Source organism: Acinonyx jubatus, chromosome D2 (assembly GCF_027475565.1).
Source record: "Acinonyx jubatus isolate Ajub_Pintada_27869175 chromosome D2, VMU_Ajub_asm_v1.0, whole genome shotgun sequence".
Taxonomy (NCBI): Eukaryota; Metazoa; Chordata; class Mammalia; order Carnivora; family Felidae; genus Acinonyx; species Acinonyx jubatus.
In genome coordinates, this window is record NC_069393.1 from 6837570 (window position 1) to 6978967 (window position 141398).

The following is a 141398-nucleotide window of genomic DNA, read 5'->3' on the forward strand; positions in this document are numbered from 1 at the left end:
TCAGCACAGAGCCCAACGGGGGGCTCCATCTCATGAACCATGAGATCGTGACCTGAGCCAAAACCAAGATTCTGCCGCTTGCTTAACCGACTGAGCCACCCAGGTGCCCCTAAAATTAATATTTTCAAGCTCAAATAACAAGACAGGCATTCTACTTTTTAGATGGGAGAAAGGAGCATAGCTCAGATCACAGGCCACAGAAAGCCGTGGAGCACAGTGGTGGGCGCCATGGTCTGTGGGCTGTGGGGAGACCGCCCACCTGTGGCTGGCCGGCAGGATTCAGCCACCCCAGTAGCCCCAGGCGCCAGTGTCTTCTTCACAGCAGTGGGGCCCCCATGCCAGGTACCTGCACTGGAGTCAAGAAATTATCCCTAGACTGAGTGCTTGGGGCCATTCTAGGAGCCACATCCTGACTGTCCCGTCTCTCAGGGGCTGTCATCTGTGTCACTTTGGCACAACGTATGGAAACTATTGCCTCATGTATTTTGTCTAGTTTTGTAAAATTTCCTCTCTGTTGGAAGGGAAGAAGAGAGGGAATTTCCAAAAAGGAAAATACTATGTGTTTACAATCTTGGGGAGTCTGATCCTGCCCTTGGCATAAGCCCGCTAGAATACAATTTTATTATTAAAAAAAATTAATGCATTTGAAGGACAGTAATATAAAAGAGAAATATTATATTTGAATCTTGTTAGTTCAAGCTTTTCCATAAGACTAAGCTTGAGCTGTGGAGAACGATATGTGCCCTTGGCTGTCTACCTGAAAGGTACCAAGAACCCCTCCCCAAGAAGCATGAATAGACCAAAGAATTCTGAGCTCAACTTAAAACATATTTCAATTTTATGTGGATTCAGAGATTCATGTTACTGGTAGGATTCAAACTAATGATTGTATTTCATCAGCATTCAAGATTTTTATTGGAAGGGTTGCTAACACAAAAGCTTCAAGAGAAATCTAGAAAGATAGAGGATCTGTCTGTTGCTACTTTAAGCATCAATTAAGAACTGGATGGGGCACCTGGGTGGCTCAGTCGGTTGAGCGGCCGACTTCGGCTCAGGTCATGATCTCGCAGTCCGTGAGTTTGAGCCCCGCGTCGGGCTCTGGGCTGACAACTCAGAGCCTGAAGCCTGTTTCGGATTCTGTGTCTCCCTCTCTCTGACCCTCCCCCATTCATGGTCTGTCTCTCTCTGTCTCAAAAATAAATAAACGTTAAAAAAAAAATTAAAAAAAAAAAGAACTGGAGAAGAATATTACATGAAGACAGCTTTTTTATCTACAAGATGACTTAAAAGAAATCAATTCTTTCTATATTTGACAATGCAAAGTATTTTTTCTGCACAGCAGTTTCTATAAAAGAGCCCAAAGTAATGTTTAATATTGTATGTTTTTTTATTCGGCATCCCCATAATATATGCCTGTTCACTTCTAAGCTATGAAGACACAATAAACATACAAATTTTTTTTGACGTATCAGATCATCCTATCATCGCCTTGACATAAAGTTGGAAAGTGCCCCATGAAGGCTTCATGTCTCACTTTGAGCCAGGCAGCAGCATGAAAAGGGTCTGCCTTCAGGCACGACTTCCTCCCAGGCCACCCTCTGTGGTGCAGAGAGCACAAGGTTATCAGGGCCTCTCAAGTCAGATTTGTTAATAACCAACCATCACAAGCTTTTGAGGAAAAACTGACACCATGAAAGAGATGTGACAATCTCTATAAATGGAGAATCTGTTTTTAAAGGCAGAACGGGGCTCTACAATACCTGTAGTTAACATTTTTAGTGGGCTAAGAGACAATGGCACGTGCAGAAAAGAGACTAGGTATTGAGATGAGATCTTGAGAGGGGAAGGGAGTTTTCGCAGTTCAAGAATTTATCAGATTGGGCTGAGTAGCAGAAAAGACACAACACAAGAGTAAGTCAATGAACAGGAATATCGAGCCCAAAGTTTGTTTGAGAGCACAATACGGAGAGAGGGAAGCCAAGAGAGAAAGTTGAGATATAAAAAACCATCCTTCAAGTTCCAACATCATTCTTTAGTTGTTTTATTGACGTTGCTGTCATCTCCTTCCGGGCCCAAAATAAGTCACCTCGACCAGCAGTTTCTCTTTCCAAGATTGTGGCGCTGCACAGCCCCCCACAGGGGTCAAAGGCACCGCTGTGCCTGATGGACTGCGTCCACTTGTACGTCAACACAGAGGAGGAACCAGCCTGGCTACAGAGTCTGCACCCTGCCCTCTTGTGTCCTACGGTCTGTGGGTCCCTCCTTCTGGACCCCACTCTGCTCCTCTTCCTTCCCAAATGCTAGTCTCAAATTAAGGATCACTCCTGGAAGAGGAGCACAAGGAAATGAGGCCCAGGAGGGCTTCCCTGCATGGAGTCTCCATCTGCTGAATGCACAGCTCTAGCATTTTGCCCAGACTTTCAAAAACTAGAGAGGCAGATTTTTTTTTTCTTTCTCTCTTTCTCTCCCTCTAGCCTCATAGCAACTGAGAGTTCTTGGAACTTTCTCCAGCGACTTCTGGGTGCAGCTTTGACACCATTTTCACTGAAAGCCCAGTGGATGGCTTTTGTGATTGCCACCATTCAAACACATGGATAAGCAATTCATTAAAAACAACAACAACAAGAAGCCAATGTACACGAACCCTTTGGCAGAAGCACAGGGTGCAGGAAAGACTGGAGTCCCTACCTTGTGAAATAGCAAAGAGGCTGGGGTCAGCGACCTCGGACCCTGGACCTTTGGCAGTTCCTATGGTTGGAGATACAAAAGTACCAAATTCTGAAGGACAACGTACTAACTCCAAAAGGGCCAAAATGTATCAGGATTAAAAAAGTGGAGATCAGTTTGTGCTGAAGATGGGAGAAACAGCCATGCTGAGAATTAGGCCAGGAGGCCAGGCGCAGATAAGGGCAGGTGCACAGGTCACAGGAATCACTGTTTCTCCAAGGTCACACGATAACTGTAAAATGCTGCTAGGACTCCCATCTTGAGGAATTACTGGTCTCTTACCAGTGATGCCCCCTGATCTGCTTTGCTAGTCCCATGTGTTACTGGGGATACCCAATGCTAGGCTACCCTGTCCTCATGGACAACGCCTGGCATGGACTGAATGTTGTGTCTTCCCCAAGTTCGTTATGTCGGAATCCTAACGCTCATTGGGAGGTGTGGCCTTTCAGACCAGGTCATGGGATTGGAGCCCCCGTGAATGAGATGAATGCCTGTCTAAGAAAAGACGGGAGAGCTCGTTCTCCAGCCACCTGCCATGCGAGGACACCACAGGAAGACAGCTGTCTGCAAACAACAAAGCAGGCTCTCACCAGACATCAGACCTGCCAGGACCTTGATCTTGAACTTCCTAGCCTCTAGCCCAACTTTGAAAAAGATGCTTTTCTCCTCACTTGTGATGAGCGGCACTCTATGGTTCCTGTGGAATGTTCTCCCTCACCTTACTGAGTCAAGAATCTGATTTTAACAGACCACAGGCTTGTCCTAGGTGGTCTTTGGAAGATAAGGTGTTATCTTAGAGAAAACTCCTGAAGTTTTCTCTAGCTGCTTCATGACGGGGCAAACTGTGTCCCCACAGCCTGTTTTGTCACCTTCTAATCATGGATGCACAGCTGAGACAAAACCTCCCAGGAGCTGGTTTCTCATAGCCTTTATGCTTTGGCGTAGGAGTTCCTAATATGACGGTTCTGCTTTTATCAGTTTTTGACAAAACAGCCAATTGGTGGTGGGTACAAAGTGCACTGATAAGTAATGTTAATATTAGGAAACAGTTTTTTGAGTGCTGTGTGTGTGTGCATGTGTGTGTGCACGCACGTTGTAAGCTTTGTGGTAAATGTCTGACAAGGATTAAAACATTGAAAAGTCAGAATAACCCGTTAGCCAATATTGTTATTATCCCCATTTTCTAAATTACAAAACAGGGTCTGAGAAGAAGTAGCAAAAAGAACCAAGATTTGAGGCAGATCGATTTCACAGCCATTCTTAACCAAGAAGCACATACACCTGGGTCTAGGTTCCTTGCCATAACCTTGGATAAGCTGCTCATCTCTAAGGTTCAGGCTCTTCATCTGCACATGAGAGATGTTTCAGGACCTGTAAGCCCCAGACCGTTCCTCTGAACTCCCTATCTAGAAATTCAACTGCCTACTTTACTTTTTATCAGGAATTGCGAAGAGTCTGAAATTTTTACTGTGGCTAGCCTGCCACAATGTCATGGATGCTAGCAGAAAACAAGGTATTTAGGTCAGAAACGAAGGACTTGATTACTAACAGCACAACAAATAGCATGAACTTCATGTTCACGTTGGTTCCCCCATTCCCCAGGTACCATGAAGGTAACATGGGGCAGCCCTGGCCGATGCTGTGCACACGGCTGGCTTGCATTTCAGAGGATCCCTGAGACTAGGGACCCCAAGTGTTTTATAATGGACAGTAAGTCTGGTTGAACTTTTCCTAGAGGGAGACGTTATCATCATTATTATACGGGACAAGAAGCAAACCTGTCATCTGTTCTGGAAAGAGATACTCTTTCAATATTTTAAGGATATTCACTATATAAACATCCTTGAAAAGACAGTCTGGAACAAAGACTTTCAATGCCTCTACACACAAGATGTGCAGAAATAGAAAGACCTGTGGAGAGAACCATCTCCCGTAGTATCTACTCCTTATTTCTATATTCTCCTGGCTTCTTGTGAATTTTCCTTCAAGTAAGAAACTCTGGCCAATAGAGGCTAGGAGCAAATCCATTCCTTTGGTCTCATATAGCATTTAAAGTTACTATCAATAGCACCTAAGCAGCAGGATGAAGCCATCTTGTGGTATTAAACTCAGCCATGCCCTCTAGGGTCCTAGACCCAACCAGTTGAACAAATCTTATACACCATTATTGTCATTAAGGTTCTGTACTGACCTTTCCATGGGGTGCAAGGCATTAACCCAGGTGTAGCAGGATGTATTTGTGATTGCACAGCCTTTGCCTTGGTCCTCAAGGAAGAAGTCTAGGGTATTTCTGACATCCATAATGACCCCAGGCAGTGGGTTTAGGCTGGCCTGACTGCTTCCCATGGCCACACTGGTGATCAGTCCATTAGAGTCAAGAACAAGTTTTGTACCACCTTTCCTGACTAGATGACTCCCATTTAGGGAAAACTGTCTGCAATACGTGCATACGTAATAAGTCAGTTGTTCTTCTGAAATACTCTCCTGAGTAACCGAAGAGTAGCCTTATTGTAGGTAGATCTCTGCAATCATCTTAGGGCTACATGACATCTTGGTGGTGTATCCATAAGCACTTGAAGGTCTCTTAGGCCCACCCCAAAAATACAAGTCCATATGTTTTCAGGAAGGAGGCAAATTAGTGCCTGAATTACATACAAGAAGCGCAGTGCCAGAGGTCCACGTGGGGCCCCTAGAAAGAAAGTGCTTGTTGGAAACCCCCAAGTGAAGCCCACATCTGTGGAAGGGCAAAGGTTAAGTGCCTTCAGGGTGACTTCCTGGCAGGCTGGTAAATCCTAGGGTTCCCAGCTCAGTTTCAGTCATTAAAGCTATCCCTTGTTTTACTGAAGGCCCAGCGTGTCTGGTGTGTCCATACCACCAACCAGCAGCATTTGTCTATCCCATGTAACGACTAAGTGACATTTATAAGAATAGGGGTGGGGAAGATGTCCATAGGTGCTGACAGATGTTCTGCATGGAAGGTGCAGGAGCTGGGGCCATCACCTGCTGTTTCCTCCTCTGTCCAGTGAAAATAAACGGCAATCAAATCATGATCAGAGCTATCTGGCAGGGAATAGCAGACCTAGCAGTCAGTTAAATTTAAGGGGCTTGCCAAAGTTTAGGAGAGCCACACTAGGACATTTTTCTTTGTGAGGAAAGTTCAGGGGCAGTTATGAAGACAAGGATTATTAATATCTCTCCCCCCCCCCCATTCCTCGTAGGGTCAAGAATACTCACTCCACTCACCTACCCGCCCTGGCCCTGTATGTGTTTGTTGCTTTCTTTCCACCAACCACAAAATCAGTGAGTAGCTATAACTTCACCTTTTCCCATCATCCTATTCCCACCCAGACCTTTTGTCTCCAATGGCCATGTGCAACGGGGACAAAGACGTCTTTAAAAACTTACAGAAACCTATTATGCTCCATCACCTTGGCCCACATGGGCCACTATAAAGGGACTCTGTGAACAGTGTACTCAGATGAGTGGTCATTATCTTCAGAAAGGCAGGAGCTATAGTCGATCCAGGAACCAAGAAAGCAAGAATGAATGGACCATCAGAATAATGGAACACCAACCCCTTCTCATCTTTGGTTTGAATCCTCAAGACCCAATTTCTCATCAGAATTTTAATGTTGGCCTCATCTGACTCACTTGCCCACCCCTGGGCCAGCTGGCAGTTCTACGAAGCATTGGAATTGAGGAGGATAGTACCTTGGAGGAAAAGGAAAAGGATATTTGTCAGGTAAACCCAACAAATGGCCATTATAGGAAGTTATGCTTTTTGTCATGGTTCTCCATTAGCATCTTCTTGACTGTTAAGACAAAAACAAATTATTCAGGACACATAATAAAGGCATTAGTGAAGATTTTATTCAAGGGATGCTACTACCATGGGATTTTGTAATATGGGAAAGATCTGGCTCAACTCTGAATAGAGCAAGGACAAGTGGAGATTTATAGCCAAAGAGCATGGTGAGAGTCATTGGATGGAAAGTTAAGAGGGAACATCAGGAGTAAGAGTCAGGGGATTCTGGCTCAACCAATGGGACAGGATTATTGCTGAAGGCAGGCCATGGTCATGAAATATTGAAGGTGGGGGATAAGGAATTTGATCAGATATCAAGGGCAGAGTAGGAGATTTCTGATAAATTGACTCGGCAGGATTCTTGTTAAAACTGGACTAAACAGGCAGAGTCCAAGGTCAGGGTCTGGGCAGAAAGTGGACTCAGAGGAACCTGACTCAAGTTTGGTCAAGGAGAAAGTCTTTGTCATGCACGACTCATCATATTTTCTGTAGTCGCACATTTCACTAATTCTTTTATCAAACATTCAGTGAACAAGAAACATTAAAAAAATAACTATAATAGTAACAACAACAGATGTAAGCACTGTAGCAGAGACAAGGGCAATGTGGGAATCCGCCTCATCAGGTTTAGAATGCATGATGCCATGACTGAGTTACTGCCACCACTTGGCTGAATTGTTGAAATTAAGATGTAGCATAACTCACAACATGCTCTGAGTGGAAGAACATGTGGACTTGCTAGACCTTGCACTGTCCAAATACTGTGGCCAGCAGCCACATGTGGCTATTGACCACTTGAAAGGTGGCCAGTTCAAACTGAGAAATGCTGTAAATGTAAAATACACACTGGCTTTCAAAGACTTGTTATGACCAAACGTCAGATAGTATCGCAACCCTGAGATTGCAGACATTGCAAATAATCTACAACCAAGTGGACCCGAGATGGGAGAGATCAACCTGAAAGTCCAAGGTGTCAGAACACGGGGGAAGAAATACGTATAATTCTGGAGTGAGTACTGAGGCCAGTCAGGATGACTCTTTTTGTGGTTCTGGTCATGGACAAAGAGAATTCACTGGGGATGACATCTGTGTGCCTCACATTGTCAAAGGAAAATTATCAAAATGCATACAGACCACAGCCATAGGTTAATTATGAGTGAAATGTATTCAGACCTACCCCAGTCCAGTAAAATGTGTCCTGTCATGGCTTAGCCTCTCAATTTTGCTCTTTGGCTTCCCTTGTTCTTGAAATCCCAACACAAATCCCAGCCCTTGCCTGACGACCATGAACTACCTCACTATCAAAGGCCATACTGATTCACTGAAAACAACTTAATCTTGACTGATGTTTCAGGTGCTGTTCTAGGGGCAGGTGACACAGCAGTGAACAAACAGGTAACAATCTTGCTCTCATGGAGCCTCCGTGGTATTCAGGGGAAAATCCTTTCTTTATCAACATGAATAGACTTCTGATGGGTGTTATTTAGAATTTCAGCTTTTTTTCTTGGAGATATCTCAGGTGATCATCTTGGAGGTGGCTCTTCTGAAAATTCCCTTGGAGGACTGATTCGACCTTCTGAGTCGAAGACAGGAGTTAACAGGTTAAGGTGACACTGTCACTCTTGCATTAAGAAAAAGGATCACAATGCTTGAAACACAGATATGCTGTTCAGCTGTCAAAAAGTCCACAAGGCTGCCAAATGCGTGTGGCCAACTAATGGAACCTGTCTTTTGAGGGGTTATCATCCTGATGAGCAATCCCTCTAGTTAATGATTCTCCTTGAATCATTAACAATTAATGATTAATAACTGTTAATCATTAACAATTAATTAACAAGGCTTGACAATGGCCTTGATTCATGATGTCTAAGTAATTGCACAAATTCAGAAAAATGCACTGGTCTCTTACATTTCCATGATACAATCAAGGATATTGTTGTTCTATTAAAATTTTGTGTATAGAGTGGTAATGTATAGAATTGTTAACTCGTGATGTGGTACAGGTGAAACTAAAGTAACGTTGTGCATCAGCTACACTTCCATAAAAAAAGAAATTGTGTGTGTGTGTGTGTGGAGTCACCTGGTTAACAATTCTATATCAGTGTCCAGGTAACAAGATAAACATGTAACAATTTATTTATGCTTCTGGGAGTGAGCTGAATTGTGATCAATGAGTCAGCTGGGTTCTGGTAACTACCTATTTATATGGAATAATAGAGATATTGGAGGGTAAAAGCCTTCTGAGGAGGTTGATGATTTATATATTGAATAACATCTTGACAGGTATAAATTGCAATTTGTGCTTGGTGATAAGATTTTCTCTTTCCCTTGGCAAGTCAACAGGATTAAAAAGTAACTAGAGTGAGCCCATTGTTTTTCTTAAATGTTTACAGAGCTATGAAACTCTCAAGCTTTCTTTACTAGACAGGATTAGATATATTTGGGATAACGTGTAGAATGATTTATATTGCTAAAAGAGGTTACAAAATGAGAAATGTCAGTTTGAAGAAAGCACGTTTTTATAACCAACAGATCAACTAGGCTAGAGATTAAGAAGAGCTGTGCTCAGGGTAAAAAAAAGTGATAACTTCATTGGTCAAACTTGATCCATATTTCTCCCCCTTTGTTCCACAGACCATCTTCATTAGCACACGGCACTTCCCATAATTGCATTCAGAAAATCAGTTAACAGAACTGGGCTACTAGGATTGCTTTTAAACCCCAAGCCCATCTGCACACCATGCCCGTCATCTTCTGGTAACTGACCACATTCTTGAATCTGCGTGTCACACAAGAGTGGGAAATATTGCTCAGGACCTGCTCTTCCTCCATGATCTCCGGCTCCCTTTCCCCAGTGTTTTTTTTTTTTTTTTTCGTTTTTTTTTTTCCTGATGTTTATTTATTTATTTTGAAAGAGAGCACATGAGCAGAGGAGAGGGACAGAGAGAGGGGGAGAGAGAATCTCTCTCAACGTGTGGCTCAATCCCACGACTGTGAGATCATGACCTGAGCCGAAATCAAGAGTCAGATGCTCGGGGCACCTGGGTGGGTCAGTCAGTTAAGTGTCCGACTCTTGGTTTCGGCTCAGGTCATGATCTCATGGTTCATGAGTTCGAGCCCCACATCAGGTTTAGCGCTGACGGTGCAGAGTCTGCTTGGGATTCTCTCTCTCTGCCCCTCTCCCCCACAAAAATAAATAAATTTTAAAAAAGAAAAAGAGTTGGATGCTCAATTGACTGAGCCACCCAGGTGCCCCTCCCTTTCCCCACTCTTATCTCACACGTAACAACTTGGCCACGCCAGATAATTTCACCAATTTTCGGTAACCAGAAACCATCCCCAGATTATAAAATCGCCAGCTAATGGAAAGAAGAAATGTCCTGCCTTTTCTTCCACCATTCAAGGCAGAGCCAACTTGATGAGCTCACTGAGGACACTGAAGTCCTTTTACAGGACACTTCCAACCCTGGAGGTGCTTGATGGGGTTGCACAGTGGCTGGAGAAGACACAATGGGAATAGGACACAGCGAGTGGTGGGTTTCAGCTTCACGGGAACGGATCCCACACCTATTTGTATTCCTATCTCTCCGCTGTAAACCCAGGTCATAGCACAGTGCCTGGAGCAGAGTAGCATAAGCTCTCCAACACTGATAACTGTTGCTATTTATACCACTAAAATTCCCTCCACAAAGGGCTAAATGGCACAGCTGCCCCCAGTTCTCCACACTGTGCTGCAGCCAGTCCCACTGGACTTCATGCAATGAAGAATGATATTAGTAGATTAAAGACGGCGAGACCACCATCTTAACGGGACCAAAACCACAGGTGCCATATTGTATTGCCAGACTTGTGGTCTTACCAATGACTGGGTGTTCACTTCTCTTATTAAGAGGCTAGCTCCCCAGATCTCCCTCTTCAACTCTTTGAACCTATGTCTGCACTCCGACACTAGCACCCCATTTACAATCACATTGAATCTCTTAACATCACAGAAGAAATCTCATCAGATGCAAAAAAAATGTTACTTATCCTCCTTGTTTAAAATTTAATGCATTCTCTCCCTCCCCCCCTCTCTCTGCCCCCACTCTCTCTCTCATACACACACGCTCACAAAGTCAAAAACAATAACAAGGTATTTCCCAATATAACTAAGTCACTGTGAGCTTAAGCGCAACAAAGTCACTATGCCTGTTACTGCTCCATAGCTCACTGCCCCCTACTCTGCCCCCAAGCACGATCTGTGACTGAAACAGAACCCCCGGTGGCAACTTCCACCCTCCCTTGGCAAAGGCTGTCGTCAGCACATTCTTGTCCCTGCCTCCACTCCTACTGGGTGGATTTGCTCTAGTGCTCTGCCCTCTCTTAGAGCCTTTCCATTCTCCCCAAGGGGAAGAGGACCATGACATCTCACCAGTGGTTGTGCCTCATATATTGTGATGGTCAGCCCCAGTAAGAGATTGGGAACCAAAGGACCTGCATCTGGTTATGGAAAAAAAACTAACTCTGGGGTTTGGGACACATGACACCATCAGGTAGAATTTAGATGGTTAAGGAATTACCTGAGGTTTCACATCTGGGTCGCAGCGACCCAAGAGGACACCAAGAACAGTGCTATCTCCCAAAACAGTGCTCTTTAAGTCACTCACAGCACCATACCTCTCAGGCTTTGGGAGTGGCACTTTTCCAACCCCAGAGTCCTGATTCAAATGCGGCACTTTAGGCTCTGAGAGATGCTCACTTCTGAATCACCACTGGCTGGAAGTAATGGCTGGCAGAGGATTCCCAAAGACCTTCCCTTCGGGGTTACCCTTGCATCAAACTCCAAAGGGAAGATGTGGGACTTTCCCATTAGCCTCTAGCACTAACACCCAAATGGACTTTGGAAGTGCTTTTTTACACCCACTTACCTTACAACATGATTACTCTAGAATTCATTCCATGGGTTGTTGTTCTTTTTTTCCTGCACTGATTATTATAGACTGAATTGTGTCCCCCAGGTCATATGTAGCATTCCTAATCCCCTAGATGACTGCTTTTGGAGATAGGGCCTATATGGATGTGATAATGGTTAAATGAGGACCTAAGGATCCTGATCTGCTAGCACTGATGTCCTCACAAGAAGGGGGAGAGACACCGTGGCTCTCTCTGCCCACCTTGCCTGTGAGTGCCCGCAGAGAAGAGGCCACCTGAGGACGTGGTGAAAAGATAGCTATCTATCAGCCAAGCAGAGAAGGCTCACCAGAACCCAGCCTTGCTGGCACGTTGATCTTGGACTTCTAACCTCCAGAACTGAGAGAGAGGGGGTGGTGGGGGGGGTGGGGGGGAGGATCTTAAGCAGGTTCCACACGCTGTGTGGAGCCCCACATGGGGCTCAATCCCACGACCCTGGGATCAGGACCCAAGCCTAAATTGGCTACACCGACTGAGCCACTCATGTCCCTCTTTTCTTTTTGAGAGAGAGAGAGAGAGAATTTGCAAAAGAAAAGTGATCAAGACTTTAACATTGGTATAATTAAAATAATCATAGGGATAAGCAAGAATTTCTCATCATGAAATGAGAGCAAGCGGTTAGGAAAAGAATTAACCGAGATCTCGGGAATACAAGCAGCTACTGAAATAAGAGATGGACTGAACAGCAGAAGAGGCACTGCTCAAAACCAAACCAGAGAGATGGGATATCAAGCTAAGGAATTCTTCCAGAAGGCAACACAAGGCATAAAAAGACAAAAGCTATGGTTGGCAGGTAAAGAATTATGAAAATCAGATCTAACAGTTCCAGCAGACGTCCCATTGGTTTGGTTGCCATCTTCCCTTCTTTTCAGCTGAAAGTAAAGGACTTTAGCGGTTATTGTTAGCTTCGGGCTCCTAGTCTCAAATGCTGGTTTGGGCTCCGATTTTCCCCCGGGATTCCCCTACCAGCACCTGTAACTTCCTCAGGCTCCCCAGGCAGCCCAGGACTAGCAGCAGCTTCAATGCCACCCAGTCGCTAGCACTGTGCCTCCCCAACCAACACTTAGGCACACGCAGCCCATCGAGCGCCGGTTCGAGACGACGCTCCCGGACTTGAGTGACTCCAGGTGTCCCGTGCCAATCCAGCGATGAGAAAGCTCCCGAGCTTCTGGACGCCCGGTGGGGAGGCCGAGATGCTGAGGGCCGTGACTGTACCTGCCCCGCAGCCTCGACCCACCGCGCAGACCCCGCCCCTTCGCCCCGGCCACGCCCCCTCCGAGCGCGGGGCCTTGTGGGAGTTGTGGTCTCGCGCGACCGCGAGGAGGCCTCCCGCCGGAAGGCGGGGCAGGGGGCCGGCAGAACCCGGGAACTACAGCTGCGGAGGCCGCTCCGCCTCCCTGGGACTTCGGGCTCCACGGCGGCAAATGAGGTAGGACCACGAGGGCCTCCAAAACAAGAGGAGGTGCGCGCGGGGAGTCCTTCTCTCGGCCGGCAGCCCTCTCCCCGGGTCCCTCCTTGCGCACTGCCGTCAGCGACCCCACAGGCTCGAAATTGAGCCCCTCTCCCGGGGCCCAGGATTTGGCCCCGACCTTCCAAAGTAGGGCTCTTCTCCCAGCGGTGTTTTGTGGCCTCCAGGCGCTTACCAGCTGCACCCCGACGGGGCTGAGAACTTTCTCCAGGTGGTGCTGTGACAACTAGGGCTCACCATCTTTGTTTTCTCGCTCAGAGATCATTGTTCTTTGCTGGATTAATGGTTAATTGAAACCCATTGTTTCATCTATGTTGTCTGTTTAGGGGCTTGTTTAGGCTGGACAATGAATCGAGTCCATATCACTGTATCCTTGCTAGAAACAGAAACTAAGGGTGTTTTCTTCCTTTGTTGTTTTATATATACTATATATATATATATACTGTCTGAAACATTTTATGAAATCAACAAATCAGGATTCCAGAAAAACAGAGTGCACCAGAATTCATTCCTGCTGACGAAATAATCCATTTAACTCTTCACTATATCCTTGAGATTGAGGCTGATAATATCTAAGTTTGTGCCTGACACGGAAGTCTACACAGACAGGGTGGCAATATTATTCAAACCCCAAACTAGGACGTTTGGACTAAGATTTTTAAGCTTACAGTGAATAATTCATAGGAAGAGGCCTGCTCAGACACTACTGTGGATACACATTTAATAAACTGATTCTGGTAGAAAATAGAGAAAACAGGGGCGCCTGGGTGGCTCAGTCGGTTAAGTGTCCGACTTCGGGTCAGGTCACGACCTCACGGTTAGTGAGTTTGAGTCCCCAGTCAGGTGAGCCCCTCTTCTCTCTCTCCCTCTCTCTCTGCCCCTAACTCACTTGCCCCCTCTATCTCTTTCAAAATAAATTAAGAAAGAAAGAAAGAAAGAAAGAAAGAAAGAAAGAAAGAAAGGGAAAAGAAATAAAATAGAGAAAACATAGTTTTGAACGAAAGAAAAAGAAAAGAAAGAAAATAGAGAAAACATAAAAATTGACAGTTCACATCACGATGTTATTTTCTTTTTAGAATCCTGTCCTTCGAATCGATAATCTCTCACTACAGATTCAGGTTACTTTTGTATCACTGAAGCACATATTCTACAAAAACAAAGAAGAAGAAGAAAAAGTTTATCATGTAAAACCAGATTATATTACAATTAAAGAAATAATGCTGAAGAGTAGATGTGCTCTTCAGAAGGAACAAGATGAAACATACATGTGTCTAGTCCTTAATTTCCAATCCCAATACCTATTGTAAAGCATGCATAATCCAAGCAATATTAATTTCTGTGATTCTAAAATTTCATCCTAAAAAGATGTCATCATGTAACCCATCATACTTAACACTTTCAACGGCACTAACAGGTTGCTGGCTGGGATTTAGGGTCCTCTTCAGTTGGTCCCCTCCTCTTCTTTCTAACCTTATCTCCCTTAATAATCTTTAAGAAAATGTTCTCTCATTATTGTTTGCTTTCTCACTGTATGACTCTCTACACCGTCTCCTTGTCTGCTCCCACCTCTGCTCACCCCAACTCCCATCCAGTCATTCAAAGGCCAACGAGAGTTTCGGCTCTTGTTGGTTTTGTGAACTTCACAACTCGGAAGGATCCCTTTTCTCTCGTATTTCTTTCTCTACTGAATGTGATATAGCACTTACTCTCTGTATCAGTCATTTGACGATCTATTATCCAACTCTAGACACTTCTATCTCCCTATATATGTCTTACCAAGAACAAGTAAATTTTTTGAGGTAAGGGATATACCTTTTTAGGGAATTTTGATACTTCAATTTTGAAATTATCATGCACATTATAGACAAAAAGATTTGCTAATTAATTAGTTGGGGCATACATAAAAGGTTCTAATTTAAATTACTGTATTTTTAGAGAAGGCCAACATTTTCTAACCACTGACCCCATAGTGTATGGCCTTCCATCATTTATGAAGGTTTTGATAACAAGAAACATCACTAGTAACTTTTGATTATGGGAAATAAGCTGAATTACACTTGGGAGACCACAACAAGTGCCCTGGGTAGTCCAAAGGGGCCTGAGGGCTCATGGGGAAAAGCAACACCCCAAAGAGGAGCTGGAAGCTATGGGAACAATGGAGAAGGCCTGGAATGCGTTTTGCAGAAAGCTGTCTCCTGCTGGGTGTGAGCTGATGACTCTTCAAGCTGCTCAAGTGATGCCAAAAATCATTGTCGTGGTCCTCCATCCCTGGGAAGATTCACTGCCTTCGATGGGGAGCAACAAGGTTGTTCTGGAGGTGAAATGCCCAGGGACTGATCCTCAATGCTCTGTCAAGTTTCAAAGAAAGAAGTGGTTACTGTAAGACGCTGGGTTTCACCTCTGTCCCAGCCGCTTTAGTTGTGGTTCCTACCCAAGTTTTGGATCTTCCTCCACCAACTTCTTCCCTCCAACCCAATTCTCAAGAGTTCAAGGTTGTTCAGCTCCCTTGCAACACCCTGGTGCCGGCCTCAGGCAGGGGTCCCTCAGACAAAGGCAGAGCGCCTCTCAGCACCTGCTGCTCTCCTCTCCCAGTGGTTTTTTCACGAGGGGTCTTATCTCTTTTCTAGATCTTCTAGCAGGATGTGCGCACTTCCCATCTGCCCCTGTTGCCAGACCAACCCTTATCTGCAGGGTCAGACCCATCTGGCTTTTTGTCTGTTCCCCTCTCTGTGGATAGTTTGTCATAAACATTGTGGCCTGCTTCTGTCAGGACTTTACCCCTGAGCTCTCAAAACCCATTCCTTGTGCCAGGGAAGCCTATGAAACATTTCTGATGAGTGAACCAGGAACCCAAAATAGATTACATTGACCCTGAATGTTCTGTCCCAAATGAAAAATATTTAATTTTCTGAGGAGCCCAAAGATCTCTGAGAAGTGAAATTTCAGACTCTGCCTCCTGGTGGCATACATGAACATTCACCCCGATTCTGTGTTTGTCAATTTCCCTACTCTTCCGGTTAGTAGTTCTCTACCTCAGAAAACCCACTCTCCACCCTTTCCTCTCCGAAAGGCCATTGCTCGCAGAATCTGTACATGGCACATGGCGCCTGATGGCATTGGCTGCCCCCTGCACCTTGCGTGTAACTGCTGTGGAATGTCAGGAAGGGAAGGATACCTGGCAGGTCTCTTGTTCTAAGAGTTAAGGTAGTTTGGGGCACATACTAAACAATAATCGGTGTCTTGGTTTTTCCAGATGTTCACCCTTTCTAAATTATTCTATGACTATAATTTGTTGGTTGCAAGATTTGTCTCCCTGCCCCCCAATTTTAATACCCCTTAAGGCCACATGCATCTTGTACTTCACAATGTCATAGTTCAACTGACAGTGCTTCCCTTTCCTAGCAGTACATAAAACATAGTGCATCTTACCATTGATAAGAGCTAAAATTCAATGAAATACTCTATTACGATTATGATTCTGCACTCCCACAGTGTAGTATCTCAATTCGTCAATGTAGTACACAAACCATCTCACCCCTAAGTTCATTCTCTGGGCTTAGCCGCAGTCACCAACCTCCCCCTCCAACCCATCCCCCTCCCACCAGATGCTGTGACCAGTTGTCCAGAACTTGCGGTAGTTTCGCAGATGCACTGTGCTGCCTCCTGGCACATTCGTACTCCTTCTTTCGGGTGGCATTCACGCATCACCTCCCCTGAAAATCTGTTGCTAACTTAGTGGCTCCCACCCAGCTCCATCCCTTGGCACTCCCTCTATTAAAGAGCTTGTCACACTGCACTGTGGACATGCCAGTCTTCCCCTGAGAAGAGGAAGGAGCAGTGAGGGCCCTGAGCATTTTCAGCTCCAGTCGGAGCTCCATGCCTGGCTCTCAGGAAATGCTGGGTGCTGGTGACAAATGGTGGTTATGCTCCGGCTTCAGTGGGCCCTTTGCCCACCACGGATGGTTCATTCAGTTGACTTAGCACAGGGTCTGGATCAATAAACAGTAGGTGTTATTATTGCTGTTGTTCTAGGGTTTTTTCCTTCAAAATTTCCACACCCAGAGTGGAGCCTGATGCAGTGCTCTATCCCACAAACCATGAGATCATGACCTGAGCTGAAATCAAGAGTTGGACACTCAACTGACTGAGCCACCCAGGTGCCCTACATTACTTTAATTCAGGCCTCAACCACTCCTTAATCAGATCAGGTGAAAAAATTTTCCTTGCTGCACCCTCTATATATTCTATTCCTGGTAATTTATAATTTACATGATCTTACTGTATCAAATAGTTCCATCTTCTAAAAATCTAATTTTGATCTTGTCATTTGCCCTTCTTAGAACCATGTTATACCTTTAGTAGCAAACTTGAAATCTTGGCCATTGGTTTTTATTTTGATTTAGGTTTGGGTTTTTGGGGGGGGGGGGGTGGCAGGGGCACGGTAACGTTAAAAATCCCTCCAGCCCTTGGCTCTGTCTACCTGACTGCTTTCATCTGTTTCTGCAATAAAATTGTTCTGCTAGCAAAAACTATCATTGTTGTCAGTGGCTCCCCCTACTGAACATTCCATTAGTAGAATTTTGTTTTCTTTTTGCTATGTTAAATTTGTAACAGCAAGGAGACATTTCAGTAGAGATGTTTCACAGATAACTTTCTCTAGCTGTGGGAATTTTACAAGATTTTTTCAAGACACTGATAATTATTATAACTTTACGTAACTCATTGTTACTGTACTCTTAACTGGCCAAACATTTGTTGGCACACAAGAAAGAGTAACATGGTTCTACAGACATTCCAGTACAGGGTCCCTTGGTCTAGAGGCCTAGATTCTAGCTCATCACTGTACAAGGCATGAGGCCTGTTAGTGATTTTATTTCCTCCTCTGCAAAATGGGCCCCCGGGTCCTTTCCACCCAAATAAATAATGTGGTAATTCTCTGAGTGAGTTACACTTTTTGTTTAAATAGTCAACTGTCTTTTAAAAGGACGTCAATCATTTTTTTAAATCCCATATATTAACTCCCATCCTGAAAATTTGTCATTTTGATCCTCTCTGCTGAATAAAATATTCTAAAACTTCAGGGGTGTCTCGGTGGCTCAGTCCATTAAGCATCCGACTTCGGCTCAGGTCATGATCTCATAGTTTGTGAGTTCAAGCCCTGTGTCCATCTCTGTACTGAAAGCTCAGAGCCTGGAATGTGCTTTGGCTTCCGTGTCTCCCTCTGTCTCTCTCCCCCTCCCCTACTTATGCTCACGCTCTCTCTCAAAAATAAACATTAAAAATATATATATTCTAAAACTTCAATTGTTTGCAGGTGTTTGCAGTGTAAACATTCTATATGTATTTAAAAAAAAAATCAATTTACAAGCTTCATTTACTATGGCAATACCAAGAGGCCTTAGTGAAAATCTCAGAAGTGTCAAAGAGTACCATTTTCTATTCATCAAATAGTTATTGAGTCTCCACTAAGTGCCAGGGTGTCAGAGAATGAGAGCTGACAGGGATGTAGCATTTTCTCATCTTCTGCTACCATATTCATTTCTTCATTACTCAGAGGGGTCTTCTTTGTATTATCTGATCTTTTAAAAATCATAAAATTTAGTGGCGCCTGGGTGGCGCAGTCGGTTAAGCGTCCGACTTCAGCCAGGTCACGATCTCGCGGTCCGTGAGTTCGAGCCCCGCGTCAGGCTCTGGGCTGATGGCTCAGAGCCTGGAGCCTGTTTCCGATTCTGTGTCTCCCTCTCTCTCTCTGCCCCTCCCCCGTTCATGCTCTGTCTCTCTCTGTCCCAAAAATAAATAAACGTTGAAAAAAAAATTTTTTTTTAAAAATCATAAATTTAAATTTAATTTCAGCTTTCATTCCCCACAACCCTTATAAACCTAGAAATATTGGATAGACAGCAATTTTGTTCCATTTCTTAAGAGCTCATAGATGGCAATTTTAAATGTTATATGTGAGTTTTCATTACTATTTGTTTATGTTACTTCTGCTTTGAACAGATAAACAGTTGTTAATGACAGTGTGAACTTCTTACAAATGTACTACCAAAAATCCCCAAGTACAAATTACTCAAGCTTTTTGTCCTCATTTAAATATTATTTCTCTCTTGATATGCATTCTTGTTTTGTATGGTCTTGCATAATAAAGATCTTTTTTAAAAAATAGACTTTAATTTTTGGAGTTTGGGGTTCACAGTAATTGAGCAGAAGGTAGGGATTTTCCATTTATTTCCATTCTCCACATTTACACAGCCTTCTCCACTACCAACATCCTGCACCACAGTGATACATCTGTCACATTCACTGACCCTACACTGATACATCATTGTCACCCAAGGTCCACAGCTTACATTAGAGTTCACTCTTGGTATTGTAAATTGTATGTGTTTTGACAAATGTGTAGTGATATGTATCTACTATTACAGTATCATAAAGAATAGTGTCACTGCCCTAAAAATCCTCTGTGCTCTGCCTATCCATCCTTCTCTTCCCTAACCACTACAAACCACTGCTTTTTTTACTGTCTCCACAGTTCTGCCCTTTCCAGAAGGTCATATGGTTGGAGTCATACAGCATCTTCTTCAGATTGACTTCTTTGACTTATTAATATGAATTTTAAGTTTCTTCCATGTCTCTTCATTGCTTGGTAGCCATTTCTTTTTATTGCTGAATAATATCCCACTGTCTAGATGGACCACAGTTCATTTATCCATTTTCTCACTGAAGGACATCTTGGTTGCGTCCAACTTTCAGCAATTATGAGTAAAGCAATTATAAACATCTGTGTGCAGGTTTTTGCATGCATATAGTTTTCAACTCTTGAATAAGTACCAAGGAACACAACTGCTGGATCATATGGTAAGAGTATGTTCAGTTTTATAAGAAACTGCCTAACTGTCTTCCAAAGTGGCTGTACCATTTTGTGTTCTCGCCAGCAACAAATGGGAGTTTCTCTTGTTCAACATCATCAACAGCATTTTATGTTGTCAGTGTTTTGGATTTTTGTCATTCTAATAGATGTATTATTGTTATGGGTGTAATTGTAATTTACAGTTCCCTCATGACACACAATGTGGAGCATCAGAGCATCTTTTCATATGCTTGTTTCCATCTCTGTATCTTTTTCAGTGAGGTATCTGTTCAAGTCCTTTGGCAGCTTTTAAATCAGGTTGTTCATTTTCTTATGGTTGAGTTTTAATAGCTCTTTGTATATTTTGAGTAATAGTCCTCTATAAGATATGTCTTTTGCAATTATTCTTCTCCCAGTAAGTGGCTTGTGTTCTTTCTCTTGACAGTGTCTTTTGCAGAGCAGAAGTTCTTAGTTTTAGTGAAGTCCAGCTTATCAATTATTTCTTTCATGGATCATGCCTTTGGTGTTGTATCTAAAAAGCCATTGCCATACCCCAGGTCCTTTTGGTTTTCTCCAGTGTTGTCACCTGTCTTAGAATTGTGCATTTACATTTAGGTATATAATCCATTTTGAGTTAATTTTGAAGGGTGTAAGATCTCTGTCTAGATTCTTTTTTTTTCTTTTTTTCTATTTTCTCTTTTTCTTTTTTTTTCGGTATATGCATGTCCAGTTGTTCCAGCACCATTTGTTGAAAAGAATATTTTTGCTCCTTTGTCAAAGATCAGTTGACTATATGACTATATTCATGTGGGTCTATTGATGGGCTCTTTATTCTGTTTAATTGATGTGTTTGTCTCTTCTTTTGCCAATCCTACTGTCTTGATTACTGTAGTTCTATAGTAAGTCTTGAAGTTGATTTTTGTCAATCTGACTTTGCTGTTCTCCTTCAATATTGTGTTGGCTATACTGAGTCTTTGACCTCTCCATCTAAAATATAGAATCAATATGGTGGTATCCACAAAATAACTTTCTGGAACTTTTATTGGGATTCTGTTGCATCTATAGATCAAATTGAGAATAGCTGACATCTTGACAATATTGAGTCTTCCTATCCATGAACATGGAATATCTCTCTACTTACCTAGTTATTCTCTGATTATTTTCATTTGGGTTTTATAATTTACCTCCAATAGATGTTATACATATTTTGTTACATTTATAACTAAGTATTTCATTTTTGGAGGTGCTAATGCAAAAGGTATTGTGTTTGTAATTTCTAATTCCAATTATTCATTGCTCGTATACAGAAAAGTGATTGACTTTTGTGTTTTAACCTTGTATCCTACAACCTTGCAATGATTGCTTATTGGTTCCAGGAGTTTTTTGACATTTTTTTTTCCTAAATAAATTATCATGTCATCTGCAAACAGACAGTTTTATTTCTTCCTTCCCAATCAGTATATTTTAATTTCCTTTTCTTGTCTTATTGCATTAGCTAAAACTTCCAATATGATGTTGACAAGGAGTGTTGAGAAGGGACATCCTTATCTTGTGCTGATCTTAGCAGCAAAACTTACAGTTTCTCACCATTAAGTATTGTTTTTTATACATGTTCTTTATCAAGAATTCTGCTGTACTTGAATAAAATAGTTGATAGATGTAGATTATGTCCACTTGATTAATGGTGCTGTTGAATTCAACTATGTCCTTACTGGTTTTCTACTGGATCTGCCCATCTCTGACAGAGGATGTGGAATTCTCCAACTGTAATAATGAATTCATCTATTTCTCCCTATACTCTAGCTGTTTTTTGCCTCATGCATTGTTAGACACGTACACATTAAGAGTTGTTAAGTCTTCCTGGAAAATTGATCCCTTTATTATTATGTAATTCTCTCTGATGAATTTCTTTGCTCTGGAGTCTGCTCTGTCAGAAATTAATACAGCTACTTCTGCATTCTTTGTATTAGTGTTAACATGATATATTATCTCTCCATTCCATTACTTTTAATCTATGTATGTTTCTTTATGTTTAAAATAAGTTTCCGGTTAGAAACTTATTTTATATGTATTTATATATTTTTATTTAAATGTTTATTTATATTTTATTTTATATATGTTTATATATATGTTAGACAACATAGAGTTGAATCTTGTTTTTTGATCCACTCTGACAGTCTCTTTTAGTTGGTGTATTTAGACCATTAACCTTTAAAGTGATTATTTGATATCGTTGTACTTTTAAAAAAAATTTTTAAATGTTTATTTTTGAGAGGTGGGGAGGGGCAGAGAGAGAGGGAGACAAATAATCTGAAGCAGGCTCCAGGTTCTGAGCTATCAGCACAGAGCCCAACACAGGGCTTGAACCCACGAACTGTGAGATCATGACCTGAGCTGAAGTTGGACGTTTAACCCACTGAGCTACCCAGGTGCCCTGATATTTTTGTGCTAATATCTCCTGTATTTGTCACTATTTTCCATTTGTTGCCTTTCTTCTTTGTTCCTGTTTTTATCTTCCTCTGCCTTTTGTAGTTTTAATTGAGCATTTTATGTGATTACATTTTCTCTTCCTTCTTAGCATAGCAATTATATTACTTTTTCTGAAAACTTTTTTTAGTGGTTGTCCTAGAGTTTGCAATATAATAACTAATACAAGCCACTTACTTTAAAATAGTGCAGATAAGTATCTTATAATAATAAAGTAATCCTAATTCCTTCCACACATCCTTGTATCATTGCTGTCACTCATTTCACTTATACAACAAGCATACATAAACCTGTATGTGTACATAAGCATATATAATTGAATACATTGTTGCTCCTGTTATTTTGAACAACTTGTTATTAGTTAGATCAATTAAAAATAAGAAAAATAAGTTTTTATTTTACCTTCACATATTGCTTGCCTGATGTTCTTCCTTTTTTTATGTGGATCTGAGTTTTTGATCTATATTATTTTCCTTTTCTCTAAAGAACTTCTTTTAATATTTCTTGTAAGGCAGGTCTACTGGTAATAAATTTCCTCAATTTTTAGAAAATCTTTACTTCTCTTTCAATTTTGAAGAATAAGTGTGCAGGGTGCAGAATTCTAGGTTGCATACTGCACTCCACTGTCTTCTTTATTTCGCTGTTTTTTTTGTTTTTTTTTAAGTAGGCTCCATGCCCAACATGAGGCTCGAATTCATGACCCTGAGATCAAGAGTCGCATGCTCTACTGACTGAGCCAGCCAGGCGCCCTCCACTATCTTCTTGCCTGCATAGTTTCTGAGCAAAAGTTGGATGCAATTCTTAATTTTATTCCTCTACAGATAAGGTGTTTTTATTCTCTGACTTATTTTTTCTTTGTCATTGCTTTTCTGAAGTTTGAATATAATATGCTTAGGTATACTTTTTGTTTGTTTTGTTTTGGTATTTGTTTTTGGCATTTATCCTGCTTGGTGTTCTCTGAGATTCCTGGATCTGTGGGGTGGTGTCTGACATTAATGTAGGAATTTTCTCAGTTATGATCACTTCATATATTTCTTTTGTTCCTTTTTCTCTTTCTTCTCCTTCTGATATTCCCATTACATGTATGTTAAAACTTTTTTAGTTATTTTTTGGTTCCTGAATATTTTGTTTTAGGATTTCTTTCTTTCTTTTGTCTTCTTTCCCTTTTCCATTTTGGAATTTCCTACTGACTTATCTTGAAACTCTGAGTTTTTCTCCTCAGCCAAATTCCATCTGCTAATGAGCCAATCAAAAGCATTCTTCATTTCTGTTCGTGGTTTGGTGTTTTGTTTTGTTTTGTTTTGTTTAATTTCTAGCGTTTAACAAATTTTTTTCAGAGAATTTACATCTCCTTGATTAACTTGTCAGTGTGTTCTTGCGTGCCATCTACTTTATCCATTAGAGCCCACAACATATTCATCATAGTTTCAGTTTTCTGGTTGCTCACTCCCAAATCCTTGCCCTGTCTGAGGTGAGGCTGGTTCTCCTACTTGTTTTCTTTCTTCAAACTGTGTTGTTTGCCTTGTTAGTATGCTATGTCACTTTTTTCTTGATAGCCAGACATGAAGGACTAGGTAAAAGGAACTGCAGTCCATAGGCCTTCAGTACATGCCCTTTAGTAATGTGGTGGTGAGTGTGGGGGAGAGGAAGCACTCTGTAGTCCTGTTATTTGGTGTCAGTCTTTTAGTAACTCTGTGCCTCTGGACTGCAAACTTCACAAATGCTTCTCAGTCCACTCTCCCTCCTAGAAGAGACAAAATTGCTAGAGAGGGTTGGAGTTGGGTATTTCCTTTCCCCATGTGGAGGGTTAGAGCCAGCTGAAATTGGACATTTCCTTCCTCCGAGTTGGCTAGGCTGTGATAAAACCCCCATAGTTTAGGCTCTGGAGGGCTTGTTCAGAATAGATTTCTATGCGTATTTCGAAATGATTCCTTTTCTCCTCTTGGTGCTGATATTCACGGCGAGAACCTGGTCAAACTCCTGGAGGTAAACTTCGTAAATGTGTGTGGTTGCCCCTGGAGTTTTTATTTCTCAGAAGTCCATACTGAGCCCTCAGTAATTCATCAATTATAGTTCTCGTTTTCCTGTCTTGGTACTAGTTCCACTGAAGGTCTCTGCTATTGGTTTCTGTTCTGGTGGATTGTAATCCTCTGTACTTGGTTTCCCCAGATACGAAAGCAGTGGACCCCACTGTGACCCCACTTCTCTGATGGATCCAAGGAGGGCTGTTGACTTTCCAGTTTGTTGAGCCTTTTACTTGTTGTCAGGGAGGAGTGATGACTTTCAGGCTGCATGCTGGCCATTATAAAGTTTTCAGTATTTGAAAGCAAAATAATGATTTTATTGTTGTATCAGTATACCTTTGTGATCCATCATTCATGTATCCTAACTCAACCACTCTACTATCATTGCACATTTAGGTACTACTACTTTTCCTTTATTTCTTAGTTATACTTCAGCTGAAGTGACTATTTTTGTGCACTTAAAATTCTTCTTCTCTAGCTTATTTTCTTCTTATACCCAAATTCACATCCATAATTCTCAATCCCATACTCTGTTGAGAACATGACTAGGGCACCTGAGTGGCTCAGTTGGTTAAGCATCCAGTTCTTGGTTTCAGCTTGGCTTATGGTCTCCCAGTTCATGGGTTCAAGCTCCACATCAGGCTCTGTGCTGACAGTGCAGAGCCTGCTGGGGATTCTCTCTCTGCCTCTCTCTTTGCCCCTTCCCCACTCACTCTCTGTCGAAATAAATACATTTTATTAAAAGAAGAAAAAAGCTTTAAAAAAAACTTGAGTTTAGTATTCGTAATTGGTTGGATCGTTTGGCTGGGGGAGGAGGTGGGGGAGGAAAGGGATGAGGATTAGTCCTCTTTCCATACCTTCAAGTCTTCACCCTGACTGCAATGGAAAGTTTTGGACTATCATAAGAAGTTGCCCGTCAAAACAGATAAAGTGACAATCCCTCCTCTCAACAAAAGAAACAAGGAGTCCTAAAGCTGAGAGAGCTTTTATCAAAATACTGGTGATGGGCATTTCCAAAATGCAAGTTTTTTTTTTAATGTTTTTATTTTGGGGGGCGTGCAGAGGATCCGAAGCGGGCTGTGTACTGAGAGCAGAGAGTCCAACGTGGGGCTTGACCTCACCAACCGTGAGATCACGACCTGAGCCAAAGTTGGACGCTTAACCGACTGAGCCACCCAGGCGCCCCTAAAATGCAAGTGCTTAATGATCACGAAAGAAAGATCAACGGAATTCTGTTAACCTATAAGAAATGATATTCTGCAATGTGCAGCTTAGACCTCCCCTTCTGTCTCAACTGAATTAAACTGACCTCCATGCTAGTTGCACCAACTGTAACTTAACTGATAAAAAAAAGTACAAGCGTCTTCCACAGAAACTGCAATGTTCCAGATGTTGGTTTGAGATTGTTCACGCACATGTCCTGTGTACTTGTGCTTGCCTTTGGTGCCCTCTGCCTATCTCCTGGTGCACTCCCTTGCTCCTCTTCATTATTTCCTCTCTTCCTAGTGCTCCCATGTTCCCCAGAGAAAACCTGATTGGATAAAAATAATTGTTCATGGCATGAAACTATTTGCATTAAAACTTTTTTTTAACATTTATTCATTTTTGAGAGTGAGAGAGACAGAGCGTGAGTGGGGGAGGGGCAGAGAGAGTGGGAGACACACAATCTGAAGCAGGCTCCAGGCTCCGAGCTGTCAGCACGGAGCCTGACAGGATTCGAACCCACGGACCGTGAGATCATGACCTCAGCTGAAGTCGGAAGAGATCAAAATAGTGTGACACAAAGGAGTGAAATGCTAATGGTGTAACCTCAGATAGGAAATGTCTCAAATGATTTCAAATATGCTAACCACCACTTAGTCTGTAAAATAGATTTTAAAAAATCAGTGGCTACTTTCATATTCATTTCGCAGTCTGCAATGTCAAACAATTCAAAGTCTGGAAGAGGAGGAGAATGACGGATAGTTTTTCAAGTGACTGAATCTTTGCAAACAGATCAGTCCGGGAGACAATGTTTATGGGGGGGTGAGGCGAGTCAAGACTGATTTTGTTAAGCAGACACCTTTATAAAATTATTTCCAAATTTTCTATATAAAATTTTTTAAATAATACATACATAAATAAATATTTACATATAAAGTTAGAACACTACCAAAAAAGCTGAAGCCTCTGTAAGCATTAATCTCTTCCAGTCCTGGTCCTTTCCCTGTTGCCCAGAGATAGCCCTTATTAGACACTGTTATGAGTTTGGCAAGTATCCATCCTTAAAAAAAAACAAACAAAATGAAACAGCTTTATTGAGGTATAATTATCATACAACCAACTACACATATTTAAACTGTTCAGTTGGATAACTTTTGACATACGTATACATTTATGAAGTCTTTACCCCAAGCTCTATGTGGTGAACCTATCCACCTCTCAAGTTTACTCATCTCTCTTTGTGATCATTCTTCCCTCCCCATCCTCAATCACAGGCACCCAAAGATCAGCTTTCTATCACTAGAGATGAGTTTGTGTTTCAATAGGTTTATATACATGGAGTCATACATTAAGTACTCCTCCTTTTTTCTGGCCTCTCTCACTCAGCATAACTATTTTGAGATTCATCCATGTTGTTAGTGATAATAGTGCGTTCCTTTTTTTTTAAAGTTTATTTATTTTGAAAGAGAGACAGAAAGAGTGGGGGGGGGGAGGGGCAGAGAGAGAAGGAGAGAGAGAGAATCCCAAGCAGGCTCTGCACTGACCGTGCACAGAGCCCCCACATGGGACTTGATCTCAACCGGTGAGATCATGACCTGGGCTGAAACCAAGAGCAGGATGCTTAACCAACTGAGCCACCCAGATGCCCCAGTTCATTCCTTTTATTACCGAGTAGGCTTCCATGCTAAAGGTATACCTCAATATTTTTATCCATTCACCCATTGATGGACATCTGGGCTGTTTCCAATTTGGAGTTATTACAAATAAAGTTGCACTGAACTGTGCACCAGTCTTTGTCTGGACATGAGATTTTAAAAAACTTGGGTAAAGATGTAGAATAGCAAGATCATGTTGTAGGTATACATTTACATTTTTAAGAAACCGCCAAGTGGTTTTCCAAACAGGTGGTACTCCTTAACACTGCAACCACCAGGGCATGGGAATCCCAGCTCCTCCATATCCTTGCCAACATCTGGTATGGTCAGTCTGTTAGTTTAGCCATCCTAACACGTGTCAAGCAGTATCTCATTATGGTTTTAATTAGAATTCCCTAAAGTACTACTGATGTGAGTATCTATCCTTGTGTTTATTTGCCAACTTCTGTGGTCAAATGATTCTTTGAATGTTTTATACATTTTCCATTGGGTTGTTTGTTTCCTTATGTTGAGGGTTCTTTTCACGTTTTGGCAAAAAGTCCTTTGTCGAACACATGTTTTACAAATATTCTCTCCCAGCAGTGGCTGCCCTTTCCATTATTCTAAGTTTCTTTAGAAAAGGAAAAGTTTTAAAATTTGTTGAAGTCCAATATTTACATTTTTTAATAGGTATGTGATTTTGGTGTTGTACCTAAGAAATCTTTGCTTAGCCCAAAGCCACAAAAATTTCTCCTCTGTTTTCTTCTAGATGTCTTATAGTTTTAGGTTTTATATTCATGCACAAATCTTTTAAATATGTTTTAATTGCTCTGGAGTGAATGAGTAAGGGTGGAATGGCTGGACCATATAGTAGGTATACATTTACTTTGTATTTATTTTGAGAGAGAGAGAAAGAGTACACAGGAGGTCAGAGAAAAAGAGGGAGAGAGAGAGAATCTCAATCAGGCTCTGCACTGTCACAAAGGCAGTGGGGATTGAACTCATAAACCATAAGATCATGACCTGAGCCGAAATCAAGAGTCGGTCACTTAACCAGCTGAGACACCCAGGTGCCCCCGCCCCGACTTTTTTTTTTTTTTTTTTTTTTTTTTAGAGAGAGAGAGCACATGAGCAGGGAGAGGGGCAGAGGAAGAGAGAGAGAGAAAGAAAATCTTAAGCAGGCTCCACCGTCAGCATGGAGTCTGATGTGGGGCTCGATCCCACCACCCGGGGATCGTGAGCTGAACTGAAATCGAAAGAGTCAGACACGCAACTGACTGAGCCACCCAGGTGGTCCTACATGTAATTTTTTAAGAAACTGCCACGCTGTATTATTTCTGATTTCATCTTATCTCCTTTATTGGCTTATTAGCTAGCCATAACTCTCATTCGTGTTATTTCGGTGATTGTATACATCTTTAACATATCACAGTATAGCTTTAAATGATATTTTAATAATTCCTGCATTAGAGCCTTAAAAGTGTGTACTTCCATTTCTCTCCTTCCTGCTTTTGAGTCAATTTTACCTTCACATAGATTATAAACTCTGCATACATTGTCACTATTTTGCTTTCAATAAAACCTATTAGCTTTCAAATACACTGACCCCTTTAGTGCAGGTCTGCCAGAGATGAACTCTTTCAACTTCTACATGTCTAAAAAAAAAAAAGCTTCACCTTCATTTTTGAAATACATTTCTACTGGGTGTACAATTCTATGTCCTTTAAACATACTGATCCACTGTCTCCTGGCTTGCATGGTTTCCGATAAGAAATCTGTTGTTATTCTTAGTTTGGTCACTCTGTCATGTATCTTTTTTTCCTGTGGCCACTTTAAGACTTAGTCTTTGTCTATGGCTTTGAGCAAATGGGAGTGTGTGGGGCTTGGTGAAGTTGTTTCCATGTTTCTGGTGCTGGGTGTTCACTGAGCATTTTTGGATCTGTGTGTTTAAGGTTTTCGTCTAATTTGGAAACCTTTCAGCCATTCTTTCTGCAAATAATTTTTGGCCCCCCACCATCTTTCCATTTCAGGGATTTCATTTACATGTATTTTACGTGTATATTAGGTGACTTGAAGTTGTCCCACAGTTATTTTCATTTTTGTAGAATTACTCTCCCCGAAGTTCATTTTCTTTTCTTTTCTTTTTTTTTATGTTTATTTGAGAGAGAGAGAGAGAGAGAGAGGGAGACAGAGAGAGAGAGAGACCACGTGAGCAGGGGAGGGGCAGAGAGAGGGAAGCAGAATCCAAAGCAGGCTCTAGGCTCTGAGCTGTTAGCACAGAGCCTGACGCGGGGTTCAAAACCATGGACCGCAAGATCATGACCTGAGCCAGAGTCAGACAGAGCCACCCAGGTGCCCCATCCCTGAGGTTCATTTTCAGTGCTTTCAATTGCGGTGTCTTAAAGCCACTAATCTTTTCTTTTGCAATGTTTTAGCTGCTGCTAATCCCATCTAGTCTTTTTTTTTTTTTTTTTAACCTCAAGTATTATGGTTTTAATCTCTGAAAGTTTTACTTTGGGTTTTTTAATAGTTTCCGTGTCTCTACATAGCTTGTTGAACCTATGGAATACAGGTATAATAAAAGTTTTAATGTTCTCCGTTAATTCTGGGGTTTTTTTTGAAAATGCTTTTTTTAATTTTTTAAAAATATTTATTTATTTTTGAGAGACAGAGAGAGAGAGACAGAGTATGAGCAGGAGAGGGGCAGAGAGAGAGGGAGACACAGAATTCAAAGCAGGCTGCAGGCTCCAAGCTGTCAGCACAGAGCCCGATGCCCAAACTCACAAACTGTGAGATCATGACCTGAGCTGAAGTCAGACGCTCAATCGACTGAGCCACCCAGGCACCCCTCATGTTCTCCATTAATTCTAACATTTGTGTCAGGTCTGGGTTACTTTTAATTACCTAATTTTTCTCCTCATTATTAGCCTACATTGTCCTACTTCTTGCAAGCCTAGTATCTTTATATCCCAGACACTGTGCATTTGCCTTGTTGGGTACTGGATATTTTTGTGCTTCTATATTTTGTATTTGTATTTATTGAGTTTTTCAGGATGCAGCTAAGTTACTTGAAAAGAGTTTGATCCTTTTGGGTCTTTTAAGATTTGTTGGGTGGGACTGGGGCAGTGCCTGATCAGTCCAGGGGTAATTACTTACCGGTACTGAGGCAAGACTCTTCTGTGTAATCTACCAAATTCCTATGAAATACAAGGTATTTGCAGTCTGGTTGGACTGGTAAGCACTATTCGTGGCTCTGAGTGAGCCCCGGGTACTGTTCCCTCTGATCTTCTACTACAGTCCGTCTCATCATCCTCCCCAACTGTGGGTCATTTCCAACATGAACGCATCTATCAGCAAATGGTATGCTGAGTAGTCAAGAGGGACATCCCATGGGTCTCTGAGGACCTTTCTGCGAAGTCTCTACAGCTTCCTGTCCTGTGACTTCTAGCCACAGTTCTTCACATCAGGGAGTCCATAAGACTCTGCCTCGGATCCCTTTCTCTGGGCCGCACCCTGGAAATTCTCTCAAGGCGGTAAGCTGGGGCAAGCACAGGAAGGAATCACCTCGCTTATATCCCGGCTCTTAGGGATCACTGGCCCTTTTTGTCTGATGTGTAGTGCCTTAAAAACTGTTGTTTCATATATTTTATTTGGGCTTTTTGCTGTTCTTGTTTCAGGCAAGAGGGTAGATCTAGTTCCCGGTTACTCTGCTTTGGTTGCAAGGTAAAGTTGGTATGTATCCATTTTTTAAAAATTAGAATGTAGTTATAGAAAACATATGGATTGGCTTGTGTCTACCCCTGATATCACTTTGCAACTTGTTTTTTCATTTAAAATGTTTTCCTAGCTTACTTTTGGTACCTTCTGTAAAATATTGCATTGCATGATTATATTATATATTTATTCATCCCCCTATTGATTGACATTTAGATTGTTTCTAATATTTGCTATGACAAAAACACTGCATCCAGCATTCTTACCTGCCTCCGTGTAGCACATGCAAAAATTCCTTTAGAGAAATTTTGGGTCAATGTTAGCGAATTTAGCAATTTTAGGTCAAATTGCTCTCCAATGTGACCATATAAATTAACATTCCTACAGTGTATGAAAACCTGTTTCTTCAGTCTTGCCAGTATTTGATATTGGCAAGGTTTTAAGTTTTTGCCCTTCTGCTAGCTTCTTATTGCTTGAGTTTGCATTTCTTTTATTTTGACAAGGTTGAATATCTTATATTTTTATTGACCATTTTTGTTTCTTCTGGGGATTTTCTACCTAGTGTTTGTCCAACCTTATGTTGAATTATTGTTAACATATTTGAATTTATTTAAATAAATTCTTAAAACTTTGGACTGATTTTTTATATATATAAGTTATATATTATATACTATTCTATTTTATAATTAGAAATACAAATATCTTATTTTATATTTTTACCTAAATTTTATTTATATTTTATATTTAATTTTTATATTTTATAAGTTTTATAAGTTACAAAATAGAATATCATATATGTAATTAATTTCTCTAAGTTTACCCCTGTTTTATAATTTTCTATTGTCTTATGGTGCAGAATTTGAATTTTTATCCAGTTAGGTTTATCAGATTTTTCTTTCATGTCTGTTGATTTTTTTACCTTAAGAAAGCTTTTCCTGTTACTAAAGTTATTAAAACATTCTCTCTTATAGTTTCTCTTACTAATTTTAATGTTAAATAATTTATAGTTAGATATTTAATCTATTTGAAGCTTACTTTTGTGTATAAGGTATGGTAGGGATATAAATCGCATTGTTCATCTAAATAGCAAAATATCCCCAAACTATTTTTGAACTATCTTCTCAACATTTAAATGTTTCAATCATGTAGCAAATTCCCCAAAGATACAAGAATCTGTGCTTCATTTTTTTCTGCTCCCATTAATCCTTTTTTTATACCAATACTCACTGTTTTAATTACTGTTACTTTATAATACCTTGCTATCTCATAGGGCAAATACCACCTCTTTGTTATTCTTTTTCAAAATTATCTTGAACTTACCCTTCCATATAAATTTACAACCAGTTTCATGTTCGAAGAAAATCTTATTAGTTTGATTGGGTTTCATTAACTGCATAGATTAATTAGGGAACCATGAGTATCTTTACAATATTGAGGCTTCCTATCAATTAACCTGGTATAGTTCTCTATCTACTCAGATTTATTTTCTACAGCCTTCAGGAAAGCTTTGTAGTTCTTGTGATTTTTAAAGATAGTTTTATTGAATTTATCCCCAGTAACTTTGTAGCTTTATTTGCTGTTTTAATGGGATCATTTCCACCATTTCCATATTGGTGATCTATAGGAAAGCTGTTGGTGTTCCGTACGTTGAGCTTTTTCTCTCCTCCAAGCTAAATTCACCTATTAGTTCTAACAGTTCCTCATCTGACTCACTTGTATCTAAGTCCACCTTCTTGTCTTAGCTCAGAATACACTCTAGAGGCATCTACATGGCTCGGTTGGTTAAGACTCTGACTCTCGATTTCAGCTTAGCTCATGATCTCGCCGTTCATGAGATCGAGCCCCGCACTGGGCTCTGTGTGGACAGTGAGGAGTCTGCTTGGGATTCTCTCTCTCCCTCTCTCTCTGCCCCTGTCCCACTCGTGTGCTCTCTCTCTCTCTCTCAAAATAAATAAACATTTTTTATAAAAAAGAATACACTCTAAATGACAAGTTTTAAAATAATTTATTAAATGATGGATGATTTTGTAGATTCCCAAGTCAGCAACTTGAGCCCGTGTTCCACATTCTGAGGGTACACAGCACAGGAAACTAAACTCTCAGGTGCCGACTACACAACTTTTAGTTGGTCGCCAATAACGCCAGGTTTTCTTCTCATCTGCCCTTTTCTCCTAACAGCAGAAATGGAACAAAATCTCTAGCTGACTTCAGTTAGTTGGGTTTCAGGTTTTGATCCATAAAGTTCATCTTTTTGATCAGATTTTCTCTTAATATCTGGAGCAAGAAATAAATTGCTATTATATATATTCACTGAGAAAGCAGCTGAACATGCTGAGGATGATGGCACCCAAGGTCAAGGTACCAGCACACGCTTGTGAGTGGTGAGAGCGCAAGGCTGTAGTCAGGTTCCAGGATAAAGTGCTCATTAGAGAGCCATACTTTTTCTCCCATCTCCTTACCTCTCCGTACCTCCCGCTCCCGATCCCTGGCACTCAAAGAATCACCCACTGTTCCATTCTCTTTGTGGAAAACCAAACACAGCACAAAAATGGAGGTTTTCTGGCTCATGCGTTGTAATGGGTAAATGATTCAAAGTAAGCTGGTAGAAGTTGGCAAGAGAGATTTACTCTCCTGTACATAGAACGGCTTTTGTCCAAGCAGGTAGAAGAAACTTTAAGAACTATTCATGCTTAAATATATGCACCAGAGTGCTGTGCCCCTGTCAAATAGGGCTCACATCAACTAAAATGATAATATTTTCCTTACATAAGTTTTCTAGTCCCTCTGTCAACATTTTGGAATGCATCATTTGTAAGGAACATCTGCAAACGCAGAAAGCAGTCACTTCATGGGAGACAACGAATGCTTAAAAAGGCAACAAAAGAACATTTACAATTTTTAGATATGAGTTTCAGGTATGAGTCTCCCTCACTTTTGGACAAGGATGCAAATTCAACTCTGTAATAAATTACAGTGCACTGTGAAGATTAAATGCACTCTTGGATTGAGTTTGCGCCTTCCTCCATCCTATCCTACACACAGCTGCCACACTAATCCTCCAAAAACACCAATTTTCATATGCTGCTTTTCAAAACTAGCTTCCTGGCTTCCTGTTGCATGAAAAATAGTCTCAAATGCTTTCGTCTGGCATTCAAGGCTCTCTGTGATGTGCACCCTGGCAAACATTTCACACACAAGCATGTGGTGTGGTGGAAGAAATGATCTCTGGCTAGTTATTTAGAGACCCCACTGACCCCACGGCCCCACTGACCCGGCAAAGGTCCCATGCACCTCCTGGACTCATAGGCTTACTCAGTAATGGTCTGAAAGGCTATTACTGGGTCACATGCCCAAACCCTAGAGTCGGGAGTCAGGGTGATGTTGCCACTGCCTAATCACATGGACTGAAAGTGGGAATGGCGGTTTTCCAGAAGAAAACTGGGGCATTATCATGAGCAGTCAGGTGGTAAAACAGCTGAGATCCCCTACAAGTGCCTTAACACACTGGACAAAATTCAAGGAGACAAGCAAACGTATTAACTCTCATTAGGCCTCTTGCATCACACACAATTCCACAGGGTTTTATCACACAAATGCAGCTGAGGGAGGCACTGTCTCATTCTGGAATGTAAGGAGTCTCCTACTGCCCCAAATCCATGCACTTCCATTATAGCTGCTTGAAAAAAACTTTTTTTCATGTTTATTTATTTTGAGAGAGACAGAGCACAAGCAGGAGAGGTGTGGACACAGAGGGAGAGATATTTCAAGCAGACTCCACACTGTCAATGTGGAGCCCCACATGGAACTTGAGCCCATGAGCTGTAAGATCATGACCTGAGGCGAAATCCAGAGTCAGACACTTAACCAACTGAGCCACCCAGGTGCCCCCGTTACAGCCACTTTTATATAGATGAGACCCTGTCTGGGAGCACAATTTGCTGGGTTCATTGTATACAATGTACATACCCTCAATAATAACTTTTTATCTCAGGTTGCACAAATTTAAGTAACACTTAGCCACAATGGTGTAAAATGAACAAAAACAACATATTCTGTGATGAATCAAATAAAATATATTTTGAGTTAATGCTTTCTCTCTTTAAAGATAACATTTCTGATAACTGTCATCTGTTCGTGAAAAGACACAAGACCAACAGTTTGTGTGTGTGTGTGTGTGTGTATGTATGTTTTTCTCTACTTAAGGCCAGATTATCTTGAATAAAGGTCTCAAAGTTTGCCTGAAAGCTTTCAAGGCAAATTGTCAGGTTGAGGGTGGTCACCACCCAGCCAGATGGCTTGCATACATCTTCAGTGCCTTTCTTCTACACATGCTCTCTTCCTGGTTTAAACCTTCATGATCCCAGTTCTATAGTGAAACAGTATTTGCAAGTCTCTCTTGACCATAAACTCCTAAAAGTTGGGGACGTCTCACTTTGGTTTCTCCAGGGCTTGGCATTTTGTTTGGCGTTGGGGCGGGGCAGGGGAATGGGCAATTCAAAAAGTATGTTATTTGATGCTGTGACTCCATCCATCCATCTATGCTATGCACAAACACTACAACAAATTTCTTATAACAAATAGGAACTTCTTGCAATAAACTAAATTCCAAGGAAAGAATGAAAACAGGAAGGTAGCTGGTTTATTTGTACCTACTATGTGAGAGGCACTGATTTAGTTTTTGTTTGTTTGTTTGTTTTTAATGTTTACTCATTTTTGAGAGAGCATGAGCAGGGGAGGGGCACAGAGAGGGGGACAGAGGATCCGAAGTGGGCTCTATGCTGACAGCAACCAGCCCAATGGGGGCTCGAACTCATGAACCATGAGATCATGACCTGAGCTGAAGTTGGATGCTTAACTGACGAGCCACCCAGGCGCCCCTGGTTTAGGTATCTTTATAGACACATTATTCCATTGAACTTTCACAATCCTATAAATTCTTACACTCAAGAGTTTGCATTGCTTGCCAAAGTAACCCAAACTCCCAGTGACTGGGGCATGAGTCATATCCAGCATGCTTGACTCCTTGATTAGCAAGTCCACCATCCCCATTTACCATGATTCTGAGATTCATAAGTATGTAGGGGCTATCAGGAAATGTAAAAAATGTCCATTTTAAAGAGTGCTTTTTAAAAATTTTTTAATGTTTATTTATTTTTGAGAGAGCAGGGGAGGGGCAGAGAGAGAAGTCACAGAATCTGAAGCAGCTTCCAGGCTCTGTGCTGCCAGCACAGAACCCGACATAGGGCTCAAACTCACGAACCGTGAGATCATGGCCTGAGCTGAAGTCAGCTGAAACAAGCTGAGTCATGGCCTGAGCTGAGTGTTTTACACTCTTTAGAAGCAATAGAAGCAAAAGCCGAATGACATAATGTGAGAGCAAATAGCTTGTATGGGAATCTGTGGGAATGATGGTGGATGAGAATTGTTTTTAAATTAGTTCTTTTGTAAACTGCAAAAAAAAAAAAGTTCTCATTTGTAGTACACACTTTATAGTTCACAAAGCACATGGGAACAGTGAAGATAATGATGGGTTATGGTTGCAATTCATAGGAAAGGAGGTACAAGGAAATTGAATGAAAGGAGATAATAATTTACGTACATAATCAATCTTCTTTAAAAAAAAATTTAATCTGAAAGTACATTTCTGCCACCTATCTTCTATTCGGTATAATAAAGAATGAGAGTGATACAGAGATGAATTCTAGTTCAGGGTTTTGAAAGGCCAACCAGCTTTATGGCAATGCTCGAGCTTACAGTGTTAACAAGATAGCACAATTTGATATGCGGTTCCTGCCAACCAACTTTAGAAATAATTCCATCTTCGTGAGAAGTCTGCAAGAACCACAAACCAAACCTCAAAATAGATTCGAAGAGAAAATACTCTTAGAAAAAATTTCCCTTCCTATCAGAAGCAGACCAGAAGGAAGCTTACGCTCCCACTTACAAGTTCCCCAGAAAGCTTCATCTAGAAGGTTGTTACTTTCTTCAGACACACAGCGGGTCACTCTTTTCTGAGGCTCTTGCCTCTTCCATGGCCTCTTCCAGAGACTAAGACACCAATCTAGAGAGCGCCATGGGCCTCCGGACCACTAAACAGATGAGGAGAAGCACAAAACAAGCCTCTGGTCACCACGAGGGTATGTAGGTATTTGCTGCTTTTCTGCGTTTCTCAAAGCTGAGCTTTGGGCTGGAGGCGGCTCCCTTAATGATCAGTTGCTGACACTGCATGCTAACAGCGATTATGTTGTCTCTTACATACGTCTTTCCATCCTCACCTGCCCAGGCCGATGTGGATTCTTTAAAAACCCTTAGGAGAGTCCTGTTACATTTAAATTGCCTATAACGCTTGTGTAATAGACTTATGACTGACGATAGGTTTAATTAAAATACAACTGTCTTTGGGAAGCCTGGGTGGCTCAGTGGGTTAAGCGCCGGACGACTGCAGCTCGGGTGGGTCCTGATCTCGCGGTTCCCGAGTTCCAGCCCCGCGGAACTCAGAGCCTGGAGCCTGCTTCAGAGTCCGTGTCTCCCTCGCTCTCTGCCCCTCCCCCGCTCACTGTCTCTCGGAAAGTGAATAAACGTTGGAAAAATTTTTAAAAAATACAACTATCTCTAATGTATTCTTAGTAAACGACGCCAGTCTGTGCTCCCGTAAGTAACTGGCGCATGTTCCCCTTTAAATTAGACCTTAGTGGTTTTCTTGGAAGAACCGATTCCGCATTTCCGAGAGAACCCCGGCTATTTTTCTAGAACGGCTGTACGGGTGTGGATCAGGCGCTCTCTCGTTTCCCTCCCTTTGTGCAGCATCTATCCTGGAGGCCACGTAATAGCTATCGCCCAAAGAAAACTCCGAATCGCGGTTGCTCGCGTGTGCCACCATGCAGCGGCATTCGCTGCCCAGAGACCGGGAGACTTTAAACAGCAGATCGCGGGGCCTGCGGTGGGAGAGCTGCGTGCCGGCCCCGGCGTGATTAGGGGCCAGCACGGCGACCCGCGACTGCAGCCGGGATTTAAGGCCACCGATTCCTTCGCAGCCAGGCCGGGACGGCGCTCGAGAGGCCGCCAGGTCGGGAGCCTGGGCGCGCGGCAGGAAGGACGCCGGCTGCGGGCGCTGCCCGAACTGGCGACGCTCCGGGCACGCGGGCGCCCCTCCCCGCGCCCCGGCCCCGGCCCGCGCCTGCCGAGGGAGGGAGGCGGCCGCGCCGAGAAGGGGCTTTGCTAATTGCCGAAGCAGGAAGTGAGCACGCGGAGGACGCTGCGGAGAGTCTGGGAGGAGGTGGAGGAGGAGGAGGAGGAGGGGCGCGCAGAGCCGCGGTGGTGAGCTCCGGGCGCGTCGGCACGGCAGGACCTGCCATCCCTGCCCTCCCGCTCTCCAACCCCGTCCCCGAGGTCGCGCAGCCCCCTTGGGCGCTCGTCTGCCCCACCCCGCCCCATGGCTTTCCCGGACGACCCTCTGCGCGCAGGTAAAGTGACACCGCGCCGCGCCCTCACCTGGAGCGGGAACCGCGGCCCGCGAGCTCGCCAGGCTCCCGCAGCTACCGTGGGGCCGAGCCTCCCGCGACCCCCGGGGCTTCCCGGGACGACCTTGGACGGGGCGCCGCACCCCGGTCCGCGCGGGGTCGGGCCGGGGACCGCGGCGGCGCCCGGGGCCCTGAGGGCGCGGTGCGAGGTCCCCCCCGCGAGCGGCTGCCGATCCCCGCGGGTCTCGCTGGCCTCCTGCGCGCCCGCCGCCCCCACCTTTCGGCACCCCCACGCGTGCCTGGGACGCGCCTTCCCTCTCCCCGTGCTGTGGCCCCCGCCGCTTTTGTTCTGGACTTGGGATCCCGGTTGAAACAAGTCTCTCAAGCCTCTCTGGCAGGAAAGAGAGCAAGGAGTGGATTTCATTCTTTCCTCCCTGGCTCTTCCTTTCTCCCCACTCACAGGCCTTCTCATTTTTCCTTTGCTCTCCTCTTTTTCACTTTCATTAAATGCTTTTGTTCTGTATGTACGTTGGCCCTCAGAGCCGTTGCATGAACTGGTATCCAGGAAACCGAGAGGCTGATCCCACCTGTAGAGGCCTTTAATTAGAATGGTCTCTAGTTCTGTCCTTATGTTAAAATACTGTGTGTACCCAGGCCAGAATCTCGATTTTTCTTTCATCTCTTACTTGATTTAAGGGCCTCCTCAGACTTCACTTTCCAGGATTTCTGCCCTTGCTCTCCCATCGTCTTGGGATGAATGAATGAATGAATGATCGAGCTACTCCCCGGGGCACGCTAGGGATTTTTCTCCTTTGCTGAGGTTGGAAAGGCTGCAGAGAAAACCACATATACAGAACTGCCTGTAACTGCGTAGATAAACGTGTTTCCTATTTTCTGGCTTGGGCTTGGGCAGGGACAGAGCAACATTCCATCATTAATCTGTGGTTTGAGCAGTTAGGAGGAGACAAAGTATCTGGAGGTGAGTCAGAAGACAGCTACATTGGCATCATGGTGTGCTAAGTTTGGGAGAGTTTCCTGAAGATTTTGAAGCAAGGTCTAAATTCTTCTTCAAGTGGGGAATGGTAAATATGTTTTCCAGGGAAATGGGAAATAAATCAGTTGTCTGGATCTCCTTTCCCTCCCCCCATACCCACTGTTTGGGAAAAAACAGAAAGGGCAGCCACCCCCACTCACCTCCGCATCCACGTCTTCCAAGAACCCGATGGACAGACAAGTGCCAAGAGGTGTGAGGCCCGATTTTACCAACAGTCGTCTCAGATCTCATTACATGATAGTGGCGAAGGGGCTTCAAAAAGATTGGAGGGGAGGGGGTACGGGGATCCATGGAATGGGGACAAGTGTAAAATCTGCTCAGGCCCCCCAAATTAATGGCACCAGAGAAGACAAGGCCCAGGAACTGCCCCTTAATAGTGATACAGTGTGTAAAAAGCCTCAGTGAGTCATGGTGTGAAGAGGCCACCAGGGCAGCCAACGTGGTCTTAGCGGACCACACTAGCACTACAGGATCTAGAATTCCTGTCGTGGTGTTCTTGCTCTGCCTGGCCCAGCCAAAATGGAACAAAGGACTTGGAAATCCCAGCACATGAGGCGTGACCAGAGGGGATGACGATAGGAGGGTGTCCTTCAAAAGAAATTGGTCTCCTGAACTTTAAGAGGTAGACCCCAAATCCGTACGTGAGATCTTTCTGGCTTCCCACAGAGTGGGGAGAGACCTCCTAAGGTCGAGGTCTCCTTGTCACTTGCAAAGATATAGAAGAACCTATTCAGACATCCGAAAGATGTCCCCATGTCCGTTCCCACTCTGGGAGTCTATCAGTAAGAGGAGGGTTCCTCCATCTAAAAAAAGATCGAAAATGACTTTCCCTTTCTCATTTAATGTCTATAACCTCCAGCGCATACCCGCCCACCCCTTCTGTTTCTGAAATGAAGCCACAGATGGTGCCAATTTGTGGAACTCATTAAAGGGAGTCTTCCCTTCTGCATCCCTGACCAAGCTCCCAGGCTCTCTCCTGACTTCCTGCACTCAGTGCTCACCTGCCATGTTCACACCTACGTTTGCCTTTTACCCGCCGCTTCACCAGAAGGTGGCCAGAGACCTAACAGATCCTGCACTTGTCTACTTAAGAAACCTGCGTGGACTTTTCTAACAGATTCTCAGTCCTTCAGAGGTTTTCATTCTCTCTACGTCCGTCTCTACCCACCCCTGCCGTCCCTGCCCCTTTGCAGACATTGTTCCCATTGTCCGGAAGGCCCTCTTCACCGCCCCCCCACCCCCACTCCTGTCTGTCCCCAACTAGACAGTAAGCTCTTGGACAGAGCTCACACCTGTCACGGTATTCGGTGATGTGGTTTCCGAGTGGTGGTGGGGATCCGGAACCAAAGGACACGAAGGAATTCTTGAGACGTCTTTGGTGCAAAAAAAAAAGGTGATCTTATTAAAGCACAGGGACAGGACCTGTGGGGCAGGAATCGATGCCCCGATAGTGAGGAGTGGCTGATTACATACTTGGGAGCTGGGGAGGTAAAGGCAAGAGGAAGTCTCCAACAGCATTTTCATATGCTAAAGAAGACTCACAGATCCTGGAGGCCTGGCTGTCTTCTTGCTAAGGTTGTTTTCCCTTCCAGCAAAGCCTTCCAGCAAGACAGTAGGGAGGTCCTGGAGAATTGTTACACTCGATAATTGTCAATGGGCTGCAGGTTATAAGGCCATTTAATTTTGTCTACCATTTGCTTCTGCCTCTGTTTCCCACACCACGCAGCGCTTTGTAAGCCCTGGTTAAATACTTACTGCCTCACTGAATGAATGGAAGAATACAGTTTAACCACATATGCTTCAAACTGTGGGCAGTAAAAGCTTTTCTTGTTTTGACATTTTAGAAACTTCTTCATCCAGTTAGATATGTCAACTGATTTTACCTTGTAAAGATAAAAAAGATGTTTGTGTCTTCACGTGCAAATAACAAAGATATATATACTGTCATAGCAGGTCATGAGCTTAGTGTGAGGAAACAACGTTTTGCACTAAGAAAATCTACAAGACTGTTGGGGTCACACGGAAGAAAAACAGTCATGCAGGTTCTAGTAAGGCTGTCTCACTCTATCTCTGCCACTAATAAAAATCGAACACGGAATGAGTCAGATCATCTGTGTCGGAGGTGAGTCCAGTCTGGCTCACGTTCATACAGACTTCAAGCCAGAAGCAAAGAAAGAGGCTTTGAAACCTTGGGTTGAGGAGGTGGGGGTGAATCACTGCGATGAGCTAACTGCCCAGGGCCACCAGCTCATGGGCGCATGTCCTTCCTTTGTTCTGGGGTCCCCGTTTGCACTGTGCAGTGAGGTTGCTGGTGGGGCAGCAGCTCAGGACAGCCCTGGGTGGCCCCTCATCTCTCACTGCCCCTCCCAGCACCCCCCCCCCCCATGAGTTTAGGTGGGTCCCAGGTAGCAGTGGGAATGGAAACCAGGACAGAAGAGCCAACCGCTTCAAGGAGCACAGGTCTTTGACCAGCCAGACCGGCTAGCCCTTCTTCAGATGCACCAGAGAGCCGTGGCAAGCTGGAGTTCTCCCTTCTCCTTTTCTTCTTCTTTTTTAAGTTTATTTATTTTGAGAGAAAGAGCATGCTGCAGCAGGAGAGGGGCAGGCAGAGAGGGAGAGACAGAATCCCAAGCAGCCTCTGTGCTGTCAGCACAGAGCCTGATGTGGGGCTCGAACCCGTGAACCCTGAGATTGTGACCTGAGCTAAAGAACCCAAGAGTTGGATGCCACCGTCTGAGCCACCTAGGCACCCCCTGGGTGTGCACTTTCTTGACCCTTGGTCCTTCTTCCGCTTGTTCAGCACCTGATGTGAGGTCTGCAGATGACAGGGAAGAAGAGAAAATAAACAGTGTGCCAGCACCACCAGAGCACTGCCTCCCTGAGACCTTGTGTCCCGAATATGGTTAGGGCTCTAGGACTTCTTCATAACCAGGAATGAAAACAGCCGTCGGTCAACAGAAAAGCGATCATAGGCACAAAATCCTAATAACAGAGGAAAAATAAGTTCGCTCTGAAACTGCAAGTTCGAAACTTGTCTTGAGTTCTTTGCTCGAAAGCACACAAGGCCTCTCACGGCTCCTGGTTCCCTGGGAAAGCCAGGGCGCTCCGGCATGCTTCCCTCTTTGTTCGCTCTGAAAGAACATCCTTAGTGGAGGTCTTTGGATTTCCCTTGACAGACTGTGTCTAGGAACGAGTGGCGCCCGTGTTCCGTGGCTAATGAAGGGAGGTGTTGGAGCGGAACCATATGGCTGTTGGGTGGCTCACCAGGATGTGTGTTGCAAAATAGGGGACGGTTGCTTCTGGAGAGGCTGTGGGCTGCGGTCCACGGTTCTAAGGATGCGATTTGGGTCATTGAGCGGATGAGGAGTCAGGAGGAGATTTGGGACTTAGAGCTGGTGCTGGAATGCATAGTACTTTGGGGGGACGCTCGGTGCCTGTATTTTGCACATGGGAGGGATGTGAATTGGGGGGCCAGAGAGTAAACTATGATGGGTTGAGCTGCGTTCCTCCAGAAACATTGTTGTCATTCTAATCTCCAGTACCTCACAATGTGCCCTTATTTCGAAATAGAGGCTTTACAGATGTAATCTAGTTAAAATGAGGTCATTAGAGTAGGTCCTAATCTAACATCCTTATTAAAAGGGAAAATCTGGACACTGAGATTCCCCCCAGGGGAGCATGTCAGGTAGTCAGTGCATGAACTTCTAGAAAGTAGTGGAAAATAGGCAGATTAAAAAAATTTTTTTTTTCAATGTTTGTTTATTTTTGAGAGAGAGGGACAGAGCGTGAGTGGGGGAGGGGCAGAGGGAGAGGGAGACAGAATCCGAAGCAGGCTCCAGGCTCTGAGCTCTCAGCACAGAGCCCGATGCGGGGCTTGAACTCATGAACCATGAGATCATGACCTGAGCCGAAGTCAGACACTTAACTGACTGAGCCACCCAGGTGCCCCAAAATAGGCAGATTTTGAGGTCACAAAGTCCCAGATCCAGATGCTGGCTCTTGTATCACCCTGTGACTTTAGGCACACAGTTATGTAAAAAGGGAGGCACCAGAACCTTCCTCGGGGTTCCTGTGAAGATACACTGAGCCTGGGGGTAACCCCTGCAGCACGGGCTGGGCACCAGGTAAGCGGGAGCTCTAATGGGAGTTTCAGAGGAAGGTGCTGACCGCGGCTTCCTATATCATTCAGTGACTTTAGCCTGAAGATGCTCTTTGGCTGATGGGGCCACTGCTTCTCACCGCTCATGGACCTAGAGCTAGAAGGACGTGTGGAGGCTCAGTTCACCCCTGACTATTACAGATTAGGAACCTGAGGCCCAGAGAAAGAAGAAACGATCGAGCAGCCTGCCTAGCTTGCTCTCTCCTGATGTCTCCGAGAACCGGCCCAGGTGTCCTCCAGGGCCACGCTGCGTCAGGTCACCACGGGCTTCTCTCGTGCCTTTTGAGAACTCTCCAGAAGACGCTCATATAAATTAAACATCAGTGCCATCAGTGAGATCCTTTTTGGTCAGTTCCCAGGTAACTTGGGGTGGTGTGTGTCTTCTTGCCTGGAGACATTGATCCCGGAGTCGAGGTGGCTTTGGGAGGAAAGCACTGCCAGAGAGAGCAGGGCTTCGGCTGGGAGCTAGGGGAAGTCCCAGCCTGAGCTCATGTGGTCCCCCTTTCTGTTTTGGCTCCTCCCGTGCCCCATGTCCCAGCTGCTGTCAGAGCCTTGCCTGGGGGCCCTGCCTGCTGTTCCCTGGAACTTATAAAAAATAAACACTGTAATGCTTCTAAATAAGAGATTTGATTTTGTATGTAATAATACTGTAAACATGCCGCTCCAAGGGCTCTCAGAAGTCCTTTAGGGCAACTTCCTACTTCCAGACCAGTGTCAGAGAATCAGGATCAGCCCTCCTCCAAATACCCTCCTTGGTACACACCCACCCAGGCCTGGCGAACACAGGTGGTTGAGCGCGAACCACAAGGACGTCCCGGGTGGGAGAAGGCACGATGTCAGGCAGGGCACATTGGGCACCACGCAGGCCTGGGTCTGTGTGCGTGCTTGGCAGTGATGTGCACAGAAGAACTTCCTCCACGGCTTGATCTACGTCAGAGACTCCAATGAAGGTGATAAAAGACCTGGACGTGCCTTTACTACAGGGTCCGAACACATCGCCTTTCCCGATTACCCTTTCACTTTGCTGCCGTACATCAGAAAATGAAAAACCTGAATTCCTTGTGCCCTTGCCATCATAAATTCTGTTTAGTCTCAGAGATTTCAGACCAAAGCAAGAGACTTTGGGCCTCCAAACACGTGCCATCATCCGCCTGGCTTTTCCTGTTCACCTCATACCTTTGTGAGGCACGCTCATCCAGCCTGGGGTTCCCAATCCTGGCCTGACCACAATATCCATCACCTGGGGCCCCCCTATCCCCCCTTCCCCCCACCCCGCAGCTTACAGGGGAGGAGCCTGAAGCCATAAGCACTTAGGTGAGTCATCCAAGGTCACACTGGCTCAAGGCCAAACCACTGCTCTCAGGATGTGGCAGGGAGAACCAAGGCCTTCAGCACCCAAGCCCACTGTGCCTTCCTTAACTGTGCTGTTTGAGTCCTCACTGCCACTTTTGGTGTGATTCTGCCTTTCCTGACCATGTCCTCCGTTTTCTTCCTCTTTTTCCTTCCTTTCATGCTAATTTTTCTGTAGGAAACAGAACTAACTTACAGATACAGCGGGTGAGGTCTGCATGAATTCTGTTAGAGTCATTTGGAAACCACCACCTCCCCCCCCCCCCCCACACCCCTCCCCAGCTCTCTAGGTCCTGCACACCCCTTGACCTGAAATGCCATTGTTGATACCTGCTAATATACCACACCCCCCGTGGGGGGCAGGTTTTAAAGTATTATCATCCAGAGACGCCTGCCTGTGTGGCTCAGTCGGTTGAGCATCTGATTGTCGATTTCAGCTCAGGTCATGATCTCACGGTCCTGGCGTTGAGCCCTGAGTTAGGCTGAACATGGAGCCTGCTTGGGATTCTCTTTCTCCTCCCCTCTCTCTGCCCCTCCTCTGCGCTCGCTCCCTCTCTGCCTCTCAAAATAAAAAAAAATAAAGCATTAGCATCTAAGTATGCTTTAGTGAAAATGAAATTGTTGCAACAAGGCCGTGATAGGTGGGGAGGGAGGAAGGAGCTTGAGATTACTCAGTGACGGCTTCCACCACCCTGTCTCCAGCCAGGAACCGGAAGGAAAAGAATGAAAAGGAAAAACTCAAAAACCAAACTCGGTGTGTCTGGCCGGACATATCTGAAGTATACCAATGTGCCATGTTCTTTATCCCCTCTCAGCCTTCTCCCATGCTGTTCCTTCTCTCTAGAATGCTTTTCCCTCCCCAACCCCTTCTCCCGGCGAGCTTCACTTCATCCTTCCAGACCCAGCTGTCCATTCCCTGGCAGGATCTTCTCCCCACACCCCCCCGCCCCCAACCCCACCATGTACCCCAGGCTGGGCATTTGTGCTTCCTCTTGTTTCCATAGCATTCTGCACTTGTGTTTCTTAACGCTGAGGGCTCTGTATTATAATGACTTATCACTTGGGCAGGAGCAATTGTGAAAACTCTGGGTGAAATCAGCAACACAGGTGGTTCCTGTTTTGTTTACATGGATTTAAATCCATATTTGAGTCCATATTCCCCTGGGCTCCCAGGAAATTCCTTTTCAGTCCGAGTCGGGACCTGGCCCCTTCCTCAGGGTCACACGGGAATCTGAGAGGATGATGTGGTGCTTGGAAAACTAGAGAGGGGCCTTGAATTTTTAGTACATTTTGGTGGGCATTGCTGTCCTCAGGGTCTGGGCCTTACAGGACCCTTGCGATCCAGCAGCCCTTTGTTTCTGTGCTAGACACAAACCACGGGTCCCTTTGCTGGGGTTGGGAAGTCCCCTTGGTGCATCTCCTGATGTGGCCTTGCTACCTCTGGGCTCTGCCAGGGACCAGGCCACGGTCCCCACTCATGAGGCTGCAGATGTCTGTCCCCTGCTCTGTGGAATGACACTGGCGAAAGCTCTCCTCATTTGTCCCCACTCCTCTGGGCCATCTTGTTTAATCTCTCCAATGACTAGGCTGTCATAAAACAAACAAATAGATGTTCCCTTCACACTGCTGCTCCTTTGGGCATTGTCAACACCTGCCAGGCAAAGACACGGGGAAAGTCCAGGCACATTCTAGAAGGGAAACATTTAGGGAGAACAAACACAAATTATTATAAATCATCTTGCTATGCTCATTTGGATCCCCAAAGGCATTTCCTGGGTCTAAGTGCCTGGTCCACAGTGTATACTTAATGAAGATCTGGAGGGAAAAAATGAAAGTTGAAAAGTCGGCTGACCCAAGGCTGCCACTTAGGGTTTTGTGGGTGGTGTGCTGCACAAATCTCAAGGACCCCCTCCCCAAACAGATTTGGTTCTTTATTAAGATAGTTTTCTGGCAGATGTCTGATAAAGTGTCTTGGAGAGGGGAACTGTTTTCTACTTTGTGCAAATTCTTAAGATGTAGTTGTGGCTTTGACCGAGGCCTATCCCTTTTTCTGCATTTCCTCATTCAGTTCCTGAAATGCTACAAGTGGTAAATAAGAAGCAAATATATTGGGAAATCAAAGTCACTTTTTGTTTGATAATGATCCTGGGAGGCATTTCTGACTTTATTCATTTGCATAAACCACATCCAGATGCTTAGTATTTTAAAATTATAAAAATGAGGGGCACCAGGGTGGCTCAGTCGGTTAAGCAGCTGACTTCAGCTCAGGTCATGATCTCACGGTTGGTCAGTTCGAGCCCTGTGTCGGGCTCTGTGCTGACAGCTTGGAGCCTGGAGCCTGCTTCAGATTCTGTGTCTCCCTCTCTCTTTAGGAAATGGAGAAAAACAGAAGTCAAAGTTATAATCAAATCCAGTATGCCACACAGTCCTGAGAATGACATCTGCATAGTTCATGACTATTTGGAACTCTGAGTGTTTATAGATATCTACAAGGAAACTGTCCCAAATTATGGTGGTTTTTTTTTTTTTTTTTAATGAAGTTTATTTGTCTTAATCTCTTTCTTGGTGTGGTCTGACCCCATTCCTCCTGAATTTGTTTTCAGTAATGATTCAAAGTAAGTGTTTCTCAAACCTGATTAGGGTGGTTTGCATCGCTGTGAAGGCAGTTCTCAAAGGACACCTTTGTGCTCTTAAATTAAATACTCTCCACTTGTTTGTTTGCTTTTTTCAGATCATATGGCAAAGGAGCCAGTGGAAGACACGGACCCTAGCACTTTATCCTTTAACGTGGTAGGTTACAAACTTTACATGAATGGCGATAATTCTTGTTATTCCTTTTTCCCCTTTGTTGCATTTTTATGGCTCAGTATTAACATGAAGATCAGAAACCCCAAGTTCGGTTTTCCGAAGATAAATGTCTTTATCACAGTGTTCTCCGTGACGTAATAAACTTTGGGTTTCTCTAAGGCTAGAAATGGTATTAGGTTTCTGTTCTTGTTTGGCATGTACCAGAAGTGATCTGCTTAGATTACATCAGGTCTTTGTACGTTTGTCTACTCGATACTTATCTGTCTCCTTTTGACTTCCTCTTCTTCCAAATTCAAGTTATTTAATGTGAGATTGAAGGAAACGACAGGGCTGCCTTCCAGTAACTGGGGGCTGCCCCTTCACCAGATGGGCGTCCACCGTTTGATTCAGTGTGTTATTGCGTTTAATCCCTGCAACCTCCCTCCAGGTAAGCACTGCCCGTTTTACAGATGAAAGACTGAGGCACAGAGGATGAGGTTAAGAGGCCCGACTGGAAGCGGCCCAGCGGCCGGCTTCAGGTCCCTGCCCTGCCTTCCCATAACCACTCGGTAGCATGTCTACTGCTTAAGGTCTACCGAGGACTTCACATACATCATTCTTCATCCTCCAGATGAGCGGTGAGGTGGTGGGACAGCTGTTTTTGCCCCCATGCTACAGGAGAAGCAAGGAAAGTGAACTGGTTTGTATAACATCACCCAGACTGGAGCCCTGCTCTCCTGTGTGGTACTGCCTCTTGTTTTATGACCGATCAGTGCCTTTGGCAACATTTCATGTGTTATTGTGCATACGGTATGTGACACATTTTCTTCTTCTTTCTTTCTTTCCTCTCCTTCCTGCCTCCTTTCTTCCTTCCTTCTTTCTTTTTTTCCTTCCTTCCCTCTTCCTTCCTTCCTTCCTTCCTTCCTCCCTTCCTTCTTTCCTTCCTTTCTTCTTTCTTTCCCTCTCTTCTCTTCCTTCTCTTTTCTTTTCTGTCAGCATTTGGAGGAGAGGAACTTCCCAGTCATGAACAATTCCGAGGAACTAATCTAGTTAGAATGACATAAATGCACACAACAATGTAATTAAACAATACAATTCAACGAAATGTCTTTAAGTCTTTGGTGATTCATGCGGCACCTGTGTCTCAAAGCCCTGAGACGTTTGTTCTCACATCTTTAGTCAGCACTGCAGTTTCCTAAGTGAGAATGGGACGGAGCTGGACACACAGTGGAAATCAATATGAAAGAATCCCCTGTCCCTGCGTTCCGTAAGGACAGGATGCAGAGCAGCCCTGTGGATCATTCCTGTCATCCCCTGTGCTGTGGTTCCTTACGAGAGCCTTTGGCTCCTATAGGGTGTTACTCAGTTGGTCCTTCCTGTCCCTAGTGCCCGACCTGTGCTCCCCTGGGACTCGCACTCTCTTCCCGACATCAGGTTCTCCCCTCTCTCCTTGGGTCACAGTTACTTCTGATCGCTTCTCCACGCTGGGCCAGATTGATTTTTCTAAGCCTTCCCTGGGTCAGTTTGCTGGAGTGGCCACAACAGGGCACCACATAATGGGTGACCTAAATGTCCCACGCTTCTGGAGGTGAGAAGCCAAACCCAAGTGTTGGCAGGGCCATTTCCCCCCGGAATCAGTGGAGGAAGAATCTTTTCTGCTCTCTGCAGGCCTGTGTAGTTGTCGGTAGCTGGCGGTGGCCCTCGGCTTGTAACTGCACCCATCCGTTCCCTCACTGCGTTGGCACGTGGCCGAATTCCCCCTGTGGGTCTGTGTCTCTTGTACAGACACCAGTCATCTTGGATTGAGGGTCCACTCTACTCCAGTATGATCTCACCTTAACTAGTCCTCTATCTATAGTGATTGCATTTCCGAATGAGGTCACATTCGGAGGTACTGGGCGTTAGAACTTTTAACAGGTCTTTTTTGGGGAGACGCAAATCAACCCATAACATGGCAGCTGCTCCTGGGGTTAAGCCTGTACTCTTCAGAATGGCACATGCGGTCCTCCACGACCCCGTCTCAGCATCCCTCCTGATGAGTCAAGCTTGAGTAGCTATTTGCTGCTCCTGAAACACCCAGGCCTTCTCACCTTCCTGGGATACCGATAACCCTGCTCCATCCAGCGAAGAAAATCTCCCTGCTTCCTCACCTGATGAACTCCTGTTGTTCCTCGTCTTCTCAGTTCAAGCTTCGCTGACCTGTGATGCTTTCTTTGCCTCACCCTGGGGCCTTCTGGGGCCCCCTTCTCCACAGCCCAAACTCTACTTTTGATCGCACTGTGCTGAAATTGTTTGCTTGTCTGAGTTTCTACAAGACAGTGTTGAACATCTTCCCATGCACAGCTGGATAGGCCAAGCTTCCCAAACACCTAGAATGGCACCCATTAAATCTTTCCACCTCACTTCCAGGATCTTCCATGTAAACTGACTCCATCATTTCGTATCCAGCCCTGTCCCCCTCCAGCGTGTGTCTCTGCTTCAAGATGATGGGTCTTCTACACCTGTCACTGTCCAGACCACCTGTGTCTGCCATCTGCAATTACTGTGTTCCTTCCTCTTGGTCACCCAAGTTCTTGGGCATTCTCCAGGCCTAGCTTGAATGTCTTTTCAGGAAACCTGTGTTTGCTCCAGCCTGTTCATTCATGCAGACCTTTGGTAGATGTTCAGTTAACACTGAGGCGGGGCGCCTGGGTGGCGCAGTCGGTTAAGCGACCGACTTCAGCCAGGTCACGATCTCGCGGTCCGTGAGTTCGAGCCCCGCGTCAGGCTCTGGGCTGATGGCTCAGAGCCTGGAGCCTGTTTCTGATTTTGTGTCTCCCTCTCTCTCTGCCCCTCCCCCGTTCATGCTCTGTCTCTCTCTGTCCCAAAAATAAATAAATGTTGAAAAAAAATTAAAAAAAAAAAAACACTGAGGCAAAATGTGGAGTTGCAAAGATCATAGTTCCTTCTCTTGAAAAACTCCAAGTTTGTTCCAGGAAATAGACAACTACATACTTTAAAAACAGCCTGGTAAGTGTTATAGGACAGGTGTGTTTTCCATTCTCTGGAGAACAGAGTATCAAGAAGAATTTAGTCTGAGGGAAAACTTGACTTTTTAAGTTCTCCATGATTGATTGATTTCTTCTGTGGAAGAGGAGTTTGAGGCTCCTAGAGGTTCTGGAGCTTCACTGTTCATCTCCAAAGTAACTGCAAGGAAAGGGATTTAAAACAAAATTCTTGGTTCCACATTTGTTTCTTCTTCTCTTCTGTCAGAGGAGGACATGTGTGAGACCTACAGGCAAGTTGGAAGGTGTAACTTTCATTTTAAGGCTGGAGGGCATGGACCCAAAAGCCCCAGATGGAGGGTGGGAGCTGAATAGGGGTTAGGGGACAGGATAGGGAGACTGGGCACATTCTCGCTCCTCTCATGTAAGTCATCAGAGAATTACTCCATTCTTTAATCGGAAGTCAAAGTGTTCAGAACATTAGATACCCGCATGGAGGTACCAACAAAGACATACATGATTGTAAGAGCCTTTGCTGTTTTGAATTCCCTCCAATGGAATTGCCCTCATCCAGGGCATTGAGGAACTGTGTATGGTCATGCATAATGAGTAGATCTTTGTAGATCTTTGTGCAGGTCAGTAGGGATGGTTGGCTTTTGAATCCCATCCCAGTCAACCCAGGACAGAGCTCTCCCAATAGTGAATACCACCTGGCACGCAGGCTTATTGACCCAAATGAATATCACAGAAATGATGACAAGATATCAGTCTATCCCCATAATTCGTGAAAACGTTCCTCAATTTTAAACTACAGGAAATAGGGGAAATAGCACTGCAGAAAAGAGAGGAAGTGTGGTTTAGTGGTCAGAGCTGAGGAAATTGAGAAGGCTTATTCTGTCTCATGTTCCAGCATTAACTTCTTGTCAACGTAGATTTCATTTTTTATGAACTAAGCATAAAAACAAGCAATGGGTCAGGCCTGTTGATAAAGCCATGGCTAGAAACTTGCGAGGTTTTAAACTAAAATTATGACTTCCCCAAAACAAAGCTTTCTTTTCACTTTGATCTTACAATTGACTATGGTGTTTAAGAATAACTCTCTTCTTTTGTTGGTTTCCACAGTCAGACAAATACCCCATTCAAGATACAGGACTCCCTAAAGGTATGTACGGTTAATATAACTACTTGAACTTGTGATTATTTTAATATCTTGAACAAAGCACCAGTCAAAGCAATTTCTCATGTGTAAAACAGAAACATACTGATAATTTAGCTGACGACTTGTGGATGATCCCAGGCATGAATTTTCTTATTTAAATCTATAAGATACTTCATTAGAAACTATCCATTAAATTCCTGTGGTGTTTTTCACATGCCTGAAATGAAGATAGCCAGGACTCTGGGATGCAAGTGACAGAAGTCTAACTCAAGTTAATTTTTAAAAAGGGAGGAGGGACATATTGGCTTAGGGTCTTTGGACGCTAAATCCAAGCATTTAAATGATGCTCTCGGGCTCGTTCTCTCTGTCTTTCCGTCCCTCTCCTGGCTCTGTCTTGGCTCCAGTTTTGGGCAGGCTTTCCCTTCATGATGGGAAAGGTGGTCACCAATGCCTCCAGCTTTATGCAGTGCCCCCTCAAGATGGCAGAGCAAGGTTGGGGGGGGGTTTCCCCTAGCACCCACATAATTCTGGGGATGACTGTCATATGGGCGGTTTGGGTCATGTGGCCATCTGTGAATCGTCTGTTGCCATCAGGAGGATGGAAGAGGGCATTGGTCAGGTATGAGCCTTGAGGTTGGGTGGGGGAGAGTGTAGAGTAAGTTCTACCCAAACCACAGGAAGGAGGGTTCTCTTACTAGACAGAGGGGCAAAGGATGCTTGTCAGGCCCTAAAGCAGAAAACAGACAAACAGAAATCCCCCAGAAACCTATCTTTTGTAATTCACAGGCTAACGTTTTCGGCACAGTACAGACCAGAAAAATGGCTAGGCTCAGCCATTCCCGATTTCTCTTGTGGGGCCGTGCACAAAGCTGTATCTGCTCTGGAGGCCAAGCTGCTGGTTGCCCCACCGGAGCATTTACCTCGTGCTCTGCTGACAACCCAGAGTGGGGGAGGTGGGGGACAATCAGATCTGACCAGCGTCAGAGATGGCAGGGGCCCCCAGCTTCCTGGAGAGGTAGGGCTTCCCGGCTCCCGCCAACATGGCTTTTCCTAGCAGTCTTTGTGACGGGGTGATCATAGGGTCACCCAACTGGAGAGTTGGGAGGGAGCTCCCTGCCTGGGCCCACCTGAGGTGAAGTCTAGGGCTCTACCAAAGCTCCCCTCCCCTCCATCCCTTATTCGCCAGACCCTTCTCCTTGCATCCAGAAATTACACTGTTAGAGTTTAATTTCTTTTGCCTCCCGTGCATGTCCTGGGGGTGGCAGTGATGTAGGGAAAAGAGACCGAAAGCCAAGATCGAGTCCACATCCTGGCTGTGGTAGGGGTGGCATCTGGCAAGCTCACTTCCTCCTTTCCCCTGTTGAATGACTTCTAAGTGTCCCGAATCCTCCAGTGTGTGATTTAACTCTTTAGTTCAGCAAGATGGTGCAAGGTGCAAGCCAGGCAGCCAGGGACAGATGGGAGGCAGCCTTGGGTGGTGCTCCTCAGACTTCAGCGCGCACTGAAGAACCATCTGGGAGTGTGGGGGAGGCTCGTTTATAATGCAGATTCTGGGCCCAGCTGCTCTGAAATCACGACATGGTAGGTCTGGGGTCAGGCCCAGGCACCTGTGTGTATTTGCACACCTGAGTGGTTGGGATGCAGACCTCACTTGAAGAGCCTGCTTGGGACACCTGGTGGCTCAGTTGGTTGAGCATCTGACTCTTGATTTCAGCTCAGGTCATGATCCTAGGGTTGTGGGATCGAGCCCTGCATGAGGCTCCGCACTGCTTGGGATTCTCTCTCCCTCTCCCCCTCTCTCCCCCTCTCTCCCCCTCTCTCCCCCTCTCTCCCCCTCTCTCCCTCTCTCTCTCTCTCTTTCTCTTTCCCCTGCGCTTGCTCTCTCTCTTAAAAAAAAAAAGGAGCCTAAGACATTTCAAGGATTTGGTGTATCCACCAGGGAGGCACATAGACAAGAGAACTGAACTATAGCCAGACCATGGCCTGCTGGGCTCTGAGTGCCCTCAGCAGATGGCTCCACATCTCAGGGTCTCGGTTTCCTGTCTGTAGTGTTGGGAGGACAATGTTTTCATCCCCTCCCACGGTGCTTGTGAGAATTCAGTGAAATAGGGGGCGCCTGGATCGACTTTGGCACAAGTCACAATCTCATGGTTCATGGGTTCAAGCCCCTTGTGGGGCTGTGTGCTGACAGCTGGGAGTCTGGAGCCTGCTTTGGATTCTGTGTCTCCCTCTCTCTCTGCCCCTCCCCCACTCACGCTCTGTCTCTCTCTCTCTCTCTCAAAGATAAATAAACATTTTTTAAAAAAGAAAAAAGAATGCAGTGAAATGAGTCCAGAACAGTGCCTGGCATAGGTGAGCATCAGATGGTGGAGGGAAATCTGGTAGAAAGAAGTGGGAAAAATCAGGGTTGAGGATGCTTTCCCAGCACTGTGGCAAAAGTGGCACTGTTTGAGACAGCCACTGAGCTGCAGTGACTCTGGGATTGCAGTGTCATGGTTAGATCTGTCTAAAGATCTTTTTTAACACCCTTGAACATGACTTCCTGTTTTGGAAAAAAAGACTGGTTGCTTACCAGTCTGATACTACAGTAACTACTATCGGGTTTCTCCTAGAATTTGAGTTTTACAAAATCTTAATTAAAATGGTAATGAGTTTATAAGTAGCATGACTGTGAAAACCACCATTGTAAGAAATGTGACTAGATTTTTCTTCTTATTCACAGAGAACAGTATTATCTATTACTATTTTTATTATTATTATTATTTTAATTTGAGAGAGAGAGAGAGAGAGAGACCATGCAAGTGCGAGTGGGGGAAAGGGGCAGAGGGAGAGAGAGAACCTTAAGCAGGCTGTTAGCACGGAGCCCAGCGGAGGGCTCAATCCCACCACCTGGGATCATGACCTGAGCCAAAATCAAGAGTTAGACAAGTTGGACGCTCAACCACCTGAGCCACCCAAGCGCCTGGAGAATAGTATTATTAAGCACATAATTTCTCATCTCCAAAGAAACACATCATCTTATACTGAATGTCCAGAAGTTTAAAAACTTATTCCAGGGGCACCTGGGTGGCTCAGTCGCTTAAGCATCCGACTTCAGCTCAGGTCATGATCTCCCGGTTTGTGAGTTCGAGCCCTGCGTCGGGCTGTGTGCTGTGCTGACAGCTCAGAGCCTGGAGCCTGCTTCGGATTCTGTGTCTCCTCTCTCTGCCCCTCCCATGCTGATGCTCTGTCTCTCTCTGTCTCTCAATAATAAATAAATGTTAAATAAATAAATAAAAACTTATTCCAACATTTGTATTCAATAATATCTATGATTTAATAACTGATGGTATTTTTAAAAAATTTTTTAATGTTTATTTATTTTTGAGAGAGAGAGAGAAAGAGAGAGAGCCTGAGCGGGGGGAGGGGCAGAGAGAGAGGGAGACACAGGATCCAAAGCAGGCCCCAGGCTCTGAGCTGTCAGCACAGAGCCTGACACGGGGCTAGGACTTGTGAACCATGAGATCATGACCTGAGCTGAAGTCAGACACTTAACCAACTGAGCTACCCAGGTGCCCCTGCCAGTATTTTTTTAAACATACCAATGGGGCCAATATAATCATTAAACATGTATGGTACTTTTCTCACTATAAATGTTTTTAGGGAAAGAAAACCCATATGAATCAATGTAGAGTCTAATTTATAGATTTCTTTTTAATTAATTAATTTTTAAATATAATTTATTGTCAAATTGGCTTCCATACAGCACCCAGTGCTCATCCCAACAAGTGCCCTCCTCAATGCCCATCACCCATTTTCCCCCTGACCCGTACCCTCATCAACCCTCAGTTTGTCCTCTGTATTTAAGAGTCTCTTGTGGTTTGCCTCCCTCCCTCTCTGTTTGTAACTATTATTTCCCCCCTCTCCTTCCCCTATGGTCTTCTGTTAAGTTTCTCAAGTTCCACATATGAGTGAAAAAACATATCTGTCTTTCTCTGACTGACTTATTTCACTCAGCATAACACTCTCCAGTTCCATCCACATTGCTGCAAATGGCAGGATTTCATTCTTTCTCATTGCCAAGTAGTATTCCATTGTATATGTAAGCCACATCTTCTTTATCCATTCATCAGCTGATGGACATTTAGGCTCTTTCCATAATTTGGCTATTGTTGAAAGCACTGCCAAAAACAGAACTACCCTATGACCCAGCAATAGCACTGCTAGGAATTTACCCAAGGGATACAGGAGTGCTAATTTATAGATTTCAAAGTAAATGTAATCTAATGAAGTCCAGAGTTGGACTCACAATGTTTAAGTAAATTGGAGGGCGTCCCATTTATTTAACAGAGGATTTATCTGTAGTTAGCTTGAATTATTTCCATATGGTTAAAAAGTCTTCAAAATTTATTTTCTTAGGCAGATTCAGCATGTTTCACAAAACCTTTATTGTCCTTCTAGTGTATTCCTACTGTATTCATGGTAACACTATTCCTTTACACGGTCCAAACCAGAGTGGTTCTGAATAATGTGGTTTTACCATAAATCAATTGTGGAAATCTAGTGTGATTTCAGTGATCAGCATGTTTTTGAGATGAAACATATTGGTTAACTTGTGTTCTTATCAGGAACAAATGTGCAACTTCCTCCTCCCCTGATTTTAGAGATTTCAAGGGGTTCGTTCTGTCAGGGTTCATGTGTCAGGCCTCTTTTATGAGAGCTTTTCTGGGAGAGCCTGCAGGCCCTAAACTCAGGACTAAGAGTGAGACTTATTTTATTAAAATATTTTTTCATTTCAGTATAGTTGACACATTAGTTTCCGGTACACGTCATAGTGCAAGCGTGGGGGGGGGGGGGTTCCTCAAAAAATTAAACATGGAGATATCATATGATCCAATAATTCCACTATTGGGTATTTCCCCAGAGAAAATGAAAACATGAATTTGAAAATATCTATGCACTCTTATGTTTATTACAACATTGTTTATAATAGTCAAGATATGGGAGCAACCCACGTGTCCACTGACAGATGAATGGATAAGAAAGATGTTGTGTGTGTGTGTGTGTGTGTGTGTGTGTGTGTGTGTGTAGTAGAATATTACACAGCTATTAAAAAGGATGAGAGTCTACAGTTTGTGACATAAGTGGGGCTTATTTTATATCACAGAGTTCCTGATATCTTGTAGAAACTGCTGACTTACGTGTTCTGAAGGGAAGGTGACTCTTCACATCTTGAGAGAAAATGTGTTTGGAAAAAGAATTCTGATTTTTGAACCACTATTCTCAGTGAGGGGAAATTGCACATAAATACATCATAAATCAGTCAAGCTTTTATCATCTTTTTTCTTTAGTCTTACTGCTCTTTTCTCTTACTCAAAATATTTCATAGTGAATTTTAAGCTAAAGAGAAGTAAAGCAAACTCATTGTTACTGAATTTGAGGAATTTGAACTCAAGCGTAGATGATATTTGGGGACCTTTTAGAACAATTTGTTAACTAAATGTAGAAGCAGTGGTTCTACTTGAAAACGTTAGGAAAAAATAAACAAATATGAGAGAATTCACTAAAATCAGAAGTAAAAATGTTTGCCCTAGCAGCACCTGGGTGGCCCAGTCAGTTAAGTTGTCCAACTCTTGATTTCGGCTCAGGTCATGATCTGGGGTTTGTGAGCTCGAGCCCAGGGTCTGGTTCTACACTGACAGGGCAGAGCCTGCTTGGGATTCTCTCTCTCTCCCTCTCTCTCTGCCCCTCCCTGCCCTCTCTCCCGATGTGCTCTTTCTCAAATAAGCGTTAAAAAAAAAAAAAAATGTTTGCCTTAAAACTAGCAAGCCAATACGCTGTATTTTATATGATTTCTCTCCTCATTAGATTGACAGCATTTTGCTGATAAGCTTCCTTGTTCTAACAGGAAACTAAACACCCCGACTGCCTGCATGAGTTTCTGTGTGCTGGTCCTGCTTGATCCATAAATTCATTCCCTCCCACTCAACCTGGACTGGGACTCTGTTGGGAACCTCCTGTTACAACACATACCCAAATCAACCCCTCTCCCCCAGCGTATGATTTGAATGCAAAGGTGACCACCCTGCAAATTTTATTTTTCTGTTGTGGAGGGCAGAGAGGAGAGAGATAATGACCACGGGAATGTCTGGGGTGCACCACATCACAAAAGTAACTACTTAAGTTCAAGGTGTCATCCTGCTGGGGGAGCAACCATGTTTTTGCACAAACGCTGAGTTGGCAGTTATGACACTAGCCATTCTGAGGATCCGTGTGACGGAAATCACATTTCCGTGACTTTCAGCCGGAGTGTGCATGAGAATTCTGTGGGGCGCCTGTGGAATGTCAGACCCTTGGGGCCCCTGAGATTCCAGTTAAGGAAGTCTGGTGTGGAGCCCAGGAATCTGCATTGTTAATAAGCCCCAGAGGTACTTCATTCACATGCCAGAATGCTGGGGACTATACTCAGGAACTCAAGCCAAGGCAAGATCTCTACTGCTCTCCTTTTGAAAGATACCATCTAGAATCTTAGTAAAAAACCATGCTTTTAGTTTAAATTTCCCAGAGAGGGGCCCCTGGGTAGCTCAGTCAGTTGAGCGTCCAGCTTCAGCTCAGGTCACAATCTCATGGTTCCTTGAGTTTGCGCCTGGTGTGGGGATCCCTACTGTCAGTGCAGAGCCGGGAGCCTGCTTCAGATCCCATCTCCCTCTTTCTCTCTGCCCCTCCCCCATTCATGCTGTCTCTCTCAAAAATGAAGAAACATTTATTTTTAAAAATCTACAAGTACGGGCGCCTGGGTGGCTCAGTCAGTTAAGTGTCCGACTTTGGCTCAGGTCATGATCTCGCGGCCCGTGGGTTTGAGCCCCGCGTCAGGCTCTGTGCTGACAGCTCGGAGCCTGGAGCCTGTTTCAGATTCTGTGTCTCCCTCTTTCTCTGACCCTCCCCTGTGCATGCTCTCTCTCTGTCTCAAAAATAAATAAATGTTAAAAAAAAAAAATTTTTTTTTAATCTATAAGTAAATAAATAAATAAATAAATTTCTCAGATAATTCTGTTAATGGGAAAGATTGTCCTTTAGTGGGAATTGTACAGGAGCAGTGAACGTAGTAGCACCTTGTTTGAACAAATCCAGCAGCCCGGTGCTCAACAGGTGAATGAATGTTAATGTGGAAAAGAGATGACTCAATCAATCCCTCATTCAGTCTTAGCTGTTGGACCCTGATAACTGATTCTTTACTTAAAGCTTTACACCTCTCAAAATCGACATAAACCTTTCCTTCATAACGTTCTGTATTTCTGTCAACTTTCAAGTTTAGCGTGCAGGAAGGAATTCCGCACAGATTAAAATCCGATGGACCCGAATCAGTTTGTCACACACCTGTGCCATCGTCACCACCCTCGGGGAGCTGTGAAGCCAACACCTGTGTCAGACCACCCTAAGCATGGAGGTTCCTTTCCAAAGTGAATTCTTTGAAAGGTGTTAACACGTTTCACACGCATGTCAGGTGCCTTTGACGCGCGCTGGCCGTGGCCACTTAGACAAGAGAGCTGCAGTAGCTTTGGCTTGTAGGAGGGTGACCTATCAAGACAAGTAAAATCCCACTCTGCTAATCTGAAAGGCTTGGTAAAATGTCAGACAGATCAATGAGCACAGAGGAATTTGTTGTGATGTGAAGCAGAGGGAAATGTGTCCGGAGTGCCTCCTACTCACCCCCTGGGGAAGGGGGGGCATCCTGCCCTAGGGTTATGGGGATGGCCACGCCTGCCTGACACCGGACAGATGAGATTGACGTGAGTCACTTGTACTTACAGCCTGCGGGAGGGGGACACCGCAAGCCACGCAGGGTCACATCCCACGGGGCTGCCCTTGGGAACAGAGTGAGCCACCGGGGGCTGTAGGTGGTAAGGGTGGTAGTAGCGAGAGGAGGTAGCGTCCCTGGTTCCCCAGGGAGGATGTGATCGGCTCATCTGAGTAATTCAGCGGGCTGGCGGGGAACTGAAACTCAGTACTCGGGGGTAAGTAGGAACCGTGCCTGGTGCTCAGCTCAGGGGCCGATCACGGGGCAGCGTGCGGAAAGCTTTGCACCTCGGCCATTCGAGGCCCTCCTGATTTTTACCAGATGTCAAGGCAGTGCTAGTATTGAGTCTTCGTCTTAGATCTTATACCACAATTGACTCCATGATAACCTTGGCTTCAATTTAAATCTTAGTGATGATTGGGACTTAGAGGGTAGGGAAGGGCCTCCCTAAAAAGCACACCAGACACTGGACCAGGAGAGGGTGGGCCATGTGGTATGGCACTGGTATAGTGAGGGCATGAATTTAGATAACCAATGCCGGGGCGCTTGGGTGGCACAGTCGGTTAAGCGTCCGACTTCGGCTCAGGTCACAATCTCGTGATTCGTGGGTTCAAGCCCCGCGCCAGGCTCTGTGCTGACAGCTCAGAGCCTGGAGCTGCTTCGGATTCTGTGTCTCCCTCCCTCTCTGTCCCTTCCCCACTTGGTCTCTGTCTCTCTCTCAAAAATAAATGAACATTTAAAAAAAAATTTTTTTTAGATAACCAATGCCTATGGCAATAGTGACCCAAGGCAAGAGCTCTATTTGTTCTATAAAATAGGAATTCTGTGAGGAGCTCATCCTCCCTTTCGATTTAACCTGTTGCCTAGAGAGTAGATGGAAATTCGGTTGAGTGGCTTCTTTTAGAGCCGGGTATTGTGTTCTGAGAAGTGAAATGAACGTCTTGGTCACTAGCAGTAACATCTGGAACTCCAAAGGGGATAGAGAATATTCTAGTGAGGCCTTACATTGTGGCCTTACTATGTGCAGAGATATCTGTTACCTTGATTTACATTCTCTTCATATGTGAGGCAAGAGATTCCCAGAGTTCTGTCCCAGAGTGGGCAAGTCTTGGGCAGTGGTCCAAGAGTTTGTATTTAAAAAAAAAAGTGCCGATGGGGCCACTTGTTGGCCAGGGCATCCAGCACTAAGATGACCACCTGAAGTTTGGCAGTCTTTTATCAGGGACGTGTTGACTGAGGGCTAGAAAGCATAACTATCCATGAACTCCATCATGTATGATGGTGGTGATATCACCTGTAAAATCTACAAATTCCCACTGTTGTTCGCTCAGTTGATCTGAAGGGGCTCCCCAGGTAACCAGGAATGTCAGAAGGGTGACTTCTTCCAGCACCATGGCATCTGGCAAGAGCCTGAGGATAGTGGAGACCATGCCCTCCTATGGGTAGAACATGCCAGAAGGCCCACGTTTGTCTCCACTCAGTAGCAGTAAAGTCTCAGTAGCCATGTCGAGCTTGTACGGAGCTGCTTCTGTGACTCAAGGCATAATAAGCAGCAGGGTATGAAGGCTCACAGGTGCAGGGTCAGTGAGAGCCTCTTATTTCCAGAAGAGCCCAGTGTGCAGCCAGCAGTCGCTGCTCTAGTGGTGTATGGAGAGAAGGGTCTAGCAGGGCAGTTTCATGCATCAGAAGCACATAGACAGCATATGGCAGTCATGGGTGGTCCAGAGACTTCAGGAAGAATATGAGGAGGTTGTTTAAACCCTTATGGTGAAGGGGTCTCAGAGAATGCGTCTTGTAGGCTTTTGTTAGAGGGAGCCAGATTTACAGTGAAGCACTTTACAAGTAAGCGTGTCAGTGAGAACAAATAAACTATGGAAATGAGGAATACATTGCCTCCAGAACTCCCCCCAAACTAGAAGATGTTGGACTTGTATTAACTTGTGGTAAGTACTGAGAGGGTCCATAACTCTTTGTTTTTTATTTTTTATTTTATTTCAGAGAGAGAGAGAGCGAGCAGGGGATGGGCGGGGTGGCGAGAGGGAAAGAATGAGAGTGTCCCAAGCAGGCTCCACACTCAGCACAGAGCCTGACGAAGGGCTAGATCCTATGACCCTGGGACCATGACCTGAGCCAAAATCAAGAGTCAGAGGTTCAACCAGCTGAGCCACCCAGGTGTCCCTTAATGTTTTGTTTTTGTTTTTTTTATTTTCGTAACACTTAAAAAAGTTTTTCTTTAGCATTTATTTATTTTTGAGAGACAGAGACAGAGCATGAATGAGGTAGGAGCAGAGAGAGGGGGAGACACAGAGTCTGCAGCAACTCCAGGCTCTGAGCTGTCTGCACAGAGCCGGACACAGGGCTCGAGCTCATGAACCGTGAGATCATGACATGAGCTGAAGTCAGACGCTCAACAGACTGAGCCACCCAGGCGCCCCTATTTTTTTAACTCTTTATTGACCATGTCAGAGATGGAGCAGCCCTTAACTTACCAACAGATTCTCAGGAATTTATCCAAGGTGGTAGGGGCGCATGCTGTGTGGGGGTCAGTGTCCTGTTCCCTTTCTGTGAGCTCTTTTATGGATGTTGTATGGCTTGGATGAATGTCAAATGGATATCCTTGGAGGAGGATGTCATCCATGTTGGCATACCTACGATCCTGGAGAAGGTTGGGTGCAGTTAAGATCTTGCCTGCAAAGACCGTGTGCTAGGGCAACGCTGTTAGGTCCCCCGTACGGAGCCCGGTCACCATGTACGACTGCCTTTGGCGATGAAGGCACATGGCACCTGAGAGGTTGCTCAAATAGACACTGAGCAGAACATATTAGCCCAATTGGTGATAGCCAGATATTTATTAGTGGCTGATGGGATGGAGTCAGTAATTTAAAAAATACTGGGCATTGGGTCTGGTGCCTTAATGGATGGGGCCACCACATTAAGGCTGCAGTAATGTCCTGTGAGACACTGTTCATTGCCTTTCGGGTTTAAGAACAGGCCAAATTCAGCTGTTAATTGGAGAGGCAGCAGTTAACCCACCCTTCACTCAAATCAGGTCTTACGTAGTAAGTTTTGATCTTTGAAGGTCCTGTTTAATTTACATCGGGCCGTATTAGGTGCTTGCACTGAGAGGTCTGTAGGGTCCCATTTCGTTCAAATCAACTTCTAACTGTAAAGATTTAATTTAATAGTAATTTGTTGAGTCAGAGCCACAATGCCCACATGGGATAATCTAAGGCAATGGGTGCTGTGACCATGGGAAAATGAGGCAAAACAATAGTTCTTTTGGTTAGGATGAGTCATACCTATTTGTCTTCTGTTTCACGTTCCAGAACTCTCTAGGGTTACGTGGGGACCTCGTGTTTACATTTAGTGGCATCTCTAGGTGTAACTGTAATTGGAGCCCCGGGACTGATTAAGTCCCTGAGGGTTTGCCAGTTGGTGCATTTCAGCAGGTATTAAAGCTGATTCAGAACCGACGTTGTCAGGCACAGGGGTATCCAGCACTCGTTTACTGGTTGGCTATGTAAATTATTTCAGTAAATGTTGGATTTCCCATTGGGTCAAACTGTGGACCTCTGCTTGCAGTCCTTTTTTTCCTTTCATCTCCTCCCCGATGTCCAGTTTCTTTCCATTTTCTGTCCAGTTTCTTTCTTTCGTTTCCCGTCCCCTTTTCTTTCTGCGTCACTGAATAAACGCTGGGTGCAGGTAGGTGGGGGAATCCTCCACCCTGCTCATATTTCTGCATTTCCGCCTCCACAGAGCCTCAAATCAGTACCACGGGGTTGGGGCCTTCCCTGGGCAGCGGTTGCTTTCATATGTTTCAGGACCCTGGGCTTGCGTCAGGGTCGAACTAACCCCATGCCGTGCCCCAGGGGTACCACGGGTTTCCCCGATAACTCCGAGGATCAGGATGTTCCTTGCAGCCAGGCAGAGGTGGCAGAGCAGCCCAGCAGGCAATGAGCTGGAACTGAGCTCTGCTATGCCCCTGCCTTTTCTTTGTTTTTTGGGGCTTTCTCCCAGATTCCCTGGGAGTATTTCTACTTCTACCTGTATAAAGGGTCAGCACTCACTTTCTGTCTCTGATCGTTCATGGTGCAGACTTTCTGAGTGTTGACGGGGAGAGGCTTGGGAGGCTGACGGCCCACCTCGTAGGGAGCCATCTCTTCCTCCAGGAAATGCCAGTCAACCTGCTTGGGGTTGCGTCCACCTCCAGGAAGGTCGTATTGCTTATGGGTCTGGTATGGACCAGCGGGCCCATGACTGCAGGATCGGTCCTTTGGCTGCTGTAAGCGGCTGCGCGGGGCCCAGGCGCACTGGCTTATGGATGGGATGCTCAGAGCTGACCCACCAGACATTAGTCGAACCTAACAGCACATCACACTGGGGCATAGTCAATAACAGTTTTCACCTTGGGGACGGGGACATTTTAGGTGGGAGGAGAGGACAAACACCGAACAAAGACGACACACAGTGCTGCGTAGGCCAGAGTGCAAGTTGGCCAGCCCCAGGCAGCCTCAGCTGCGGCGGGGAAGTTAGTTACATCTGACAAAGTGTCTTCCATAGCGGTTGGGCCATGCAGTTCACGAGGCCAGCTGCTTTGATCCCCTCCTGTTCACCCCAGCAGTGCGGGAGGGATCCTGCCCAGGGGTTACATGCCTGACACTGGACAGATGAGGTTGACATGAGTCACTTGTGCTCACAGCCTGGGGGAGGGGGACACCTCAAGCCACGCAGGGTCACATCCCACGAGGCTGCCCACGGGAACAGAGGGCACCAGCCACCAGCAGCTGTAGGTGGTAAGGGTAGTAGTAGCAAGAGGAGGTAGCGTCCCTGGTTCCCCAGGGACGGCTCGTCTGAGTAATTCAGTGGGCTGGCGGGGAACTGAAACTCAGTACTCAGGGTTAAGTAGGAACCGTGCCTGGTGCCCTCACCTGGTGCCCTCGCAGGCAGCGGCGGGTAGCCTGGGGCCTTATGCCTAGAAGCAGAGAGGGAGGGAGAACCGAGGTCCTCCCGATTTTACCAAATGTCAAAGCAACACATAGCACTGAGTCCCAATCGCAGGCCTCACACGGCAGAGCGTGCCCTTTCTTTATCAAGCTTTGTCTCTTTCCCCCCCCCAGCTGAGGAATGTGATCCAATTACTTTGAACGGCCCAACAAATTCTGATGCGCCACATGAGGTAAGAATCATTTTGGTTCTATTTTCACCCTTAGGTACCTGCTAATCCAACTGGAAGGTCTTAGAGATTCTCTCCCAGAGCTTTGAAAATAAGGAAGAGGATTTCTAGGTAATAAAATAAGTCTGGAAATGATCTTGAAGCATCCCAGTTGTATGGGATATTGACAAAACGTCTGTTGCTCTCAGTGACTATGGTACCTTTAATCCATCCTTTGAAATGAATATGTATCTATATGCTAAACACAGACCATCAATGTTTATTAAGCCACAACAAAACTGGATAGTCCTATGCCATTTTTGTAATGCTTTTATAAAACTTTTCTCAGATATGAGAAGTCAAACTTCACATCATTTTTATTGTCTTTTTCCAAAAAGCAAATCCATGTGTTGTTTTCTGATTGTAAAAGAATGTTCTTTTAAACTCCAGATAGGACAAAAATGTACCCCCAAAATTGAGAATTGCCTGTCATTCCATTGTTCACCTTTTGAGGTACCTCCTTCCAGAAGCTTCCTTGGGTCACCGTGTGTTTCAGTCACTTCTGGTACTGTCCAGTCCATTTCTTTCCACTCGCTCGGAGCTTATTAGCCAAATTGCATAATGCTTCACATCTGCTGAACTATATTTAGAGTGTCAGATGTCTCAAAAAGCCTGTCTTGCCTCACGATGGACTGGTTCGGTCCTGCCCGTTCCATAACACCAAGTTAATTTTTAGCAAGACAAATTGGAGGTTTTGTTTAGGCTTGCTTGTCAAACATCAGTCTGTCATAACTTATTAATAGTGATACTCCTGGAGAGTCAAATCACTTTTGCAATAAAGCAAAGTTACACAGTAGTTGATAAAACAGTCAATTTTAATTGTATACATCTCTCTTGAAAGTTGTCAGTGACGCTGCTTTTAACTCTGGTTTGGGGCTTTTCAGTCACCCACTGTGAATATCATATACTTATTTATTTTTTTGTACTTTTTAAATGTTTATTTTTGAAGGAGAGAAAGAGACAGAGTGGGGGGGGGGGGGCTAGTGAGAGAGGGAGACAGAATCGAAGCAGGCTCCAGGCTCTGAGCTATCAGCACAGAGGCCTATGCCAGACTCAAACTCATGAACTGTGAGATCACGACCTGAGCTGAAGTCGGACACTTAACTGACTGAGCCACCCAGGCGCCCCTCACATTCTTATTAATTAATCCTCAGCAGTTTCCTTGGAATTACAATCTAAGGATTGATTTTGGCACTGACTGCCTTTAAACAACTTTAGTAAACCCAAACTATGAAATTTTCTTTTCTTGCACTCCTTAATTTGTTTGGCAAAGTTTTGCTCCTCACACGTTTTGTAACATGATACAGACTTCCATGAAGATACAAGAATGTTGTTTGTTTAGCTTGATTTTAGGGATTTTCCAAAACCAGTTAAGATTAGGTACCGAATATACCTTAGGACGCTGTTCAATAATTTTTTTTTTTTAATTTTAGTGTCATAGATCTGGCTGTTTGAAGTAAAGACAATACTAAAAGATGAAAAAATAAAAATTAAAAAAATTTTAAAAAAGATGAAAAATAGATTTATCAACAAATAAAACGGGAAGAAACCTATTTGAGGTTTTTTTTTTCAGTTCCGTTTTAAAAGAGAATGTCTTCTATTCCTGTGAAAAGTAGGACACTACCTTGCTGCTTCAGTTAGTTATTTCTTTGCGTAATCTATAGGATTTGTTCTAACTGCTAGATATCCAGAAGGATTCTTTGAAACCAACTTGGCAGACAGAACAAAGGAAACTCACTAGGGGAGAAACATTTAAAAAAAAACAAACAAAAACCCCCACAGTCCATTTTCTAGAGCTCAGACTTTAAATTTTTTTTAATGTTTATTCATTTTTTGAGAGAGACAGAGAGAGACAGAGCATGAGCAGGGGAGGGGCAGAGAGAGAGGGAGACACAGAATCCGAAGCAGGCTCCAGGCTCTGAGCTGTCAGCACGGAGCCCGACGTGGGGCTCGAACTCACAGACTGCAAGATCATGACCTGAGCCGTAGTGGGACGCTCAACCGACTGAGCCACCCAGGCACCCCTCTAGAGCTCAGACTTTAAAGGCAAGCTGAAAATATGCTCTTTAGAATATTTAACACTTGATATGTTCGTGATTTTTATCATTTTAAGACTAAAACTCACTCTAGCAAGAGTGCCTCCTTTGAATGATGCAGAGGGAAAATGCTGTAGTGTCCTGGTACGCAAGATCAAACTCTGACATCTCAGACAAAATTTCGTAATAAAGAATCCTTTATTTTAGGAACTTAAAATCAATACCCTATCTACTAGATCCTGTCCTACTACTTCAGTTTATCAAAAGTTGCATTTGCTGAGCACACACTTGGAGCCCAGATCTGGACTGGGTGTTCTTGGGTGTAAGAAAAAGTGGGAGGGGAACGGACAAGGGAAGACTGCAGCAGGGCTTACAGACTTGCTGGAGAAGCAGCGTGCACACAACATTACATTCTGGATGTGGGGATGCTTCGCAGGGTTTAAAATTTTCCATGGAACGAGGGGCACATGGGTGGCTCAGTCAGTTGAGCGGCTGACTTCGGCTCAGGTCATGATCTCATGGCTCAAAGGCTCGTGAGTTCGAGCCCCGTGTTGGGCTCTTTGCTGACAGCTTAGAGCCTGGAGCCTGCTTCCCATTCTGTGTCTCCCTCTCTCTCTGCCCCTCCTCTGCTCACGTTCTTTCTGTCTCTCTCTCTCAAAAAATAAATAAATGTAAAAAAAAATTTTTTTAACATCCATGGAACTTTATGTTCAAGAAAACATTCCCCAGAACCTTTATGAAACAATAAAGTTTCAACTACTTTAACTACCTGCACAAACATATAGCAAATGATAGTTAAAGCAAAATTTGTTCCAGTTTATAACCAACGATATCCATGCCAAGAGGAGGCTGAAGTAATAATAAAAATAATAAATATCAGGATACTAACTTGGAGTTCGAGGTTATGGAAAGAATGACATTTTCCTCTATGTTATTTGGTTTTACCAAACTAAAGAGTTTTTCTTGCTTTCTTTCTTTCTTTCTTTCTCTTTAAGTTTTAGAAACCATGTGAAAGTACTGGTTTATTTAGCTGTGATGAAAGTATCATGCTAACATGCAATGTTAATAATAAAGGAAATTGAATGTAGGGCATATAGGACCTGTCTTTACCATCTTCTCAAGTTATATGTAATTCCAAAACTATTCTAAAATAAAAATGTATTTTAAAAACCACACTAAGTAAAATTTAGAATGTAGAAAAATGAAAAAACTCATTCACAATTCCACTGCTCTGATATAACCATTGTTTGACATTTGGATGTATTCCCTTGTACATTTTTTTATATGAATAATTGTCAAAACTGTCAGTGAGATTTGCTTTTCTTATGTAATGTTATCTCACAAACATTTTTTAAGTTTATTCATTAATTTTGAGAGAGAGGGGTGGCGGGGAGGGAGAGAGAATGCCAAGCAGTCTCCACACTGTCTGCCTGATGCGGGGCTCGAGCTCACGAACTGTGAGATCATGACCTGAGCCGAAGTTGGACACTCAACCAACTGAACCACCCAGGCACCCCCATTTCACAAACATTTTATCCAGTTTGCTACATGGCTTTGCCATCAGTTTGAATGGGTCCATGGTATGACCATCTCTAACACAGAAGTAGATTCTAGGATGTGTGTCTGAGGGCAGGGCAAGGGCCTCCCCCTGCTATGAGGAATGGTATATGTCAGTGCTCTGACAAAAGAGCCCCTGACGAACACTTTGTCTGGAGCTGAAGTATTAGGAGATCCTAGGTGATAAGACTGAGGGTTATGTTGGAGCCAGGGCCCCAGAGCCTTGAATGCCAGACACAGGTTGATAGAAATTATTGGGGGTTGTAAGTCGTGGCCATATGACCATACGGGACCCCAGGGGGACTGGAGAGAAGATGGGGGTAAATTTTAAGCCTGTGACTGGGAGATGTTTCTACCAAGAATGTAAATAGAGAATTCGGATAGAAGATAAGATTCGTGTGTTGCTGGGATTAAGTTCCGCTTGTGGGTTGGGGAAAAAGGAGATAAACGTTTGTAGAGTGAGGGGTATGTGAGATTTGTGGCAATGCCTGGTAAGTGCTAGAAAACGCAGCACTAGGTACTGATTTAGGACTCGTGCATCAGGACATTACAGTTGAAGCCTCAGGAGCGGACGAGACTGCCAAGGAGAGAGTCCTTGTAGAAAAGCAAAGAGAGGAGCCAAGGGTGGAAGTTGTGGAACACCTCACTTTAGAGGCCAGCAGAAGAAAAGAGCTCAGAAGCAGAAACTGGTCATCGGGACAAAAACGTGATTGCCAGTCTTAAAGAGTGAGCAGGTGACAAGAAAGTTCATGCAGTCCTGTCAAATTGCTTAAGGTGGCAAGTAAAAATAGTAAATTCTTGTTGGAGAGTGTTAGAAAATATGGGGGAAAAAGGCTTCTTTTTTCTCAAGATGGGAAACCTCAGATTTTAAAGGATAAGGTATTATCAAGGAGCAGAGAGATTAAAACCAGGAGGAGGAGAAGTGTAATAATTAGTGGGATTTGTTTTCCCTGTGGAAGGTAGAGAGGATTAACGTTCTTAGCAAATACTTATTGATAATACGGTTGAAAATGTTCTGTGGGGAACATGCCACACATTGATTTCCCTCAAGGAATGTGTTATCTGGTAGGGAAGATAAGGTATAGGCACACAGGTGTTCAATAAATAGAGGCACGGATAGATGAGTTAACATTTTAAAAGTAAGAACCTCGGCTCTTTCATAGGCCAAAAAGGCGAGATAGGTAAAGATACAGACATTCTTTTTAATGTTTGTTGTTGTTGTTGTTTTAGAGAGTTAGCGAAAGCGGGGGAGAGGGGCAGAGGGGAAGAGAGACAGAATCTTTTTTTAAATAATATTTATTTTGAGAGAGAGAGAGAGAGAGAGAGAGAGCATGTGCGCTTGATCAGGAGAGAGGGGCAGAGGGAGAGAGAGAATCCCAAGCAGGCTCCATGCTCAGCACAGAACACGATGAGGGGCATGATCCTACCACCCTGGGATCATGACCTGAGCTGAAATCAAGAGTCCAAAGCTCAACCGACTGAGCCAACCAGATGCCCCACAAACATTCTTTTTATACATACAGACTTTAGAAGCTGAGATAGTTGATGCCAGATTTGAGTTGGGTCTTGAATGGCAACACTTGAATGGGTCAGGAAGGGAGGAAATCTAGCAAAGAGATTAGGGGGTTAAAGGGTTTATTCTGTCCATACAGCAGGGAGGCCACAGGCCATCGTGAACAAGGCAGTAGCATGGTGGTGTTTGATAAATAAGAAATGGATTGCAAGAGGTTAGATGATGCCACATCCATCCACCCACTTAGCCAGCCAGCCAGCCAGCCAGCCATCCACCCGTCCACTCATCCATCCATCCACCCACCCAGTCACCCACCCATCCATCCATCCATCCATCCATCCATCCACCCACCCACCCACCCACCCAGTCACCCACCCATCCATCCACCCACCCACCCACCCAGTCACCCACCCATCCATCCATCCATCATCCATCCATCCATCCATCCATCCACCCACCCACCCAGTTACCCACCCATCCATCCATCCATCCATCCATCCACCCACCCACCCAGTTACCCACCCACCCATCCATCCATCCATCCATCCATCCATCCATCCACCCATCCACCCATCCATCCATCCCTCCACCCATCCACCTATTCACCCACCCACCCATTCACCCATTCACCCATTCACCCATTCATCCATCCATCCATCCATCCATCCATCCATCCACCCATCCACCCATTCACCCATCCATCTATCCATCCATCCATCCATCCACCCACCCAGTTACCCACCCATCCATCATCCATCTACCCACGCACCCACCCACCCACCCACCCATCCACCCATCCATCCATCCATCCACCCACCCACCCAGTTACCCACCCATCCATCCATCCACCCATCCATCCATCCATCCACCCACCCACCCAGTTACCCACCCATCCATCCATCCATCCATCCATCCATCCATCCATCCACCCACCCAGTTACCCACCCATCCATCCATCCATCCATCCATCCATCCATCCACCCATCCACCCATCCATCCATCCCTCCACCCATCCACCTATTCACCCACCCACCCATTCACCCATTCACCCATTCACCCATTCACCCATTCATCCATCCATCCATCCATCCATCCACCCATCCACCCATTCACCCATCCATCTATCCATCCATCCATCCATCCATCCACCCACCCAGTTACCCACCCATCCATCATCCATCTACCCACGCACCCACCCACCCACCCACCCATCCACCCATCCATCCATCCATCCACCCACCCACCCAGTTACCCACCCATCCATCCATCCATCCATCCATCCATCCATCCACCCACCCACCCAGTTACCACATCCATCCATCCATCCATCCATCCATCCATCCATCCACCCACCCACCCAGTTACCCATCCATCCATCCATCCATCCACCCATCCATCCATCCACCCATCCACCCATCCATCCATCCCTCCACCCATCCACCTATTCACCCACCCACCCATTCACCCATTCACCCATTCACCCATTCATCCATCCATCCATCCATCCATCCATCCATCCATCCACCCATCCACCCATTCACCCATCCATCTATCCATCCATCCATCCATCCACCCACCCAGTTACCCACCCATCCATCATCCGTCTACCCACGCACCCACCCACCCACCCACCCATCCACCCATCCATCCACCCATCCATCCATCCATCCACCCACCCACCCAGTCACCCATCCATCCATCCATCCATCCATCCAGTATTTGATACCACTACTCTCTTAGGTGTGGGGATACAATGGTGACTGCTTAGAGGTACACTCAGAATTAGCATTGGAAATCTCTGGCCTGGAAAGCTGAGTAGGAATGTTTTTGGATGCTCCCAGAACAGAGGCTCCATGGGCAGGTAAGCTGAGAAACTCTCCCTTGGATTCTTGGACAATCTCAGCACATATCTGTAAGGGAAAAGAGAGAGGAGATGGCTGAGTTCATTTGACAGGGAGGCAGACTTGTCTGAACAGAGAAAGCCTTGTTTCCCCCACCTCCTCAGCATGCCTGTTAACCCCTGCATCCAGCATTTCCTCTCAGCTCCTCTCTGGGAAGTGCTGCTCCGGGCCAAGTCCTGGAGCGCCAGGGTGGGAGCACGGTCTCCGTCTCCCAGACAGGGGAGCTGCCTGAAAGAGTCTCCCCGTAGAGTGATGGCATGAGAACAGAGCTTGAGCCAAGTCATCCTAGCGGTGGCTGGTCCAGGGAATGGCTAGGAGGAAACACCGAGGTTCTTTGGCTCACCCGGGAATGCGATCCCAAGGGCTTAGGTACAGGACGTGGAAGGGGGCATGAAGAGGGGAGGGTAGCATTCCGAACATCTGTGTTGATGTCTAGGGCTGCTGTTGCAAAGTACCACAGCGGGGGTGGCTTCAGTAACAGAAATGCATGGTGTCCCAGCTCTGGAGCCCATAAGCCTGAGATCAAGGTGTGGGCAGGGCCCGTTCCTTCTGAGGGCGCCGGGGGTAGGCTCCGTCCTAACCTCTGTCCTTGCTTGTTGATGGCTGTCTTTTCCCTGTGTCTTCACCTCGTGTTTCCTCTGTCTCTGTGCACAAATGCCCCCTCTTTGTAAGGATACCGGTTGATCTTTTTTAAGCTCTTAAAAATGTCATCAAGCACATCATAAATGCTTTACGGGTGTGTGATTCATAAGTCAGACTGACCAGGAACAAATAGGACAATGAAGTCTGTTATTACTGGCAATAGTGCTTTGGAGAGAAATGAAGCAGGAGAAGGGGGCAGGGAGCCCCACACGGTGGGAGTTGCCATTTGTAATAGGAAAGTGGACACAAGCTTGCTGTGTTAAGGGTACCAGAGCAAATGACGTATCTTTGGAACATGTTCTAAAAAAAAAGTCAAGGCAGAAGGTGGGGAGTCCCCAGAAATCAAGAGTTGTGCTGGCTCAGGTACCAGCTCAGGCCCTGGGCCCGCACAGGGCCGCACAGGCCCTGGTGTGGCAATGTGGCTTGCACGGGACCCACAAGGCCAGGTTCCTCCCTCCAGAAACCCACAGAGGAGCTGAGCTGGCAGGACACGCAAGGGACAAACACGGCTTGAGGCATTGACCTCAGGGGTTCAATCAGGCATATGCATCTTGAGACTGGCCCCTCAGAGTTTTCTAGGACTCTCTCCTGTGCGGGGTTAGTGCTGTTTTCTGGGGGGAACGGGTAGAGAGGCATTAGTGAGAGCACCCGCCTGGCCATGTTTCAGAAGAGAGGCAGGCTGGGTAGAGAGGAGGGAGTGTTGTAGGAGCTCTGAGCTTCCAGAACAGGAAAAGGGAGGGCAGAACCTTCCTAAACTCAGGAGTAGATTCTAAAAGCCCCATAGGTGATTCTTTTTTTTTTTTTAACTTTTAATTCTTTTAAATGTTTATTTAATTTTGATAGAGAGAGAGAAAGAGACGTGGGGGAGGGGCAGAGAGAGAGGAAGAGAGAGAATTCCAAGCAGGCTCTGCAATGTTGGCACGAGCCTGACTCGGGGCTGGAACTCAGGAACCGTGAGATCATGACCTGAGCTAAAATCAAGAACCGTAAGCTTGACCGACTGAGCCACCCAGGTGCCCCTACAAGCCCGGTGGGTGATTCTGATGTCTCCCACTTCCTCCCCTGCAAACAAAACCGCTGGATAGGAGGGATAGCATCTGGCCACTGGTTAGATTCACCTATTCTACGGCAGCGTTGATAGATGAATAATTTTAGTTTATGGTAACGTAAATCGGCAGTGGAAGGTGTTGTGAGATTAGTCACAAATGTACCTGTCACCTTTCATCTGCCATATTCTCCCCCCACCCTACCCTTCTTGGCCATTTTTAGATAATGCACGAGCCTGACATGACTGTGCACGTGGGAGGGGCAGGGGTCCTGTGCATCTGTGCAGTGTAGGATATGGCACTGAAGACAGTAATGAGAATCCTTAAGGACAGATGTAAAAACGTGATGGGGCACCTGGGTGGCTCAGTCAGTTAAGTTTCAGGTCATGATCTCATGGTTTGTGGGCTCGAGCCCCGCGTCGGGCTCTGTGCTGACAGCTCAGAGCCTGGAGCCCGCTTCAGATTCTGTGTCTCCCTCTCTCTCTGCCCCTCCCCCATTTGTGCTCTGTCTCTCTCTCTCTCTCTCTCAAAAATGAATAAACATTAAAAAAATTTTTTTAAAAACATGGAAAGCACCTGTTAGTGGCCCGCAGAAAACAGATACAAATTTTCTTACTAACATTAGTGCCCACCTATGATCTGCTTAGCCCAACAATTCTGGACCCTGGCTGCACATTAGGAATCACTGGGAGAACTTTTATAATGCACCAGTGCCTGGGTCCCATCCCCCAGAGATGCCAGCTGGACTGCTAAATTTAGGGTGGGCTCCCGTCACTGGTATTTCTTCATGTCCTGGGAACGTCTCTGTGTTGCAGAGCGAGAAAGCCTGGGGTAAACCAGGCATCCACATCCATGGGGTGAGGGGTCCAGACAGGCCACAGCGTCAACTCTTCGTGTTCCGTGTGTGCAGGCTGCTCCCACATGCTCCCGGGTATGGCCCTATGTGAGTGTCTGTCTCCAAATTTCCCCTTTTTATAAGAACACCAGTCCTGTTAGATGAGGGCCCACCCTGATGACCTCTCTTTAACTTGATTACCTCCATAAAGACCTTATTTCCAAAATACTCCAAAATATTCTGAGGTTAGGACTCTGACATATGAATTTGGAGTTGGAGGCGGGGTGGGGGGCACAATTCAACCCAAAACAATATTGAGTGATTTGGCATTGAGTATTTTACAGCATGTATTTGGACTCTGATATTCCATAGGCATTTAATAAGTGGAATGGGTGGGTGAATACATGTCCTCTAGTATTCGGGATATTGTATGTGCTGGCCGCTGATCCGTGCAGAAAACACACACAGCCTGATTGTTTACATCCTGTTCCAAGCAGAATGCCGGAGCTTTCCCAAGTACCCTCCATGCGAAAGTTACGTTCTTAGGAAAAGAAGACGAGGGAAGTATTATTTCCTCTCTTTTTTTTCTTTTGCATGGGTGTAATTATTTTGTATCTGGTTGTAATCACACCGTACAATGTCATGATTTCCTTCTTTCACGTAATGCAGTACCCTAAGCATCCTTTCCAAGAAGTTAATGGTATGTAATCAAAAGAGTAATAATTATAATTAACATTTTTAAGCCCAAGAGTTCTTCCAAGCACTCAGCTATGTGGGCTCACTTAATCTTCCAAATGACTCAGTGGGACGTACTATTTCTACGTCCGTTTTACAGATGCACACTGCGACACAGAAGGGTTGAATAATTTAAGGTCACACAGCTACTGAGTAGTAGAGCCAAGATTTGTTTTTCATTTTTCTGAAACTCATTTATTTAAATTCAAATTAGTTCACATACAGTGTAGTATTGGTTTCAGGAGTAGAACCCAGCGATCCATCAGTTACATGTAACACCCAGTGTAGAGCCAAGATTTGAGCCATATAGGCATTCGGGTTTTGGGAATCTGTTTCCTCCTTTATGAAATGGGTATAATCGTGCCAGGAGACTGAGGGAAGATGTTTGATAAATACCTGGTTAGTATTGCATCTAAATGAACTCCATCCCGTACTTGAATCACTCATCCTGTTCCAAGCTTGTCTCCTCACTTCCAGCTCAAGCCTGATTGAAATTTTGAGGCCCAAAGAGGGATGTCATTCCCCTCTCCTTCCCCAAATGAGAACTCAGCACCATATAATGGCCTGATGTGGACAAAGCACTCCCAGCTGACTGTTTACATCTGCCTCCCAACAGCCAAGCCCAGCCCCTTCTCTCCTGTGATGTATCACACCCCTCCTACCTGAGCAGGGTGCTTTCAAGATGGCGTCCATCCGCTTGGCCAACTTGCCCCACTGTCCCACCATTAGGGACAGGGACAGCCCTGGCCAGCTTGTGGCTTCCTCATATACACAGGTTCGAGCCTCCCAGTGGCAGAAGTATTGCGCCTCAGTCACAAAGAGCGAGAGGCTGGTCTTTCCATTCTGTCAAGCACCCCCCACAGGTGGTGATCCTGAGGCCCCCTCATCTGGCGTGGGTGGGCCAGAGAGGTGCCCCTTCCTCTTAAAGGCAGAGGAAGGGAAACTTCTTCCGCCAGTTCCTTTAAAGAAGTCTCTTCCTCTTATATAGGCTGAAAGTGGGGTTGGGGTAATTGTCACACCACCTCTTTTGGTCCACTTTGTAGCTCATCCTTTGGGGTTCCCCTGGCCCCTTTCTGTGGAATGCATGCATGCCATTGTCCTCAGCATGGGGCCCCAGTCAAAACTCTTAAGAACCCTAGGAAAATACCCTATCTTACATCCTGTTATATTATATTCTTGGCCATGAGTCACTTAAGAGTTTCCTTATCATGGGACTTGAGGCTGTTTCAGGTTTTGTTGCTGTCCTAAACCCTGCTGTGGGGAACATCCTTCCCCCGCACCCCCCAGCCCCCCATGTAAGGCTGTATATTCCTTACACTACTTTGCATCTGTATTTACAGACTAAACCTAACAGGCCAGACTGCCAGTCTCTTCTTCCACTGAATAAGTTCTAAGACCTCAAGTCAGTTCCTAGTGACAGATGCCACCAAATACAAAGAAGATGCTGTTTTTATCTGTTGAAAGCCTATCAGTAACCAAGTGATTTCTTTGAAGTTAAACAAGCCTCTCAAAAATAGAGTTGCACATGATGTTGCCCAGAGTAGATGGGGGGCAGGGGGCCCACACGCAGTTTTTAAGCCATGGAACAGCAGCTTTGCTTGTTGATAGTATTATCCAAAGTACCACGTGATGACCAAGACTGAAGTCCTGAACCTTTGTAATCCGGAAAACTATCTTCATTAATGATCGATGCTAAAGTCGCAGCCCAAGAAACTGATTAATCTTGTATCTTGTGTATTCGTCAAAGCGACAGAAGTCTTTTATTTCCAACACATGTTTTCTATCTTAGGTGGGATTCCCCCCTGTGACCTTGACCCCTCACCTACCATCCATGCCTTACATTTCTTCCAACTCTGGGTCCTACCTTCTTCCCAGCTCCCAGAAGCTCACGCCTAATTCTTGTGCCTTATTTCCTAAGCTCCTGTTAGCATCTGACTTCGGCTCGGGTCATGATCTCATGGCTTGTGAGTTGGAGCCCCACGTTGGGCTCTCTGCTTTCAGCGTAGAGCCCTCTTCAGATCCTCTGTATCCCTCTCACTCTGCCCCTTCCTCGCTTGGGCACACTTTCTCTCTCAAAAATAGATATCTAAAAATAAAATGTCAATATTTGCAATATACTAGAAATTACATTCTTTCCAACCAATTAAACCAAAACATCATGTAAAATTGTGAAAGCTTACACAGTTTACTAATTTTTAAAGACCTTATTATTAAAGCAGTTTTAGGTTTACAACAAAATTGGGAGGAAGGTACAGAGATTTCTTTTTTTTAATTTTTAATGTTTATTTATATTTGAGAGAGAGTAAGAACCAGCAGGGGAGAGGCAGAGAGAGAGGGAGACAGAATCTGAAGCAGGCTGCAGGCTCTGAGCTGTCAGTACAGAGCCCGATGTAGGGCTCAAACTCACAAGCCACGAGATCACAATCTGAGCCAAAGTCGGACACTTAACCAACTGAGCCACCCAGGCACCCCAAGAGATTTCTTTTTTCTAAGTTTGTTTATTTATTTTGAGAGAGAGCACACTAACTGGGGAGAGGCATAGAGACAGGGAGAGAGAGAATCCCAAGCAGGCTCCGAGCTGGCAGCACAGAGCCCAGTTTGGGGCTCAGTCCCATGAATTGCAAGATCATGACCTGAGCCGAATCAAGAGTCGGACGTTTAACCGACCGAGCTACCCAGGCCCCCCTAATCCTGACCACTTAGAAAGTGGGTTTGGGCCCAGACGTGTAGATTGACAGCTCGGCATCTTCAGAGCTGAAGGGGACCACAAAAATCATGCTGGCGATTTCTTTTGTTTCATAGTGGAGGGAACCAGTGTCAGTCGATTGAGGGGTGGAGTTGGGACCTTGTCCAGCGTCACTTGCCCACCCCCGATGCCCAGCATTTCTGAGTCAGTAACAGCTGCCAGTTACCAGTTGCCACTGGGCCGCTTGCCTAGGGAGATTTTAGGCTTTTCCAACAGTTCTAAATGATATCCGTCTGGCAGAGTAGCCTGGGTAAGAGCTCCTGGAATAAAACTGGTAAATGGCAAGGTCGCTCTTTCCTTCAAATTGTATTGGGAGGTAGTTGGCAAAACCCTCACTGCCTTGGCAGAGCAACCGGTCTGCCAGACTATCTGCGAACCCGAAGCAATTACGTGCGTTATAATAACAGAGAACGGACCCGAGCGGCACTTGCTGTTGATGGTATCTTCCCTGAGTCAGCCTGGCAGGCTGCTACCTGCTCTGAGTGATGCGTGGCGATCCTTTTCAAGCGCCAACAAGACCTGTCTCATAGATTGGTGAGCCCTTTGCTTTGTTCTTTGAGGGACAAGCAGATAGTTCTGGCTTCGGGAAGTACTTGGCAGTTTCTCACTTCGTCCCTGAGACGATGTTTTGAGAATGAGGAAGCAGTGCTCTTACAGAAAACTAGAAAACTTTCCCTAGAGCCTCTACTTGCTATTTTTAACTCTGGTGAGAGGGACTCCCTTTGGCTTTGAGGCCAGTATCTACCAATCCAAAATTTTAGACCGCACTTTCTTGAAACAGGCTGTGGGGTGGGGGGGAGGGGGGTGGTTCTTGATACACAGCTGCCTGGGCATTGAGAGGACGGAGAAGGAATTTCAAGGGTGGGTTTTGCTGGACCAGAAAGCACCTGTTCTGTAAGTCCATGTATCCCTCACCTCCCCCTTTCCCTGCTCCCTCCCTCCTTCCTTTACCCACCGTCCCATCCAGTCCCTGCTGTTGACTGTCTAACCTCTACTATAACGTGCCTGGGGTGCCACATTGGGGGAGCAGATACACAAACCACTAGAAACTTAAAATTAGGGGAGTAGTACCAGGTGAATTTGATTAGGGTCTTTCCGAGGGGCAGATCTCTTCTTTGTCTTGATTCCCTAGACAGTTCTGCCCCATACACACAAGGATCTGATTCTGTTTCCCAGGATAGAACTTAACGTCTTCGAGTTGTATCATCTGACTTTTTCTAGACTAAATTTATGTATCTGGCATGGTGACCTCCCACTGACCTGCCTCTCTCTGCTTGTCCCATCTGTCTCGTAGCACATCATCACAGGAAACAAACACTCCACCTCAGACTCTGAAGTCCCTCCCCCCCCCCCCCCGAACCTTGTACCCTTTTCTCTCTCGCTCCCTCCCCCGCCCTCAGGCTCAGTGCACAACAGCCCTCCACCTGTCTGGCATTTCGACGGGCTCTTGCTGATTTTTGGTGGACCCTGTGTGGCCAAGCCCTTGGGCTTGGGTAGACCAGGACCACCTGCACTCTGTGTTTCTGCATGCTGGGGAAAATAACAGAATGCAAACTGCTGTCCCCACTACAAATTCATGCTGCCCACTAAAGTTATCCTTTGAGGTCCCTGCAGATCTTTTCTTTCGTAAACTTCTCAGAAGTGAAATTTTAAAAGAAAAATCAACGTACAGCCAGTCCCCAAGTTTTGATGGGCCAACTTATAATTTTTCAATGTTACAGTGGTGGTGAAATGATACATATTCAATAGAGACTGCACTTCAAATTTTGGAGTTGGATCTTTTCCCAGGCGGGGGATCCGCATTGCTCTCCTAATGCTGGCCACAGCCTCCGCTCCCACGTGGCCACACGACCACAGGGGTCAACAACCTACACACTGACATCCATTCTGCACCCACATAGCCCTTCTGTTTTTCACTTTCTTTTTATTTTATTTTATTTTTTTTTTTTTGAGTTTATTTATTTGGAGGGAGAGAGAGAGAGCATGTGAGCAGGGTAGAGGCAGAGAGAGAGAGAGGAGACAGAATCCTAAGCAGGCTCTGTGCTGTCAGCGTGGGGCCCGATACGGGGCTCGAACTCATGAACCATGAGATCATGACCTGAGCCGAAATCAATAGCTGGGGACTTAACCGACTGTGCCAGCCAGGCACTCTTCGCTTTTCACGTTCAGTGCAGTACTCAATTACAGAGATCTTCAGCCCTTTATTATCAAATAGGCTTTGTGTTAGATGCTCTTGCCCACTGCAGGCTAACGTAAGTGTTCTGAGCACATTAAAAGTCGGCTGGGCTGAGCTATGATGTTCAGTAATGAACATTCATGGTAGTGAACACATTTTGAATTTAGGATATTTTCAACTTATGATGAGTTCATCAGGATATAACCCTATTGTAAGTCAAGGAAAATCTGCACTCTAATTTGATGTAGTCTAATTTGATGGTTTTTTTTTTTTTTTTTTTTTTTACTTATTTCTACTTTCGGGCCAAGTCAAGATAACATATTTCTGGTAAGACACATAGAAGCCAAAGGGCAAAAATGCCTGCTTTCTAGCACTTAAGTAGTTATTTCCCTAAGAACAGCACACGAGAAGTTTATTAATCATTAAATTATACAGTCTCTAATCTGCTCTAATTGTTTGACTTAAAGGCTTCTGTTCTCACCATCATTCAGTGCTTTATTGACTGTAATGCCTTTGAATTTCACTAGTGACTTAGAATTTCACTTAGACTTCCCATTGGTGTGGGTGTCGAGGTACAGCATGGTTTGCGTGGTTGAGATGCAGATTGATACAACTTTTGGAACACTATTTGGTGGCATCTGTTACTCATTGATTGGGCAATGTCACTATTCAAGGACTTGATCCTACGGAAATTAAGGCAGAGTGTGTTTGAAATAGAAAAAAAATTAACCGGTCGAATAAATTTTGGTATTTTGACACAGTATAATTAAAACCATTAAAAAGAGAAGAGACCAGGGGCGCCTGGGTGGCTCAGTTGGTTAAGCGTCCGACTCTTGGTTTCAGCTCAGGTCATGATCTCACAGTTCATGAGTTCGAGTCCCACATTAGACTCTGTGCTGACAGCACGGAGCCTGCTTGGGATTCTCTGTCTCCCTCTCTCTCTGCCCCTCCTTCTCTCCCTCTGTCTCTCTCTCTCTCTCTCTCTCTCTCTCAAAATAAATAAACATGTAAAATTTTTTTAAAATTAAAAAAAAAAGAGAGACCACTGACCTGAAAAGATATCCATAAGGTATCATTAAATAAAGCATGTTGTAGACTAGTATGGTTTGAGGCTAAAAAAAAGTGGCTCAGTCTTGGTTCCTATGACTAAGGAATCAGGAAGGACATGCCCCAGATTGTAACCAGTGACCTCTGGGTTGGGAGGAGTGATTGAGAGATGAGCTAAGAGCTGGAGAGAAAGAGCTTCACATCTCTTACGAATTAAAAAATATATATATATGATATTTGAATAAAGGTATTCTTCAACTTATAATGGGGTTATGCCTCATAAGCCCATCCATCGTAAACTGAAAATATTTAAGTCAAAAATGTATCACTACACCTAACCTACCGAACATCATAGCTCAGCCCAGCTGACCTTAAATGTGCTCGGAACATTTACATTAGCCTGCAGGTGGGCAAGAATATCTAACACAAAGCCTGTTTGATAATGAAGTGTAGAGTGTAATTGACTGAATACTGCTCTGAAAATGAAAAGCAGAAGGGCTGTGTGGGTGCAGTATGGTTGTCAGTGTGTGGGTTGTTGACCTTTGTGGTCATGTAGGAGCGGGGAGCGGGAGCCACTGTCCAGCATCATGGGAGAGGACCATACCCCATGTCACTACCCTGGGAAAAGATGCAAATCCAAAATTTGAAGTGAGGTTTCTCTAAACACATATCAGTTTTGCTCCATAGGAAAGTCAAAAATCATGGGTTTTTTTTTTTTTAAGAAAAATTATCAGTCAGGGGTGCCTGGGTGGCTCAGTCAGTTGAGTGTCCAGCTTCGGCTCAGGTCATGATCTCACAGTCCATGGGATGGAGCCTGCATTCGGCTCTGTGCAGACAGCTCAGAGCCTGGACCCTGCTTCGGATTCTGTGTCTCCCTCTTTCTCTGCCCCTCCCCCACTCACTCGCGCTTGCTCTCTCTTCTCTCTGTTTCAAAAAATAAACATTAAAAAAAGAAAAATTATCAGTTGGGAACGGTCCTTTTTTTTTTTTTTTTTTTTAATAGACTCCACCAGGCATGGAGTCCAATGCAGGGCTTGAACTCAGGACCCTGCAGTCAAGACCTGAGCTGAGATCAAGAGTCAGACCCTTAACCAGCTAAGCCACCTGAGTGCCCCTGTCCTTCTTATTTTGTGTTTTTGGTTTTTTTTGCTTTTTGTTTTCAAATTAAAGGAGAAAGTAGTGGAGTCACTCATTCAAACATTTTGGTGGCATTTAGGCCCCATAAACTTCCATACACTGGCACTTGACATCCAGTGGTCTTTCTTCAGCCCACACGTAATTATGCACTGCAGGAAAATTATAGGCTGAAATGAGGGGTTGTGAATGCACGTCCTCATCTCGCAGCCTCGGAGGAGTCTGTGCTCTGGCATCGCATGTGTCCTCTGCCCGGAGTGAGGGTGAGACTAGGCAGGAACCCCCCACCTCTCTGTGACACCCATTGCCTTTGTGCATGCAAATCATCACCTCCTGTGAAACGCTTGGTGATATTTCTGAACAGTAATCATGCACAAGGGGAAAACTCCTCCTCCCTTCACCTTTGAAACCGTAGCAAGGGTATGAAATTACATCTGAGTGTGCCCGGCCTCCCAAGTCCCAGGCGCAGCTGCTCCAGTCTTTGACCCTGACTTCAACTCCAGAAGTAGCCGGTCTTGCTCGTAATTGGACAGAACCCTCATTGAAGAGAATAAAGAACCAAATGTACACAGAGCCACAGATTTGCTCTCCTCCTAGCAAAGCAGGGTGGCATTCATTCAAATTCCCATTCTTCTGTATTTCATTCTTTCAAACTCAATGAAACTTTTCCTGTTCCCTGAGGTATCACCTGGATTCTTGCCCACCCTTGTGCTCCCCTGGCATTCTCTCTATGCCTTTCTTTTTTAAAATGTTTTTAATGTTTGTTTATTTTTGAGAGAGAGAGAGAGCATGAGCAGGGGAGGGGCAGAGAGAGAGGGAGACAGAATCTGAAGCAGGTCCCAGGCTCTGAGCTGGCAGCACAGAGCCCGACGCGGGGCTTGAACCCAGAAACTATGAGATCATGACCTGAGCCCAAGTCTTACGCTTAACCGACTGAGCCACCCAGGCACCCCTCTATGCCTCTCTAACATGTTTTTCATTCTTTGTGGTGTCAGTATTTTTGCTCACGTCTTTGTTGCATTGCTGAGTTGTAACCTTGAAGCAGCAGGGATGTGGCTCCTTTGTCTCCATATCCCAGGCCTAGAATGGTCTCTTACACCAAGTAGGTCCTCTCTAAAGGCCAGCTTCTAGAATATACTTTCAAATAAATAGGTATGTATAGTATCCTTACATAAAAAGTAAAAGTGTAGATGGTTGCTACGATAACAGTAACTACCTTGCAGAAAAAGAATGAAATATAAATTGTTTTAGAAAATCCAACAGCAGATTCATAGTCCATTCCTCATGTGTAGAAGCAGATGATCGATAAATGCATTCAGAAGAGAGGGGTGCCTAAGTGGCAGCCAGGTAAGCATCCAACTTCGGCTCAGGTCATGATCTGTGCTGACAGCTCAGAGCCCGTAGCCTGCTTCGGATTCTGTGTCTCCCTCTCTCTCTCTCTCTGCCCCTCTCCCCACTCGTGCTCTGTCTCTCTCTCTCTCTCATAAATAAATAAACATTTACAAAATTAAAAAAAAACAAGAAGAGTTATAGAGATACTCACTCTGTCTTGGGAATTTACACCACTGAAAGCTACTTGAGTTTCACTAGCCGTGTGACAGGAGAGAGTCTAGAACCATGTAAATCCATGCTATCGAACCCTGTTACTGTTGCACACCTGAGCTTTCAAAATCATGTTTTCAAAGCCATTTCCTGAAATATTTTCTTAAAGCAGAGAGCTCAAGCTTTAGTATTAGTTGCTTCCCCCCAAAGAAGCTACTTAAGTAATTCGCATGGAAGACGGCTCTTTTCGGGCCCTTTGCCTGTAATTTGGGTTACCGATACCAGGTTAAGCGGTGATAACTTGGTTTTGCTCTTTGTGGAAACCTCCAACCAGACTTAGGTGATCATCAGGTTAACCAGCCTGTTGAGTGCTTTCCCACCGGTTATCCTTTCCCTAGTTTGCGAAATAATAAAGGTGGAACTCTTTATTAATTAGCTCAGCATAGGCATTAAAGATGGAACTCGCCAGTCCAGAAGAGCATGATTCACAGAAAACTAGCCCCTAGGTACCAGTTAGTACCTTCCCCGTCAATCTGTCAGCATCTCCCGCCAATCCGTCCATCCCCACGGGGGATGGACCAGACCTGGCGTTTTCCCCACAGTGTGGGGTTTTCCCCACATGTGTTCCTGGCCTTTGGATTTCTGCTGCCCAGAGCCCTGTGTGAAATCGCCAGGTGTAAATCTCCAGAAGCAGCTCTTCAGCACCTTGTGCCTGCGGCTCCCTAAGCAAGATGGAACCAGGCTGCCAGCTTCTAAGCTATAACCAGAGTACAAAATGAGTATGACCACACCAGCCTTCTCTCTGCTCAGAGAATTCAGCAGTCAACACCTTTGCCCAAACAGAAGCTAATTCCCCCCATATTCACAGTGAGGAGGCTTAACAAAATGGGGATTTTCCTTAGCCTCGTTGAATATATAAAACATTGGTGTTTAACTTTGTGGTACCTTCAAATCTCCTAAGAAGAGTAAACAGATTTTTTTATTGTGGCAAAATACACATGACATAATATTTACCATCTTGACCATTTTTAAGGATATGGTTCCGTGGCTTTAAGTCCGTTCATGTTGGGCAGCCATCACCCCCATCCATCCCCAGAACCTTTTCATCTTCCCAAACTGGAACTCCATACCCATTAAGTACTAATTCACCATTCTACCCTCACCCCCCTCCCACCTCCTGGTAATCACTATTTGACTTTCTGTCTTTTCAACGTTTATTTATTTTCGAGACAGAGAGAGACAGAGCATGAGTGGGGATGGGGCAGAGAGAGAGGGAGACACAGAATCGGAAACAGGCTCCAGGCCCTGAGCGGTCAGCCCAGAGCCTGACGCGGGGCTGGAACTCACGCACCGTGAGATCATGACCTGAGCCGAAGTCAGACGCTTAACCGACCAAGCCACCCAGGCGCCCCGACTTTCTGTCTTTTCAATTTGATTCCTCCAGGTACCTCATATAACTAGACTCACACAACATTTTTCCCGTTGTGTCTGGCTTATTTCACTTACCATAATGTCCTCAAGGTTCATCTATGTTGTCGTGTGGGTCAGAATTTCCTTCCTTTTTGACGCTGAATAATATTCTACATTTTTTTACTCCATGTTATCTGTCAATGGTCATTTGGGTGGTTTCCATCTTTTTTCTTATCTAGACCTTTCTCTTTTGGCATTCAGGTCGAACCATACCCAGGAACCATTATTTCCCACAAAACCAGTACTTTAAGCTCAAATCTCATTCCGAATTAAAACAAGGCCTTTGAACAGAACTCTTTATCATTTGTAAATCGTAGTTGTTAGCTCCTAAGAAGCGCTTGGAGGAGTCCGTGAGCTAACCCCAAGCATCGTGCACGTGGCGCATAGCAGGCACTCTGCAGAATTAAGTCCTTGAGAAATCTGGAAAGAATTAGGGAAGAATAAAGAGGGTGGAATGAGGAGGCTGGTTTCAGAGGTTGGCTTAGAACAGGGGAGAATTGTGTGTGATAGGATCCCTGGAGGGGAAGGGGCAGACGTGCAAGGGAAGAGATGGAGTTGGGACCCCTTTAAGGCCCTGCCTCATTTCCCCTGCCTTCCTGGGTTGCTCACAGCTAAGCCTGGTGCCGCTCTGACCCACAACTCTGTCCTCTGTGTTCCTGGATCAGTTTTAATGGGAGCAGCGAGATCTCAAGCTACAGCTTGTGCGGCTGAACATTATTCATTCCCTCAGGCCCCAGCCCTAGGTCCCAGGGATGCCACAGCCTGGACCTCTGTGCCCAAGTCACAGCGTCCCGGCACCCTGGACTCCAGTTCCTAGAACTGGGCTTACAGTAGATTCCTGCCATCAGCAACCTCCTGAGGACTGTACTGGCCCTGGCTGTCCCCAGGTGTCATCTGCCCACATTCCCTACGGGTATCACATACCCCTCTGATATCCACGTGGAACCCACAGTCCCCTGTTGGAAATTCTCCACGTGAGCTGCTTCCGGAACCATCACCGAACTTGCCACATCCTCTGTATCCTGTGTCTTGTCCGTGAGCTGATCCTCTGTCCCCTCCCTACCTCAGACCATTCCTCAAGGCTGAACTGGTCCTGGAGGCGAGTCCCGTGTTGTAGCGAGAGGCCACCTTGTGACGCTTCTGGGTTCAGTGAAGTTGAACTAACATTTTTGAAACACGGTAACTAAGGTCAGTGCTAGGCAGTATAAAAGTGGACAAGACCTGTCCCACCCTTTGCAATAAGTACTCTTAAAAACCTCTGCACATGACCATAATTCGAGGATACAGGTCAGGCCTTGAAGGTGAAAAGACCCCATCTCTTTGGAGATAGGAGAAAAGGAGAATGGAGGCAAATACATCGGCCGAGCCCTTTCTGGGATAGTAGGCACAAATAGATACGGGGCCTTCAGCAGACCGGAAAAGGTTTGGAACAAGACCCAGTAGGGCCTTAAGGGGGACAGTTGGAAGAGAGACCAAGAATGACCGAGGAGAAGCTGAGACCCAGCCGAGACCAGATATGTGATCGTGTAATGTGTGAAGTTTGTCCCTTCTTTTTCCCAGCCATACTCAGCAATTTAGAACAAGACAGGGGGAAGGAAGGGCAGAGCTAAGTACTGGCCAGGGGCCCACAGCTGATGGACAAATCTAGGGTGTTTTTAAACCCATCCCTAAGATGCCGGACCCTGGCTAAGTGGACAGGAATCCAGGGGAGACCAGAACAACAGAGCTGGGATGGAGGCCACAGAATTGGTGGCCAAGGAGACGAGGCCAAGGAGCAGAGTCAGAGGGCATGACGATGACGTAGGGACAGCATCATGGAGAATGTTCATCCCCTGGTCTGGAGAACACAGACTCCATGCCATAGTTGTGTCTTCTTTCCTTCCTCCCTCTCACTCGCTGTCCCTTGCACAGATACTATGTGTTATCTGTCTCAAACGTGCTAATCACAGGACAGCATGGACAAGGACCCTTGCCTGGTAGTCTGGAGTCTCCAGACTTCAAACTCCCACACCCAGTGTCGCCATCCAATGGGGTGGCACGTACGGGTGTGTGGGAACACCCCAGGCACGTAACCCAGACTGGGAGTTTGCAGAAGGCTTTCCAGGAGGAAGTGACTTCTGAGCCGGGACCTCAAAGATAAGAGAAAGTGAGGCGGATAGAAAGGCTGGGGAGGCTAGCACCACAGACACCTCTGTGTCCTCGCCGCCCCCTGGTAGAAGCCGGCTTGCACGCCCACCTCTCTGCTAGGACCGCTCTAGGATATGGCCGCTCATCCCCTCACCAAATCTCGTCTCCAAACGGCCCCCAGAGCTTCCAGCCTTTCCCGGTCTTGATGCTGTCTCCCTCCTCTCTGACCTCCCTTCTCTGCTTTCCTTCCTCGTTCCCTCCCCTTCCACCGAAATGTGGGTGTTGAAGTGCTCCTCAAGTTTGTGACCACACGTCTTGCTCTCCAGCGTCTCTCTCTCCTTCCATAATCCCGTCAACGTCCATGTTTTCCTCTCCTGCCCTGGCGTCCCTCAAGGACCAGCGCCATGTCTTCAACACACAGGGACATCTTGTGGTCTTACTCTTCAAAACTTGCCCTGGATTTCACCTCCCTTCACCTCGTGACTGTATCTCTGCAGGGGCTGTAGCTTTATCCCTTCCTCTCTCCTCTCTCAGATAGATGGTCTGGGGTCTCATCAATCATTACCACCAAGGCCATCTTGCTTTCCCCCACCACACCCCACCACCACCTGGCCTTTACATGCTCCCTAAGCGCCATGTACCTGTGCTGTGCATGGCCAGGGGGAATTTCCTGCTGTGCTCCTGGGCAAGCATAGCTGCTTCCGGCCAGAGCTCCTTAGTGACCCCCCCCCTGCCCCCCAATATCTGTGAGATGGAGCCTAGCTCCTTAGATGGGCTTTCAGGCCTCAGTCCAGCCTCAGAGCGCCATCTCCTATCCCATTGCCTCTCATTGCCTTTGCTTCAGAAAGACTCCGGCTAAATGCCCTTGCCTCCAAGTGCCCACTGTCCAAATTCCCAGCAAAAGCTCATCTCAATATTTCTGGTGCAGAGATTCAGAGAAACTGCCTCTGGTTTTTTCTGTTGGAAGAAATGTCTCCTCTCTGACTTCAACTACACCTCCCTATTGGAACTCGTCCCCTTCTGCCTTGTATTTGGGTTATTTGTGTACGTCTCTATTGTCCCAGTACATCTGGGGGCAGGCTTTGAGGCCAAGGGTTCAGATTATTTTTTTTTTGTCTTTGCATATAGGTTCCAGCACGGGAACTTGTACATATTACATTCTCTGTAAAGAAGGTTTGAATAAAGGCGTGTGTGTGGTTTCAGTAAGGCCATTAAAAAATGCAAAAATAAGTCTTTTATGATTTCACTCTTTGAAAACTAACCTCATGGGGTGCCTGGGTAGCTCAGTGGGTTGAGCGTTGGGCTCTTGATTTCAGCTCAGGTCATGATCTCACGGTTCATGAGATCGAGCCATGCGTCGGGCTCTGTGCTGATGGTATAGAGCCTTTTTAGGATTCTCCCTCTGCCCCTCCCACCCCCTCTCTCAAAATAAATAAACTAAAGGGGTGCCTGGGTGGTTTAGTTGGTTAGGTGTCCAGTTTCGGCTCAGGTCATGATCTTGTGGTTGATGAGTCCAAGCCCCACATCGGGTTCTGTGCTGAACGATCAGAGCCCGGAGCCTTCTTCACATTCTGTGTCTCCCTCTCTCTGCCCCTCCACCACTTGCGCGCACACGCGCGCTCTCTCTCTTTCTCTCTCAAAAATAAATATTTAAAAAAATAAATAAACAAAAGTTTTAAAATGAAAACCAGCCTAAAAGTAGCATCACATAATAATTAGAGCAAGAACAGAGATCGTTGATATTCTTGTATTATTCTGTCTCCATCAACCTTCACAAGTAATTCTGAGTCATGTCATGTCCCTTATCTCTGTCATGGGGATAATTCTGGCCAGACATGGTGTTGGGTAAGAATGTTCTCCAGGTGATAAGAAACCGAGTCATGTATGCTCCGTCACGGAGTCTCCCATTAAAAAAGAGTTCACGTTTTAGCAGGGACCTCAGCTGTACCACAGAGGCTGACAGGTTTGAACATTGGTGCCTCTTAACTCCGGCTGAAGGCCCCGTTTCTGTTTCCTCCTGTGCATGTTTCCAGTTCGGTGAGCAGAACCGTGGCTCTTGATAAAAGAACATGCCTGCCTGGTCCTGCTGAGGCCGCGCAGATGTGGGAAGGCAGGTCCCTGCACGAACCACCGAACAGTGGCCCTGCCTGCCGTTGGGGAGCTTTAGCCTCCCAAAAGTGAAAAAGTTGCATAGAGACAGAGTTTTGTTCTTTCAAAAACTCCCCGTAACTCTTACAAACCATATGTATAGAGCGAGCAGTGTGCTTTTTATTCCAGTTAGAACGTTGGCAAGGACCAAGACTAGGAAGCAAGAAATACTTAGACCTGGGGCGGCTGGGTGGCTCAGTCGGTTGGGCGTCCGACTTTGGCTCAGGTCGTGATCTCACAGCTCATGGGTTTGAGCCCTGCGTCGGGCTCTGTGCTGATGGCTCGGAGCCTGGAGCCTGCTTCGGATTCTGTGTCTCCCTCTCTGTCTGCCCCTCTACCCCAACTGTGCTCTTTCTCTGTTTCTCAAAAATAAATAAACATTAAAAAACATAGAAGAAGAAATACTTAGATTCGTTGAGGGGAAAAATCTAGCTGGTAAAACATAGGAATGCTTCTGGTGTGGAAAAACAATGAGGCCCGTAATTAGACAGCTGTATCTACATTGCTGAGACATGGAGATTTATGAGCTTGGAGTGAGGGGGAAAGGCTTCTTAGAAGATTAAGAGGAAAAAGACACCAGGGAATTAGCACATCTTTAAGGACAAAACCGAGAATGTAGAGCATCTTAGAGATAAGCTAATCTATCCTCCCCCTTAATCTACAAATGAGGATGCAGAGACCCGCATTGATAAATTATGGGTGCAGCTGGAGTAAATAAAACCCAGGGTTTTTGACCCAACACCGTGGCTTCTTCTGGACCGCGATGGCGGGGGTAATCCTAGCCGTTGAGAGAGGTTTTCATTGTATGAGGATGGAGTTAACATAAACAAACATGTACTGACTATGGTGTCCTCTGTGGACTTCATTGAAAACACATACACACACACTCCCTTCCAACAAGGTCACGGTAAATCCCTTCACGTAGCATGCTGTGTGGCACAACCTTGCTTGTAAAAACAGAACCCCCTCAGAAGGGCAGAAACACGATCCTCAGGAGATTTGCACACTGCTTTCTAACAGTTTCTCTTTGCTGTTTTGAAATATATTAAAAAAAAAATAGATAATAGGCGCCTGGGTGGCTCAGTCGGTTAAGCGTCCGACTTCGGCTCAGGTCATGATCTCACAGTCTGCAAGTTCAAGCCCCGCATCGGGCTCTGTGCTGACAGCTCAGAACCTGGAGCCTGCTTCGGATTCTGTGTCTCTCTCTGCTCCTCCCCTGCTCACGCTCTCTCTCTCTCTCTCTCTCTCTCTCTCAAAAATAAATAAACATTAAAAAAGTATAATAGATATGGGAACAAATTGTAACCTAGACTGACAACAAGCCCAACAAAAAGTGGGTAGGGAATAAAAATAAGAAAGAGAACCCCTAGCGTGAAATAAAACAGTAGCACATTGTTTCATGCATTGATACCTTTTTAAAAAATAGAGTCACTCATGTAACTTACATTTGTTGAGTGTCTGTTCTGGGCACGGGGTGGGGGTGGGGGGCGCAAATGGACAAGAGCCCCTGCCCTCCAGGAGCTCATAGAGGGAGGTGAGCGATACTGTTCTTAAGCTCCATCACCACCACCCCTGCCCCCACCGCCTGCCAGGCTTTGGTGGAAATGTAACTAAATTGGAAAATTGATAATGTCTCCACAAATGGGGATGATTCTAATGAAGGTTGCTTTCTGGTTTTCAGGGAGAAGAAAACGGCTTTCCAGACAGTACTGGAGAACCCCTTTCAGGTAAACAATTGACTCCACGGATGTCTGGGCTTCACTGAGAACTGGCATGGCTGAATTAAAGATAATTTAGGAATATGTTTATCATTAACTTTGAAAATCTGTATTACAGCCTAGAGAAACTTTCCAACCACCGGTCATGGTGAACTGCAAGGAAATGTTAACCAGATTTCACAAAAGCCTTCAAAGAGTCTTTTCTCCGAGCTAACCGTACTGTGCGCAGGGGCGGGGCACAGCTGGGTTCCCAGTTGGACAGGTTGAGGATGGGACAACAGAACAGAGCAAGCAGACCCTTCTCCCTCAGGAGTCCTAGGAGGCTTGCCATTGCTGGAAAACTGTGCCAGGTGGAAGAAAGCAATGGGGCTTAGGTAAACCAGGTCAGCACAGGAAGGGCCAGCATCCTCTCTCGGTACCTCAGGCACTTGGTTAGCCAAGGGGACCCTCCTGACACCTGGCCATGTGCTATTCCCTACCCTCTTTCTGCTACCGGTGTGTTTAACCAAAGAAACATGAAGGATTGCGTCCTTTCCCACTTTTTATTGTAAGATGGAAACTCTGGCAGTCTTTAGATTTCTTATTAATCAATCTTGGGGAAAATCTGGAGTGAGCATTAAAATACGCTACCAAAAGAATAATGAAAAGATATAGAAACCTCACTCATATTTTCTATATCTTTTAAAACACATATCAAATGACCTGAGTCATCAGAGTTTTGTTTCTTTCTCTTCTAATGGGAGGGTGGCGGACCCTGAAGCCCTCAGGATAATCTCACCAATCCTACCTAGCCTCTGCCAGTGTAACCATGCTGAAAACCAGAACACGTGTTGTATAATCACCTTAGCCACAGTGATCTCTGGTGGTGAGACTGTAGGTGATTTTTTTTTCCCCTTCAGCAGATCTATATTTATTAAGGACCTACTGTGTGCCAGGTTCCCTAAAGAGGCCATGTGGCAAAAGTATAGTTCTGGGAGACAGAAGTGGGGATCCTGGTTTCAATTCAGTCATCCCCCTGCTGAGATTAGAGCAATCAAAAGAGAAACTGAGCCAGATGAACTTGCATTAGAGACTTCCCACCAGTCTCATGGGACAGGCCCAATGTCAGGGTCCCATCCGGACACCCCATTGGAACTTGTCTTCCTTGGGCCACACCCCTCCCCTACCAGAGGCTAGGACCACTGGCCAAGGATTATCCCTCTTCCACAAATGCTATAGCAGACAAGCTCAAATTAGAAGCACCTAGCTGGGTGGTGTGACGAGGAGAAGGCATCTTTGTATACAAGCAGCCACTTTTTTTTTTTTTTTAAGTAGGTTTCATGCCCAGTGAGGGGTCCAGTGCAGGGCTTGAACTCACAACCCTGAGATCAAGACCTGAGCTGAGATCAAATGTCAGACGCTTAACCGACTGAGCTACCCAGATGCCCCTCCACTATCCTATATTTTTAAAATTTCTTTTTTTTTTTTTTACCATGTACCTTTTTTTTAAAATATGAAATTTATTGTTAACTTGGTTTCCATACAACACCCAGTGCTCATCCCAACAGGTGCCTTCCTCAATACCCATCACCCACCCACCCCTCCCTCCCACCCCCCATAAACCCTCAGTTTGTTCTCAGTTTTTTTAAGAGTCTCTTATGTTTTGGCTCCCTCCCTCTCTAACCATTTTTTTTTTCTTCCCCTCTCCATGGTCTTCTGTTAAGTTTCTCAGGATCCACATAGGAGTGAAAACATATGGAATCTGTCCTTCTCTGTATGACTTATTTCACTTAGCATAACACTCTCCAGTTCCATCCACATTGCTACAAAAGGCCAGATTTTTTAAATTTCTAACATGAGTTCGAAAAAACTCTCCCCCAAAACTTTAACCTGTATATGTACATAACCTATATATATATACATAACCATTATATATACGCAAATGTATATATAAAGATGATCAGATGTAGGCAAATGCATAGAATGTGTGGTAAAATAACCAAAGAAATCCATAAAAGGCCAACTGTTATCGATCTGGGTGTTAAAGAGCATGATTTCTTTTTCCCCATGCTCATCTAAATTTTCAGCTTTTCTGCAATAGCACATATTTCTTTTCTAATTATAAAAGATCTATACACTTTTGAAAGACTAACACCCTATACACTAATGTGGAATGTGAGCTAAAATGAGAATGGATAGAGCTGTTCAGGAATATCTAGAAACCTTTATGCATTAAGGTTGTTATTAACTAATGGATTAATCAATTTTCAGTTGTCTCTTAAAAATTTTTACATGTGTCAAAATGAAATGGAAGAGCTTCAAAGAGGTAAACTTTTCACAGTGATAGTCATAGCAGGTAGGGTTAGTGCGAGCAGATTGCCATGGAAATCAACATCTTTAGCACCTAGCACGGTGCTTTGCACACAAGAACAATCAGGTGTTTGGCTCGATTTTTGTTTTTGTCTTCGTAAACAAGTAGATGAGAGACAGTAACTTAATGGCTTTGCTCTTGGATAAACTGGTGAAAACATCTGGATACAGTAAAACCTCGGATTGCGAGTAATTTGTTCTGTGAGTGTTCCTCAAGACGAGCAAACGTTTCTAATAAATTTTAAATTGATAAACGAGCGATGATTTGTAGTACAAGTAAGTAGTACATGACGCTGAGGGTCACATGATCACAACTGAGCCAGTGGTTCTTCTCTCTCTCTCTTTCTGTCTGTCTGTGGGATTGTGGATGGTCATCTCCCATGCTCGGATGCTCGGTCTCAGGCCACGGTGTTTGGCAGAAATCAGTGATCTTTCAGAATGTTGGAAGGTGCCCACAATGGGCACTACTGTGTTTTTGGTCACTTCAAAGCACCTATGGACAGTCCTTTGTTTTTCCAGACAAGAGTGAGCTTAGGAATGCTTTGCTTCCTTCTAGGTCAGGCTGCCTGCAGATAGAGACCCTTCCCTCTGCTGCCTTATTGCCAGTTACATGAAATACAGTCTATGGCAAGAGTCTATTAATACTGTTCTGTAGCAGTGATTCTGTTAGTGATAGTGAAAGTGGTCTTACACAATAACCCTCCTCTCTCTTGCCTCCCACACACCAGACACGAAGGCTTTCAAAGGTAAGTGCAGGTTAATTTGTTTATTTTTCTTTCTGGTTTGTATTTTCTTTATTATTTTGCATTATATTACAGTATTGTAATCATTTTTGTATGAATATTTTTGGATTATGGAACGAATCATCTGAGTTTCCATTCTTTTTTAAAAACATTTTTTGATGTTTTTATTTATTTTTGAGAGAGACAGACAGAGCATGAGTGGGGAAGAGGCAGAGAAAGAGGGAGACACAGAATCCAAAGCAAGCTCCAGGCTCTGAGCTGCCAGCACAGAGCTCAAAATCATGAACCACAAGATCATGACCTGAGCTGAAGTTGGATGCTTAACTGACTGAGCCACCCAGGTGCCTGAGAGTTTCCATTATTTCTTATGGGGAAATTTCTTTGATATACAAGTGCTTCAGACTATAAGCATGTTTCTGGAATGAGTTATGCTCTCAAACCAAGGTTTTGCTGTATTTCAGTCATTGAAGGAGAGTAGCAAGCTAAGTAAGATTTATCTTATTGTTTTAGTCACATGCACTAATTCCCCACTTACTGTGTACCAGCCCCAGTTTGAAGCACTTTAAAAATGTGCTTATTAGGAAAATGTGCTTAGAAAAAAGTGCACATGACAGCTCTGAGTTTACTTTCCTTACTGGGTGGATGTTACAGAAGCGATGCTGGGTCACGTGGCTCGTGCTTGGTCTCACAAGTCGTAAGTGGGATTCAAGCCCCCGGCCTGCCGGGAGCTCATTTCCAGCCACCACATGGGGCTGCCCCTCTACTGGTCAGATGCCTTGCCTGGGTAGTGCACACACTGAATGCTGAGTGTCCTACCGCGGGGTCAGCGGTATCTCAGGTAGAGTCTTAATCTGGAGCAAAGCCAGCATCCACCCCCCTCCACCAAAGTCCGTCTCCGCCAAAGACCCTGTCCTAGAAGGAGGGGTTAGACAGACGTGGGAAAGGACAGCTGACAGTTTGTAATCAAGGAAAGAAAAAGAACACAAAGCAGAATCAGCCACCCCTAGAAAAGCAAAGCCCCCTCTGTGGAACCGTTGAACACGGAAGCAAACACCCACAGGAGGCAGAGCCCAAGACCGAGGATACTCCTTGCGATGCCTGGGTTGAAACGGCAACACAAGTGACGGCCTGTGTACCCTGCTGAAGGAAACCTTAAAGTGTTCGATGTTCTCATACAGACTTTCGAAATGAAAACATTGGGGCATGAAAGGAACACGAGTCAGTTATCAAGAGAGTATCCCTCCGGTTGAAAACACACAGAACCCCTCCTCGCCCTCCCTTTCTGAGAAAGCGGTAGCTGTCGCATGGTCACATGGACCACGGCACTTTCTGTACCTGTTCTCGACACCTGGCCAGTTTCCCGAGGATGACTTTCTGACCACCTTGCATAATTCAGCACTTGCCTGATCGGAACCGAATGTCCCCAGAGAGACGAATGTAAAATAGGACTTTTATTTTTTTTATTTTTCTAGTTAGGCCCATTAAATGGCACTTTGTTAATGTGTTGGCACGACATAACTTCTGAGTCCAGATTCACGTGGAATTCTGTGCTGAATTTTTACCCAGGTCCTTTCTTAACGTAGGTTCGTTTCCTTTTGAAAGTGCCTCTACCTTCTGAGTTTGTGTGATAACACAATTGAGGCACAGCGTGATTTGCTAGCCTAGATCCTTCCAATTTGTCAGTTAGACTCCCCAGTGCTGCCGCCGACATGATGTCTCCTTAAAGGGGTGTTTTAGAGAGAGAGAGAATGAAATTATATTGTTTTTCCCTTCGGTTAAGAGATCAAACGCCCACCAAAAGCCCTTGGGGTAGTTTCTTGGGAGATAAAAATAGTTCATCATTTTCCAGCTCAGAGCATATAAACCACCTCTGATGAATAATGTGGTGTGTGTGTGTGTGTGTGTGTGCATCCCAATGATTTATCAAAGCCATAAACTGACATTTTAAATATATTTCTTTCCACCCACATTGGAAACCACACATAGGAAAAAAGCATGAATTTATACCCTTAATACACACAACTGCAGAAGTACTCGACTCTGCTTTGACCCTAGTTGGTATTTTCAGGCTCCAAATCGAATAGTTTATAGACCCCTGGGATAGAGTTATTTTATTTCAGGATCACAATATTTTGCTATTTGCAAAGTTGCCAGTATAAAAAATGCTTCCCGTTTAATTGTCTGAATTAACTCAAGACCTAGTCACCCCGGGGAACGTTACTATAAATGATCTAAGAGCGAGCAGTGGTCCTGAGCACACTGGAGGGAAACACCCGTGTGGTAATAGTTCTCGAACAGCCAGAGTGTACAAGATAAAACGGAACTCACCCCTGCAGGGAGACACGTTGAGTCAGTCTGTGATCCACTGCCAAAATCCTGGCTGGCGCCATTTTCTAGACCCAACTAATCATGACCTTTGTGGATCCTGGAGTCCTGTTCCAATTCATAATTAACTGTTAATTGGCCATTATTTTAAACCTTGCCAGCCCCAAGCTGGAGTTAGACCCTGCACCGTCGGACATGACCTGTTTCTTACCATTGGTTTAAGTGACATAGACCTATCCCGTCAGTGAACATTCTTGAATCCTGAACTCTTCCTTAAAGTGTATGAAAATGTGTGCGAGAGAGACGATAGAGCACAGGGAGAGAAGACCGAAAACACACCACAGGAAAACCCGTTCCTCTACTCTTGAGGGCGGAGAAGTGTTATCTGTTCAAAGACTTAACGACCAAACCGACATGCTATCTCGCGAAGAAAAGTAGCAGCTCTGATTTGAAAATGTCATTTGGCAGGCCCTTCTGGCCAAGAACTTACCCTGCAGATGTCTTTAAGGCAATGGTTTTCAACCCTGGCTGCGTATTAGAATTCCCAGGGGAGCTTTTAAATATCCCATGTCTGCCTGCACCCCACACCAATTAACTAAGGATCTCGGTAGACGATCCCTGGTCAGAGTCAGGATTTTGTAAATCTCCTTGGCCGGGAGGGTGGGGGGGGTGGGTCAGGAGGAGTTCCTTCTTGCGGCCAAAGGCCCAGAACGAGTGCTTTTAAAAAGGCTCTTGGTTATGCTTCCTCACCCCCAGCTACTAATCCTTTGTTGCTCACCTGTGCACAGAATGAAGTTTCAGTGGATGATCTCATTTAATCCCCTCAATAACCTTGGGAAGTAGATCCCACTGTCCCTGGTCAGAGAGTGAGGCTGTGGCCTTAGCAAGCTCATTACCAGTCCAAGTTGCACACCTGCACTGTGCTAATGGGCATTGACTGTCAGCTGGGGTGTCTCTAAAGCTCTTGTTGTTGATTGACCGTACACAGTGTGTACTCTTTCTCCATAGCAACCAGGCGTCTTTCTTCTGCTTTGTATACGCTCAGCACTAAACAACAACAAAAAAGCTTCAGTTCATCTGAAATTTTCTGCCCAGAGCTTTAGTGTTTCTCTAAGACACACTCTTCACTCATTTGATTTACTCAACAAATATTACTGAATGCCTCCTGTGTGCCTGGAGCAAAGTGGTGACATCAGACACCAAAGTCTCTTTCCTCTTGGAGTTTAATACTAGCTGGGAGTGACAGGCACTGGGAGTGACAGTCATTACATATGGTGGTAGGTGTACCGTGAGGAAAATAACGAGGGGAACAGAATTTTGCCTGGTAGGGGAGGGTGCTGCTTTAGCTAAGAAGACACACAGAGACCTGAACAATGCAGAGGAGCCAGCCGTGTGAAGATCTGAGGAAGGAGGACTCCGGGGAGAAGAGCTAGCTGGTGCAAAGGTCCTGGGGCAGGGCTGAGCTGCATGTTCTAGGGACAAGTGTGGGCAGGAAGAAGCCATAGAGAAGGAAGTGAGCTGGGAGATAGCAGAGGCCACACTGCGTGGGGACTCTTTTTCTTTACGTATCCTTAAAAAAATGTTAAATCTAACGTCTTTCAATAACATTTACATAAGACCTGACAGAAACGCCGTTACATCATTTATCTCATTCAACTCATGAGATACAGAAATGATCATTTTAATTTTATAGATGGGGAACCTGAAGTCCGTAGATGTTAAATGTGTGGAGAGGTCAAGCTCTAGGAGGTTGGAGGGCTGAGATTTGAAGATGCTGCTCCGTGCAGGGCTGGTCGTATGTTAGCCATTCCATGAATGACCGTTGTCCCGATGAAAAGACACTGAGGGGAGCCTGGGTGGCTCAGCTGGTCACAGTGTCCAATTCTTGATCTCGGCTCAGGTCATAATCTCATGGTTCAGGAGTTCGAGCCCTGTGTCGGGCTCCTGACTGGTGGTGTGGAGTCTGCTTGGGATTCTGTCTCTCCCCCTCTCTCTGCCCCTCCCCTTCTTGTTCTCTCTCAAAATAAATAAACTTTAAGAAAAAAAAAAGAAAGAAGAAAAGACATTGAGAAATCTGGCGTTTCTTCCTCTGACAAAGTCTCCCCGAGTTTAAGCCAGTAATCAGACTAGACTCACAGAGAGCAAGTCTTTCCAGGGTTTTGGTCTCTAAAATAAGAAGTCATCATAAATTAATGGTGTGTTCCATTCTTGCTTTGCATCAGCAGAAAATACACAAGTCAGGTGTCCAAATATGGCAAGTGAGGACCCTCATTAGTAGAGAATCTGAGTGAATTTTTATACATAAGTAACTTCTTTTTTGAAATAGCCCTCTCCTCTCTGCCCCCAAATCTAGAATCCCCTTGTATCTTAAGACCAATTCTGTACTGTTTTCCACCGATACCTGTTTATTGCTCAAGAAACACAAGCAACATTCCTTTTCCTTTATTATTCTTCAGGTCATAAGATGCATCAGATAATAAGAACAAATCTGCCTTGTCTCCTGGGGAGAAAGTATAGTTCTCATTCATTCATTCATCTGGCAGACAATTTCTGAACTTCACCTACACAGCAACCCTGTGCTTGTTTTTTGAGAGGCATCAAATAATATTCCCATTTTTCCCCATTTCTGATGAAAGCTTCTTCGGTGCTATGACTCTCTCCCCCCACAATTGTTTCTCCCCCAAGGCATCACCCAGTCTAGCGTTTTATGTGCACTATTACATGATAGGTGTTTAAAGCAGGGCAGGACAAAATTTGTTCGATACAAAACAAAACATGTTCCTCCACTTCGGTCTGCCAGAGAGCTAATTATAGTTTATGATTCCAAATGGCAGCTTCACATTCGCTACCGTTGCCAGTTCGGGTAGATTTCAGTTCAGCCAGTGGTTTGTGATTTGTGTCATGAGAGATACAAAAGGAAACATCGATAGGGTTTTGGCACGTCATGTGTTGTAAAACAGACTGATAAATGGTCAGCGTAATTGTTCAAAGAATAAAAGCTTCTCTTACACTAGAAGGCTTAAAGGAGCTTCCCAGGAACCTTACTGATGTCTTTCTTCTTTTTTATATTATTTATTATTATATTATTTTTATTCTTCTTCACTTGACCTTAGCCAAAAGGCTGAGAAGTGATTATCATTCTCTTCCTCCTAATGGAGAAAACTTGCCAACCCTGAATCTGACACAGGAGATGCTGGGGAGGACCTTCGAACATCAATACATTTAATTCTGGACTTTGAGATACAGATCCTCCTTTATTTTTCTGTGACATTTAAAAATATTTTTAAAGTCGGAGCACCTGGGTGACTCAGTCGTTGAGCATCCGACTCTTGATTTCAGCTCTGGTCATCATCTCAAGGTTCGTGAGATCGAGCCCCACATCAGGCTCCATGCTGAGCCTGAGGCCTGCTTCGGATTTCTCCCTCTCTCTCTCTCTCTCTCTCTCTCTCTCTCTCTCTGTGTGTGTGTGTGTGTGTGTGCTCCTCCCCTGCTTGCTCTCACTCTGTCTCAAAATAAATAAACATTTAACAACTATATTTTTTAAAGTATCCAAAGAAACACAATCATGTAAAAAATTAGGAAATATCCATTGTTAACGTGTGTGTTATACATACTTCCAGACTTTTTCTGTGCCTGTGAATATGTATATAATATATGCTTTATGTGGATATGAATGACTATACCATTTGTTTTTTACAAAAATGGAATTAGGCATACTCTTTTTTTTTTAAATGTTTATTTATTTTTGAGAGAGAGAGACAGGCAAAGCACGAGTGGTAGAGGGGCAGAGAGAGAGGGAGACAGAGAATCCGAAGCAGGCTCCAGGCTCCAAGCTGTCAACACGGAACCCAACGCGGGGCTCGAAGTCACGGACCCTGAGATCATGACCTGAGCTGAAGTCAGATGCTTAACTGACCGAGCCACCCAGGTGCCCCTAGGCATACTCTTTAGTAACCTGCTTTCCTTGCCATTTGACAGAATATTGTGCATTTGACTGTACCTTTATTTTTTTTAAGTTTTATTTATTTATTTTTTAATGTATACTTATTTTGAGAGGGGGAGAGAGAGAGAGAGCACGCTCGTGATTGGGGGAGGGGCAGAGAGAGAGAGGGAAACAGAATCCGAAGCAGGCTCCAGGCTCTGAGCACAGAGCCCCACGCGGGGATCAAACTCACCATGAGATCATGACCTGAGCCAAAGTCAGACACCCAACCAACTGAGCCACCCAGGCGCCCCATGACCCTATCTTTAAATAAGAGCAAAGAAAATTGCAAAATTTCCCTTATACCTCTTTTAGTGAGAAATCACCTTTACCATTACCAAGTTCGTTTTTTAAATAAACTTCTGTCCCATCGTGCTAAAGCTTTACTTCTTAATACATCATTATTAATGTGGCTGAAGATTAGTTCCATACATGGAAATGTAATGCAACATTTTTAAACTCTAGGATGTGGAACACATTGCAGAAAGATCTGGATCTGGTCTTGGGCCATTTAAGGTGTAATGAATGAGGAGCCAGAAAACCATACAGAACATCTCACTGCAAGGCTGAGTCAGGAGATACAGACAAAGTGATGGGATTCTGTGAGGCAGTGTTCTGGGCGTTGGCTGGGGAGATTTCATGCAATGGGTGAATCACGTGGGGTCTGTAAGGTGGCTGAGGGTTGAGCAGAGAGAGAGAAGTTAAACAGAGGGAGAGAAGACAGAAAATTGATCAGGGAGAAAACACCACGAAAGACATGAAGGTAACAAAATATGAGCTGTAATTTTTCCACCTATGAAATTGACAAACATGGTTACCCGTGGGACTTCAGCTCAGGTCATGATCTCACAACCCATGAGTTCTACGTTGGGCTCTGTGCTGACAGCTCAGAGCCTGGAGTCTGTTTCAGATTCTGTCTCTCTCTCTCTCTCTGCCCCTCCCCCGCCTGTACTCTGTGTCTCTCTCTGAAAAATAAACATTAAAAGAAAAAAAAAGAAATTGAAAAACATTTTTTTTTTACTTGGTGCTGACAAAGGTCAAGTGAGATGAACCCCATCGCTGTTCCCTGATTGGAGTATAAATTGGTAACCACTGTTATTTCTGGAAAGCAGTTTTGGGCTCCTGCATTGTCAGCTGTGGAATGCTCATACTTTTGAGCCTAATAATCCCATTACTGGGAAGGTGAATAAAGATGTGGCCAAAAGTATATATGCAAAGGTCTGCATCAAATTGTTCCTCATTGTCATGAGAATTTGTGAAAACCCTAAATGGTGAGTAGTTTATACAAAGTCTATAATGGTATACAATTTCCAAATTTTCTACACCAAATTGATGTTAGTCTTTCTTTTAATTAATCTGAGGTAGGTTTTATAGGACGGATGAAGTTCAGGGAACAGAGCAGTCCAGCTTGTCTAGAGCACAGGCTATATTTAAGGAAGTCATGGGAAATAAGGGGCACCTGGGTGGCTCAGTTGGTTAAGCGTCCCACTTCGCCTCAGGTCATGATCTCACAATTCGTGAGTTTGAGCCCCACGTCAGACTCTGTTTTGACAGCTCGGAGCCTGGAGCCTGCTTCAGATTCTGTCTCCCTCTCTCTCTGCCCCTCCCCTGCTTGCGCTCTGTCTCTCTCTTTCTCTCTCTCTCTCTTTCTCAAAAATAAACATTAAACAAAAATTTTTTAAAAAGGAAATAAGACAGGAATTGTAGCATGGAGAGTTTCCAGTAGAGGCTGGGACGTGGTAACTGGTTGGATACAATGAAAAAGTCTGCAAGGACACCAGGAAACTGCCAGTGTAAATAGGGGAGGCAGAGTCCTTTTGGTGCATGGGGTTGGGGGGAAGTTACTGTATCATCTGCCCTGAGTTGGAGATTCATCTAGACATCAAGAGGGGCTTTCCAGTGGTCAGTTCTGGGGTGCAAAAGAGCAGTTATGCACTCATGCATTCACTCACTCAGCAAACAGTGCTTAAGCGTTTGCTGTATGCTAAGGGCTATGCTGGGTCCGGCAGATGCAAAAAGAAGGGGCCTTCCATTACAGCCGGAGCGCCCGGTGGGGGGTGTTGGGGGTGGGGGAGGGGACCGAAGGGAGGGAGTGTGGACAGGGAGAGCTTAGTGCTAAGAACAGTACCAGAGCACCTTCTTGTCACTCTCAAGGACTCAGCAGTGAGACAGGCGGAGATCTCAGCGTGTCAGACGCCAGGGGAAAGGATGCAGCGGGGACATGGGGGTGTTGGGCCTGCGCTGTCAGAAGGAACCTTACGGGAGGATGCAGCCTGCCGTGCCATATACAGTGTCCAAAGGGACAAAGGAGCATTGGGATCAGTTCCAGAAGCAGCGGTATCTAAGGAGGGGCTAGGGTGAAGGGGGGCAGCCATATCTAAGGGGGGGCCGGGGTGAAGGGGGGCATTAGAAGCAGCAGGAGGGGTCCAGGTGACCTTCAAAGTCAAGTGCGGACCTGCGTGTTCATGTGATACGCTGTGCTGGTTATCACAGAAACAACACAACCGCTGGAGAAAGTTTGGAAAACAGAAGCGTAATCCTACCGAATTAAGATAATGACTGTTACTATTCTTGTACATTTCCTTCCAGAGTAATAGTAACATAGAGTTTTCACATAGTTCTAACATAGAGTACACACACATCTTACATCTTGCATCTTGCATTTTTCATTTAACATTATAGCACAAGCATTCTCTGGGTTGCTACACAGTGTTCATAGTTACTTAACTAATATTCCCTCAAGTTGTACAACAATTTGTTTCATGAGCCCCTTCTCTTTGACATTTGTTTAAACAGTGGATAATAAGGATAAGACTGTAATTAAAAATTGTCATACATAGTCTAGATTATCTCTTATTCCCAGAAGTTATGTTAACAGGTCAAAGAGCATGAGCGTAATCTTCATGGTCCTTGTTGTCATTTGTATTTGCCACCAGATCGTTCCCAACGATCACCAAAGTGACGCCCTTTTTTCCAAATTCCTTACTTTCCTAAATCGGGAAGTCCAGGGCTCAGTGTAGTAAAGGTCATTATAACCTCCCAGAATTTTCCAAGCTAGAGATCTCTAGCATAGCGTAGCTATTAAAATCCGTGGGGTGCCTGAGGAGCTTAGTTGGTTAAGTGTCAACTTCAGCTCAGGTCACGATCTCAGGGTCCGTGAGTTCAAGCCCCGCATCGGGCTCTGTGCCGACAGCACGGTGCCGGGAGCCTGCTTCAGATTCTGTGTCTCCCTCTCTGTCTCTGCCCCTCCCCTGCTCGCTCGCTCTCTCTCTTCTCTCAAAAATAAATAAGCATTAAAAAAAAAAAAAGTGAAAATCCCTAGGCAGAAGGAGCCAGGAGACCTAGTGCTGATGTAGAATTTAAGTCACTTAGGTTACCATGTTGTGCAAACCCACTTGCAACTTTATTGTAAAGGACTTCTCTACCCCTTCCTCCCCCTCCTAACATGCTTCCTAGTATTAAAGTATTAAAGATGACTGATGGAAGAATGTTGCCCTTCCTCTGGGCTGGGGCTGTGCCCTTCTTGGTGAGGCTCAGCTCAAAAGCCTCCTGTTCATCCAGCCCCCTGTGCACACCTCAGGCTGTTGGCTCCGCTTCAAAGGCAGCCCCGTGGGTGAAGAAAACACAGATAAAGGCAAAGCGATGATAAGGTGGCCGTAAATCTGAAAAGTACGTTTTCTGGCATTATCAATTATCACTCCGTTTCAAATATGCATATGGGGTGGATATTCCAGTTTTCAGTGTGGTGTGTGTGTGTGTGTGTGTGTGTGTGTGTGTGTGTGTGTGTGTTTAAAGGCCTTTTAAAACATTGCACAATCCTTTATACCCTAATGTGCTGTGTGTTTGGCATTAAAGAGCTGTCAGGGCTGACTTGTAGCTTGGAAAGGGTAAGGGTTGAGGTACAGGCAAGTATGGGCTGGTTTACTCACGGGACAGAGTCTGACTCCCGCTGGTGACCTGCCTACAGAGAGAGCCTTGCTCCTCGGATCCCAGATTTTGGTCCACACTGTCACAAATGCACAATGTAAGACACAGGGAGTCTCCAAAAGAAAGGGAAATCGACTGTATAAAATCTTACTAGTGCATCCGGCAAAGCAACCCACCCTTGGTTGTCAAGAACACCACATTTGTTGGGGCGCCTGGGTGGCTCAGTCAGTTAAGCGTCTGACTTCGGCTCAGGTAATGATCTCGGGGTTCGTGGGTTTGAGCCCTGTGTCGGGCTCTGCACTGACAGCTCAGAGCCTGGATCCTGCTTTAGATTTTGTGTCTCCCTCCCTCTCTCTGCCCCTCCCCTGCTTATACTCTGTCTCTCTCTCTCTCTCTCAGAAATAAACATTAAAAAAAAATTTTTTTTAAACACATTTGTTGTGGGGGTCTACAGAAATGAGTATTCTGAAACATCCCTCTGTAAGATACCGTGTGTGGTATCTACACCAGTGCTGTTGGCACTCGAGCAGGAGAATAAAGGGCCGAGGAGATGGACGCGTGCGCTCGCTGCCTTGCTGACGTGGGGACCGTGTTGTTTGTTTCTGCAGATATAAGCGGAGGCGAGTCCTGCAAAGAGGACTGCACTTGTCCCGCCTGCTCGCTCCGGGCCCCCACCATAAGTGACTTACTCAATGATCAGGACTTACTAGACGTCATCAGGATAAAGCTGGATCCGTATCACCCGACAGTAAAAAACTGGAGGAATTTTGCAAGCAAATGGGGCATGCCCTATGACGAACTGTGTTTCCTGGAGCAGAGGCCTCAGAGCCCCACCTTGGAGTTCTTGCTCCGGAACAGTCAGAGGCCGGTGGGCCAGCTGATGGAGCTCTGCAGGCTCTACCACAGGGCCGACGTGGAGAAGGTCCTGCACAGGTGGGTGGATGAGGAGTGGCCCAAGAGGGGGCGTGGAGACCACCCCAGGAACTTCTAGACCTCTCCGCTTCCCGCTGGCCTCTTTGGACGTTGAAACAGCCACAGGTTAAGGAGGAATGTGGATCTGTTCTTTCTTAAGGGTTTAGGATGAGGACACATGACAGTGGACATTGGTTTTCCCCAAAGCTGGTGGGTTTTTTTTTTGGAGGGGTAGGTTGTGTTTTGGTGGTGGATTTTTGTTTGTTTAGTTTTGCACATCTGTTTTAATTTAACATTTGAACCTGGAATTGGGAAAAATACTTTGTAGACTCACATAGGGACCAGGGCCAAAGACTACAATCAGAATGGACTCATGCCATGATGAAAATAAAATTATCCTCTCCCTTAAATACTGTGGAAGATTGAAATAAGAACTAAGATTGTTGATGGCCCCAGTTGATCATCATCCATAGGATCCTTCATGCTGGACGGGACGCCCACAGCTTAGAAGAAACATAAGGGACATTAAAACCTTGGTTTGCGAGTATAATTCGTGCCGGAAACATGCTTGTAATCCAAAGCACTTGTCTGTCAAAGTGAATTTCAAGAACCATTGGCTCAGTTGTGACCATGTGACATTCAGCGTCACGTACGACTCGTATGGCAAGACATCGCTCGTTTATCGACTTAAAATTTATTAGAAGCGTTTGCTTGTCTTGCAGTACACTAGCAGAACGAGTTACTCACAATCCAAGGTTTTACTGTACTTAGGTGAAGTAGCAGGATATTGGTATTATGGGGCCATGCCTTCAGACCACACGTGCCATCTTTTTTATTCAAATGCTTTTGTCATCCGTGCACTGTCAAAAATGTCATCTGCTCAAGTATTTTTGCAAGAAATAAAAAATAGTGGTTTGGGGAGGAAAGAGTCAGGAATCAGGAGGGAGAATAAGGACCTTAGGAAAGTGTTTCACAAAGAGAGTACACAGAATGCCCTTTGTTACCCAAGACTTTTTAAAAATTAACTTAATATGTACTTTTCCATCTTTTGTGTAAGGCTGAGTGTTTTCACCCATGAGATCAAGCTTCGTTAAGAAACAAAACTCACCAGGCCCAACGTTGGAATGTAACCACTTCTAGTACCTACTGTCCCAGCTGGATACAGGGTCACGAACAAACACTACACAGAGGTTTAGCCAAGAATGGGGAATCTTTCACGCTGACGCTGGGGCAGGAGATCGGCATTAAAATCCAACTTTTAAAAGATTTCAAACCGAATGAAAAATTGGTTCCAAAGAATATCTGATGTTCTTAGATGGTTTTAGGGGGAGGTGAAGTGTGGTTGATGGAAGGGTTTGCTGCTGGAAAGATGGGAGGAAAAAGCCCTTTCCCTCCTGCCATCTTCCCCCTCCCCCCTCTAGGTCTCCACTGTCTCCAAATGGAGACAGAAAAGAACAGGTGGTCCTCCACCCCCAACCCCAGCCATCGTTCCCACAGTGGGAGGATGGGAAGGTTCCCTTATTCCCAGAGACTCCCTCCACCCCCAGTGACACAAGAGAGAGGTACAGCGCCAGAAGAAAGGGCAACCTGGTGGAGGAGAGGATTGGAAGAACAACACCCCCACCAAGGCGCCTTCCCTCCATCTTCCCTGGTTTTCCCCGTCACCCCCCCCCCCCCCCCCCCCCCCCCAGTTTCCAGCTCAGTGGATACTCCGCTTTATTGAAACCCATGGCACATCACATACCACCCTCGGTGGCTTGGAGCAGTAGCTGGGGGACGTGGCCTTCTAAATTTCCATTCAGTAGGGTCACAGCTGCAAATTTCACAAAAAAATTTAAGTTTGGGCCGCCTGGGTGGCTCAGTCGGTTGAGCATCTGTTGGCTCAGGTCAGGATCTCATGATTCATGAGTTCGAGCCCCACATTGGGCTCACTACTGTCAGCACGGAGCCTGCTTTGGATCCTCTGTCCACCCCGCCTCTGCCCCTCCGTGCCGGTTCTCTCTCTTTCCCTCACTCTCTCAAAAATAAACAAACATTTAAAAAAATTTAAGCTGCTAATATCCCAGATGTTAAATCTGGAGAATGGTGAAAATTTTTCCCATGAAAACACTTGTTACACGTGGTGATTAGGTTCTTTAGAACTGTCAGTTTTGTATCTCACAAATTTCTGAATTAAAAGTTTTTCGTAAGCTGGCTTGGGAATGGTCCCTGTTGGCACTACTTTTGGACATGATTCCGATTTCAAACTCAAAATTTCTTTTTTTTAAAATATAATTTATTGACAAATTGGTTTCCATACAACACCCAGTGCTCATCCCAACAGTGCCCTCCTCAATGCCCATCACCCACTTTCCCCTCTCCCCCACCCCCCATCAACCCTCAGTTTGTTCTCAATATCCAAGAGTCTCTTATGGTTTGCCTCCCTCCCTCTCTGTAACTTTTTCCCCCTTCCCCTCCCCCTCCCCCATGGTCTTCTGTTAAGTTTCTCAAGATCCACCTATGCCAAACTCAGAATTTCAATCTCAAAACAGACTTTGAACTCATCATTGTATCTTGAACATGGCTGTTGTTTGTAAATGTCAGCTGAGTTTACCTGTGAGTTGGATCAGAAACATTAATGGGCACCTGGGTGGCTCAGTCGGTTAAGCGTCCAACCTTGGCTCAGGTCATGATGTTATGGCTAGTGAGTTGGAGCCCCGTGTCAGGCTCTGGGCTGACAGCTCAGAGCTGCGAGCCTGCTTCCGATTCTGTGTCTCCCTCTCTTTGCCCCTCTCCCGCTTGTGCTCACTATCTCTCTTTCACTCTCTGTCAAAAATGAGATTGTAAATAAACATTTAAAAATAGGGAAAACGTTAATTTGACACACGTTTATTTAAAAAATGTTAAGACGGAATTTAGGTGATTCAGGTGTGGGCAGGGCTGAGTGTGTTCCTTTACGGTCAAAGTTAGGACTTCCAGGAAAACAGTGTGAGCACAGGGTATCACGCCCTTATCTCTCCTTTTGGCATCATTATGTCCAAAGTCCTGATTGCTAGTAATTTCCACCACTGGCTACGAAGGCTTAAAATTCCTGTTTGTAACTGCATGGGGGCAGTGCTAGGGTGGACAGGATTTTTGTGTGCGGGGGAGTTGATGGACACGTGCTGTTTGAATTTGAATTTACCATGATTTGCCCATCCTCAACATCTGTATCAGGTGGCATTTGAGTTCACGAAAAGTTTTAGTTATTAGAAGTATGATATTAGCAGAGAGAAATTTAACTAAAAGGTTTTTTTCAAGTCAAGTTCATTCAGCCCCTAGACTTTGATTAAAGGTAGGACAGCTTTTCTCTCTGTTCCATACAGACATATCAAAGAGGAATTCTCAACTGAAAGAGAACCAGAACTCCACTGCCTAATAAGCCAAAAAATTTTTCAAGTTAATTTTCAGCAAATAAATAGAACAGCATAAATATGCCAAGACTCCACAAAAGAGAGAGTGGAAAAGAAGGAAAGCGCTTTCTGATTAATTGATCAAATAACTTAAAACGCAAGTTCATTACACCTAAGAGTTTTTCTCATGCTGCTCCTAAGGATCTAGGTTAAGTTGACCGCGTTAGAAACGAAACTGCTTATAATAAGGTCCTTTTGCTACTGGGAAGATGAAATCACTTTAGCTAAGTTCCAGGAGATGGTCTTCCGATAGTGTTACGGAGCGAGGCTTTATGTTACGAACCAATTTTATTTGCTTGCGTAGAAAATCACCGCATGAGAGAGAGGGAGGCAAAGTCACGATAAACACCACACACGCCCGAGACACATAGACCCAGAGGAAGGCTTGTGGAAAAGGAGGCTCACATAGGCACGCTTTCCTTAAAATTTTTAAGATTTAAAATGGTTAGGGCTTCAGTTGTTTGCCAGGATTGCCCACCGATATTTCAGGATACCCCGTATGGACAAGTCGCCCATTGTGGTGACGCTGAATAACATTTACTCAGTAACATGGGAAATTTGCAGTAACAGACGTCAGTTTTTCCTGGAGAGTGATTTTTGTGTGGGACTGCCCTCTGCTGGAGCATAGAATCTGCACACACATCCTTTCTGGTTTGGCTGCCGTCCTCAGAACAGCCTAGAACCAACCTTGTATTCATTATTGGTGTTATGTTAGAACCCTTATACGTAGCCCCCGATAAAAGATAGGAAGAGTGCAGTTACTTTACAAGCTGACATAAGCAGAATGAGGCCAGCATATTTGAGATGAGGGTCCAGTGGCCCGAAGATGTCCATTGTCACATAGCCCTGTCATTCAGGTCCCGTATGTGACCAGTCTGTTCCAATAACAGTTCCACGGTCTGGGAATTGTCAGTAAGACCTTTCCTCCATGTAGATTTACAGTTAGCTATTTGTGGGTCCTTTATAATTTATAGTATAAAAAATAGATCCTTTTAAATACAATATTAATAACTAAGGTCTAGCAGATTTTCTTTCTTTCTTAAATCAATAAATGTTTCATTTAGTCTTGACCCAAGACCATCCTCCTTATAATATTTTCTGCTTCTGCCCTTCCTGTTCTAAAATCTTCCTCTCGGAGTGCCTGGGTGGCTCAGTCAGTTAAGCATCAGATTTTGGCTCAGGTCATGATCTCACAGTTTGTGAGTTCAGGCCCCGTGTCGGGCTCTGTGCTGACAGCTCGGAGCCTGGCGCCTGCTTTGGATTCTGTGTCTCCCCCTCTCTCTGCCCCTCCCCTGCTCATGCTCTATCTTTCTCTCCCTCAAAAATAAATAAAATTAAAAATATATATTAAAAAATAAATACAATACAATCTTCCCCTCCTTTGGGGCCGTGTCTCTGCTCTTTGTGTTGCTCATTTTAGAGCTAGTCCCTCATTTCTCAAGTCCGATTTCCTCGCTGTGCCCATGGCCTTCTCCCTCCCAGCCGTGAGCTAATGTCTGCTTCCTTTCTCCCTTGCACATGCAGATGCAGTTTGTTGAATCATCTTCCCTATGTAATGACACTCTGGGCCTACTAGTGTTAAAAAATTGTTCCCTCCGAAACATTGTAACCGAAACATATATGACTACATCCGCCCCAAGAAGTGAGGAGAAACGTTCACCCAGTTTGTTGCATGATTTCCTGCTTGCGAATTCACACTCCACTTCCGAGCCCTGTACACTTGGGTGTAAATGGATGAGAGCAAGTCTTGCTTCTTCGGGGTCTAGAGACGCCTGTGTTGGGGTCCCTGGGTGGCTCAGTTGGTTGATCTTCCGACTCTTGATTTCGGCTCAGATCATGATCTCACAGTGGCTCAGATCATGATCTCACAGTTCGTGGGGTCGAGCCCCGAGTCGGGCTCTGTGCTGGCAGGGTGGAGCCTGCTTGCAACTCTCCCTCCCTCTCTCTGCTCCTCCCCACTCACGCTGTCTCAGTCTCTCTCAAAATAAATAAATAAAAACTTAAAAAAAAAAGAAAACATTTATAGAGAAGCCTGTAGCCGTGGTGCCGCACCATGCGCAGCCCCGGCTGGAGCCTTGGACGGGTGGGTGCCGCAGCTGGGGAACTCACCACCTGGACGCCCACAGCAGAGGGCGGCCTGTCGTCTGTCCTCCTGGGGCTGTGCTTAGCTGAGTATGCCTGTAGAAACGAACACCACCCTTCAACTGAAGTGATCAAAGCAGTCAACGGTGCAACTCGAGATGAAATGGTTATTAACCCCTTTGGGAATGTAAAAAAGGGTAGCTTCTCACGGCTCCCCAAGCTGAGCCGTGCCCTTCTGTGTCCTGTGACAGCTGGCCATTCCTTTGAGGCATGCCTTCAGAGGCTTCCGGGAGGACGCGTCGTCAGCTGATAAAGGCAATGCTTTTAAACTACTGAATTTTGGGGATACTCTATTTATATACCTTAATGGCATGCTTTTTAGGCCGCCCTCATTTTGATCTCTTGTATGATTTTGTATTTGTCTTATAAATAACCAAAGATTATTTTGACTATAATGGTACTACAAAATTAGAGATTGATGTCAACCACTATCCCTACTTGGTGCTTTTATGGAGATTCCAACACAATCAGTAATTGATGTGATCTGTTGGTCAGTCATCAGTCAGAAAACTTGTGAGTTTCTAAAATGTGTCCTGGGGTGCCTAGGTGGCTCCATCAGTCAAGCGTTGGACTCTTGGTCTTGGCTCAGGTCGTGATCTCACGGTTTGTGAGTTTGAGCCCCATGTTGGGCTCTGTACTGACAGTGTGGAGCCTGCTTGGGATCTTCTGTCTCCCTCTTTCTACCCCTCCTGTGATCACTCTCTCTTTCAAAAATAAATAAAATATTTAAAAAATAAAGGGGCCCCTGGGTGCCTCAGTTGGTTAAGTAGCTGACTTCTGCTTAGGTCACGATCTTGAGGTTCATGAGTTTGAGCCCCGCATCGGACTCTATGCTGTGAGAGCAGAGCCCGTTTCAGATCCTCTGTCTCCCTCTCTCTCTGCCTCCCTCTCTCTCTCTCTCTCTCTCAAAAGTAAAATAAACATTAAAAATAGAATAGGATAAAATAAATAAAATGTATCCTGGTCACTGGGGATGCAAAGATAAACAACAACTTCCTACCCTCAAGGAGCCTGTAGACAAGGGAGAATTTCTGTACATGATGAGAGACATTCCTGGAGAGAGCGGGGCACATGTGGTCAGCAATGGCAGAACAAAACTGAGAATCACTGAGGTAGGAAGAAAGGTAAGCAATCCACCAAGTGCTTCGGATACTGTGATGTCTGTCTTCGGATACTTGTGATACTGTGTGTAGGTGAAGGATGATTTTGTGGTTACATTCTCCCTCTCCTAACTTCCTATCTCTGGCCGGGGCTTGTCCTCTGAGCTGCCAGACATCATGAACTAATCGACTTGACATTTCCACATGGATGCTTTGGGACCTCAGCTCAGCCTGTCCTAAAGGGGACCTGTTTCTCCCCAGAGTTCCGCTGTGTCACCACCCACCCTGTAGCCAATGTCATCATAAAGACCTTCCTTTCCTCTCCCGCCAATTCCACCCCCCAAATGTCACTTAAATCTCCTCCCCTGACTCTTTCTTGACTGTTATAGTACCCAAACATCCACCCTTCCTCACCCTGAAAGGGCCTCCCAGCCGGTCTCCATATAGCAGATGGAGCCTGTCATCACCATGTCAAACACCTCTTCAATGGGTTCTCATTTGCAAGATGAAGTCCTGTGTGACTGGCCCTGCTCCCATTGGGCGCCATCTTGCTTCGTTCTCCCCCGTCTCCTGATGCTTCAGCCGCGCTGGATTCTAGGTCCCCAAGGCCATCGTTCTTTCTCCTGCCCAAGTCCTCACCCCCTTGCCGCTTGCTCTGCCCTGTCCACCCGCAGCTGCACTCACACCTGGACACGCCACCCTTCCCAGCTGATCCTACGCCGCACCAGGCCTCACCCGCAACACCATTAGCTCAGGGAAACTGCACCTGACTCCCAGACTTGGCTGTCTTCCTGTCATTTACCTCATTTACCTCCACAGCACAAACCACGAACGTAACCCCTTGATTGCAGGGTCGTCCTGCGAGGCAGCAGACCCCCCAGGACAGGAGCCTTGCTTGTGCATTCACCTCTGGGTCATCAGTACTCACTGGGCTAGGAGAGGTTCTCAATATGCTGAAGGAGTGAAATGGAGCTAGTGGATAAATAAATGAAAGACACTAAGTAAAGCGAAGCCTGTCTTTATGATCGCATGGCCTGTGAGGAGGAAATAGAAATACATTATTATAAGTAGAAAATACAAAATGAGGAGATTCGCTTCCCAAATCGTGAATGCCTCTGGACACTGGAACTCTTGTTCATTTTGATGACGTTCACCCCCATCCCGTCCCTCTCGTGGGCTTACAAGGTCAAAACAAAAATGTTGTGGAATTTAGGTAGCGGTGACAGGCATACAACTTTGTGAATACGCTAAAAGCCGCTGAATTGGGTATTTTAAAATGGTTGATATGGTGAATTTGATGTTGGGTAAATTGTACCCCAAGTGGGGGAGAAAAAGAGCTTAAAAAATAATCAGTGCTGTCCCCACAGGAGAACGTGAGGCAGAAAGGCCAGCTGCCCACTGAGAGGCAGGGGCCTGGTGCTGGAGGGGGGAAGGGGCAGGGAGAAGGCGGGAGGCGGGAAGGCGAGCAAGAAGCTGGCTGCGTGCCTGAAACAAATGTAACGTTCTCAAATAAAAATTTATTTTTTAAATAATAAAATGAAATATAAAAGTAAAAACAGGGGTGTCTGGGTGGCTCAGTCAGTTAAGCGTCCAATGGGCTCAGGTCATTATCTCATAATCTCGTGAGTTTGAGCCTGGCATTGTGCTCCAAGCTGACAGAACAGAGCCTGCTTGGGACTCCCTCTCTCTCTGCCCTTCCCCAACTCATGCTGTCTCTGCCTCTCTCAAAATAAATAAAGTTAATGGGGGAGCTGGGTGGGTCAGCCGGTTAAGCGTCCGACTTTGGCTCATGATCTCATGGCTCTTGAGTTTGAGTCCCGTGCCGGGTTCTGTGCTGACAGCTCGGAGCCTGGAGCCTGCTTTGGATTCTGTGTCCCCATCTCTCTCTGCCCCTCTCCTGCTCATGCTTATGCTCTCTCTCTCTCTCTCTCTCTCAAGAATAAATAAACATTAAAAAAATTTTTTAAGTTAAAAAAAAAAAAAAAGTAAAAACAGAAACCAAGGAAACAGGACAGCCAGTAAAGACTGGGCTCTGTGACCCCTAACCAGGTAAAGTGTCATCCTTCTTCATAGTGACAGCAAGGTGACAAGAAGCACCCAGGAGCCCCATTCTGCTTTGCTCTCCTCTCGACGTGCCTCAGGGCTGAAGATCTTCCTCCTCAGAGGGTCTGTGCAGCCAGGGGCCCTGCTCCAAATGCCACCATGCATCCAACCACCTTACCCTGATGGCGCCTCGGCCCCTCTGTCTCCCGGAACAGAAGAGAACAAAACACAGAAGAGCCGAAGTGATCAGGGCTGTCACCGTTGGATTTGTACAAGTTACAGAAAATCGTCGTATGTTTGGTGCAGCCTCAGTAAATAGAGGAGGAGGACCAACTGGACCCCAAAAACAGAAGGGAGTGTAAATTAAAGACAAAAGATAATGATATTTGTCTTCCGTTTGAATTTCTCCCACCTGAAAACAAAACAAAACAAAAGGCCTTGGAGTTCAACTTCATGGTTGTGTATAGCTACCCCCCATCTCATCTGTCTCCTTTCCTTCACAGCCTAGCCTCTTGAAAGAGTTGTCTGCTCTTTTGGTCTACAACTCTTTTTTTTTTTTTTAATGTTTATGTATTTATTTTGAGGGGGGCAGGTGCAGAGAGAGAGGAAGGAGAGAATTTCAAGCAGGCCCCATGCTGTCAGCTCAGAGCCCAACGGGGGGCTCAATCTCACAAACTGAGAGATTATGACTTGAGCCAAAATCAAGAGTCAGATGCTCAACCGTCTGACCAACCCCGCATCCCTTGGTCTGGAACTCTTAATTTCCCATTGGGTTCTGTGACTTGCTGAAGTCTGACTCTTTGAAGTGTCTGGCAGAGGTGAAGAATGACCTTCTAACTACTGCAGTATCCACTTATCCATAACAACCCACAGCCTTATGTAGAAAAGAGCTCATTTTGCTCATGCTTAGCCTCTAGGGTCCACTGGGAGGCTCAAATCTGTTGGCAAAGTGACACCACGGAGCCAACAGAGAATGGTTGCTTGGGATCCAAGTTGCTGCTGGGAAAGAATTCTCGTCACAGCTACTGCTAGGCAGATCTGGAAATGTCGGGGGAATTGGCCAGGTCTTTTCCCCAAAGTCATATTTGCAAGGGCCTCCCAGGAGAGAGCACATTCTGAGAAAAGAAGCCAAGTATGGGGCACCTGGGTGGCTCTGTCGGTTAAGCATCTGACTCTTGATTTCAGCTCAGGCCATGATCTCACGGTCTGTGAGTTCGAACCACACCTCAGGCTCTGCACTCATAGCACAGAGCCCGCTTGGGATTCTCTCTCTCTCTTTCCCTCTCCCTCTGTGCCTCCCCCATTTGCTCTCTATCTCAACATAAATAAATAAACTTAAAAAAAAACCCAAACACTCCTAAGGTACCGACACACATCACTGAAAGGAAGCAGGGGTTTTCAGCACACTACAGTGGGTGTTTCTTGACTCTTCCCCCAGTGGATACCCCAAATTTCGGGATCCTGCCAACAAACAACATAACTGTGGCTCAAAGGGGAGGAGCCCATGCTCCCTCACTCTGCCTCGGGTTTCCCTGAAGCTTTGGCACCCTGACTGCTCAGGGTGACCATGGCAGAACAAGACCATGAATAGCAGAGTGGGGAGTTGCAGTTTTAGACCCCCGGCCACTGTGGAGCCACAGCCACGTGGCTGGAGAAGGGCCCACCATGCCCAGGGGAGAAATGACTTATCCAGAGAAGCCTAGGAATCCCATGGGAGAGAAACACAGATGTGATGCCCCCAAGGACTCCTGGGGAACCATTTCTGGCTGGAGAGAACGCAGAGGGTGCTGGGGGCCTCGTGTCTGCAGGTAGAAGTGAGAAGCTAGGGAAACTTCTTTCTTTCCTCCCTCCCTTGGCTCCTGAGACGCCATTCTCTCTTGATTCTTTTCTACTCTGATTTTTTTCCTTCTCCTCTCCTTGGTAGCTTCCTCTTCCTCACCTGTCTCCTTAAGTGTTGGTGGTCGTCAGTGTTGCACTTTTGCTTCATTGCCCCTTCTCATGTTATGCCCAGTCTCTCTGGCTTTGATTGCAACCTCTGTGCTGGTAACCCCATGATCCTATTTGCTAGCCCTGACCACCCCCCTTTGCCTCCTAGACGTGTATGCAACTGTCTGTTGAACAAGTCCCAGGGGCCTCAAATATAACACATCAAAAATGGCAGACATCACTTCATGCCCAATATCTGTTCTTCCCCCTCCACAACCTATCTCAGAGAAGAGAGCCGTTTACCCCAGTAAGAAACCAGGAAGTCAAGCTTGGCATTGCCCTCCTTCATGACCACATCCTGGTGACCACCAGTTCTATTGGTCTTGCCTCGGTCCCTACCGCCCAGACCAGCCCATGGCCTCATCTGCTGTTGTCTGGCTTATTGCTGTCATCATAACTTGTCTCCCACCACCCCCCTGCACGATTACAGACACGCTTGGGATAATGTTTGACAAATGTCTGAGCACCCCATGGCCCAGTCAAGTGGACAGAAAAAATTAGCCATCACAGTATGCCAACATGTTTGACCGAAACTGGAATACTTTTAGGAAATATCAACCGTCTGATAAGGTTGCCCTTTATGCCTCACCACTCCGAGTCAGATCACTACCCTGCTTAACCTCCTTTATTTGCTGCCCCCGCACTCCCCCCTCCCTTCCCCCAGCCAGATCAAATACCTGTCCCTGTAAGCAAATGAAACTATTTCCACTCTTTCCAGGGACATGATGTATGTTTGTCTCGAAGCAATATGGTAACTCAGAAGTAACATTCTGTTCAGGTCCTTGACGGATCTATTTTTTACTTCTATTCATGAAAATAAAAAGTCCTTTTACACACCACTCAGGAAAAAAAAAATAATACAATGGACATCGTTTTATCTGTTCTTGGCAAAGACAACTTAGCTCTTAACAAGCATGGAAACTATGAAGACGATCTTTTGCTCCAAGTTAACATTTGAATATTTAATTAGAAAGCTTTCAAATGGAGGCAGGCATTCACTTGGGAGTTTCTGAAAGTTTCATTCGTTTGGCAAATAATGCTATTGTGCGAACACCGTGCCAGACCCCGAGGACCCAGGTAGACGTGGCCCTGCCCTTCTGACCCCGTGCCCAGGGATTTTCAAAACGGAACCAATAGGGTGTGTATATACATCCATGAAAAGATTTATTCTAAGGAATTGGCTCATGCGGTTCTGGAGGCTGACACATCCCAAGATCTGCAGTGTGAGTTGACAAGCAAGAGACCCGGGAAAGCTGATCACGTTACATTCCAGTCTGAAAGCTGGCAGGCTCAAGACCCAAGAAGAGCGAAATTTCAGTTTAAATGTAAAAGCAGGAGAAGACGAGCCCCTGCCCAAGGCCATCGGTCATTGGGAGTCCCGGGGGAGGCCTTCAACTGACTGGGTGAGGCCCACCCACATGGGGGAGGGCAATCTTCTTGCTCAGTTTACAAATTCAAATGTTACTGTCATCCAAAAACATGATTACAGACACACTTAGGATAATGTTTGACAAATGTCTGAACACCCCCTGGCCCACTCAAGTGGACACCAAAAAATTAGCCATCAGAGCATGTCAATATGCTTGACCGAAACTGGAATACTTTTAGGAAATCAAGTGTCTAATAAATGTTTAGAAATTATTTTAATACATTTTTTTAAAAATGATGGAGGGCTTGGGGGCAGAGAGTCACCTGGAAGATCATCAAGGCTGGATCCACATGGATGGGCCTTGAGGACGTTGTGCTAAGTGAAGTAAGTCAGACAGAGAGAGACAAATACCATGTAATCTCACTTATATGTGGAATCTGAAAACAAAACAAACAGAAAAACCAAGCCCATAGATACAGAGAAACAGATACGTGGTTGCCAGAGGCAGGAGGTGGGGGACAGGCCAAAATGGGTGAAGCGGGTCAAAAGTCACGGGGATACGATGTACAATACGGTGGCGATAGTTAGCAACGTTGCATATGTGAAAGTTGCTAAGAGAGTTGATCTTAAAAGTTCTCACTACACACACAAAATTTTTGTATCTATGTGTGGTGGTGAATGTTGACCAGACTTACCGTGGTGATCATTTCACACTATATACATATATTGAATCATTATGTCATATACTGGAAACTAATATAATATTATATGTCAATTATACCTCGATAAAAAGAAAAGAAACAAATCAGCAGATAAAAAAATGGCGTGCCCGGGTGGCTCAGTCGGTTAAGTGTCGACTTCGGCTCAGGTTACGATCTCACAGTTCGTGGGTTCGAGCCCACATCAGGCTCTGCACTGACAATGAAATTCTCGTTCCTCTTTCTCTGCCCCTCCTCCACTCACACTTTCTCTTTCTCCAGAACAAATAATAAACTTAAACAAAAAGGATGCTCCACATCATATGTCATCAGGGAATGGCAAATTAAAACAGGATACCACTACACCCCTGTTAGAATGACCAAAATCCAGAACACTGACAACACCAGATGCTGGCAAGGATGGGGAGCCACAGGAACTCTCCTTCCTTGCTGGAGGGAATACAAAACCATTCGAACATTTTGGAAGACAGTATGGAAATTTCTTTACAAAACTAAACATACGTTTACCATGTGATCCAGAGATCACATTCCCTGGTACTTACCCAAAGGCCTTATCCACACAGAAGCCTGAATACACATGTTCACAGCAGCTTGACTTACTTAGTTTTTAAAAAGTTACACCCCCAACTGTGTACAATAAAAACACTTTAGTTGGGAAAAGAGGGTTTTATAAGTTTGAATGAAAGCAGGAGCGCTCTTCTTAGCTCTGACCAAGTCAGGAACCTGAATGGCAGCTCTATATCGCCATGTTTTAGTTAGGCTTGTAAGAGTGCACCCTTGATCACACTGTCAGATAACCAACTAATTCTAAGACCCACTTATCTGAAGTTGTATTTCTTTCATTCTCCGTATGACTAGCACAAGGATGAAGAGATACTTATGCCGAACATCAAGGAAGGTTCAATGCCAAGAGTATTTAATTCTAAGACCCTCCCTTACCTTGGAGACTCTGGTGCCCATTCTTGATAGTGGCCTGGACACTCCTTCTAAATCCCCATAACTGGCGGGGACAGCAGTTGCCTGTGTCGTAGGATTCGAGTCAGAAAACATCCCCACTTCCTGCCACTTCCATCTGTGTTGCTCTCTTAACGCTATCTCATTTTGCAAGGAAAGACCTAGTTAAAATATGATAAATGTTGTGCTCGCTTCGGCAGCACATATACTAAAATATGATAAATGTTGAATGAAGGTATAACCTATCCTTATTTTCTGTTGCTATGCGAGAAATTCGGGGGGGGGGGTACCCCTGTGACACCTAAATATGACAAAAGCCATATCCGAACCAAAAGCCATGTGGGATTTCCAGAAGTTTGCAAAGTAATAACAGCGAACGTACTCACACGGCATTTACCGCCTGTTTACATATGTTACATATGTTAACTCATTCAGTCCTCACAGCCCTAGGAGGTAAGGACCCTTCTTAACTCCATTTTATGGCTGAGAAGCCTGAGGCACAGAATGGCTAAGTCACTTGCTTCAGGTCACAGTACTAGTGGGTGACGGAATCCAGATTCCCACGCAGGAGTCTGGTCCCAGAGGCTCTGGGCTGCACCAGTCAGCTATGCTTTCAAAACAACCTCGGGATAGGAAGTGAAGAAACACACAGTCAGAAATGACTACCACAGGGAAGTCATAAGATTCCTGGAATGTCTATAATTTCACTTCTCTTGTTTTTCGCACACACCTCTAGTAACTGGGGGTGTAGGACTTGTGTGGAGGCCATCAGGAATTGGTTTTAGGGACCCTTAAGTACTTCCCTGATTACCTGATTTTTCTCAAACCACATTAGTCCTACACTACACAGATGAGAAAGTTGATTAAATATTTACAAGACCTAGATTATTTTTAAAAAATAATAATCTTTATTTTTGAGAGAGAGAGAGACAGAGTGCAAGCGGGGGAGGAACAGAGAGAGGGGGAGAACACAGAATCTGAAGCAGGCTCCAGGCTCTGAGCTGTGTCAGCACAGAGCCCTATGCAGAGCTTGAACTAATGAAATCGCAAGTTCATGACCTGAGCTGAAGTCAGACGCTTAACCATCTAAACCACTCAGGTGCCCCATGACCTAGATTATTCTAAAGGATGACTTAAAAAAAAAAAAACAAACAAACACCTCTGTAAACTGGATTAATTCGTGGAGTTTTGCACGTAAACGATGATGTTGCAGAAAAAGCATCTTTATTGGCATATGAAGATGTTCATTCTCTGTGGTTGCCCTGGGTATGTGTAACTACAGGTATGTTAGCGTTTATACATTGTTTATACATTGTTTCTATAACAACCTACTGACTTTGTACTAAAAATGTAAAGATGATTTCATTTAAAACAGCAACAACAAAAATGACTATACAAACCTCCTTCTAAGAGAAAGTAGCCCTTGGACTTTCTGTTTAAATGAAATAAGAAACTTACCCAAGATTAAAAATGTCTGGGGGCACCTGGATGGCTCAGTCGGTTAAGCATCTGACTCCTGATTTCAGCTCAAGTCATGACCTCACAGTTGTGAGATCAAGCCCGACATCGGGCTCTGTACTATACGTGAAGCCTACTTTGGATTCTCCCTCTCTCCCTCTCGATCTGCCCCTCCCCTGCTCAGGCACTCTTGCTCTCTCTCTCAAAATAAATAAACATTTTAAAAATAAATAAAATACAGGGGCGCCTGGATGGCTCAGTCGGTTAAGCGTCCAACTTCGGCTCAGGTCATGATCTCATGGTTTGTGGGTTCGAGCCCCACGTTGGGCTCTGTGCTGACAGCTCAGAGCCTGGAGCCCGCTTCAGATTCTGTGTCTCCCTCTCTTTCTGCCCCTCCCCTGCTCATGCTCTGTCTCTCTCTGTCTCTCAAAAATAAATAAATGTAAAAAAAATTTTTTTAATAAAAAAATAATAAAATACAAAATAAAAACATGGCTAAAGGTTCACTCAGGCCTCAGGGACAGAAGTGTACATTGTGAGTAAATGTCTTTGCATCAGTGGCCCCCAACCAAATTCTCTAAGAAGTGTGTGTGTTCATGAGCATAGAGGCCACAGGCTAACGGTGCTCAATGAAACGGGGGAGCAGGTAGGAGCCACACAAAAACTCAGGATGCAAATTGATGTGAAAAATCAAGATCCTCAGGCCAGGCCCTGAAGTTTCCTCTGATGAACTAACACGTTACATTTTGAGGTTGGCATAATCATGAACGAAAGTGGGAGAGAAATCTCGTGCTTTTTAGAGGATGCCACAGAGCTTTCGGGTATACTAGTGTGTAGGATGCAGCCGGTCATTTGCTAGGCTTGCTGCATGTCTTGGCAGGGCGTTCCGCTGGCAAAGCCCAGACTTCTAAACCAAACAGCCAGAATTTATCTTAAATATTTGGACATGATATGCCCCTACCAGATTGGTTTGACTATGTGTCTGCTGTGATAGCGAATTAAATAAACACCTCCCTGGTTGTTAAGGCCTCCTTGCCGTAAAACTTTGTGTTAGGACTGGGTAAATAATTATTTTCCTATGCACACACATTCATTGTGTAATCTTGCCTATGTGTTTAGATGGACAAGAAGGAAGTGATAAGTATGTGGATATAAGTTATCTACTGCACTAGCTTGGGGGGAAAAAAACTACCTACAGAGGACGAATTCCTTGATGAATTTTACGAGCTGTGCACCTTTGTAATTCTAGCAGAGATGGCCAATTAAGAATCTTAAAAAACCCGAAATTACAATTTTCGCCTAACAGCCTCCAGATATGGATCATTTTCAAAGAGCTAAGATCCCACACAGACGTGTCTTGACTTACAGACACACATCCGCAGAGGAAGTTGTGGTGGCACATAGATCTGAAGTGTCAACCGGGTTGAGTCTTCTGTCTCTTAAAGCAACACACTACTTCACCACAGAGTGGCATGCTAGAAGGAAGCCTGCCAGTGTTGGGGTGAGGCCTGGAAAGGTGGCTGGGAAGCTGGGATTCTGTTCATCTCTGTGGTGCATAGTGCGAGAAGTAAGGGAAATGATTCATTTCCAGAAACACCAAATAAAAGCTGTGCTGTCTAGTTAACGGTAGGTTTACAACCTATTGGAAATAAATACGAACACCCACCCCTCCCCACAGTGGAGTCCCAAACCCTTGGACACTTCATTTCCTGGTTCTTCGAAGTGCCCCCCCACCTCCACTTGGGGGGCTTATTTTCAAGGCTTTGCAATGAGCCTGCGCCAAAGAACTGAAGTCCCTGCCTCACCTCAGGGAATGCACATTTGTTCTGGTCAGGCTGCTTTTTTGCCTTACGTGGGCATAGCGATTTCAGGGTTAAGGCTGTAACATTTGTAGTTCTCAGCCAATGAGGAACCAGGGGAGGGGCTTGCGTGCTAGGAGATAAATTGTCTTGGGTAACTGCCCCATCAGACACCCACTCTTGCAAGAAGGTTGATTAAAGGCTCGCTTCGTTGTGCTGGGAGTTTCCACATCCCTCCTTTGATTGGGTCCGTGGGCTTATTTTTCACGACAGGCAATTAACAGAGGAAACTCCTGTACCGTTATATCTAGCACTCGGGGTGTTAATACAACACAGAGGACAGTGCTGGCTGATCCCAGGCCCTCAGAACTGGTTAAGTGCACTCTTTAAATGTGCCAGTCAGGGGACACCTGGGTGGCTCAGTCCATTAAGTGTCCCACTCTCGGGTTTGGTTCAGGTCATGATCTCAGAGTTGGTGAGTTCGAGCCCTGCATCGGGTTCCATGTTGACTGTGTGGAGACTGCCTGGGATTCTCTCTCTCTCTCTCTCTCTCTCTCTCTCTCTCTCTCTCTCTCCCCCTCCTCTGCTCTTTCTGTCTCTCAAAATAAATAAACTTAAAAAATTTTAAATGTACCAGTCAGTCTCTCAACTCCACTGTGCCCCTTCATCCTGCTGATGGGAGTCAATCCTGGCCTGCAGTCTGCCCCACCATCAGGTTTTGTGATAAAAATCACTCTATTTCCTTTCTTTCTAAAGCTTGTCACTGAGGTATGGGGAGATTTTATAGAAAGAAAGCATCGGGGCATTTGGGATTGTATTAGATTTGTAATTAGATTGTCTTCACCTCTGTTAAAATATTTAGTTTCAGGGCGCCTGGGTGGCTCAGTCGGTTAAGCATCCAACTTCGGCTCAGGTCATGATTTCGCAGTCCGTGAGTTCAAGCCCCACATCGGGCTCTGTGTTGACAGCTCAGAGCCTGGAGCCTGCTTTGGATTCTATGTCTCCCTCTCTCTCTGACCCTCCCCCACTCATGCTCTGTCTCTCTCTGTCTCAAAAATAAACACTAAAAAAAAAAAAAAAAATCAGTTTCTAAGTGAATCTAGCTTTAAAGGCCTGAACTAGTGATCATGGCCAGTTCCGCCTCCCAAATCTCAAGGGTTCATTCTTGAAAAACTCTCAAGGGGTATCGGGCTGACTCTCTTAAGGTGTGCTCTTTCATGTGCGTTTTCTAGAATGATCTGACCATTAAGAGTAACTGCTGTAGTTTCACAAACACATTCACCACCTGAAGTGCTAAAGGTCAAATTGTCCTTGTAACTTGACGCGGGGCCCCGTACAAGCAGACGGCTCTGTTCCTAGAAACAGGCCAGCTTCTTTATCACGTATGGCCTCTTCTCCTTGAAGGTGCTAAGGCAGGCCTAGTCTCTGTGCCATGAGGTGCAGCGCTCAGGAACAAACCTCACGGCATGCCGAATTTTGACAGTATTCACACTTTGAATGGCTCTGATTCTGAGTAGTGACTCTTATTATACATCTATGTCCCCGGTGCCTATACAATGGGTGTGTTAATAATGTGGCTGGTTATTAAATGATAGGTAAGGAAGAATAAGAAGTAAGGTGAGCTGATGGTCTCAAATTCCAGCTCCTGTGCTAACTTTCCTGGGTAATTATTTTCATGACTCCTTCTCCTAAAAGCCCCCCACCCCTCAGGGTCCCACACAGATTTTCCCAACAGTGAGGTCGGAATCCAACAGTTTTCCAACGAACCTGCTCCACATATGAGAAAGGTGATGATCTGCAGATAACATGAGGAGCACAGGGCTCCTGAGTGTTTGTGGTTGACAAACCCAGATGCTTTCTTGCCTAATTATACAGATTTAAAAGGCCAGAGTCTGCTCCTGGAAACGTTTGTGCAACATAGATGTCCATGGCTGCGGCTTTTTACTGTCACATACACATTCTGCATGCTCCCCAAATTCATTTTTTTAAAAATTAAAAAAAATTTTTTTTTTATTTTTGAGAGAGACAGAATGTGAGCAGGGGAGAAACCGAAAGAGAGGGAGACACAGAATCCGAAGCAGGCTCCAGGCTCTGAGCTGTCAGCACAGATGCTGACACGGGGCTCGAACCCACCAACCGCGAAATCATGACCTGAGCTGAAGTTGGAGGCTTAATTGACTGAGCCACCCAGGTGCCCCCATGATTCACCAAATTTGTTAAAGCTCCGGTGAATCAGAACTTTATTTTCTTGTGAAGATTTTGTATATACAACTAGGGAAAAAATTAGACACACACAGAAAAAAAAGATCTAAAAGAAATTAGACTTGAGCCAAAGAGAAACAAGTTTGTGATGAGGAAACATTTCAGCCAATTGAAATTATTTCTCTGCCTTTGATGCATTACTATTAGCTACATCATCGTGAAAATAATGCTTGAATAAAAAAGGAGCTGCTGAAAATGTGGTAGTCTGGTGAAAATTGGCCACTATAGTATGCATATGGTATGCATGTAATTAAGCATACACATAATTTTAGAATAAGAGGGTTTCTGGAATTTGTCAGGAGACCAATTTTACAGCTGTAGAAACAGTAATAGCTTCCAGTTCAATAAAATACACTTACTTCAACATGAGGAAATTAATTCTCAAACATTTTTTATGAAGAAGTCTCCCTTTGCTTGCTAAGCTTTTCTTTCTCTTGGTCAGGACAATAATTTGTTTTCATTGAGCCCCTTAGGGAAATGGTGCATCTCAGGCCCAAGTAAACACTCAACCAGAGCTTTGTGATGGCCCATGTGGGCAACAGCACGAATAAAAACAATTATTTAGCCCATTTTTCTTTGCCAAAGAGAAATAAATGACAAGGACTGCTTTTTCCTCCAAGTGTCTGTCTCTGAAGTGAAAAGATCAAGTAAGAGCTACTTTTCTGGAGTGAGAGATTTGGACTACCGGCTTCCACCTCTTTTAGATGATTTCTGTTTCTAGTTTTAATGTTAAATACATACTAATAGGAGAAACCACATTAATTCAGGCAACAAATATTTCCTTTTATTTAAAAAAATTTTTTAAGTTTGTTTTTAGAGAGAGAGAGTGTGTGTGAGCGGGGGAGGAACAGAGAGAGAGAGAGGGAGAGAAAGAGAGAGAGAGAGAGAGAGAGAGAGAGAGAGAATACCAAGCAGGGTCCTTGCTGTCAGTGCAGAGACTGACTTGGGGCTTGATCTCATGAACCACGAGATCATGACGTGAGCCGAAATCAGGAGTCAGACGCTTAACCGACTGAGCCACCCAGGCGCCCCAACAAACATTTCCTGATCACTTACTGTGGTCAGATCCTCTGCTATCTATCTGGGAATACAATTGACGACCGACAGTCCTCACCTCAAAGGGCCAACGAGTCCAGGAATGAAGACAGATCAGGAAACAGGTCATTGCAACCCAGTGGTATAACTGGAATGATAACGGTATGTTGCAAACTTGCAACAAATACCTTCATCCCTTATTCTAATTATCAATGATAAGTTTACCACCAAAATAATGGTACTATAAGAATGAATGCCAACGCAGAAGACGACATCTGCTTGTGTTTGCTCACATAGGGTGATGTGTGTGAGCAGTTCACACACACTACCCTGTTTCGTCCTCACGACTCCACAGGTAGGCTTTGTTACTCTCCATTTCATGAAGAATCTCACCTAACTTCACATGGGCCACCCACCTTCCAACTGGGATATGCGTACGTCCAGGCATAGATGACGACTTTGCTTGTGGTCCTCAGCTAAGAATCAGCAACCACCAATTGTACCCTTTCAGAACATTGACCTGCCTGAGGAAGTACCTGCACTGGGGCATCAAACTGGCTCCACAAACCAGAAGTAGGAAATACTTCCCATTTCATGATTGCCCTTCTCCCACTTTACCAAACTTTTCACCCTTCCTATATTTTATTTTATTTTTTTTTTAATTTTTTTTTTAAACGTTTATTTTTTTTTTGGGACAGAGAGAGACAGAGCATGAACGGGGGAGGGGCAGAGAGAGAGGGAGACACAGAATCGGAAACAGGCTCCAGGCTCTGAGCCATCAGCCCAGAGCCCGACGCGGGGCTCGAACTCACGGACCGCGAGATCGTGACCTGGCTGAAGTCGGACGCTTAACCGACTGCGCCACCCAGGCGCCCCGACCCTTCCTATATTTTATTTTATTTTATTATTTTTTTAATGCTTATTTTTGAGAGAGAGAGAGAGAGAGAGAGAGAGCAAGTGGGGGAGGGGCAGAGAGCGAGAGAATCTGAAGCAGGCTCCAGGCTTCTAGCTGTCAGCACAGAGCTGGATGCAGGGCTCGAACCCACAAACTGTAAGATCATGACCTGAGCTGAAGTCAGATGTCTAACCAATGAGCCACCCAGGCTCCCCATCCTTCCTATATTTTAATATGGTGCATTGCCCTGAGGTATAAGAAGAAAGTCCAGGGGTGCCTGGGTGGCTCAGTTGGTTGAGCATCTGACTCTCGATTTGGGCTCAGGTCATGATCTCATGATCTCATGGATCAAGCCCCTCATTGGGCTCCGCGCTGGGTGGAGAAATTGCTTGGGATTCTTTTTCTTTCTCCCTCTGCCCTTCTCCCTGCTCACATGCGCGCTCTCTCTCTCTCTCTCTCTCTCTCTCTAAAATAAAAATAAAAATAGGGGCACCTGAGTGGCTCAGTCGGTTAAGCATCCGACTTCAGCTCAGGTCATGATCTCATGGCTCGTGAGTTCGAGCCCCGTGTCGGGCTCTGTGCTGACAGCTCAGGGCCTGGAGCCTGCTTCGGATTCTGTGTCTCCCTCTCTCTCTGCCCCCTCCCCTGCTCATGCCCTGTCTCTCTCTCTCTCGAAAATAAATTAACATTAGGGGCGTCTGAGTGCCTCAGTTGGTTGAGTGTCCGCCTTCCGCTCAGGTCAAGATCTCACGGTTGGTAAGTTTGAGCCCTGCATCCAGCTCTGTGCTGACCACTCAGAACCTGGAGCATGCTTCAAATTTGTGTCTCCCTCTCTCTCTGCCCCACCGTGCTTGTGCTCTGTCTCTCTGTGTCTCTCAAAAATGAATAAATGTTGGGGCGCCTGGGTGGCGCAGTCGATTAAGCGTCCGACTTCAGCCAGGTCACGATCTCGCGGTCCGTGAGTTCAGGCCCCGCGTCGGGCTCTGGGCTGATGGCTCAGAGCCTGGAGCCTGTTTCCGATTCTGTGTCTCCCTCTCTCTCTGCCCCTCCCCCGTTCATGCTCTGTCTCTCTCTGTCCCAAAAATAAATAAACGTTGAAAAAAATTTAAAAAAAATGAATAAATGTTAAAAAAATTTTTAATTAAAAAAATAAACATTTAAAATAAATAAAGTAAATAAAATAAAATGTCAATATTTGCAGTATTCTAGAAGTTACATTCTTTCCAACCAATTAAGCCAAAACATCCATGTAAAACATGTGAAAGCTTGCATAGTTTACTATTTTTTAAAGACCTTCTTATTTTTTAAAAGCAGTTTTAGGTTTACAACATAATTGGGAGGAAGGTACAGAGATTTTTCATGCCTCCTGCACACACACAGCCTTCCCCATTACCAACATCACCCACCAGAATGGTATATTTTTTGCTAAGGAACATTGACACATCATAATCACCCAGAATCCATAGTTTACCCAAGGGTTCATTCTTAGTGTTGTACATTCAATGGGTTTGGACAAATGTGTAATGATGTATGTCCATCATTATAATATTACACAGAGTATTTTCACTGCTCTAAACGTCTTCTGTGTTCTACCTGTTCATCTGTCCCCCACCCCCTGCTCCCCACCTATCCTTGACTTCTGGCAACCACTTCTCATTTTATTGCCTTTTCCAGAATGTCATATAGTTGGAATCCTACAGTAGGTAGCTTTCTTAGCCTTCTTTCCCTTAAAAATGTGCTATTATGGTTTCTCCATGTCTTTTCATAACTTAATAGCTCATTTGTTTTTAGCACCGATTATCTGGATATAGCACAGTTTATTTGTCCATTCACCTACTGAAGGACATTTTGGTGGCTTCCAAGTTTGGGCAGCCATGAAGAAAGTTGCCATAAACATCTTATGCAGGCATAAGCTTTCCATTCCTTTGGGTAGATACCAAGGAATGTGATTGCTGGGTCATATGGTTAACAGTACGTTTAACTTGGTAAGAAACTGCCGAACTGTCTTCCAGAGAAGCTGTACCATTTGCATTCCCACCAGCAATGTAGGAAGAGTATCGACTGCTCTACATCCCGACTGGCATCTTGGCATCTGGATTCGGGCAATTCTAATAGGTATGTAATGTTATTTCATTGTAGTTTTAATTTGCATTTCCCTAATGACATGTGATGTGAAGCATCTTTTCATATGCTCATCTACCATCAGTCTATCTTCTTCAGTGAGGTGTCTGTAAGGACTTGGGACCATTTTGTAAATTGGGTTGTGTTTTTATTGTTGTGTTTTAAGAGTTCTTTGTATATTTTGGATGACAGTCCTTTATCAGGAGTGTCCTTTGCAAGTATTTTCTTCCAGTCTGTGTCTTGTCCTCTCATTCTCTTGACTTTATCTTTTAGACAGATGTTTTTACTTTAATGAAGTCCAGGTTGTCAATTATTTCTCTCATGGGCCATGTCTTTGGTATGGTATCTAAAAAGGCATCACCATACCAAGGTCATCTAGGTTTTCTCCTTTGTTAGTTTCTTTTTTTTTTTTATGAGCATATTTGGGTTTTTTAAATTTTTTTGATGTCTATTTTTAAGAGAGAGAGACAGAGCATGAGTGGGGGAAGGGCAGAGAGCGAGGGAGACACAGAATCCGAAGCAGGCTTCAGGCTCCTAGCTGTCAGCACAGAGTCCGACGTGGGGCTCAAACTCTCAGTGAGATCATGACCTGAGCCGAAGTTGGACACTTAACTGACTGAGCCACCCAGTGCCCCTTCTTTGTTATTTTCTAGGAGTTTTAGAGTTTTGCATTTTACATTTAGGTCTATGATCCATTTCGAGTAAATTTTTGTGAAGGGTGTAAGGTCTGTGTCCAGATTTTTTTTGTGTATGAACGTTCAGTTATTCCAGGACTATTTGTTGAAAAAATTGTATTTGCTCCATTTTATTGCCTCTGGTCCTTTGTCAAAGACTAGTTGACTATATTTATGTGAGTGTACTTCTGGGCTCTTTATTCTTTTCCTTTGATCTATTTGTCTATTCTTTCACCAATTGACACACAGACTTGATTACTGTAGCTTTATAGTAAGTCTTGAAGTCGATTAGTATCAGTCTTCCAACTCTGTTCATCTTCAATATTATGTTGGCTATTCTGGGTCTTTTCCCTCTGTGTATAAACTTTAGGATCAATTTGTCAATATCCATATGATAGCTTCCTGGGATTTTGAGTTAGGATACATTGAATCTACATCTTGATAATATTGAGTCTTTTTATCCATGAACATTGAATATCTCCCCATTTCTTCTTTGCTTTCACTCATGAGAGTTTTGTAGTTTATCTCATATATATTTTGTTAGATTTATACCTGGGTATTTCATTTTGGGGGGCACTGATATAAATGATATTATGTTTTTAATTAAAAAATCCACTTATTCATTGTTGGTATAAAAGAAAGCGATTGAATTTTGTACATTAACCTTGTATCCTGCAACCTTGCAATAATCGCTCATTAGTTACAGGAGTTTTTTGGTTGATTCTTTCAGATTTTCCACATAGATGATCATGTCATCTGTAAACAGAAGCAGTTTTACATCTACTTTCCCATCTGTACATCTCTTTTTTCCTTGCCTTGCCTTATTGCATTAGCAAGGACTTCTAGTACCATGTTAGAGGAAAGGTTACATCATTTTTCAAAATTCTATCACAGGTTATGTGAGTAGAAATGTTTAAAGACCACTTATCTAAAGTAGTATATGGTCAAGCCAGCACTGAGTTCCCTTTCTTTCTCAACTCCAGAGCTCAAAGCTCATAAATAAAGCTCCATATCATCTCCAGGTAATGCTTGGCTTGCTGCTTTCCTGACTCTCCCATTTCCAAATTAACAAAAGTATCAACATGCCTCACCTCACACAACATGAAAGGTTCATCAGTTGGCAGTCACAGTTTAACCTAAAAGCCATTTTTGTTAAAAGAGACCATTTTATTTATGAAAATAAACCATTTCATTAAAATAAACAACTCCTTACTGTGGCTCCAATGCAAAAGACCATACAATTCAGCCTCACCTTTCTACTAGAGATAGTTTTAGAGTGCAATATTATAGCCAAAAATATAGCTGAATTATAGAGAAAAAAGTGAATATAACCACTAAGGGGGAAGGAGGTTTTGGATGATTGTTGCCCATTCTGCAGAGCCCTTAAGCCCAGCCAACCTGAGCAAGGTATGGTTAGGTCATAGGACACCTCTGTGCATATTAGAAAGAGGTGGTCCTAACCCCACCCTCACCCCTTCCTCCTGGAGATGCAGCATCATGCCAGTTGGGCATGTCAAGTAGAGACTGCATTTCAGCTACTGTGTCTTAGCTCAGCTGTTGCCCTCGTATAAACATATGCAATGACTCCTTGCCAGCCAGCCAGAAAAAGAATGTAGAAGAGTAGCGCTGCTCTGGGTTAATTACCTTGGACCTCTCCCAGTTTGTTCCAAACCCACTTGCATTTATTATTCCCACGCTTCTGTTCCTGGACGGAAGCTTTCATATTTCCTCCTGGCCCCTCTTTGAAGTCTCCCAGCTTTCCTTCCTGGCTTCTTGACTTTGGTCTTCCCTGTGGTTCCTGGTCCTGCTCACTCCTTTGGTTTTGGTTCTCCTGTTGTCTCAGGTGACAGGTTCTCCACTGCAACCCCTCAGGGGTCACCCCCAACACCCCTTTCCCATAAGAGTAGCCTGGACCTTCCCCTAAGGTAGAGTAGGAACAAAGGATTTGAATGAACTCTCCAAAAGTACTTAAACTCATGTCTAGCAAGATTACATAGTGCTTAACTTTGACACGAAAATGTCACTTCTCAGAATCTATCCCAGAGAGACAGTGTGCAAATATACAAAAAGATGTGTGCAAACCTATACTCTGAAGCATCATTTATGATAGCAAAAGGTCCACAGGGTGAACAAACTATGGTACTAAAGGATTCTGCATTCAATTCCAGTGTGAGTGTGTGTGTGTGTGTGTGTGCGTGCGCACACGTGTGTGAGTGTGTGTTGGGGGAGCAGGGTGTTTCCCCACACCAACAGGCAACTGTCTGACACCAGCTGAGGGTTCCTACAATTCAACTCAATTTTGACATATCTACCCAGAGATAGCATCAGACTCCTTACGGGTTCAGTCCTACAAGACCACCTTTCTACCTCAAATGCCAGTGGCACCCGTGCTTCTGAAGGACCCACTGTAGATTAAATGTTCCTAGGACCCTTCCTTGGGCTCAATTTGCTACAGCAGCTCACAGCTCAGGGAACCATTTTACTTACTAGCTTACCAGGTTATTCTGAACAGATGTAACTCCAAGACTGCAGATGGAAGAGATATGCAGGGCGGGTGTGGAGAAAGGGTGCGGTTTCCATGTCTTCCCTGAGCCTACCGTTCTTTCTAAATCTCTAGGAGTTCAGCAACCCGGGAGCTCCCTAGCCCCATCCTTTAGGATGGCTGGCAACCAGCCTCCATCCTGAAGTGCGGTCCAAAAGTCACCTCATTAGCATAACAAAAGGTGCCTTTCTGACTCTCATCACTTCGGAAATTCCAGGGAGCTCTGTGTCAGTAAAAGGGACAAAGACCAAATGTATATTTCTTACTACACATCACAATATCACAGTTACATCCAGGCAATAGTACAGTATGCAGCAGAAGAAGAAATAAGGAATATTTGTGTATACTATTGTGGAGTGGTCATCAGGCTATACGTGAAGTAAAAAGGGCAAAGTGCAAAACTATGCACAGTGTGCTATCTTTTCTCTACAGTGTGAATGTGAATATAAAAACCATCCACATGTATTATGTGTAGAGTCAGGGAGGGAATAGGATGGAGAGGACAGGGATGGAAACTAGGATTCCACAAATGTATTCTATTTGTTTTGTTTTGTTTTGCATTTATTTTTATTTTGGGGAGAGCACAAGCAGGAGAGGAGCAGAGAGAGGGGGCCAGAGGATCCAAAGCCACTCCCGTGCTGACAGGTTAACAGCAGCAAGCCCAATGCGGGGCTTGAACTCAACGAACTGTGAGACCATGACCTGAGCTGAAGTCAGACACTTAGCCGACTGAGCCACCCAGATACCCCAAACGTGTCTTATTCGTAAATTTGTTTGTAAATTTGGCATTGGGACCGTGTAACTATTTCATAAGATTGTAATCCAGAATTAAATCGAAGTGAAATAAACTAAAAGCAAGCCTCAAGAATTGAAAACAAAAATGAAACCTATGAATCTAATGGTGTATTGAGTTGGTGGCTTATTGACACAGAGATAAATTATTTCAAGTTATTATTGCTTTTTAAACTGTGGTTAACACAACAGAGAAGTTACCATTTAACCATTTTAAGTGCACAGTTCAGTAGTGTTAAGTATATTCACATTGTTGTACAACAAATCTCCAGAACTATTTCATCTTACAAAACTGAAATCCTATCCCCATCAAACACCTCCCCATTTTGTCCTTGTCCCAGCCCCTGGAGGCTACCATTATACTTTCTGTTTCTATGAGCTTGACTTTGTTAGATATCTCATGTAAGTAACTGTCTTTTTGTGACTGGTTTATTTCATTTAGCATAATGTCCTCAAGATTCATCCATGTTGTCACATGCAACAGGATTTCCTTCCTTTTAAAGGTTGAATAGGGGCGCCTAGGTGGCTCAGTCGGTTAAGCGTCAGACTCCCACTCAGGTCATGATCTCGCAGTTCCTGAGTTCGAGTCCCTCATCGAGCTCTGTGCTGACAGCTCAGAGCCTGGAGCCTGTTTCGGATTCTGTGTCTCCCTCTCTCTCTGACCCTCCCCTGTTCATGCTCTGTCTCTCTCTGTCTCAAAAATAAACGTTAAAAAAATATTAAAGGCTGAATAATATTCTACTATATGTATTATATACGTATATATATGTATATATACAGTATATAATATTTTGTTTATTCATTCCTTGGTCAAAGGACATTTGAGTTGTTTCCATTTCTTGGATTGTGAATAATGCTGTTGTGAACACAGGTGTGCAAATATCTCTTTGAGATCATGTGTTCAGTTTTCCTGGATATATACCCAGAAGCAGGATGGCTGGATATGCTGCAATTCTATTTTTAATTTTTTTAAGGAATTGTCATACTATTTTCCATAGAGGCTACATCATTTTGGTGCATTAATAGTGCATAAGGATTCCAATTTCTCCACATCCTTGCCAATACTTGTTAGTTTTTCTTTCTTTCTTTCTTTCTTTCTTTCTTTCTTTCTTTCTTTCCCTCTTCCCTCCACCTTTCTTTAGTAAAGCCATCTTAATGAGTATGAGGTGGTGTCTCATTGTGGTTTTGTATTTTTTTGTTTTTGTTTTTGTTTTTTTTTAAAGCAGGCTTCATGTTCAGTGCAGAGCCCCACACAGGGCTTGAACTCACCACCCTGAGATCAAGACCTGAGCTGAGATCAAGAGTCAGAAGCTTAACCAAATGAGCCACCCAGGTGCCCCCTCACTGTGTTTTGGTTTGCATTTCTCTAATGATTAGTGATGTTGAACTTGTTGGTCATTTGTGTATCATCTTTGGAGAAATGTCTGTTCAAATTCTTTGAACATTTTTGATTTGGGTTATTTGTTTTTTGTTGTGGAGTTATAGGATATATATATATATATATATATATGTATATATTGTATATAGTGTGTGTGTGTGTATATATATATATTGTATATAGTGTGTGTGTGTGTGTATATATATATATCGTACATGCATATACATATACTGCTGGATATCTAGAATATCCAGAATCTATATCTGGTTAATATCCAGAATATTCTGGATATTAACCCCTTACCAGATACATGATTTGCAAATATTTTCCCCTCCCTTGGGTTGCCTTTCACTCTGTTGATTGCAACCTTTGTGCACAGAATTTTTAAGTTTGATACAGTCCTATTTGTCTATTTCTTAAAAGAAAAATTTTTTTTAATGTTTATTTCTTTTTTTGAGAAAGAGACAGAGACAGAGAGACAGAGTGCGAGCAGAGGAGGGGCAAAGAGAATGGGAGACACAGAATCTGAAACAGGCTCCAGGCTCTGAGCTGTCAGCACAGAGCCTGACACGGGGCTCTAATCCACCAACCATGAGATCATGACTTGAGCTGAAGTCGGACGCTTAACCGACTGAGCCACCCAGGTGCCCCTCTGTTTGTCTATTTCTTAATTTACTATCGGTGCTTTTAGTGTCATATCCAAAAACTCATTGCCAAATTCCAATGTCATGCAGTTTTTGCCCTTTGTTTTCTTCTAGGAATTGTGTAGTTTTATGTTTTATGTTTAAGTTTTTAATCCATTTTGAGTTAATTTTTGTATAAGGTGTAACCTAAAGGTTCAATTTTGCATGTGAATATCTAATTTTTCCAACATTGTTTGTTGAAGAGACTATCTTTTCCCCCCCAGAGTGGTTTAGCACCCTATTGAAGATCATATGACCATATACATAAGGATTTATTTCAGGGCTCTCTATTCTCTATTCCTGTTCTATTGGTCTATAGGTCTGTCCTTTTTGCCAGCACCAGACTATTTGCTTACTAGTTTTGTAATATGTTTTGAAATCAGGAAATGTAAGACCTCCAACTTTGTTCTTTTTTTTTCAAGTTTGTTTTGGTTATTGAGGGTCCCTTGGGATTCCATATTAGTTTTAAGATTTTTTTTCTATTTCTGCAAAAAATGTTGTTGGAATTTTGATAAGGATTGCAGTGAATCTATAGATCGCTTTGGATAGTATTGTCAAATTACTTTAAAACACAGAAGCGTTATTGTGTATCTCCTGTGCGATATGGCTTAAAGACAGAAAATAAATGCAAATAAACCTTCATTTTGTTATGTAATCATATTGTTATAACAATATTTAACTTTTTATCCCCAAACTATTATATATGTAGAATAAAGCAAATAAGTAATTATGTTCGTGTTATTAGAAACCAAGATTTTTATTTTCAAAAATGAGGAAAACATATAAAATAAAAAAGCTAAATGAAAACATTGTAATCCTAAATTGAATGAAATCAGTGTAAACTTAGATATATATTTATATTTTATATATTTTTAATTAAATATATATTTAAATATATAAGATACATATTTTGAAATAGATTTTATATACTTAATATATATTATTTTAAATTTATTTATATTATATGTGTGTGTGTATATATATATATATATATATATTTTTTTTTTTTTTAAACATTCCTCTTGGCTTCACCTACTGAGGAAGTCTAGAAACAAACCCAGTGGCCATAAGCATCCCTAGTCAAAATTGTGGTCTCTATATACCATTTCCCACTAAAAATTTTCTTGGAAAAATTGCTTAAAAAAATTGCTAACTCCAGGTTTGGCAGGAAATAACCTGTCACAGAAATTCTAATGAGCTGTGTAAATACAAGCTAGAAGACAATTAGTTATACACAAGAAGGATTGGTTAAATATTCATATTGCATTGCTGAGGGAAGCCTTTTAATAGTATTAAGAATCTCAGCTACTTTGCAAGAACAAAGATCACAATGAGCATTAACAGTTACTTACATCATCCTTTTGAATTTTAAAATACATGTGTATAATTACTTATTATCTAACTCCCACTAGATGTAAGCTCCAATGGGAGCTATATTTTTTACCCATTGTATCTCTAGCGCCTAAAATATTACCTAGTATAATATATATGTGACTTTAAGTATTTTATTGTGTTTCTACTTTTAAAATTACATAATTTCAGATATATTCTCATATTAAATAACAATACATTATTCTCTAGTTAACATACCTTAGTTTGCTAAGACTTTCAAGAAAAGTATTTTATTTTTAATTTTTAAAAAATATTTATTCATTTTGAGAGAGAGAGAGAGAAAGGGAGGGGCAGAGGGAGAGAGAGAATTCCAAGCAGGTTCCATGCCCACCGTGGAGCCCAACTTGGGGCTTGATCCCATGACCCTGGGGTCATGACCGGAGCCAAATCAAGAGTTGAATGTTTAACTGACTGAGCCACCCAGGCACCCCAAGGAAAGCATTTTAAAAATAGGACAGTATCTCATTCTTTGAGCCATTGGGATGAATTAATTTAATTTACACTCCTCTGAAGATCTTCCACATCTTCAAGATTCTTTTATTTTATGACAAAACCATAGTTCTAGAAGCTTGTTTCTCACACTTGAAAAGACTGGATCAGGGACATGATCGTGTAGAACATAAGAGGTAAGCTGGATGGATCAAAACACAGGGGGGTCTGAAGTTTGGAAAAAAAGGTTGAGTGCTCTTGGGTAGTGCTAGTTAGTATTGAGGTGTGAGAGAATTTGTTCAAAGCAAGAGGGTTCAAAGAAGAAATGAGTCCATTTACAGTGGGGGAGGATAATCAATCAGAAGAGGTCAATGGCACCAACCATAAAATTTCCCTGGGAAGTAGACATAGGTTTAAGGAATATAAGTGCTATGGTATTGTAAAGGATGCACTTCTGGGGTGCCTGGCTGGCTCAGTCCATAGAGCATGCAAGTCTTGATCTCGGGGTTGAGTTCCAGCCCCTCATTGGATGTAGAGATTACTTAAAAAATAAGTAAATAAAAGAATGCAGTCTTAAAGACTGAATAATTTAAAATCTGCATAATTTAAGAACAATTTTCTCATAGAAATAAAGGGAAAGCAGGGTATATAGTCTCAGAGCTCATAAATCTATAATTATTGCGCAAGGTTTTGAATTTTTTTATAGATTATTTTTGCTAAAGGTTCTAGAGTTTTGACTTCTAAATTCACAGCATGAATAATTATTGAAGCAGTCATTTAAAGTACTTTACAGTGTTTTAGCACATCTAACTTGTATTCCAAAATTATTACTTTTTTTTTTTTTTTTGAGCACGAGAGAGAGAAAGAGAGAGGGAGAGCAGGGTGGAGCAGAGGGAGAGGGAGAGAGAGAATCTTAAGCAGGCTCTATGCCCAGCTCAGAGCCCCGCCTCACAACGATGAGATCATGACCTGAGTTGAAATCAAGAGTCGGAGGCTTAACTAACTGAGCCACTCAGGCACCCCTGTATGCCACAGTTATTAATTTCAGGCGTATTTTCCTAGCACTGGCACCACCATTTAATCAATGCTTGGAGGCAAAAAAAAAAAAAAAATTTACTTATAATAACAAAAAGCCAGCAACACAATAATAAGCAAAATCACTACCAGAAGTGCTTCCCACCTTTAAACAACGTGATGCACATCATTAAATATACATTATTTCACATTTTGCTTGTAAGACAATATCTCTATATCATACGATTTCCAAATCTGCAGCCACACAACACTATATGAATGTGTCTTCTTGATTAAGGAAAGAGGCCATTAAGAGATGAAATTGATCCCACTAGAAATGATCCCTTCAGCTTTGGAACTCTAAGACAATTGTCTGCAAATAATTGGTAATCTCTATGTTGTTGTTTTGAACTGATATTCCAAAATTTTATCGCTGTGTGTTTTGGGCAACATCATCTCCAGAAGCACTCTTGTGACCGTCCCTTTCTTCTACATGGTTAGTGGTTAGTGTTTTCCGCTCTACTGGATCGTTCATATGAGTACAGTCAGTAGTGTGGTGGTAAATGTTTAACACCTGGCTTTGGGCTGGGGGTGGTGGGGGGTGGCCCTAAGTTGTCATGGTTGTCTATGTCCCTGGTATAAGTACTTCCGTTCCTGGCCATTCTCAAGCTATCAACATGGAAGAGGTGTGCAAAATTGGTTCCTGCAAGCCAGTGTGAGCCAGCTCCGACACTCCCCGAAAGTGTTCTTCAACCTCAGTTTCCAATCCATTAGTGGGGCTTGCAAACATTTTAGTGGGTAGTAAGCAGCATTTTTAAATGAAGAATTGGAACGCGTTGTATAACACGGGTATTGTTTTGCAAATTTTTGTTTTCATGATTTTAAGTACGTATGTAACAAGTCACGATGGAAACGTGGTTCTTATTGTGGCTGGCTTGTCCCAAGTCTGCCAAGCACCGCTGTAGTTAGTAGCTTCTCTTTTTAAACACGGAGATAGAAACAAAACAAAATCAAAATCTTCTTTTTACCCCACTGCTTTCTGAGCTACGGCAGTTTCTCTGTTTTTCACAGCGAAACTTAAAATATTGATTAGTCGTGACTTCTGCCACTTCTTCACCTCGTATTTCTCAACCCACTTCCAAGTCAGTCACTGATGACCTCCATCTTGCAAAATCCATTGGAAATTTCTATGTTCCTTGACCTCTCGGCAGCATGTGACACAACTGGCTGCTCTTCCTTAAAGCACTTCCTTTCTTTGGCTTCTAGAATACCACTCCTGGCAAGGCTGCATGGCTGCCTCTTCTCAGTCTCTTTCATGGACTTTTCTTTTCCTGACTTATCTCCCCAGGGCTCTGTCCTCGATCAGATTCTCCATCTATCTACGCTCTTAGGTGACCTCATCAAATCCCATGACTTCATCTCACATGATTGTCTCCTTTGCTTTGCTTCTGCCATGCTTGTGGCCACTCTGTTCCTGAACACACTGAATGCATTTCTCAGCCTTAGGGATCTTGCGTGAGTGAGCTGTTCCCTCTGTCTAGAATGCTCTTTCCCAAGATCTGCCATGGCTTCCTCTTTCACTCACCAGCAGTTCAAAGATCGCCTCTTCAGAGGGGCTTTCCCTGGCACCCAACTGAAGTAGCCACCCAAGTGCTCCCAATGACACCGTCCTTTTTAAGTCTTCTCTGAAACTCATCACTATCTGTGTCCGCCATGGGAATGTCAACCCCGTGGAAACAAGAATAGTGAAAACCCTCTGTCCTCATGGAGCTCATCATTTGGTGGGTGAAGTCATATAAAATAAAAAGGTCAATTGGCCTATGGTAAGTTCTAGAGAAAAATAAAGGAAGGAAAAGTGATAGGAATTGTGTGTGTGTGTGTGTGTGTGTGTGTGTGTGTGTGTGTGTTGGGAGGGTGTTTGCAATTTTAAATATGGTGGTCAGGAGAGGCTTCGCTGAAAATTGATATTTGAGTTTAGGGGGACTTTAGGGGGAAAAGGAAATGTCAGATGCAAAGGTTTGGGGAGGTGTGACAAGCGTGCCATAAAAATACCAAGAAGGCCAGTGCTTGCTGCAGAATGAGAGGGGAGGCATGAACATGAAGTAGGAAATGAAATGAGTGTGCGTGGAGATGGTGGGCAGATCATGTAAGGAAGGGGATATCCACTCAAAGAAGGAACATCAGTCAGTGGCAAGTTTTAGCAGAGGAGTAACATTGTTTGAATTATGTTTTGTCCTGATCCCTCTGGTTGCTGAGTTGACATCAGATTGCAGGGGAACAAGGGCAAACGCAGGGAGACCAATTATGAGGCTTCTGCAATAATCCAAGGAAGAGATATGGGACTTCCATTTATTCATGTCTCTTCTTTAAAAAAAAATTTTTTTTTTACATTTATTCATTTTTGAGAGACAGAGAGAGAGAGAGAGACAGAGCACAAGCAGGGGAGGGGCAGAGAGAGAGGGAGACAAAGAATCCGAAGCAGGCTCCAGGCTGTCAGCACAGACCCTGATACAGGGCTCCAACTCACAAATTGCGATATCATGACCTGAGCCAAAGTCGGACGCTTAACCCACTGAGCCACCCAGGCGCCCCTATGCCTCTTCTTTGCGTCTAGAAGTGTCCCACGAGGCAAACACTACAAAAACCTTTTAGTATACCTGTACCCCTTATCACTGTGCCTTGTCATGGTGGGCATTCAGCATGTATTTGTAAGATTTTAAATGATGTAAAAACATACTGAGCTCATTAAACAAAACAGGAACTAATGAGTGGGTTATTTCTAAGAATAGGTTCTCTGGTTTTGTGCATATTTTAATATAGAATTACTTCAACACTGGATTTCTGGCTCTTTTACTTAGTCACATTTGCACTTAACAAAGAAAAAGAGCACTGATGTGTATTGAGTTCAACTTCTTTTGCAAAGGAGAGGTACTAAACCCAGGCAAAATTGCGTAGATATTTAATTGCTCCCCACCTTGTCAATAACCTATTATTTCAACTCAATATTCAGTGTCTATTTCACGTAAAGCGTTACACTGGGCATTGGGGGAACATACAAGTTTCTCTTTTCAATTTAAAATCGAATTAGATAGATAAAACACAACCCGCAGAAGCAGAAGTACAAATCCAAGGTAGAGCATGTCAAGGGTTAAATGCAGCTATTGAAACTGGATCCTGCAGAGTGAATCAAACTTGGAAAATGAGTAGGAGAGAGAGCAAAAAGGAATAGTAAATCGGAACGTGAGTTCACAGGTATGGGATTTGTGATGAATTTCTCAATTTAAATACAAAATAATAAAAACCAAAGCCACCGAGAAGAAAGCCCAGAGCCGGGACACCAAAACGGCCTTTCAAAACAAACGTGGATACAAATCCAGCAGAGACAAGTAGGAACGTGAGAACTTTGCGGTCCCTAACAGAAAACAAACTGAAAGCAGCCAGCTGTCCAAGGTACATGACTTTATTTGTATCTCTCTGCTTTTACTGCAAACTAGTGGTCAGTGTGGGTCCTTGGGTGAGAAATCGGTCCTTTACTGAACATCTCCTCTGCTCGTTACTGTGCCCCATACTGCTGACATTTTTCCCTAGGGAGGTGTGTAATTTAGGAAACACCAACACACGAAGTAATTGGCGGGTGATCCACAGCGGAGGCAAGTCCGTTAGACTAACCAGACGGGGCGCCCCCGGCTGGGCGCAGTCCAGCCGAACTGACCCTATCCCCCCCACCATTTCACTGACACCCCAGGGTGTGCACTGGCAAAAAGG

The 141398-nt window shown here is 44.6% G+C and overlaps 1 protein-coding gene across 6 annotated transcripts; it reads left to right on the forward strand.

Annotated features, from left to right (window-relative positions):
* Nucleotides 1-12788: 12788 nt before the first annotated feature.
* EDARADD (EDAR associated via death domain) lies at nucleotides 12789-105825 on the forward strand. 6 transcript variants are annotated; one of them, XM_027046888.2, is made up of 8 exons: nucleotides 12841-12911; nucleotides 30826-30880; nucleotides 36908-36999; nucleotides 47617-47675; nucleotides 51779-51818; nucleotides 64710-64768; nucleotides 91141-91186; nucleotides 105112-105825. In XM_027046888.2, exons 3-8 carry the CDS (start codon nucleotides 36936-36938, stop codon nucleotides 105492-105494), a joined length of 651 nt encoding a protein of 216 aa, XP_026902689.1. In that variant the 5' UTR covers nucleotides 12841-12911; nucleotides 30826-30880; nucleotides 36908-36935; the 3' UTR covers nucleotides 105495-105825. The 6 variants fall into 6 exon arrangements, with proteins under 6 accessions (XP_053063389.1, XP_053063391.1, XP_053063390.1 ...); XM_053207415.1 differs by lacking the exon at nucleotides 36908-36999 and having other exon boundaries at nucleotides 12825-12911; XM_053207414.1 differs by lacking the exons at nucleotides 36908-36999; nucleotides 64710-64768 and having other exon boundaries at nucleotides 12789-12911.
* The last annotated feature ends 35573 nt before the right edge of the window (nucleotides 105826-141398 follow it).

Bases quoted from the DNA above. Each gene is read 5' to 3' on its own strand.
- EDARADD (XM_027046888.2), top strand. From the start codon at position 36,936: ATGGGCCTCCGGACCACTAAACAGATGAGGAGAAGCACAAAACAAGCC. The intron at 64,769-91,140 runs GTAAGAATCATT...TCTGGTTTTCAG, and splicing joins ATTCTGATGCGCCACATGAG to GGAGAAGAAAACGGCTTTCC. The intron at 91,187-105,111 runs GTAAACAATTGA...TTGTTTCTGCAG, and splicing joins TACTGGAGAACCCCTTTCAG to ATATAAGCGGAGGCGAGTCC.